Source organism: Tauraco erythrolophus, chromosome 8, assembly GCF_009769465.1.
Source record: "Tauraco erythrolophus isolate bTauEry1 chromosome 8, bTauEry1.pri, whole genome shotgun sequence".
Classification (NCBI taxonomy): Eukaryota; Metazoa; Chordata; class Aves; order Musophagiformes; family Musophagidae; genus Tauraco; species Tauraco erythrolophus.
In genome coordinates, this window is record NC_141472.1 from 3323636 (window position 1) to 3467241 (window position 143606).

Consider the following 143606-nt stretch of genomic DNA (forward strand, 5'->3'; position numbering starts at 1 on the left):
CATGGACATAATAAAATAATACTCTGATTGGTATTACAAGGCTGCATTTAAATCATTGGCATTCATGCTCTGAGTCCTTTGCAGGGAGCGCAAGCCCTCTATTAGAGAAAAGCTTAATTTTATACTGTGATCTGTATAAGATATGCAGTGAAAATGAGAAAAAAAGAGCTTTTGCAGAACTGGAGACATAATAATAGAAGCTGCAATGAATGTCTGGGCAGCTTTTTCAGTTACTTATAAACTGCAGGTGTCAAATGCATTCTGGAAAGAAGCTGAATTCCCGTTTTAATTACAGTCAGCAGGTCGAGGCATAATTCAAGGCTTGATAATACCATCAATCCATAACAGAACTCCTCCTGCTATCAGTAAGAAGTTTGCACCAAGATCAAGGAGAAAATGTGACCTCCTTGCTGTAGCTAAACTCTGAACTTCAGTATCCCACTGCCAAATCCCGAACTCCCTTGATATTTAAAGTACCTATTCCTCGCGTGATTATCTCAGCAAGCCTTAGCATCAAATGGGAACTGAACCAGTGAAACACCTCTGATGATCAGGGTGAGAAAGATGTGTCATTGCAGCTTTCATCTAGAGTTCCTTTGGCTCAAATTCCCTTTGGAGGGGGGGAAAAGAAAAGAAGAAAAAACCCACCAAACCCTTTGGCTGGAATAATTTGTGTGAACCCAATCCCGGGTGCCGTAGGGGCCTTCCCAGGTGTCACGAGGTAAGTAGGACTGGGCTTCACCAGCAATCTCTTCTCCCAAAACCAGTAAGTTTATTGAGCTCAAAGACTTGAAGTTCATTATGTGCTTGAATAGCACCACGTACACCACTGCCCTGACCCAAACCCAACTCTTTCAGGCCTTATGCTGATACGGATAACAGAGAGTAATATGAAACTCTTTTCCCTATTAATGATTGGGGGGGAAAAAAGCAGGATGTGCGTGCTGGTGTGCTGAACTCAGCTACTGGGGCGCTGCTGCTCAAAGGCAGGCAGAGGTCTCATTCAAAGCCAGTGGGCAGAGTCTTTGAAGGAGAAGCTAATTATCCCTTATTATGTGGGAAAACCCAGCTCTGGAGTTACAGGGGCAGCCGCCGCTCGGGTGTCGAGGAGGAAGGTCGCCGAAAAGGAAGCAGAGAGGCAGAGCTCCCTGGGAGTTGGAGGTTTTCTGAGCAAGGAGGATGCTCGTTGCTTTTTCTCTGCTCAGGGAAACAGGATCTTCTGAAGCAAACTTCTTCATATCAGAGGATTCAACAACTACACCTACCTCGTACCATTCTTCTGCTGTAACGGAGAAGCCCTGAACACCAGCCAGAAGGAGAAAGGGGCTGGCTGGTGGAACCATCTTCCGTAGGGCACCAAGAGCCAGGATCTGCCTGGGACTGGAGGACTTACTCAAGGAGTCACACAGAGCTGGAATAAACTACAGGAACAACAAAAAAAAACCACACTGGAAGTGCTGACTTTTAAAATAATTGTATTTGTACTGACATAACCCACACACACAGATAAGCTTTATGTCATCACCAAAGACGGCCCCCACCAACAGCATACGTGACACCTACGTCCTCACAACACCCCTGCGAGGTAGGGCAAGGCCAGGAACCCCACTCCACCGGCGGGGAACCTGTCAAAACGGAGCCACTTTCTCATGGTGCCCCAGAAAATCTGCTGTGGAGCAAGGAGCAGAGCGTGGGCTTTCAGAGAGGGCAGCCGTGGGGCTGCTTTTTTTGTCAAACACCCTGCACTGCCGACAGCTCCTCTGCTCCGTCACGGCCACTTCTGCTGTAAGCAAATGGCCACGAGCAAGCAGGTGATGCCAACCAAGTCCTCACAGGCATTTAAAGTGATCATAAAACAAGAACTCGGGGAAAAAAAAAAAGAACCTGTGGAAAGACCAACCTGATTTGTAACCAAATGCCAGTCTTAAATGCCTACCATGTTCCTAGTGACAAAATAAGTGCATGTCAAAAAAAAAAAAAAAAAAAAAAGACTTTAAGAAAACGGGACTTTTTATCTTCACCATCCCAGAATCATAGAAAACAGGGCTGGAAGAACCCCGAGGGGTCATCGGGTCTTTTCCCCAGCTTCTGTGATGCCCTGTGGTTGAGTCCCTTCAGTAGATGGAGCTTATGGTGCTGTCTTGGCTACTTGTGTCAGAGCTGTCCAGTGTCACATCAGGACCTGCATCCACGCCGTCAGGATCTGCTTGATCTTTAGCAAAGTTGATGAAAACCTAGAAGGTTAAAGGAAAACATTCCGTCTGTGACAGCATAGGTAACTTGTAATATGAATGAATATAAAAAAGGAATGGCTGTTCGTTTGGCTGTGAGCCTGGAGAGAGTGCTCAGGAATGGATTCACGCTGGATTTGGGAATTGCAAATGTTGGGCTTCTATGGGCTCATGTAAATAAAGGGATGCACGCCTCTGTACCTCAACACCAGGATGCAAAGGTACATTCCTGGACAAACCCTAATTGTCCTGCAGCTCGTGTTTCACAAGTCCTAGCGAGGCGATGCCCGCGTGACGGTTCGTGTTGATCGCAGGGTAATACAGCCATATTATTCCTTTATAAACCCATCTGCCTGTGACTGACATCTGTGCACACACAACGTGACAGATGATATAGACAGGGGTGATATCTATATGATAGAGGCAGGGATGCAGAATCACACGTAGCAGTCTTTGTCTGAACGGGATCTAACGAATACAGAAAATATTCGTGCTAGAACACGACCTGCAATCGCATTTGCATACACACAAACCCAAGCTGTCCTCCCACAAAACATGACTTGGGGCTTCCTGCTGGTTTTCTGCCCGTTTCCCTCACAACCACTGCCCCTTATTAAAAGATTATTGAGGACCTCCTCCCCCAGACCTCTGTTTAATGATTTGTAGGATTACAGGGCGGCAGGTTTTGCTCCTCTCTCTGGGACAGACCTAATATATCAGATGCTGATGCTCAACAGGGTGATTTCTTCTGGACAGTCCTTGCAGCATGCCTTCAGCTGATGCATTTCCTAAATGCCAGTGGGAATGCTCTTCCGAGGGAAAATGGAAGGAACTTAACCATGAAGCTAAGTTTGGAGTAATGCTAAATGAACTTACAACCCAAATACCGTACAAGAAAGAGTGAAATTAAGCAAATTTCCAGGACTGGTGGAAAGCTCAGCACTGGAGACGGGGGTGATTCATAATCCTGCCCTTCACCCACACCCACGAGGCTGCCGAAATCAGCAGTCGCAGAGGGGAGAACAGATCCTTTATGCTACAGGCTGCTTTCTGTGCACGTTTTCCTAGCGCCGGCACAGGTATCTGGAAGCAGTAGTACTGATAAAGTATTCCCAGGAGGAATACAGATGGAAATCCCTTTCAAAACATAGTCTATTGTGTGCAGCAGTCCATTATGTGTAACCATCAGCCTGCTCCCCTGTTAATGGTTTTAAATGGATGGCCACGCATCTTTCATTCCTTACCTCCTCCAACGTCGTTTGACTCACTGAGAAGTGCCTGATGTTGAAGGCTGCTTTGCTGGCTTCCAGGAGGTCAAATATATTTGCTACCCCTCCTGCAGAGACTGGAACGTGATACTCCACCATGTTGAAATGCCGATCCTGTCGGAACAGGAACGACGCGGTAAAGTTAAGAGAGCCAACAGATCTGATGGCTCTCTGGCTGAGAACGAAAGCCAAGAGGAGCCAAACTGGGGGAGAAAGAAGGGGCAGAGGGTGTATTCTCTCCTTCTGGCTCCCCAAGGTGAGGAATCTTATTGTCCAGTATTGACTGGTGTTTCCCCACTGGGAGTTTTTTTGTGGTTTGTGACAAGGAGATGATAACTAAGCCCCAGAGCTGGAAGTTCGAGGGTAGCCATAGCATTTTCCAGCTCTGAGCCTGCCATTTTGATTAGTGCAGAGCTTGGGTTATGGACAACAGATGGGACGTGTGACTCAGTTACTCAGTTACTGGAAGCACCCGACCATCTCATTACCCACCGAATATGAAGGGCATCTCCAGGCAGTCCTGGATTTGGTGGGACCATTCACAGAGGCAGAGGATAACCGTCACCTAACAGCTGCCTTATAGGATCACTGCAGCTGTTCGGCTGAGGTTATTCAAACCACCAAAAACCTGGGTGCTCCAAGCCTTGGACAATGTTGCTGATAGTAATGGCAAGTGTGTATGTACGAATCTCTTACACTCTGAGAGCATGGATCTGCTGACAAATTTGGTGGCTTTCTACAACGGGGTTACAGCGTTGGTGGATAAGGGAAGAGCAACTGACGTCATCTACCCAGACTTGTGCAAAGCATTTGACACTGTCCCACATGACATCCTTGTCTCCAAGGAACTAGATGATCTTTAAGGTCTCTTCCAACCCAACCATTCTATGATTCTATGATCTATGTGCCCAGTGTGTTACAACATGTCTGTCTTGCAAGATCCTCTGGTTAATTTGAAGGGGTTGAGAGGGCCTCTCCTGGAAGCGTTTGTCCCGCTTACCTTCAGGCATGTATTCGGAAAGTGTAAATTCATGAACTCTGTCAGCATCTCAGTGCTAACTGTGTTGCTATTTAAGTGCATCTTCACAGTGAATCCCCTTCCAAACCTAGGGGAAAAAAAGAGAATCACAATTAACGCAGTAGGAAAGAGAAACATATACAGAAAATCCTTTGAGAGTGCTGCACAGCCTCTTTGGGGAAATCGAATCCAGGCAGAGTGCAGCTTGAATGGGGTCAGGGTTGTTAACCTGGAGTGAATCTTAATAAGAAGCTGAGCTACTGTGATAACTAATAAAATCGAAGCTCAACCCTAACATGCATTTCACATTTTCAGCAGCGAACAGATTACTTTGGGGAACACGTTTCTGGGAAAAAAGGCTGTGAGAGACTAGAAAACGCAGGATTTCAATGGTGTGGTGAGAAACATAAATCAGAAAATGACGTTATTTTGATGCCCCGTTAACAAAGGTCTCATGTTCTGAGCCCTCGGAGCTGTAGGTTCCGAACTCCACATGCCGTTCCGTAAAAGTGAAATAGGTACATTTTGCTGACCTGCTCTTGATATGCTGCAAAGAGCCAATGCACTGAAAGCTCCCGTTCACCATAATGGCCAGCCTGGTACAGAGGGCTTCACATTCCTCCATGCTGTAAAACCAACCAAGAAACTCCAATTAGTCATTGAGAAGGTATAAAAAAAAGAGTTATTTTAGTAATCGGAGAACATTCCTGATCTTCCCTAAAGTGTTGTGGGGCTATGTGGGCACCCACATTCAGCCACGATGAACCTCCAAGCCTGCCAGCTCTCTGCCCTGAAACTCTGCAAGGATCAACAGGGAGTTTGAAGGATGAGGCTCTCCATACCTCCTGCAGACCCTGAAACGGGTGGCAGAGCCAAACCAGCCCTACCTGTGGGATGTGAGTATCACCGAGCATTTGTTCTGCACTTCCTCGCTGATGATTTTCCAAAGGTGACGCTTAGCATTTGGATCCATTCCAGAGCTTGGTTCATCCTATTGGGAAAGACAGGACTGAATGTAACTTTGCACCCCAAAATCTGATCTTCCTAACGCTTGCGCTCTTTTTAGGTTCATCATTGGTGTCATGTTTGCTAGAAAGGACCCACGGGAGAGCTTCCAGTGGTACAGATTAAGGAGAAGCATTATCTTCAATTGCATTATGGATTTGACTGAGACATTTGGACTGATTTATGTCCACTAGGTATCAAATTTAATATTGGCAAACCTGCTCACGGAGCACTGCACACATTCAAAACACAGTAAGTGGAAAAACTGCACAAAAATGTGTATTTTAGTAATGACATATCTCATGGAAGTACAGGAAAGTTCAAAGTGAACGACACAAAGCGAAGCCAAACCTAGAAAGTTCTAATCCTGAGAGATTCTCATCCTGAGAGTTCTAATCCTAAATATCAAGTTCTAATCCTGAGAGATCTTGCTCCTTTGCTCTCCTACAGATTTGGAGCTTTGGATGCTGCTTTCCTTGCAACACTGTGCAGGGTAGTTCATACAAAAAAAACCCAAAAAACAAGACAAGAAAGAGCTGGAAACAAGGAAAGTTTAATTGGCAAATCTATTATTGACCTCTGAAAGATGCTAACAGAGAAACTGGCAGACTCACCACTCTCTGATGCCCTCAAAAGAAAATCTGGGTGCTTGCTAAACTTTCCTCTGATGCGTATGTTGTGAGGCTAAGCATGGGCATTCAGAGAGTGTCCTGTAAACTGTGCCTGAGGAACTTCTGCCAGACTGTCAAAAGAACCTCTGCCAGCCCAGAGATGGGCTCCTCTCCCCCTCAAGCAAGGCCCCCGTTTCTCACCAGCAGCAGAATTGATGGATTGCCAATGAGAGCCAGAGCAGTTGACAATTTTCTGTTGGTGCCATAACTGCACATAGAGGTGACTCTGTCTTTGTAGGCCGTCAGATTCAGCCGGTGGAGAAGCTGGAGTACGACCTATGGGAGAAAGAGCACCGCTTTCACAACAGTGTCCAGGCATAAATTACCACGCGCGCATCCATTTATCAAAAGACTGATTAAATCAATGTAAAAGCTCTCAATAACTGGAAAATGCTTTAAGTCCAGCATTACTCACTCCTTTGATCTCTCTCTCTGGGATGCCATGGAGCCTGGCATAGTAATACATGTGCTCTTCCACAGTCAGCAAGTCATCCAAGGCATCTTCTTGAGGACAGTAGCCAAAGAGCGACCAGTGTGCCTCACTAATGTCATTCAAGGACCTGTGGAAGGAAGTCGACTTCATCAAAATTCATTTGGAACACACTGAATTGCCAATGCACTCTAGAATCAGATAAGAGAGAGAAAAACCCCTTCTCCTGCTTCCTACCCCCTTCCCCAACCCTTGAGGGAAAATGCCATGAATTTGCAGACCTTTGGGTTTTAGGCGTTCAGTTCTGCAAAGGAAGAACTGTTTTTGTGAGGTCTGTCAGCCATGATGTCTGTGGTTCTCCAGTTACTGCCAGCACTTCAGGTGTCACAGCTGCCACCAAGCCTAATCCCGTTAAAGAGCGCTTTGAGACGAGTCCTACTGGTCTCCAGACACCAGCTCAGAAGTGGGATCACACTCAGCAGAGGATCTGAGTCTGATCCCATGTGCAAGGGAATGAAGTGAAAGAAACATCACTGAGAACACTGAAACATCACTTTTGCCCAGAGAGGTGGTGGATGCTCCATCCCTGAAGACGTTCAAGGCCAGGTTAGATGAGGCCCTGAGCAACCTGATCTAGTTGGAGATATCCCTGTTCCTTGCAGGGGGGTTGGACTAGATGACCTTTGAAGGTCCCTTCCAGCCCTAACCATTCTATGATTCTATGATTCTATGAGAACAGCAGAGGTACGACAGCAAAATGCAAACCCTAGGGAAGCAACCACACCTTCTCCAAAGGATGAAATTTCCTGCCTTACTTATTTTTGCTCTGGTTTGAATGTTTTGTTTCGTTTCAGACTTTTACATTTCTTTTCCTTTGCCATTAAAAACTGCTCCCAGGCTGATCTGCTCACGCGCCTTCCCCAGAAATCACATCCTCCATACCCAGAATGATCCTGGACCCGCAACCTTCCGCTGGATGCTCCGATATCGCCTGTCAGCATCTTAAAGATGGTCGTCTTTCCAGCTCCGTTCACACCAAGCAAGCCAAAGCACTGGGGTGTGGGAAAGAAAAGTGGAAAGGTAAGCGTGCTGTATTTATAACGCAGAAATATTGCTCTGAGATGAGTGCTCCGTGCATCTTGTCCCTGCTTTTCTCCAAACCCTTGAGGAAGATGAATGGCAAGAGTAGCAGAGGTACTCAGAGCATACCAGCGTTATAATGGAGGTTGTTTATGGTGCAGCTTATACTGGGACCGTTTGTTTAATATGGTGAAGAATCAAGGATGTGTGTCTAATAGGTGCATAGCCTGAGGTAGGATCTGGTGTCCAGAGGCCCCATGAGCTTTCTTCTGGGTCTCAGAGGTGCTCTGTGTGCTCCTGTGTTTTCTCTTCTCACGAGTCAGTGTTTTTGCAGGTAATTGCATCGACATGAACAAAGAATCTTTTTTTCTTTAGTTTTAAGATTTGATTCATGAAAACGTGCATTCAGCTGAAGTGATTTGTCTTTCCCTGGTGGGAAATACAAGCGGATCAGCCTGACTCACTGTCTCCCATGCAGTTTAGGTGAATAATTGCAACTGGACAAATTCTGCTGCCTTCATTTACCATATGGTAATCCACAGTGACCCCCCCAAAACTGCACTGTGCTAGGTGCTGTACAAACACAACATGCAGACATTTTGCTCTGAATACAGCTCCATCACTGTCCCATCTACTTCTCCTCTTTCTAGGGCCTTCAAACTGTCACTTGGTGTCCCATATCCATCAGGAGCCTTTAGGCGTTACCGTAAGCCCAAGAATCAATAAATAACGCAAAGGAAAGAAGGAAGAGGTCAGAGCAGAACAAACCATTACAGTTGTGCTCAGAGACTGGCAAGGACTGGGAGAGAAGCTGACAGACTGTGGATCTGTTCCAGTTTCCGTTCCCAAGGCAGAAGGTGCCCACAGCCTTTTCCCCTCACTTACCTCTCCAGCAGGAATCCCGAGGCTGATGTTTTTCACAGCCACGATGCGTTTGTGAGGAAGGTGGTAGATCTTTGTGAGATTCTGGAGCTGCACCACATCGAAGTCAGCTTTGCCAGACTCCACCCGGTTCCTCTCCGCCTGGACGTCCCCGTCCTCTTCAGCCGTGGGTGGCAGAAGCGATGCTTTGCCGTGCACTCTGTCAAACAGGAACCTATGGGGAGGGTAGAGAGCAGAGAGGGGACTTTACCCTCTGGCAAGCAGACAGCAATGGGCATGTGTGCTTGGGATACTAAGGAGCCTTCCTGTGAGATCCCAGGGCATGCAAAAAATACACATATACAGACAGTTTCTATTCTCTCCTGATATTCGCACCATTTAGGGAATTAAAAACCCCAATGTTCTCTTTCTGCCTGTTTTTTTTAATCTTTTTCAGTAAATATTTGGAGCTGGAGGAGGTCCTGCCTTGTGGACGCGCTTGTAATGCAGGTGGCAGGACAGTTGTTGCTCCTGCCTGTGTGCACCTGATCCAGAAGAGATGGAGAAGTTCAAACAGCTGTCTATGGACTGACTGCTCTTACCAACCAGCTGAACATCAGCCCACCAAACCCAGAGCCCCGAAACGGGGGCCATAGTCTCAGCCAGCAAGGACTACCAGGGGACTCCACTAAAGTATATCTCTATTAATTCACAGTCTAATTACTGGTAGGTACTGGGACTGCTGCCAGAGAAAACTTACTCCATGTTTGCAAAGTGTCTTTGGAAATTTATGGGCTTCGTAACTGACAATGATGGTGCAAGAGCCCAGAATGAAACCACTGAGGGCTGGCTTGGTCTGTTTGCATTGCAAGGCTCCAGATGTTACTTACTCTAGGATGTCGTTCCAGACTCTCTGAATCATCCTGTCGTGAACTGTAAGACGAATGGCAAAAAACACGGTGCCCTGGATAAACATGGCAAACAGCTTGGATGTGGTCTTGTCCAGCTCAAAGGTTTTGTCAGGGTAGTCCACTCCATAGGCTTTTAAGAAGCCCAGCAGTGCCTGATCCTGCGACAGTTCAATCAAGCCATAGCCAAAGCAAAATTGTGGGAACAGAAGGAACACGTGCCTTAAGTTTTCAGCAAGATCACGCAAGCCCTGGAAAAGAACAAAACAAAAAAAACCAAAAAAGCAGCACAGTCAGTCACTGTTTTTATTCATGGAATAAATTCATAGGTTTTACTGTGGGACTGAAGTGTAACAATTACATTGGGATTTGCTGGTGTCTCAGAGCAGAGATAAATTGAGAGCAGAGAGCTCTGGAGACAGCTCGTTTCACAGGCACAAGGTCAGAAAAGTCAACAGGCAGTTCTGAGGTTGTGATCACCCATAGTAAACAGCAGCCACTTCTCCGTGCACTCCCTTGTTCTTGCTCCAGCTGCCTCACTCTGTGCATGCAGCAGCCAGAAACCCACCCAGGAGCCAGAGCTGAATCCCAAAACCACAGAGCCGCTGCATCGGCCCGCGGCGGGGCACAGCCCACTCCACCATCTTGCTCCTCTGGACAACTGTCCTGTTTTCCTTGGACAAACATCTCCATAAACCACAAGATTTAGCTTTAATAGACATAGAAGGGCAGTCCTAGACTTATGAGCTCCAGTAGGTAGAGATTTGGGGTGTTTCTAGCAGAAGAAAGGATTAGTGCACACAGCCAGTGCAGAGGCAGTAAATCAGCATGGAAAGAGACTGACTCCCTGCCACCGGGGCACAGAAGGATGAAAGATAATCATAATTGCACATCCCTAAAATCCAGGGGGTTGCCAAACAAGCACTGTCCAGCTGGAGAGAAAAATCTAACCCAGCTATTGTTTTACAAAGCAATTGCCCTTTATAAAAAAGGAAAACTAAATGTAAAGCGTACGTTCTATCCCAGTGATTCCCTGGGATATCTCAGTTTAAGAGAAGGCTTTGCTTCAGGGAATCATCACTGTCTCTGAGTCCTTTCTCATCCTTGCAGGGAGAAGATGATTGCATTACAGGTCTAGATGACAGACAGCCGGTGCTGGGCTTAGAGCAGCACGTGTCAGACTCAGGGCAATGACATCGAGTTGTCGCTCTCCACAGCTCGTGCTGCAAGAACTTGGCAATGGTTCCAAGTCCCCACCAACTTTTTATCAAACATCTACACCCATCTCCTTCCCTCCTCTGCATGAGCGGAGTTCTACCTCTCTTTTTGGATTCTCTCCTCTGTCACCATCATTTCCTTCTTTGCTGGGGGTGCAGATCTGGGGGTTGCCCAGAGAGGTGGTGGATGCTCCATCCCTGGAGACGTTCAAGGCCAGGTTGGACGAGGCCCTGAGCAACCTGATCTAGTTGGAGATATCCCTGTTCCTTGCAGGGGGGTTGGACTAGATGACCTTTGAAGGTCCCTTCCAGCCCTAACCATTCTATGATTCTACGATTCTATGATCTACAGACGAGCAAGATTCGTATTTGATTTGTGTCCTGTCTATAGGGAACCCCGTTAAGTCCTGCGACTAGTGTCCTCTGCTTGGTCTACCTCAAATATCTTGAAGCCAGGCAGTTGCTAAGGACCTGACTGAAGCCACCACACTCATCAGGAAGCCTTCTGTCGTTTCACCAAGGGCTTAGTAAGTAGAGTTCCTACCTGGTCCGTGGCCTTTTCCTGGGAGAGCAGAAATACAACCGAGTGAGTAATGATGGTATTGATGCCGAAGAACAAGTTGACGCAGACATAAACGATGAAGGCCATTCCAGTTTCTTTGAAAAACCCAGCCAGCAGGTACATCCATGAAAACGTTGCATATCTACACATTGCCAACAGTGCAGAGAATACTACAGTAACTCAAAGTGCAACTGAAAACAAAGTAGACCTCAGACAATATAACACTTCTGTTTTGGCATGTGACTAGGTTTCCGTGTTGCAGGAGCTTAAAGAAGGAAAAATGCCTTTGTATCCGTTTTAGAATTTGGAGAAAAAGTTTATGGCACGTACTTTGAACATGGAGCCCCAACTGGAAGCAGACAGACTGGGCCTGGAGGATTCAAAGCCAGGGAGATAGTTTTGCTAAGTCTTCCTGAATTGTGCTGCTGTTTTCCTTTTTCCTCTCTGATTTTGAAATGCTTCTATATCCTGAACTTTGCAAAAGTTCAGTAAGCACCTGCTTACAGCTCGGGCTGCCTCTGTGACCTTGAATATTTCACACCCTCACGTAGAGTTTGCTTTGAATAAAGCAGGCACGACAACAGTAGTTTAGCTCACTGCTCCTGGAAGGAGCAACTAGTCACCATTTGTAAAATGCACATTGAAGAAAAAAGACTCCCTCGGATCTCAAACCGCAGCAGCCTGCACTATCCAGTTCCTCACTCTGCGCCGTGATATTTAAATAACTAAGCTCCACACTCACCCAAACAGTAACAGCAGAAGAAATACGGCCAGTAAGTTATTATTGTTGCAGAAAGCTGGTATCTGGAAGGACGAAATAACTCCTATTGAGAGTCCAATAGGGACCATAAAAAGTACCTGCAAAATGATATTAAAAAGATGTTATTAGGACGATAATTCTTAAAAATTTTTCTAGAACTATGCAGAGTCTACAACGCCAGCTCTGAATCCGGTCCCACCAGTGCAACTTGGGTTTTCTAAGGGAACCCAAATACAGGTGGGGTCTCAGTCCTCCTGAGACTTTTGGGAGTCTTGCAAATGAATTCTCACAAAGCCACTTTGAGTAGGCTAAGCCTCAGCATTCAGGACTGTGAGCAGAAAGTGCCTTATTTTAAGGTTGTGAATGAAAAATACCCCTTTGGGTTTTCTGTTAGCCTTGCAGTCAGACTACTTCACTGTGCCCTGTAAATCTAGTCTTTATAATGTCGAGTCAAACCAGGGACCTACCAAACGTCTGCCTTAAGAGGTTCCTCTCCTCCCCAGCTTTGGGATTTTACAGAATTTACTGGCAGGGATTCACTGAGAAATATCAAGTTGCCGAGAGCGCTGGATTAGTTTCAGCCCACTGAATACTGATTGTGGCAAGGACTCTGGGGATTTTCCACAGGCTGATTTACAAATACGCTGGAGCAAGGGCCTGGATCGGGGAAGCAGACACAGGCCTGCCCCATCCTCACCCCTGTGCTACGACTGCCAAGCCAGACTGCAGCCACGCTGCCTTCAGACCCCTTCAGACCCCTTTCAAGTTTCAGGAACTGATGACATCACTGGGATTTTAGGCACTAGCAGAAGTGCATCAACAGAAATTTGTTGGATACGTAGAGCTGATCACCATTATAGCATAGCTGGCAATGCCAAAGCTCACGAGCAGAGATAGTCTGCACTTGCAGGTCTCTATGTGAGGGTTTGACACCGTGCACCAAAGGTAATTCATAAGGCACAAAGCACTTTAGTCTACAGACACTGTGCATATTTATCCTCTTAGCCCAGCGACGCTTTCCAGCAGTGCTATTAACTCTCTTTACCATAGGGAAACTTAACTTCAGGGAGAACAAGGGCATGCCTGTGCCACGTAATGCAGCACAGAGCTGGGGAGCTCAACTATCTATAGGAACAAAGTGGTAAATCTATACAGCGCAGTGCAGCAGTGTAGAAAGGAACTTGCTCAGGTCCTGGAAGGCATATAGCTGCATTAGTAGCTTTCCTTGGCTTAAAAACCTTTCTAATAGAGAATCTTAAAGAGAGTATTCAACACAGCAATGGATTTTTGCCCAACAGGGGAATGTTAGTTGTGAGATGTCTGCTAATGTCACTCCCTGTACTCCCAGGGTTTCCAAAATGGCTTTAGCCTCAAGCCCCAGAGCCCTACCCCAGATGCGTAGAGTCTGCATGACAACTAATCTAGCCCTGCAAGCTAACAGAAGAACAGCTTGCTGCTTGCATGTTAAAACTGAAATCAAGCTCTGGCCTGTTCTGTGTTGCTCTCATATAAATGTGCTGAGTGTTTTGCATACACTCAAGAGAGAAGGAATGCCTTCGCTTAGCAAAATCCAGTGTTGCGGTTCACATTTAATAGTCTTCGATGCCTTGGAGAACAATTACTACATAACGCTCTTGGTAGTAATAATATTAAGAAGTCTAGGCAACCAACTTTAAATAAAGAACTTTTTTTCCCCCCCCCTGCTGTGTAATGCTACTCTTGGTGCATTTAAGAATGTGAATTATTTACCAGATCATAAACGAAGTTAGTCACCCAATAGCTTGTCATCCCAACGCCTGAAATATGCTGGAGTTGTTTGGCTTTGGTTTGATGTTCTTTTACCACGTAGAGCACAAAGCTTGCCGTTGTGATAGAGTAGCCAACCAAAACAGACATCGAAACGATGATGTCGAGTAAGCTGTTGAGCCTGGGGAGAAAGTGGAGAAAGACAGGCATGGTGAGTCCACGTGGCAGGTCCCCCTCGTTGCAGAGGCACAAAGAGGTCCTGATTCTGCGCCAGCATCTTTTGCTGGTGGTAAGTCACGCCTAGCTGGAAGGACTCACAGCACTGAGTCGTAACACTACACCACAGCATTGATCAGAAAGGCCCAAAGGAAAATTATGTAATTACTAATATTGTGCCAAAGCACAAAAAGGTGTGATGCTGTAGCCGCGACCTCCAGATCTATACGGGATTCTGCAAAGAAACCCTAACAGGAATGTGCAGCTCTGTGGCATGCAGGATGCTATTCATGTGTAGAGGGAATGAAGACAAGGAAGAGAGCAGCTTCATCATTTAGAGAAAGATATTCACTAATTTAGGCTGCTTTATAGTTTCCAAGAAGCTGGTTTGCTTCTCTTCAAGCTAAACAATTCAGGCATCAGCCAAACAGATCTTCTTACATTACTTGTTCTTGACTTTGTCCTCCAGGATACGGGTGAGCTGATAAGAAAATACCTACAAAAAACCAAAAAGAAAATAAATTGACAATGTTTCCAACTTAAAGCTTCCTTCCCCAGTTCCTGAGATCGACAATAATACGGAGAACTCTGAGTAGAGGAAAGAAGCAGATCAAAAGCTGGGTTTGGCTGTCATCTTGGTCGCATCTTGGGCAGAATTTTGAAGGTCCCCGTTTTTCCTATTTCACTTCAATGCACAGCAGATCTGAAATTTGAACCCTAGGCCTTGTTTCTGCATCTGTCTGGCTGATGGTGTCATTCACTTCAGTGAGAGCAGCCTCACCCCTAAAATTAGGCACATGCTCGTGGGTCCATGTATTTTACGCCAGCTCCCTCAACAATAGCACATTCAAAACTGGTGAGTATGTTTCATTTTAAAGCTGCTGCTTGATCATCTCACTGCATTTCGTCTGTTCTTTTATCATCAGTATCCACAACTATTATCTCCCTACGATATATGTCTTTCTCGATACGGGCACGTGTTGAGATCACAGAATCACAGAATGGTTTGGGTTGGAAGGGACCTCAAAGATCATCTAGTTCCAACCCCCCTGCCATGGGGGTTGCCAGATGCTAGCATAAACCCAGGTAAGCTACAGACACTTTTGTTCCCAGTTTGGCAATGAGTTAATTCTGAAATAGTCTGTCTTATGCAGCTAGGAAAAAAAAAAAAAAAAAAAAGAGCATTTTGTCCAAAGGAACTAGGAAAAATCCAGTTACTGCGTTAATAAGCCCAAAGCGATGTTTTCCAAAAAGATTCCTTAAAAATGGGTTTGCATCAGGCACAAGCTGCAAGAGAAGAATTTTCTGCTTATGTGCAGGTATCTTCAGAAGATTTTGTTTAAGCACTACTTTACCAACTAGAACACTTAGCCCAAAATATACCAGTATTGTTCATCACAGCGCCTTTGCTGTTTGGAGGCGATCTGTGCTTATAAACCCAGAGTTTTCTATCAAAAGGAGGAACCTGGGGGGCTCTGGTGGGCCAGTTGCAACCTCCAGTGAAGGTCTCTGCCTTGGTCCCACCAAGATGACAGCCCAGCCTCTAAGACTGTAGCTCCTGAGAAAGCGTTTAGGCTAAGATGCTTATGTGCCTACACCCGAGGTTCTCCATCCATCTTTAGGCACCTAAGTAATGCCTCAGTTTTCAGGGAGAGCTGGAGGACCTCTGGCTGCTGCTAAATCCAGAGAGATTTGCTAGAACATGCTACCTCTGAAATTTAAGCTCCTTACAGCCAGTTGCCTGACTTTCAGCAGTTAGACGAGGAAGAACTATTCTGGGCTATTTTCCCTAAGAACGAGCACTCCGACATGGGGACCAGAAAGGAGGAGACTGTGGGTTTAACTGACCAAATGCCATACTGAGCAAATAACTTTGAAAGGGAAGATTTCATAGGAAATTCATTTCGGAGGGGGAAAAAAAAAAAAACCCTCAGTCTTGTCAGCAGTGAGAGGAATGGAATTAAAATCTTGGGCTGCTGATAAAGCCACACAAACAGCCAGGAAACGTTTCCCTTCTCTAAAAGAGAGAGAAAGAAAGAAAGATACCGTCTGTCTAATCTGTTAATACTTCCCTATAAAGCCATTTTCCTTCACTGAAGCTTAGGCTAGAAGTCAAAATTTCCATTTCAATGCTTTCTCCTTTTTGTTGGTTGGGATTGAGAGAAGAGAAAGCACGATATCCATAAGTCAAAAGCTATTATGACTTGCTTAGTGACAGGGTAAAAAGCTTTTTATATATTTTTTAAAAATATACGCAGTCTAAGTCAAACCTCTAAAGCAGGACTGGCACCTCTTTCACACTGCCGAAACGACAACACGCTTTTATCTGGCCATTTCAATGGTTCTTAAACTGTCATTTATTTGTCACAACAACAAATAGATTTAGCTGCCAAGAACATACCACGCAGAACGTCTGTTCAATTGTATTTCAAACTGGATTTACACCACCCCGGGGGAGCTATCCTCATCCATTCATTTTCTTTCTCCCATTCTATGGATTGGATCATTAGTGGGAAGCGGAGAATTATCTGTCTGGTCATTTACTACTAAGCATTTCTTTCCAAAAACACATAAGCAGCAGGACAGATGGAATAAAAACTGCTGCTATTCTTTCCCACTGAAAATTGTTATTTTGCTGGTACCAAACTTTCCCTATGAAAACTTTCTGACTGTTCACACGAGCTTCCTGCCGTTGCTCTTGCTACAGCACGTGTTGGGAATTTAGAGACAGGGCAAGAAGCTTCACTGCTTAATAATTCAGCTGCTTTGGGATGTTCCTGCCGCTGGAAGTGCCTGGCTCAGGTCTCTTCCCTCCGCACCTGGGCAGGGGCTGCAGCTTTGTGATATGCTCTTGCAGCACACACCGAAGAGCTGGAACCTTCTAACCCGGAGAGCACGCTGCAAATCTCAAAGGCAGGAGCCAGTGGGTGTTTTAGGATGACAGCCGGGACAAGGCACTGGATTCACTTGTCGTGAGCTGAGCTTGTTTCGAAGGGAGTTTCAGTGCAACAACAGGTGGAGGTGGGAAGAGAGACATGCTCTTTTGGCTTGTAATCAGCGTTCTGCTGTTTCTTTAATTCATGGCATGACACTCAGAGCTTCAGACCAGATGCCTTTTCCATTATAGTTCAATTCAGACACATCAGTGAGGAACAGTCTTATGAGCAAAGAGGCCGTGTCACCTATTTCACTCTCACCTGGACCAGCAGGCCTCTGAGGTGAGAGGGGCTAGGCACAACCAGGACATAGCTGGAAAGGCACCATTGGTAGGGCATGTCTGCATGCAATTGCTACTCTTGTCAGATCCCACAAATCCCAAAGATTTCTCAAAATGGCATCAACATAAATCTTTCTCTTCTCCCTGCACCCCCCTCCATCTGCAGAGACAGGCATACCTACAGAGACGTGTTGGTGCCCACGCTGCACCCTTAATACAGGCTAAATTGTAAGATAGGGTGCCCCAGGTTATCAGCAGGAATTTGGGCTGCTGCATTACGGCACCGAGGAGAAGCCATGAGGACCGACAACCCCAAATGGGCTACTAACACTCCTTGGACTCTGCATATGTCGTGTGTCAGAGGAAAAATATAGCTGGAAGTTATGCTTCTCACATAATCTCACTCTCTCTCATTCACATTCAAACACAAACATACATACCCACACATTCCCTAAAATTTACTAATCTAAACCACCCTTGGAGATGGGTGAAGTAGCCTGAAGTAGCCTTTCTGTGCATAACTAATGGACACCTATGAAGAGACAGCTGGTTGAGTACCATGATGAGAGGCAATAAATCAAATAGCAACCATTGGCATTTTTTGGATGAAGGAATTGTTTTACACAGGAGCTGGGGTCTTCCCTGTCCAGGCTTTGGCTATGAAAAATGAAATATGTGATTTATTCATGTTTTTCAGTTCTGTTTTTTTTTAAAAAAATGTGTCATTGGGAATAAAGAAATGGCCTCATTAAAGTCAAGGTAAGTGTTGTCATCGATTTCAACAGAACCAGGATATTCCTCCCCAAAGGGGAGAAATTATCTGCCTACACACAGGGACACTTACCATATCTGGAAGTCTCATTTTTTGGCAAGTTAGCTCGAAGAATGAAGTTGTTCAAGCTGTTGAGATAGGCTGGAAGGCTGTGATAACCTTCGGGATTATACCACACCTGCACACAATTGAGAAATTGAAACAAATTGGGAGAGAAATTGTTACTGATAACATTTTGGTTTGTTCTGCTTGCACAAATGAATCATTCCATGGTTGTTATCGAAAGTCACAAGCTCTACAAGTTAAAGTCCAATGATGAAACCACATCTAGTACAGAATGAGTATAGAAGCATGTTTCATTTTCAGCACAAGCAGTCCCATCGGCTTCATTTGCTATCTGGGAGAGAAGAAAGAGGCACTAGCTGGATATGTGACATGAAGTGTACAGAAACTTGGTTTCTTCTCTGTAATAAGTTGCTCTGGTCTGATGAACACCAGCAGTGGGGGCTTCCCAAAGAAGGCTAAGCAGTCAAATGTCTAACACCCCTTGAAAACTAGGGGAAAAATGGTTGCTTTAGGGCAAAAAATAGCCAGTCGTCACCTTCTCATTCAGCAACAGCCCTTCCCTCCCCACGATAACTTTTCTTACCTATACCACGATAAACTCTGAGGACTGAGGGGAAAAATCAGATCACAGGACATGGACTTTGGGGGGATTTGCCTACTTTAGGCACAACCCACAGCAGCCAAGTTAGAGGTGTAAGTCACCTATCAAAGGACGGAGAGCTTAGGCTGTTCAGGTTAGAGGCTTAAACACAGCCCATAGCATCCACCTTGGCATACCCCCAAGTCCTGCATGCTCAGTGGTTTCATTCTCCTTGCCCTAGGAGAGCAAGGACTGGAGTCTGCCCAGCTTCCAACACTTTCAAGGTTTCCAGGTATTAAATCTGACATGCAATAAGAAAATAGCTACAGCTTTCAGATCGAAGATGAAGCTCTAAGACTGGATGGGTGAAAATATCTGCAAATTCAGTACATGAGCTCCGAGTGTCAGTGAAACAAACCCTCTGCTTCAGTTTTATTGGAGCCACCTCTGAAAACAGCACTGCTCTTGCAGGAATCCTCTCCTGGCAGCTACGTTTTGCACTGAGATCACAGGATCTTGTCAACTCTCTTGCCTTTCCCTGCTACCTCAGATTTCAGCCTTGGTGCTTTTAACGCTGATGTGTTACAACATTTTCCCTGAGCAGAAACAGAGAAACAGGTATATCAGAATGCACCAGCCAGCCCTAGTTAAGGTACCTAAGATAAAGGTGCTACTAATTGATCTTTTCACCTCTGTATAATAAAATTATGACAGCAGAAAAATTGTCTCCCGCTAGCAAGAGACATCAGACCAATAAAGAAGAATCGGGTGAGAAAAGGAAATGAACTGCAAATTCTCTCTCCCATGCCAAGCTGCAGATTTCAGAGGGTTTTGCTTCATTTTCTGAAATATCCCTGAACTCAATATCATTTCTCCTAGGTACATCCCGTGCTAGGATGAGCAGATGGAGGTTAGTTACCTTAGTCAATGTCCTGTTGGGGGGCACTGGCCTGATGTCGAACTGGAGATCTGTTGTCAAAGGCAGCCCGAAGCTCCAGCCACCATACCTGAGTGAAAATCAGAAGGAAATGCATTGCTACCCTCGCTCAAAAGCTATAATACCTTAGGCCGGGACCTGTTAGCATGTCACTGTCACCCCTGTTAATTCGAGCTTGATTTGAATCATAGAATCATAGAATGGTTTGGGTTGGAAGGGCCCTTAAAGATCATCTAGTTCCAACCCCCCTGCCATGGGCAGGGACACCCTCCACTAGACCAGGTTGCTCAAAGCTTCATCCAACCTGGCCTTGAACACTGCCAGGGATGGGGCATCCACAACTTCTCTGGGCAACCTGTTCCACTGCCTCACCACCCTCTGAGTGAAAAATTTCTTCCTTATATCCAACCTAAATCTCCCCTCTTTCAGTTTAAATCCATTGCCCCTTGTCCTATCACTACACACCCTTGTAAAAAGTCCCTCTCCAGCTTTCCTGTAGGCCCCCTTTAGGTACTGGAAAGCTGCTATAAGATCACCCCGGAGCCTTCTCTTCTCCAGGAAAGAACAGTACGTAGTGTGTGACCAAGCCCACACTGCTGCAGGAGCCCTTATTTGTGGGGAAAAAAGGGAAAGAGGAACTTGGCAGCACTATCACAAAACTGTGCTGAAAGCCTCCATTTGAGAAACATTTTGGAGCCGTGTGGACTCCTAAGCCGCTTGCCTACCACACTGGAGTCAGATGACTGTTTCTCACCCAGAAGACAAGCTTAGATCAGTGGCAGATGAACATATTCCTTGACAAGCCTCATGGCAGGCTATTTTGGCCCCAAGACACGCTGCGCAGCTGTGCTGCAGAGTCCAGACACACTAATAGCTCTAACAGCCCCACGGTGCAAGAAAACGTTCAGCCTCTAATTTCACTGGAACGGATGCACTTGTTTAAGTGAAGCACACACTGAGACTCTTCAGAGAATCAAACTTGGAGGAAAGTCTCTCCCCAGGGTTTACTTCATGACAGGCTGTGTCAGATTTTCCTCTTTTCAAGCATTTCTGAGTCAGACAAAGGCTCGTCTGCGGATCCAGCCATCAACGTATCAGGTGATTGACACGTTATCCCTAGGCTATCTCTGTTATGATCAAGCAGAGAACTTGCAGGAACCTTTACCTTTTAACTCCATGATTTCAGGACGTTTTACCTCCTTTCACCAGATTCACAGATACTATCAGCAGGGAGGCCCTTCTAAACCCCTCCTGCACTGTCACCTCTTCAGGCACAGTGGATATGATAGGTCTGAGAAGATGCTCCCAGAGCAATTGAGAGGAGAAGGACTGGAGATTTCTACCGTACCGCTTTTGCAGGAAGTCTTTGGTAGTTGCCAGAATGTAGGTTTCCACGTTGTGCCCTGTAAGGTTATAAAGTGTCCGCGTGGAGAAGGTCCTTCTGTGAGGGGGAGTGTAGTTTGTCTGTGGACATGTCTGAGCGGAGACAAATGAATAAAAATGTTAGTGCCTGTGTTTTAACTGAAAACTGGCAGATCAGGACAAGATTGAGAGCAGCGGCAACATTCTGGTCCTGAGACCGATTCCTACAGAAGCTGACGAGCTGCAAATCAGGGTGCAAAGGCACACGGCATACATCCTGAACATATTTAGTGAGATGCTTAAAACCAACCTCTGCTTAAATCTACACTTCAGTTCTACTGACATCGGTGAGACCTTGAAACGTGCTTCATGCTACGTAGGAAGATTTTTGCCAAATTAAGGCTGATCCTACTTAGCAGAGCATCAGAGTGACTGCACAGACAACAGCAGAGGGCAAGACAACTCCCAGAGCGGAAAACTCCGTGGTGGCCTCAAACTCTCATCTTGCATTTCACAGTAGCGACGCTCTACATTATTGCTTTACTGTCAGTCATTGGGAATATTTTCCAGAGCTTCAGAGAAGCCTTGGATTAGTCCTGAATATATAATTTAACATGCAGAGGGTCAAAGTCACATCGACTGTTTCCTAAGGTTGAAGTGTCCTACCAGACAGCGTGCTGGCTGTTTCTTTCAGCTCATCCATAACAAAACCCCTGGCCTCTCCCATTGTATACCTGTTCACAATTTTGCATCAGAAGACACAAAATAGCTTCCTTCACGCTGAGGAACACCTGCCTGAGCCTGCTAGAGGTGAGGATCAGCTTTGAACATTATCCTGACTTATTAGAGAAATGCTGCCAATACTTTTACTGACGTGAAACAAAGTGTATGTCCAGAAAACTGCAGAAAATAGCTGCATTTTAAGGAATGACTAGGAACATTCAACAAAGTACATGCTTTATCTTACAAATGGCATCACGCTGTGCCCGGAGTCTGATTTCCTACTGGAAAAATGCTGAGGACAGGTGAACAGCACCGGAGGGAGGAGAGCTCAACTTCAAACTAGGCTGTAAAATTTTACATCCTTGGGGCAGAATCTGCCTTTTCTCCATGTGCATATAAAGACACTGAGCCCAGCAGTGCCCATATCTGGTTCTGTATGCACTCCAGTGCAAATAACTAGCGTTATTAATCATCATTATTTATAATACAGAGCAGAGTAAAAGCAGATGGATCTAGACTTTGCATAAAGTTAAACTCTGAAGAGCAAACAGCACTAATAGCTGTGCTTTCAAACAATGACAGTGCTTGTATAAAATGCAATTTTCCTCTTGAATACATGTTCACCTCTGCTAAATTGGACAATCATACAACATTCAAAACCACCATTAAATCTTTTCCCACCACCAGGGGGAAAGCAGGTATATTAGCATGTGAATCTTCAGGGGATGCTGTTTCCTTTCCTGTCTCCAAACTGGTGCAGACAGTGGTCATCCAGTGAACAAAATCAACAAGGCCAAAAAGAGACAGGAGGAATTTGAACACTGAGCTCTCCTTAGCATCATGCATGCCCACAAAACCACTTCCAACCTGTAAGTGCCCCCAAATATCCCCCCAAACTCTCTCTCCTTTGGGTGTGTTCAAATTACCTGGATGCCATCTGTGCAGTTGCAGGCGGAATACTCAGTTTTCTGGTTTCCACTGATAATCCACTGGCCAAGCATGTCCTCCTTTAAGCACTGCCTGAAAATGAACACATTTTCCTCTGAGGTTCTCTGCGCTCAGGTGTGCAAACGATGCTAATTGCTGTCATGTTTAATGACAGCAAGGATGGCAGAGAGTAGCTTCAGCAGAAAAGCAGACCTTCTTGTCAGCTCTGGGTGCTCCGGGAAATACCCATCTTCCTGCTGCCTTCAGCGCCTCTCAGCAGAGAGCCCTCACTCCTGCTCTCTGTGCCTGGATTCGTTCAGCTGATTAGAAGGAATCCAGACACCACTTTGTTCCCACAGTAGACAGCACAAGGAGTTAGCATGCAAAGGCCAAAATCATCTCACAGTGCAGAAATAAGGGCTGTTGTCATTGCAACCAGCTTTTGGATACAGATAAAAAACAGCTATGCTAAGAACTTCCTGGGTGGGCTCAGTGTTATAATTGGGATCACTGGGGAGACAAGACTACTTCCCAGACACAAGAACAGTTTGCTCTTGTCCTGGCATCCAGTCACCACCAAAGCTCCTCTCTTACTACTCATAGTAATAAAGGAGCCCACCTGCGGTGGTGAAAACTTCTTGAGGCAAAGAACACCAGTGTCAAGGTCCTGGGACTGTATGGAAATCCCAGTCTCAGCCTTAAAAGCCTTAAAGCACAGTGTAGCTTCCTGTCTCCCAGAGTATCTACAACAGTTCTGTGCTGGCAGGCACAAGCCTTCGCTCCAAGCCGCATGGGATCCACGTAGGCTCTTGGCAGGGCTGAGGTCTGCTTCACACCATCATGACCACACAGCTCCCCGCTCAGAACCAACTCTCATCCTCCCAGCTCAACTTTGTGAGCAGTGCAAGCTTGCACCTGCCTGCAAAAGGCCACTTAGACATCTCCTAGTGAGCTGAAAGGGTCTGCAAGTCAATCTGAAGAGAGGCAGGAGATAGTTTTTTCTCTGCTTGTGGCACCGATGTATGAAAAGTCTGCAGATGATCAAAGATGGCTATGAAGGTCTAATGGCTGACAGCGTTACGTCAATTCTCTCGCAGATTTGGAATTTAAATGGAAGAAAAGCAAGAACTACTTACGAATTGCTTTCATTCATGCATGTGTTATCCGTTCCAGGGAAAGCAAGCATCGAAGCGACCAGAGCATCTGTGGTTTCATTAAAATTCCTAAGATTTAACAAAGAAAAAAAAAAAAGAAGGAGAAAAAAGAAAAATGTTGATCAAGGTACTTCCACTACCACTGCGCAGAGGAAAACTGTGTCTGAATGAAATTTAAGATGCTAAATAAATGGTTATTTGTGGTGCCAGCCCTGCAAACCATTCAAGTACAGGCAGTGCATGGGGACAGTCACACAGGTCTAAAAGGACTGCTTAGAGCTGCACTGCTCCAGTGATTTGCTGCTTCGAGGTTTAAGCGAGATAATGATTAACTTTTGGACAATCAAGATTCTGTTTCCAGGGAGAAAGCATCTACTGCGATTTTCAGATGCTACTTCCAGTCTTGTTTCAATCAGCTCTCTCATCTGTGAAGTCCATTTGGTTTTGGTCATTCGAGAAGATGCTTCTCGTTTCGGACCCAGCTGTAGTACTGATCCATCAGGAGAAGCAGAGAACATTAGGAACAGAAGACTCAGACATGCAGCTCTGCCTCATTCCCCCATCTAGCAGGACTGAAGTGGAAAGACATGAGCAGTCCTGGCAAAGAACATCTAAGAGCAGATAGGCTTGCTTTAGAGCTAAATTTTCTATTTCTGACTTAAAGCTGAGAACCACTGGAGAAAGACAGCAGTTCACATCATGAAATCAGAATGATGCAAATCATAATCATTTTGGTAATGGGATTTTTAAGCACAATGAAATAATTCAGTGGTGACATCTTAATCACACTGAAAAAGCACATGCCCTTCAAACTGACTGTGTGCCTTGGACTAGTGGAGCCTGAGCAGGAAAGCACGTCCTGTACTGACAGAGAGGAAGGCGAAGCACACAGTGCACAAGGTGGACAGAATCTGATCCCAGAGTTGTAATATTGGAGGCAACTGATGTGGGGACCTTCACTTCATAGCAGGGGAAGAGAAAATACATATATTAAGAAAATCCCCTTGGGGCAGTATGGCTGTTGCAGAGCCAGAGGACCCCAATGGGAAACACAAAGAATATTCCTCACGTTTCACAGTTAATTCCAACTGAGAGTTTTTTTTCTAAAGCTTTCTGATTGCTGGTCTGAGCCAAGCCATCTTCCTCAGAGACCCCTTAGGGACAGGATTTCTACATGTTACCTGCGTAACAACTACACAGGTAACATAGCTACATATCACAGTGTAACACTTTTTCACTGGGTCTGCTTAGAAATAATCCTGATGGATTAGGAATAATATCCTTAGGAATAATCCTGATCACTGGCTCCTGACAAACAAAAGGGTTTAAGGATCACAAAGAACAGCACTCACCCAAAGAAATCTGCCTGGTCGGATGTGCCGTACAGAGAGGGGGAAAGAACCAGTTCGGGATATTCGGTCTCCTTCGTTCTCAGTGTCCCAAGTCCCATTGCAGCCATCACAAAGAGGACTGGGAGGATGACCTGAGCAATGAAGCCTCTGACGTCCCGCCGGGTATGGTGGAACCTCTTAATGAACAAAGCTGATGTCTTCTGAAGCAGCAACGGCAAACCCTGCAGGCTTTTTGATCGAATCAGGAGCTGGTCTGGGAACAAAAGAAGAAGGCATTTTGTCATGGATCAGTATTTATGAAACACAGGGAACTGATGGTTACAGAACCCTGGGAATATATTTAGTTTCCTGCACTCCTTTATGGATGGCAAATCAAACCTACTAAGTCGGAACAGATGCAAGGGTCAGGCTCGGGACAGGACTCAGATTTTGGATCTTGAGTCATAAGCTCATGTGACACCAGTTTTTGGTTTAAATGTGTAGGTGTAGTGAATTCGTTCTGAGATCTTGCAAGAGGAACACAGGCTTCCAGGTGAAACAAGTTATCTACATCCTGCCTACCCAGCTGCAACTTACAGGGGAAATGTATTACTCTTTTACATCTGCAAACTGAAAATTTTCATAATTTAGAAAGCAGGTCCTCAGGCAAATCAATAAGAGAATTCATTCTGAAATAAGAAAACAAGGCACATAAACCAATCGATCATTTGCATGGACAGGGTTCTAGTACACTAAAAGCAGAGCCAAACCCTGTGCAACCTATTGCTCCTTATGAAATATTAACCTATATAACACAACATGAAGCAAATCCTTCTCAGTGCTCTCATTTAGGGGTGACACAAGACACTTCTCTATGCATACGAGTGACTGTTTACAGTAACATTTACAGTGCAGGTCAGCTTTGAAAATCCAGTATGAAAATACCTCTGTGTTGTCCCTTATCTGTTTCCCTAACTATAAATGGTATATTCATAAGGAAAAACACATTTCTATTCCATGAGAAAGGTTGTTCAGCTATTTGCTCATTTTTGGGCCATGCCACCTTTTGCAGCTCTCAAACCCTCAGAGATACTGGTGTAACTTGTCTTCTGAACATGAATTTATCCCACCCTCTAGCCCTCTGAGCTGTTTGACCACACTGCAATGGCAGAGACACAGCAAAAAAGCAGAGAGGAGGACCCAGCTCAGAGGTGTGCTGCTTTTGCAATAGGCTAAGGGGTTTCCACAAAGTTTCTCTCCAATTCTACTAGTTATGTAGAAATAATCCTCTCCATCAATTACAGCAATTACTTTCAGAGGTATACATCTGCTCTTTCACCCACCCACTGTATTTGATCCGATTAAAATCTGGATCAATTTAAAGGAAGGCAGATGCAAACATAACCACACTATGATTTATTCCGTGATTCAGACTTTTCCAAACCAGTGGATCTAAACAACTGTTAAGTGTTGTACTTCTAGTGATTTATTTGTTTTCTGATTCCCTGTTGGGAGAAATGTGGTTTTCAACAAAGAAAAGAGGACAGGGAGCTCCAATCAGTCCATCTGTCACTGCTTGCATCTGTGACAAATCTGGAATAAAACCTGGAGGGAATTTAGTACCGTCTCTTTCTGTGAAAGTATCCGTGCTCATAGATGTTTCGTCACTGCCAATTTGACCACTGGCTCCAGGCAGCTGTTGGGGCAGTTCAGCATCTTCTTGCTGGTCCTTCCCTATCTCTTTTGTCAGATTGAGAAACACCTATGGAGCAAGAAAATACGAAGGAAAATTGGTCCAAAGAACTCCATTTACCAAAACAATAATCAGAATCCACTCTCCTACTTTGTAGCTGCAGTTGGTGCAGCCATTGTGAATTACAATCCTCTTTCTGTTCCCTTTCTGCTCTGCGAAAGAAAATATAACTTTTTTTTTCAGCATAAAATTAGTGTTGTCCAGCTCTTTGTCACCTCCCGTCTCTCTCCTGCTGCAGCAGTGGAACCTGAAACCTTTGCAGCTGCCCCCTGGACTTCTTGTCCTAATACCACCTGCTACAGGACTAAAAAGTAGGTGTAAACGAAGCTGCAATTCTGCTCAGTCCTGCGTAACCCCATTCCCTCCACACTCACACAGTGAGCAGTGCACAGGTGGCTCCCCCTGCATGGCACCAGTGAAGAAACAACGAGGGCTGTTTCCCTGGGATTTTTTCCTCCCTAGCCTCTGACCATCCCAGCTGCCTCCATGCTGGGAGCGTGCACCGTTGTGGCAACCGAGCTGCACATGGTACATGCTGTAGAATTCCTTCTTGCTGCCTTAGGAAAACATTTTAAAAGCCAAGCAGGAATTTCTGAGCAGAAAGATAATCTCCCTCCCTCCTTTCTGCAAGACAAGGGTGGTCACTGCTCATCTTTTAAAGTCACTTCTTGGTTCTGATGCAAATAAATGTTTGTGTTTATTTAACCAGAGATTTCCCATGGGCAGAAAGGTGCCTGTGTTACTCCAAGATGCACCAGGTGACTCGCTCGTACAATACAGCATCCGTGCTGAAATTCATAATTTAGATGGTTTGCTAACTCCCTCCCTGCTGACAGCATCTGTAGACAAACCCAGATTCGTGGAGACCAGGAGAACAGTTCAAAGAGAAACACATCATTGCCCTCTCTCCTTAGTCTACTCCAGTATCTCATTTTCTGGGTAAAATGCCAAAAAGCTGTTAGCAAGATGAGACAGTGGTACGCTTTGTGCACAAGTTTAGATTTATGAATACATCTACACCCTCACATGTTCCTAAGTGTAACACAGTGAACAACCAAGCCACTTCTTCCCTGCCTGCAACTCTCACATCCAAAACATGCCACTGTCTAGCCCAGAAAGCAGAGCTACACAGTGCTGTGAAGTTAATCTCCATAACATTTCATTAAATTCAGTGGATCCTGAGCTCATACCTCTTCCACGGTTGTGTTTGAAATCCCGTAGCAACCAAGGTGGAGATCACTCAAACTGGTATCGAGGGCTCTGAGAAGCGCCTGGTAGGCCCCCGAGACTGTAGACTTGAAGGGAGGAAGCACATAGACGAGTTCTCCACCAATATCCTCCTTGAGATAAGCCTCTGGGAGGTGGGATTGGATCAAGGAGGTCACTGCTGTGGTGTCGCACTCCTCTATCATGTTCTGAAAAAGGAGGAAAACACTCTGTGGTCACTGATAGGGTTGTGAGGTCCAACTTCTTTCCGCAGGATTTAGCCCAAATCCTGTCCCAGAGCAAAACTGGCAGGTGATCTCAGATCAGGTATGCAAAATTTCAAGTTAAATATCAAAAGGAGATGAAAGTGGGTTTCTGGCCCTTGAAGAAAGAGGTGTTGCACTGTGCCCATCTTGGTCCATCCAAGACCTCGCTGGGCTCCCTCTGTCTACAGGGATACTGGGATTGGGCTGAATTTGCATTAGCTAGAGGGTTTGAAGTACAGCAGAGAAAAAGTCTAACCACAAGAGAGCCGACACCTGAACTTGGCTGCCAGCACAAATGCACACTTTTGCCCATGAAAAACGGGACTTGCACATGGGTCTTTTTTCATTTTCTCTATCTATACTGCCAGCAGTTTGGAAGATGGCTGATCTGTTACGGTATCTGCACGTTATTCTGTGTGCTGGGGCTACCAACAGGACTGTAATAAATGCTACCAAGAGCAGAGCTTCCCCCCTCCTTGCAAACAGAACATTTTGCCTCAGGCCAGATATTATCGATGGACTCTTCCCATCTGCTTTATTTCTCTGAACTCCAGAATTCACACTCTGCACCCGGCCTTGCCTTTAAGCCTCAAGGAGACCTTGTTCTTTTTCAACAAAGCAGAGCACCGACATTCCTCTTTTCTGAGGGCCACAGAGGCTGGTCCGGTGGCCCTGCTGGAGACTCTTCCTCTGCTTCGAGGGAAATAGAGGCCACACACTCTGTTAGCATCTCTTACTGAGAAGCAGCGTGCTCACATCCGGATCCTCAATAGTTCTTTGGTACCACTACCATCCTTGGATCCGTCACTCAGCTCCTGCCACTATAGCTGTAAGCACCTGCTTCCCTGAACAAGCCTTGATGGCCCTCCTCAGAGAGGAAGCTGCTGAGAGCTCCAGCTCAGCTCCATGCAGGCTCACAATCTCTCACATATGAGAAAATGTTCTTACTGGCAGCCTAAGGAAACAGTCCAGCATATTCTTGAACCTGTGTGGCCAAACCCAAGGTTTCAACTCAAAACACATCCCACTTTCGCCTGGGCATAAAGTGGATGCATAAAGAAGTTACTCCATGAAAGTGAAATGATACTGGAACAACCATTCCACTGCAGACATCTAAGACTGAGATGAACCTTCTGCAGCATGCTTAATTTCTTTGGGAAACCACGACATGTCTCCTTCCTCCCTGTCACGCAACTGACTCAGTTTCCCACCCAAGATGCTGAAAATTTAGGACCAAATCAGATATAAACCTTCTTTTTTGTGAGTGTCAGGTGGTATCCATCACCAAATGTTTCCTTGAGGTAGAATGGTGAACCACAACATTTGAGCCCTCCATGCTCCAGGAAGGCGATTCGGTCACTCAGAACTTCTGCTTCATCCAAGTGATGTGTTGAGAGAATGATGGTTCTGCCTGGAAAACACAAAGCTGATGTCAGCGACCACAGAATAAAACCAAGTGATTACATGAGACAGGTGAAAGCGATGCTGAATGAGGGGACAGAGTATCAGGTGAAAATCGACTGTGCTTTTTTGGCATTATTAGTGCAATTGGATGAAAGGCAACATTAGAGAGAACCTGAAAGTTGCTGTATTGGAAATTGTATATTATGGCAAAGCTACGTTTCCAATGACACTGTAAATTTTACAACAAAAAAACGAGGATGCATGCAGAGAGCCTGCAAAATTCCAGTCTCCCACTATTCGTTCTCTGTGGTCTCCAAAACCCACAGTTGGAAGCCACTGATACCATATTTTCCAAAGTGACATGAATCACCTTTGTCACTGGGCAGCATCTTGTCTCATCACGGTACCTTTTTTATTCTTGGAGATAATTTCCCAAATACTTCTCCGAGAGCATGGATCCACCCCTGTGGTTGGTTCATCTAGTATCACCACCCTTGATCCACCCAGTAGGGCAATAGCTATGGATAACTTTCTCTTCATCCCCCCGGACAGGGAGCCAGCTAGCTTGTGACGATGGCTGTACAGTCCAGTCTCCTTCAAAGTCCTTGAAAACAAAGGAAAAACAACCCCCAGAGGTTGTCCTTCAGGCACTTTTTAAAAGCAGGGAATCTGAAAATACCCAAAAAACCCATAACTGCAAATGAAAAACTGCTCAAGTATGGACGGCTCTGCTGAATGGTCACAGTGCAGGGAAATGATTCACCCTGTAGCTCGGTCACTGGGATTTTAATTCAAAACATTTTTTTAGGATGTTTTCAAAGTTTCCATCTGACAAGTCAAGGTTAAAGGCTCAACCTCATCAACTGAGAACACCAAGATCCAAACTCCCTGGGATGTTCTGGCTGCTTCATTTCTCTGCAGAACCAATAAAGCCAACATCATCTTTCTGACTGGTTGATTACATCTCTTTCTGGGGAAAATTGTAAAGTATCAAGGACTTGACCCTTAGGCCTATAAATTCATCTCCAAAGAATTGCCACGGAACCTTGTAGGCCCTCTGGAGAAGAGACATTGTTTTCTTACAGCCACAGATATCAACACTCAGTATATTCCTCTAGCCAGACCAAGGAATTATTTGAACTCTACACAGGGTCTACAATAGTCCTCAAAACCATTGATCTCAGCTTTGCAGTGCCAATGGCACTACCACACAATAATTCTGACCGCCCTCTCTCCCTTCTCCAACCCTGCTGGTTTTATACCTCTTCACTTCTTGATAGAGCTCCTGTTTACTCCAGTGAGGGACTTTGATGTACCCATAGAGCAGCAGGTGTTCCTTTGTGGTGAGATAGTTGAAGAGCACGTTGTGCTGCATACACACTCCCATGTTCTTCCTGATAACTTCCTGGTCAGTCCTGATGTCTTTGCCATACACAAAGATAGTACCTGATGATGTAGGGAACAACCCGGTCAAAATAGATCTGAAAGGGGAAAAATAAACAGAAGAGGAAGTCAGAAAAAGGAGAAAGCCACCAGCAGTTTTTTCACATGGTCCTGTACATATCAACACTTTCAAAGTTTTCTTACATCACTACCACATCTCTTCCAGCCAGAGACCTCTGACCACTGCTGCTTCTGCTGTCTGTCCATGCTTTGGCAGAGCAGTGGCCAGGTAACATCAAAGGACATCCTCCTACCCCTCTGCAGGAACGTGAAGGCAAGTACCAAGCTCACACACTGAACTCTGGCTACTTTTCACATGCTCTTTTATCTTCTTCAGCCTTCACCTCCCTAAGTTAGACAACTGCATATCCCATACATCAATACTCACGAACGCCCTCGGCTTCCAATTTCATCACCGGGAATTCCTATAATGCAGTTACTCGTCGTTCTGTGAGGTTTGGCTGCAGTATCCAGCCAGCCTTGTATTGCTAACCACAAGAGAGATTGAAAACCACACCTTCATCTTACTGACCACATCAGAGCATGGAAACCTGATTTCACTGCCATTATTAACACGAAATGGGGGAGGACTTCCAGACCAGACACCTCACAGTAGGCAGCACTTTGATCAAGTTCGAGCAAATAATTACCCACCTGGCAATACCTAACAGACCTGAGTAAAACACTCTCTGCTCAGAATGACTACTTGCACAATACAGGTCATTTTTTGTGCTGTCCTAGAGGGACTAAAGGGAGAAGACGCATCTCAGACTGCCCTTCACCTTCTCAGAGTTTCTCTCTCTCCGGGGACTTTTAACTATCATTAAAAAGGAAAGAAGTAACTCGTGACCTTACTTAGAATTTGAAACCTGCACTAAGTTTCAAGAAGCCATTATACTTTTCTGTACATCACCTTTGTCTACACTTTGCAAAGAGGATATGAGATGAATTGATAATAAGCTGACATGAAGCACACATCTGTCTTATTGGTTTTGGCTCTTCTGAGGCTTCTATTTATCAGCTTAATGTTGCTTTCAGGGTGATGCACGTATATATCAGTGGAGAAATCAAGTTCTACAGGTCCGTTTTAGTGCTGTTATCTAACAACTCAAATAATAATTTGTAAGTGGCAAGGCTGGAAGGGCTGAGAGGCTAATGTATTAACTCACTGCCGTTGCAGCCCAGCTAACACATGAGTTTGTACAGCTGAAATATACCTTTATTAAGCTTTCTTGCTTAATATCACTTCAGCTTTGGTGTGTGCATAAGCTACCCACAGCTTTCAGAACAACCTAACCCCAGGCACCAAAGTGTCATGGAACAAAACGCTAGAACAGCTGCTGTACTGTGTATCGCAGGTATCCCACCAGATTAAAAAGCATGTTCCTAAGCAGAAAAGAACCTTTAATTCTAATAGATGAAGGGTCTGCTGGGGTCATCCATTATTAAGATAAAACTACAAGAGAGATTTGGCCTAATAAAGCATCTTATTCAGTCTCCCGATACCGAGCAGCCCCACTTGCTCTCTTGTTCACCCCATCATGCCCCACAGTACTAAAAAAAAGCAGCTCTGAAGGATACGCACATGGTCGTCGTTTTCCCGGCTCCATTGTGTCCCAGCAGGGAAGTGATATTCCCTTCATAGAAGTTGAGGCTGAGGTTGTCCACTGCAGCTTTGGATCCATAAACCTTTGTTATGCCATGAAGGGAGACTCCCAAGTTGAGATCAGTGGGCTCTGGCTCCAGGTGAGGAGGGGGGGCACCTTTGAAGGGTCAGAGGACAGTTACTGCACTGCAGCAGGTCTGTGCTACTTTTTTCACCTCAGAGATAAGCTTTTAGAAACAAAATACAGCAAAAGTAGGGGCCTTTCAGCTAGGAATGGAGAGAACATTTCACAAGATCTGTAGCATTTTGAGCTCTCCAGGATGTCTCCTTTTTACTCCTCCAGCTTCTAATAACTCCTGACAATAAGCATTAATCACTTTTGAAAAGGTCTCATATTTAGATGTTTCGGAGCACCTAACTTACTTTATACTAAGCAAGCACGAAAAATTAGAGGACATACAGCAAAACTACTGAGATATTTTCAGTTAGACAGAACAAGCAAGCTCTTATGTGCGATCTCACAATATTCTACAGGCTAAATATTTAAAGAGATTAACAAGGAAGCTCACATCCCTTTCACCAAGTGGAAATCTGTGTTTGCTTGCACAAAAAAAAAAGTGTATTTCTACAGAGAGCATTGTAGACTGAGATATATGCATCTAAGGTAACTGCCCAACTACAGCATACACAAACATGCACATGAAAATCAGGACTGGATTCCCACACCTAATAAAAAGAACAAGTATAATGTAAAAGCCAAATCTCTATTCACATAAGCAACAGCTTCCAATTTTTCCTGTGCTACAAAATAAGGATCAAGAGAGAAACATGCTTTCTGAGTATGGTGCCCCTTTACAAATTTGGCTTCCTTTACCTAAAATGTAAGTTAGTATCGCTACCTCACTAGCAGTCACATACATATCTTATTGTTGAGGGTGGCTTCTTTCCTTAACATCAGCTTGGTGAGGAGAAGGCCTCTTCGTTTCTCATTCCAGAAGGGGAGGTAACTGTTGTATTCAACCCAGTAAGATGGAAGCAACGGGAAATACCAGGGAGCAGCCATGCCGTATCTACCTGCGAGGAGAAGAGGAATCTCATTCAGGTACCCGCTTCTGAGGAAGTGTCACTACTAAGGTGCACTCCAAATAGCAAAAATAAACTCCACAGAGATCTCTCCCCTCTCCATGTGCTCACGTACTACTGATACTTGGTAGAGAATTTGCCTGATTGACACAATAGGAAGCATTCACTGATTTGTTATTCTGAGCAACTTCATAGCTGCAGGGCAGGAGTACTTTACATTTTCCACTGGGCAGATTTCCGTATGCCAGTGGACTGCTTCATTAGGTGGGGAAGAAAAGCAAAAGACAAATGTACTGGCTCTTGCCCAAGGCAGGAATTACTTTTTGAAATCAAATGATAAAAGTAACGCAACACAAAACCACTCAACTGACAAATGCAGGCTAACATGCTCTGTTCTCATTTTCACTCACCAGACCACAAACACATCCTCCCATGTCCTTGGCTTCAGCTTCTTCAGGAGACCCACCTACCCATGTGATAAACGGAGGAACCCTAACTCTCCCTTGCTCTGCTCTGTCTCAGTTTGATTAATACTCTCAGACTTCCACAAAGTCATGCTCCCTTTGATCCAGAAACATAGGTATCCTGTGCGTGCAGACTGTCTTACTGCCTGCACCATGGAATTGGCCAGTGTTGAATTAATCGTTTTCCAGAAGAGATTGCACAGCACCAGCCTCGATGCTTCGTATCCTTACCTGGGAAAACATTCCTTATATACCATCCTAGGATGAAGTAAATGAAAGAGTCTATCAGAATGAGCCAGCACATCCAGCCAAAAGAAGTGTTGTCTCCAATCATTGGGGACTTATACATGTTGTCCCACTGCAGACCTGCAGAAAGGAATTCAGAAATACAGAGACCACATCAGTTATGAAATGTCACAACCACGGGAGCTCAAAGCCTGGTTTTGTCCACAATAAACATACCTATGCCCTGTGCCTCGTATCGAGCGATGTACTGACTTGCATAACTGAACGCAGTTGGAGACAACAGGCTCTGTGGAATAAAAAAAAAATTGAAACCAAGGAACTTAGGAATTAGTCTCAGAGAGAAATCAAGTCAGTCAACCAATCAGGTACCTCATTGGCTTGGTCCAGTAGCCAGAAAAATGAGTGTTTTTTTTTTCCAACAGTGACAGCCCTGGACCAGGCTTATGGTGAGCAGTGCATCTGGTGATGGGCTGTAATGTCTCCTTAGAGCCTGCCTTCCTTTTGCTTCCACACCCAGCACCCAGCTTCCTCCTTCATACAGGGCTTTATTTTAGGCTTTTCATAGAATCATAGAATGGTTTGGGTTGGAAGGGACCTCAAAGATCATCTAGTTCCAACCCCCCTGCCATGGGCAGGGAAATCCTCCACTACACATTTTGCTTTGAAATACAGCAATGCTTGAGAATGACCTGCCATGCGGTTAATAATTTTGCCACTTGTATTAACAGATGTCCTTTACTGAATTTGGTGACTCAAAGAAAACAAGTCTGGCTTCTGGAACCTAACACCTACCCATTTCTACCCTTGGTAAGAAACAAGGCTTTACATCTATTTCTATGGCTACAAGTTTGAGATACATAGAATCATAGAATCATAGAATGGTTTGGGTTGGAAGGGACCTCAAAGATCATCTAGTTCCAACCCCCCTGCCATGGGCAGGGAAACCCTCCACTACACCGGGTTGCCCAAAGCCTCATCCAACCTGGCCTTGAACACTTCCAGGGATGGAGCAGCCACAACTTCTCTGGGCAACCTGGTCCAGTGCCTCACCACCCTCAATGTAAAAACTTTCTTCCTTATATCTAATCAAAATCTCCCCTCTTTCAGTTTAAAGCCATTGCCCCTTGTCCTATCACTACACACCCTTGTAAAAAGTCCCTCTCCAGCTTTCCTGTAGGCCCCCTTTAGGTACTGGAAGGCTGCTGGAAGGTCTCCCCGGAGCCTTCTCTTCTCCAGGCTGAACAACCCCAACTCTCTCAGCCTGTCTTCATAGCAGAGGTGCTCCAGCCCTCTGGCTGTCTTCATGGCCTCCTCTGGACCTGCTCCAGCAGCTCTATGTCCTTCTTGTGTTGGGGACTCCAGAGCTGAACGCAGTATTCCAGGTGGGGTCTCACGAGAGCAGAGCAGAGGGGCAGAATCACTTCCCTTGACCTGCTGGCCACACTTCTTTTCATACAGCCTGGGATACGGTTGGCTTTCTGGGCTGCCAGCACACATTGCCGACTCATGTTGAGCTTCTCACCCACCAGCACTCCCAAGTCCTTTTCCTGAGGGCTGCTGTCAATCCATTCTCCGCCCTACATGTAACTAAAGGATGAGCAGAACCAGCCCTCCTTCACAGCCCCACTACCTCAACTCCTTACTGAGACAGAACTAAGCAGAACTTACCAGTAGGCTCTTCACGGAGAAGCTCAAATGATTCTCGATGACGAGCAACACGATGAAGGGGAAGAAGGTGAGGATGTACACGAGACTACCCACCAAGGCTGCTATGTTGGTGTTATTGAAGAAAACACTAATGAAGTAGCTCATGGCTATGATGGACAGGCTGTAGTCCATAAGGTACACAAACAGGAGCACCACGTTTGTTTTGGGAAGGATGTCTCCCACTTTTAGAACAATGATGAGGAAGGTGACAGTAATTAGGAGGAAGATGGCACACTCTATGAACCAGGCGATGAAATGGCTGCTGGCGTTAACACCCATCATTTTCATGTACTACAGAGAGAAAGGTGAAAAAAAGAATCACAAATGAACACTGTTTATTTAGAGATCTTAATAAGTATGAAGCGTCGCAGCCCACAAGCTCCAAAGCAACTTCTGCCCTTAGATTTGTAACTTTTCTGAAGCATTTTGGCTATTTTTTTAAAATAATGCTAATTGACCCAGTGGCTCGAGTGTAAAAATGCTCAAGCATCTTTGAAACCAAACCATTTCTCATACAGCCCCAAGAAAACAACTAATAGATAAATTACCATGATTATAAGGAAGCAATATTAATTGACATTAGCTGATGATCAAGTCCACAAGACTTGTATAAAACTGTAAGTTTGTATTGCTAAATCCAAAAGAAACTACAGGTGCTACTAACTTGTTGTAGATTACTACATGCTTAAAAAGATGACTGGTGCCCTGTTCTTACAGACAGTGAGACTGGGTTTCCTAAACCAGAGCAAGGGGCCATCAGCTAGCCACTGAGGCTCCCTCATTTTCAATCTCATCACAGTTCATGGAGTGCCCTTTCTTGGAAATGTTTTTGGTGAATCAGAATTTGTTTCCATGGCACCGGATAAAAAACAAATCTGCTTGAGCTTTTGCTGCTTGCTGAAGCTTAGTTTTACAAAAGTTCTGTCCTGCTCATCTCTGTTGACTGTGTTCACAGTGAAAACCCGAGTTAATTTATTAAATTCCCTATGTCTCAATGTCATTTCTTTTCCGATAGGCAACCTGAATGAAGAACTTCATTTCAGAGGAGCTGATGTAATATGTAGCACCTTCTGAAATATTAAGTATAATAACTTCAGGGATAGGAAATAAGTCACTTTTCATGTCTTTGTCCCCAACAGGTATGACTCAAAGTCAATTTTTAGAGAGCTTTAAATCTTCAGAAAACTTGTGATTTTGTGAGGTCCTCATGTTTCCAGTGCTCAGAACCACAAAGCAATATTCTCACCACTTGAAGGGTAAATGCTTTGCATTCCTACGGTTTTGAGCTCGGTTACAAAGACAGAATTCAGACACTGCAGGTCAAACAATAGGTATTTGGAATATTATTTTCCTTAATGCTTGTTTTGCTCCATTTAATATTGCACATGAGACATACTACCCACTAATAAGGAAAATCTGTTTATAATTTTGCACGCCCCAGAAAGTTTTACCATACCTCATAAAGCCTCAGATCTTTCTCTTGAACAAGTGTTTTAACAAAATCAGCTATAAACAGCACCCAGGCAGCCATCAGAGCAAATGGAAGAGAGTAGGTCACGCTGGTTAAGAACCTGTAAAAGGCAAATGCAAGCTTTAGCTGAATACAAAATGTTCTGGGGATTAAGGCTTTATACAGAATATATTTTCCAGAATAACACTTTGGCACAGGAAAAGACATACTTATATTTCAAAACGTGGAGTATAATTAATAATTACAAAAAAGGCTATTTTGCCATTGCATTGGGTTTTCTATTTATGAAACTCCTGACTGCTCAAAATCTTTTTTCTTTTTTTTTCAAATCACAGAGGGATTTCCAGATGTATTCCAGAAGTTTTGCTCAGCAGCACCACTGGCAGGAGCAGGAACTGCCGTGGGTAGGGGCATCTCCTGGCTCTCTGATGGGGTGCATCCCATTTTGAAACATCACAGCAGTCAGCCATAATCCCCAGCTCTGTTAATAGATATAACTGGGCAAATTTTGTTATCAGGCCATATTTCCTGGTGCAGGAGTTCAGATACAGGTGCTTCCCCTCAGAGTGTCCATCCTATTACCCCATGGGACAGGTATTGTGGATCCAGGTCTACAACGTGGGCTTCACAATTTTTGGCTCCTCACTTTACTTAAAACCTTCCTCCTGTGCCAAATGTGCGCAGAGAAAAGACAACAATGGCCAAAAGCAAATTTCTCCTTTTGTGATGGAAAGTAAGTTTTTACAGCAGGAGATTCACTTTGTTGTATTTACAGGGCTATACTTTCCTCCATCATTTCTAAACCTGGCTTAAAAAAATAATATGTTATTCCTGAGTAAAACTTAATGTACAGTAACAGTAAGAAATGAATATGATTACATTTGTTTTTAAAATTTTTTACCTTGAAAGCTGAAAATTTCCCACAAATCAGCACTTCCAGGAAATGCTCCCATGCAAATGAAGCCATATTTATACAGAACAATGAAAAGGTGTTTCAGTAGCTCTACTAGTTCTTCATTGTTTGAGGTTTTTTTGGCTACAACCTTGTGCATGATCTCTAGGCTATGAAAAACTCAGCATTTCCCAACACCCTTTGTCTACTGGTGTGTATATTCCCTCGATTTCCCTACAGGATGGTAACGGTGCGATAACAATCGATAAACAGCCATTTTATGACGACTTCTATTAGATGCAAATCCAAAGCCTTTAGGTATTTTAATGATTGAGCAAACTCCTGTCCCTCTGAACCTGGGGCGGGGAGGGAAACCTGAAGGCAAGTGGTTTTCTCAGCAGCTCAACAACAAGCAAAGGAGCAGATAACACTGCAATAAATGCCTCCAGCAGCCAGTTAATCGTTGTACAAAACTGTCTCACAGCAATAATCCACGATTTTGCTGCAAAAAGTTGACGCTTGGTTTGAATGCTTACTCCTTGCGTACTTGCAGACACTTTGCATGCTGCTACCTTGAGAAGAGATCACAGGTCCCCAGCTCCCTTGTGACAGGCTGACATAGGTTAAGGGGTCTGCTATAGCTCCTATAGCTATAGCTCCCAGAAAATCTTTTAGCTCATGCAGTAGACATGCAGGCTTTCCAATAGGAAGAACTCCTAGGTCTAGTCTGTACTCTTGGTCCAAGGGAGACCCTCATGTCAGGGTGGAGTGACCATCCAACCTACCAATACTATTGCCTGAACATCCTTCAGTGCTTTCTGATGGACATTGATATCCCTTCCCTGTGTGTTTTCCACTCAGTTTGGCCACCAGCTGTGGTCAGGGTGATGACTCTGAGGAAGCACCATGTTGCCAGCTTTCCAACACGCACCAAAATTGCCTTGCCAGAGGGGCAGGTCCTCAGCTGTGACAGATTTGCTTCTCTCTACTGTGTTTGGCAGAAATGCAGTTTATACTAGCTGCAGATCTGGCTCAAGATGAGTGGAAAGGAAGATGATCCCAAACTTTTTGACCTGCTCCACCATTCAAAACTTATTCTGGTCCACACAGCTCACGCTGCACTGCTCTGTATAACAGGCTGTTAACCCTGGCAATTCAGAGCATCAAAAGCTTCTCTGTCCTCCCTCATTATTGCAGAGATGAATGGTACAATTTCGTCTTCCCTCTTATCCTTCTTAAAGCATCTGAGAGGCACCTGTATAGAGAACTATTCATTATGCACTGAACATTAGCTGGAATCACTGGAATGAATAACAAATACCACAGCTGGATAGCAATCTCTAGGAACAAAGCTCACAAACCTAAGGACTCTTTTTTTTTCTGTCCAACAAATACATTTTCTAAGTTCTGCTGCATCGCCTGCATGTAAACACCTGCAGAACAAGCCAACACTCATATTTAACCCAAGTCCTGCCAACCCCAGCCTCAGTTCCACCATATGTAGTAAAACAGGGACAGAGAATTTTCCCTGCTGTAAAACCTACAGTTATCATGACAATTCAGGTACATACAGGGCACTGAAAACAAAAGATTAGGCAAACTAAACATAGACCATTTATACCAGAGTCCAAAATTCCCTCTTTTGTTCAGAACCTTGGGGAAAAAAACCCACGCAAAATGAAATTATTTGTATGCCATGTGAATATGGTATTAAGGAGACCAGGGCAGCTGGTGAACTCCACCAGTCAGACGAGCTGAGCTTATGCAAAGCACGGGGACAAAAGCCACACAAACTTACATATCCTTATGGTAGCAGGGGTAAGGCATGGCCTGGACTTGAACAGCTATTTCCTCTGGATTCTTGCCAGTCTGTAACTCAATAATGGCTCTTTCAATGCTGTCCTGGACGTAAATAAACGCCCGGCTGTAAATCTGGCTCTGCGAGGTGGAATTGTGTGGGCCCACCGTCCAGATGCGCTCCCTTATTCTGTTGGTGGTTTGGGTGATCCTGCTGCTCATTCGGATGGTGTAGTTGAGCACGGGAGGGAGGGCCAAGTCCCCAGGAACCGAGTGGCCAGGGCTGCTATGGCTTGAAGGCAGCTTGAAAATGATACCTTGGAAAAAAAAGGGAAAGATGATGGGGAGAGGCTGTTCAGGAGGGCCTGTTGTGATAGGACAAGGGGTAATGGTTTTAAAATAGAGGGAGGTAGATTCAGATTGGATATTAGGAAAAAATTTTTCACCATGAGAGTTGTAAACCACTGGAACAGGTTGCCCAGAGAGGTGGTGGATGCTCCATCCCTGGAGATGTTCAAGGCCAGGTTGGACGAGGACCTGAGCAACCTGATCTAGTTGGAGATATCCCTGTTCCTTGCAGGGGGGTTGAACTAGATGACCTTTGAAGGTCCCTTCCAGCCCTAACTATTCTATGATTCTATGATTCTATGATTCTATGATTCTATGATTCTATGAAAAGGTTTTCCTTCAGAGTCGACAGCATGGGAGCGCTACACACAGATACGTAGGAACTCCTCATTTTTATAAGCCTTTTCTACATTACAATCCATCATTTCATTTCTTTGCTGCACAAATAATACTCAGATGGGTAGACCGCTTATCGAGGGTCTGGAAGTGGAAACTATACATCACTGCAGCTACGCGTACTTTCAAACGTGACCAATGATTCTGGGTGTGAAATACACCCTCAGAGCCTTTAAATCTTTTCCCACTGAGCATTCAAAACCCAAAGGCTCTTAAAATAACCAGCTGTATTTGGAAAAATCTTGCTGTTAGCATGGACTGCCACATATCTGTTAGGTAGGTCACTCAGCACATGCACCTCTCATGAACATACCTGTACTCTATCAACAGAGCTCACACAGTGATGTTGTAACATAAAAACCTCAGGAATGCAGTGCTGAAAATTTTTCATGACCCATACACATATTTTTGTGCCCACACGAATTCCTGCAAAGCTGAGATGTCTAAGAATATAAAAGCTTTGCAGGTTCCTGTTAGGAAATGACATGCTGTAGATACAGTTTGACAGATAGGAGTTTTTTCCTTTAAAATGTCTGTGAGTAGAGGCAATACCATAGTTTTTCTCTCCAGAATATTTTTCCTGATTATTCCGTATACAAAGCATACGATGGAATGGGGAACAAACATGGAAGAAAACTGCTTTTATGGGAATAGACAAATATTATCAGGGTCTGAAGTTCCAAGAAAAGAAAAAGTTTCTATCTACCCCTCAATTACGAGGTATAAAACCAAACAGGTCATAGGACTTTTATAAGTAAACTCTAATTGAGGAGATATTGGGCATACTTTAAAAATTAAGACAAATTTGTATCATTCAAATTAGTATAAATTCCTATTCTCCTATAGGAGAATTCTATTCCTGCCCCTCCATGCGGTCTGATCTGAAGCTGCAATCCGACCCCACAAATGTGAAAAGTGTGACCGAGACAATCCTGCAATGTTTGGCTGGAACATCTCAAGAGTTTTATGACCATCTCACAGATTGAACTGTCTCACATTTGGACTCAATGATCTTAAAAGTCTTTTCCAACCCAAATGATTCTATTCTGTATCTTTCTCAAATAAAGTATCTTCTCCCATGGGGGCCTGAAAGAAGGCAGTTGTTATGAAGATCTCCTAAGGACAGTGAAATTTTGTTCAAACTGACAATTAACCAGGAGGAAACACCAGTTGACCAAAGGCTTTCTAGAAGGTACAAAAAGTGGAGTGTAAAACACTGCCATGAGGAGGTCTCAGTGGGCAGGTCCCACACACACTGGCTCAAAATCGATCACTGTGTGGTGGAAGCTGTGACTACAACAGCTGCTGGTGGAAAGCCAAACTTCTTATGCTGGACTCCCGCCCCGTACCAGGCCAACTTTAATTTACAGGAGGATTCGACACCGTCACGTACTTGCGAAAAGCTCGTTCTTCAGAAAGAGCTCTTTAGCCACCATTTCCATTTCCTCTAAGTTTCTGACTGCCTGAATCCGATTAAATGAGACACAGGAGGACACATTTACAGCAAGGGTAGCTAGCGTGTTCAGCTGATCGACAATGCCAGCGTTGTTCTGCAATTCCAGCCGAATATCATCTGAAAAAAAACCCAAAAAAGCACAAACAAAACCAGTATAGCAAAAAATCCATCACCTCATTCTGCTCTTTACACTAACAATGACACCAGAAAGGAAGGGAAAAACCCATCATACTAAACGGCAAGTGTAAAATACATTTCTGCATTTCGCAGTGCAATGGAGGCATGTTGTTGACCCAATTTTTATGTTAATCATTTGTAATATGCTCGTGAGTTTGCCTTTGGGAGGATGCCAGCAACGGGATGTGACAGCCATCCCAAATCAGAAGTTGCTGCTAACCTGCTGAGGTTTGAGACTCGCATCTGTTGCTCGCCATTCCTTCCACATCCTATGGTTTTTGATGTAATCAATTCATCTGTCGAGCTGCTCTGTCTCAGGGGAGAACGTTCTTTATCCAAGCACGTCAAGGAAAAGTTGTCTGTTGTGTTGATGTGTGTACTAAACCTGATAATGCAGTTTAATAAAGACACTGCTGTTTCCTGGCTGTTTTAAAAGGTGACTGCATAATGCAGTGTAACTAATTCGGAACAGCTGCTGCAGGCACGATGATTTTATGGGGAGTTAAGACAGGAGATGCTACTCATGAAAGAACACAGGGGTCATCAGGAACAGTGTGTAAATATCCTTCTGACTGCACCAGACTGCAAACACTCTTAGTTTATGTTGGGTTTTGTTGACATAATCCAGATTTATGTTGACACGTATGGCCACTTATTGAAAAAGCAGGTAGGGACAGTAAGACCAGGTAGGAAGGGACTGTGATCACCGTGCTGTGCAGTAACAGGGGATGTATTCACCACTACTGTTAGCTGAGGATTTCCATAGTGCAGATCAGCAACTCTCACCTTGAAGGACCATGCAAGACCACCACAGAACAGCAAATCCCAGCACAGCATCTCCTGTAATGACGTCTCTGGCTTCATCAGTCTGGGTACCTTTATCTGATTCCTTGCTTTTCTGCTTTGTAAACTCTTAAGTTGAACCCTGGCGTGATGCAAGTGAGCTCTCCACACCACTTCCCAGCAGAGTACCAAGCAGCTCATTTGAAGTGATAATTATGGCTAAACAGTGTCCCCCAGTGGACACACTTAGCTGTAGAGATTCCCATCCTACTGTCCCTTCAACACTGATGAGGAACATCTCTTCATACAAGCCCTTTGCTTTCTAAGAGTCTTTTCCCATAGACCACACGATTTCTGAATCACAGCTGAGATTGCCTTGTGTTAAAGCACCCAACACTGGCCAGAGAAGAGCCGTACCAGAGGATGGCTACAGTCTGGTGACTCTGGAGCTCCCGGACCTGAAGTACAAATAAGAGGGCAGCACATGGGGACCAACTTACCCAGTTTGTTTATTTGACTCAGCAGTTCAGCTGCATCCAAATCCACCATCAGCTTGATAAAAACCTGCACAAAGGGATTCTGCAGGGTGTTCTATCGAAAAGTAAAAAGAAAAAGCATCAGTTTGACCAGAAGCCCCCTGAGCTTATTCAGTGCATTTCTAAACCACAACAGACCAGCTGCCTTCACTGAGCATTTGTACGACCTCATCCTACTCCTTTCCTGACCTTCCATATTTCACTCTACGTATCAGGATGCGGAAATGTTGGCAATGACAACATCATACAGAGCCCTGTGAGTACAAGCTACTGTTTCTTCGAGTCAAGAGAGGATGTCTGTTGAGCCTCCACCAGGCACTAGAGTGCCATGGAAAAATCATGGATAATCTTTGTTATTCTAAAAGTGTGCAGTAAATTTCACCTGTGGAGGTTTTAAGTCCTGTGAGCACAGCCAGAGCACAACGGGGAGGTGACCAAAATTTAGCTTGGAAACTGGTAGATGGATTTTTGTTTGGATGAGTAGTTTATTATTCCACCAATGAGTGCAGTCAGCAGAGAATATTTCATTTCACTTTTGCATATTCCACTCTGGATTTTCTCTCAGTGCCATGGAAATGACAATGAATTCCAACCACTGAAATTAACTTCTAATGCTTTAGGGTTCCAGAGATCTCATTTTCATAGTTTTGTAAGAAAAGGAGACAATTTTTACTGCAGAGAACGGGAAGCAAGTATGTGAAACATTACAGCCTACTGCTTTCTGTATCCAAGCAAGGCTAGGCTCCTGAGGAGGGGAAACAGAAATTTTATTTACATTCACCGAGGTACAAAGACATCTTCTAGCTCTTATGTGTGTACCCATAGCTACATGCTTATTATAGATACTGTTTCATTTTCTGAAAAAGTCATTTCTTGCCTGGTCTTGGCTGGCTGGATCACTCCATCAAGCAGAAAGTTAATTTACAAACTGAAGAGTGTTCCCTGCTCATCTTAGCCCTCCAGCAGGCCTCAGCATGGCCAGTGTCAGGGAGCATATTACAAACAGATCGTTTCAGAAAGAGGATTTGCACGGAAAGGTGCATCAGGAGTACTTCTGTTACAGGAAGAAGCAGGCAGGCACAGAGTAAAGTCCAGGACAAAAGCCTGAGAAGGGTTTCCTCAGGTGACCTAAAGATGTCTCTGAGGTCCCTGGAATCCCAGTTTATTTCAAAGAAGAAATCCACCCTCCCAAATCCCTCCAGTGAGAGACAAAGGGGAGGTAAATCTCACACCTTGATCATCGGAACTGTCTGGTTTAACTTAGTCAGTGAATTCATGATGACAGGAGACTTGTCCAACCACTCCTGGGACTTCAGGGCTAGATCAGCCATCTGCTTCAGGGTTGCATTAGACTACAAAAAAGCCCACAACATGTAAGGATTCATTTATTCATTACCTTAAACCTTTTTAAAAATAAATAAATCAGTAAAACAGCTGAGACCCAATTTGGTTTCCTTAGGATTTTTCTTAGCAACCTATCACTGTTTGGCAAAATATCCCTTAAAACACTGAATTTGGATGCAAGTACGTAAAAATATGGCCTCATATGTGATGTTTGGAGCGTATCTTGGATATCAGCTTTCCCTCTACCACTGGTCTGCTTGCAAACAAGTACTGGTTACAGCATTTGTCCTGGGAGACATCTCTCTATTACTGGCTGAAAATATGGGAGTGAAACTTCATAAACTGAAGGCCTTAAAAAATCATATTATAAATATTAGGCCAACAGCTATTTTTCGGAGGTAAGATTCATTCAAAGACAAAAGATGACTCATATGACCAGCAATGCAACTAGGAAAAGATAATTTGATGAATACTCCAAACAGCAAGCAAAGAGACTTCTGCTTCTCAAAGAAACAAGCCCGTGCTAGACAAATTAAAATCCTTTTGAGTGGGTGTATCCTGATGGACTGTAAATAGAGCCATACCTTTCCCATGATTGCTCGAGTTTCTATAGTATCTGGTGTATAAAGGATCTTCCCAAGCACCATTGGTTTTAAAAAAGACCAAATTAAAGCTCCAGTTGGGGTCTTGACCAGGTCCAGGTAAAAGGACAAGCAAAATGGTGCTGCAAAGGGAGAAAAGCAAACAAATTGCACAGAGCACAAATAGACCAGACAAGAGGAAGCTACCACTGTATTTTTTTCCCATTTACCCAGTTTATTGCTGTGTCTGGTGAATGACTTCAGGGCCCTCTTCACTGACTGATATAATGCGTCTTGACAAAAGCAATCCACCCCCAAGATCTCCTGTTGCTTAACTCAAGACAACCAGAGTCTCAGTGTTCAAGCCAAGATTCTCTGCTTGAAGGTTAAATGGAGTTTGGTGAACTCGGAGGAGCTAATAATGTCAGCACAGTCGGAAAAACTACACATCAAGAAAAAGCAGTGACCTGTCAAGCCCTAAGACCAGATCATCAACAAATGGGAAACTGCAGAGTCAAGCACTGCTCTGCCACACAGGCTGTTTTCCTTTTAACATTTATGGAAATAAACCACCAATAATTAGGGCAGTGCAGATCTTCAGCTAGCATCAATCATGAGCACTTACAGCCCTCCAGAGACATAGGGGGCAACGGCTCACCACTGGATCTCTCTGGAAACAGTAGGGTTTGGCTCTGAAATGTTTTTGCCTTAAGGAAAAGCCAGACTTACTGGAGTCATGAGGAATCCCATATTTCCTCATCATCTTTTGGACATAGACATCCTCCACAGAAGAACTGTTGCTTACAGGGTCTCCAAAATCCGGAAGCAAGGACTCAAAAAACAGAGGTGTGATCTCCTGGTTGCAGAGAACTTTTGACATGGACTTAAAGGTCCCATGTGTTACCTTAAAGTTGTTTGGTCTAAATAATGCCTGCAGAAAAGACAAAATGGAAATAAATTCTGCATGCCAAATGCATCATTCTGAGAGAAAAAAGAAATAACAGAATTAGAAGGTAAGAATGGAACATTTTTACTGCTTTCTTATAAGAAATTTATCTCTACAAAAAAGGGACTTTTCATGGAAATCATATGGTTTTGGTTAACCTCTGCTATGAGAGAGGTGATTGATAAATTCATTTCCAAGTATGAGATCCAATGTGGGAATTGCCTATAGTGTGTGCCTGGTGACACGTACACACCCTGAGTTACAAGACAGAATTTGTCACACGGATGTGCACATCTCCTGTCACCATCTAGTCCATGACTGCATGTGCAGGCAAAGTGACTACCAGAAACAATTCCTGTGATCTATGCTGTCACTGACTATGGATCAGAGAGGGATTGGATCTAGTGCAACCCAAAGTTACTGCAGCTGTCGGAGCAGGACTGGGTTTGTGCTGAGCGTTTTGGGCAGTTACGAGGCTCTGGGTGTGATCTGAGGCACACTAAAGCTAAAACACAGTTTTGCTGTCAACTTGGTGTTGAATACCCTTTAGTGAGCAGTTCTCCAGTGGTTTTCACAAGCTGAGCCCTTCCAGTATTTTGCTGGAAGTCTACCATCCTTTAGGACAGTTGCTTATCCCCTGCATTTTTGTTCCCAGTATCCCTCCCATCATGAGCACATGATGGCCCCACCGCTCCAAATCAAAGCTCTCCCAGGAAGGCAACATGTAAGTTTGATAGGGATTCTTTTTAGGACAATGCTGCTTTAAAAGAGAATCAGTAATCTATGATTTAATACACCTTTGGCTTCTAGGGTAAGAAATTCCTGTGGGAACTGTTCCAGTGGTGTTTTGCCTCCAAAGCACATGCAGACTACACGTACCTTAGTCAGTGGCACATTTCTAGACTGACGGAGCTTTTTCAGGGAATGAATAGCTTGTAGCAACGGATCAACGCCAGATTCAACCTGGTGTCTGAAATATTTCATTTTTGTCAGAAGGCCTAACATCTCATCCACGGGTTTCTGAAGTTCCTTAGGGAAAAACATCTACGAGAGGCAGGAAGGAAACGATTATGATTAGCAGGAATCTGTGTGCACGTGCATGTACACGCCCATATTGTGTTAATTCCAAGACAAAGATTGTGGGACTTTCAAAAACTTGTTGGAAGGCTTAGGGAGTGGACGTCCCATGGGAAGTGAATGGGATTTGTGTTCCTAAATCCCCACGTGCTTTTGCAAACCACTCCCCTGAATATATTCTGAACAGTGCATGTTTCCAAACACCTTCAGTTGGGAAATGTGTATCAGGTACTGGCTGGGATATAATTCCAGTCTCTAAGAGGTAGCATTTCGCACAACATAGATGTCAAACACTACGAGTGACTTTTGACCTGAGCCAAATTCATTGGCATTCTCATTTAATAACTTTTTTTTCCCCAGGATCACTTCTGCAGCATTTTTAAATATCTATTCGATACATGCTTCTCCATGAATGGTATTTTTACATCCTGTTTATATAGTCGTGTGCACAGGATATTTGAATCATTTAATAACTTGGCAGTGCCAACTAGATTGGGCAAATACATTTTACAGGTCTTTTTCCAGGCTTCCCTTTTCAAGGAACAACAAAAAAAAACGTAGCCCAGTGCCTTATTTTTGGGAAGCCTGAACTCAGCTGGGAATGTTCAAGAGGCTGTGACAGCATACAAACGATAGTAGCAGACAGGGAGGCATTTAGAGTGGGTCCAGTGCCTTTAAAATGAGGTTTGTTGGTTTACACCAGCTGGGATCCTCATTTTTATCCTCACTGTCCCAGCATGGATACGCAATAAAAATTACTGTGTGAGCAAAGCCTGATCTTTGGCTTGTGTAAATCAGCATAGCTTCTAGCCACTGCAATGATATTTTATGACCTTTCAGCCACTACACGCAGCAGAGACTATGGAAAGCACTCTACAAATCCAGCACTAACCTTGTATAAGAAATTGTAAATGTCTAAGTGTCGTAACAGAGTGACCCCCAGGATGTACGTCTCACGAGTCCTCTCTGACAGAGAGAGATTGCACAACTCCTCCGCTACCGTTTGCAGCTGCGGGTCGGCAGGACGGACGCGGCAAGACTCCAGCTGGAGGATCTGAGAAACGAGCTGTGGTTGCACAAAAGAAGAAAAGATTTGTTAGGGAGTAGACTGGTCGCTCCAGTATGCATGCCTTAATCTTGCCTTGCTGTTGTTCTTTCCACAGTGTCATACTTCAACCCTGAGAACCAGAAAATGCCTACCCATTACTCCTGGCTCCAAGGGACAAATCCTAAGGATTGCGTTTTACTGCCGAGCTTGCACGGTAGTAAAAGCTTCTGTGGCTTCAATTTCCCATTGAGTGATGCATGCAAAGTTTGGAAAAGAGCACGCTCTTTGGGGCTCAGTCCAGACAAGATGGTTGGGAAGGGGAAAAGCATCTGGAGCTCTGCTTGCGCAGGAGGCTGAGGAAGGCAAGCTCATCTCTCATTACAGGAGGCTATTTTTGGACCCTGGGTGCTCTCAGGAATTGTGGTTAGAACTGCACTTTTCTATCTGGACTGCCACAACTTCTCGGTGCTGAGGACCTCTCCAAGGACCCCACTCAGTCCTCATTAGTCTGTTACAGTGAACTGTGCCCTTGCCACGGATCGGAGCGATCACTCACCAGGCAGTGCATGGCTGCTTACCAGCTACTGGTGACAGCCAAAGAGACCATATGGCTCTTGGTCTCCAATGGTTCAACTGACGTCAGTGACTGCTCTTACTGCATTTCTGATGGCTATTTTGATCCATAACATGCTATGCTGTCTGTCCCTGTGGGATCATCTACCTCTCTCTGTGCTGTCACACATGCAGTGATCTCCTTAGCTACATTCACCAACAAATTCTGGTTTTAACGGTCTGAGAGCTAGAAAACAACAAGATCTCTCACCAGGATGACAGCAAACATACCTGACTGCTGTTTTCTGGGAGAGATGCTTCCAGAAGGGCATCAATGCTGGCTGTGGACATTCCTGTTGTGTTTTTGAGATCCTCTTTGAGCTGGTCCACGTTTTTAAACACATCTCTTAACTTTTCTGTAAAGAACAAGCAAAGAACAATTGATGTAACAGCTTTCTCCAGACATACAGCGATCTCGAGCACACAGAGAGGACTTCAGGTAAAGTATGGAAGTGCAGTATATCTCTGCTGATAAAAACACCCAAAACTTGCAAAGTACAGTTATATATCCTAGGTTTTACAGTCTGATTTGTGGGCTGAAGTTGACAGGTCTAGTGATAGCAAGAGTTGCTCAAATACGAAGACTTGGGACTTTCAGCACATAGGACTATTTGGGCTGTACAGAAAACGAAAGATGGTGTAGAACAGGCTCTAGAATTACCCTAGATAATGGATCCCAGGGACATGGGACATGGTGTATGGTTATTTCATTCATATCACTTCTTCCTGGAAGCTAAGTGAGTCTTGGGATTTCCAACAGAAAGTATGGTACTGGTGATTAGGTTTACCAACATTGTAAAGTAAATACAGAAAACTACCTTGCTTGTTAGAGTCTGTTAAATTCTTGGTGATGTTCAATATGGAATTCAAAGTAGTCATATACTGAGGAATCTCTTGAAAGAAAGCAATTTCTGGTAGATTTTCTTGAAACCTAAAATGGAAAAACAAAACGATCAACAAAATTGGGAATATGAAAAGGAGGCAAGAAGCCATTTCATCATTTCATAAACAGAATACTAAAGCTGTTTAACTCAGAGGGAGAGCCTCACCACTTCATTTGTGTCTGGATGTTCGTGGCATTCCCAATCAGTATATTTTGAAGCTCTTGGGCGATTCTTCTGTGATTCAGTACATGGGTCACAATTTGATTGCTCAGTTCAATAGTGCGGAGGAGCTGCTGATGGGATTGACTTTGTTCACACACCTCTCCAAAGCTAACATTAGGGAGATGGCAAATGTGTTGTATTGACTTAAAGCTCTCATAGTCACAAAGAAGTGTTGTCAGATCCCGGAGGTGAGATATCTTCAAAGGAAATTTTGAAAAGGAAGACAAATGCACAAACACCAGTTAGATGACAGAATTATAAAAGGCAAGTTTTAAAGAGTCTAGCTGTCCCTTTCCATTTTTCTACAGGATTAAAATTTTAATATACATTTTTAGTTCATTTAAAAGGTCTCCAACAGAACAGTTCGTAACAATCTCTCCTACATGAGTTTGTAGCAGACCTGCCTACACAACATTGCACAGGATCTAATATACCTTGCAAGCCTTAACACATCATTTCCTCCACCCAACATGCACACACAGCAATACTCCATTTGGGCCTATCTGTTGATCAATTAATCTTCCCAGAGACCAAATAGATCTACCTTGTGCAACAGGTTTAGCCTTTCAGATACCACCCAGTCATCTCTACTACAGCATAGGGAATGAGTTGGTTAGAAGTCAAGACTTCTGCATCTGCCAACCCGTGTAAAATTATAGTCCTTTGTGCCCTCTGCTATTATGGGTTTCCCTCTTGTCTGACATCATTATTTACATTATCAGCCTCTTATGGCAAGAACTGTTTTCTATTTTGTGCCTGTAAGTACCTGTCACACCAAGACTCATCGTATTATTGTTACAGATATAGTAAGCAGCAACAGCATTGCCTACTGTTATCTTTTTTTAAAAAGACTTTTTAATTCTATTTCTCATATGGAGAAATAGAATAAAGTGCCTGTGTGCTATTAGCACAGTCATGTTTGTGTAGTATAAGAGGAGTTTTATCCAAATGAGGCATTGCCAAATCCAAAGCTGGTGAGGGAAATCCATGAACCAGTATTGTTTAGGTGCTTAATCTCAGAAACCATTATGGTATTGTGAGACATCTGGGGCTAAGGGAGTTTTGGTAGCTCCTTAAGTGTTGGTAGCTCCTTAGGCAAAATGGTACCTAAGATAGTGTGCTTGTAACTGCCAGCTGGGTATGCATAATTCCACTGATTTTCAGCAGGGCAGAGATACCTAACTGCTGTTTGTGCCTTCGAGAACTCCTCCCTACATACTTCTCAAACGAAGCTGAAGCATCCCAGAATGATGGCAGCTCTGCAAGGTGTTTTGCTAAGCCTCAATGTACTGAACTTTAAAACTACTGGTGCACTGATGTATGAGGAATATGCTGCCACTGGCCACCTATGCGGTGCTCCTCCTTTCGGGATGGGTGGTGGAAACCAGAAGCCATTCTACTATCCAACAGACTGGGAGGACAGGAACACCTCTGCCTTCTCGGAGAAATGGGTGTACACTGGGTAGGGACTCATATAAGTTCCTCAGTCCAGTTTAATGGTGACCATTAAATAGAGGCAGCAGGCAGAAAACAGAGTTCCATGCCTAGATTTTATCAGCTGTTCTTTTAAGAAATCTTTTTTTTCCATATGCTGTTTTTCAAAACCTCTATTGCACATTCATGTATCACTGCGGGATGTCCTTCAAGTCAGCATTTTAAGCAGACTCACTTTTAGCTTCAGGAGCTCTGGTATGGATGAATGTTTCTCAGAGGTATTATTTTGCATAAAAGGGTTCTTTTTCAGATGAGTTTGCTTCAAAAGCAGTGTGATGTTTTCTGTGCAAGGAAGAAAACAAAAGTTAGTTGAGACAAAAAAGCCAGACTTGCAGAAACTTCACAGATGGGAATATTCGCGCTTTTATTCTGAGGCCTACTGAGCATTGCTATTTTCCACCAAATTCACGTGATTCAGGACCTCTGAAATCATGGACCAAGACCTGGGTGGTAATCTGGATGTATTGGGTTTGCGTGGCAAGGTTTTGGTAGCAGGGGGGCTACAGGGCTGGCTTCTGTAAGAAGCTGCTAGAAGCTTCCCCTATGTCAGACAGAGCCAATGCCAGCCAGCTCCAAGACGGACCCTCCATTGGCCAAGGCCAAGCCCACCAGCTATGGTGGCAGCACCTCTGTGAGAACATATTTAAGGAGGGGGAAAAGTTACTGCGCAACAGCAACTGCAGAGGGAGAGAGGAGTGAGAGTGTGTGAGAGAAACGACTCTGTAGACACCAAGGTCAGTGGAGAAGGAGGAAGAGGAGGTCTGCTGGAGCTGAGATTCCCCTGCAGCCCGTGGAGATTAACAGTGGAGAAGAGATCCACCCGCAGCCATGAAGGATCCATGCCAGAGCAGAAATGCCTACGCCTGAGGGAGGCTGTGACCCTGCGGGAAGCCCACTCTGGAGCAGGTTCTGGAAGGACCTGTGGTCCAGTGGAGAGAGGAACCCATGTTGGAGCAGGTTTGCTGGCAGGACTGGTGACCTCATGGGGGAACCATGCTGGACCAGTTTGTGAAAAACTGCAGCCCGTGGGAAGGACTCACATGGGAGAAGTTTATGGAGAACTGTCTCCCATGGGAGAGACCTCACGATGGAGCAGGGGAAGAGCATGAGGAGCCCTCCCCCTGAGGAGGAAAGAGCAGCAGAAACAATGTGTGACGAACCGACTGCAACCCTCATTCCCTGTCCCCCTGTGCCACTGGAGGGGAGGAGGCAGAGAAATTGGGAGTGAATTGGGAGCCTGGGGAAGAAGGGAGGGGTGGGAGAAGGTGGCTTAAGATTCAGTTTTATTTCTCATTATTTTACCCTGATTTGATTGGTAACAAACTAAACTAATTTCTGCCAGTCTGTTTTGCCCGTGATGGTAATTGGTGAGTGATCTCTCCCTGCCCTTACCTCGACCCACGAGCCTTTCCTTATACTTTCTCTCCCCTGTCCAGCTGAGGAGGGGAGCGATAGAGTGGCTTTGGTGGGCACGTGGCATCCAGCCAGGGTCAGCCCACCACACTGGATTTTAATGGATCCAGTCCAAGTAGGTGCTTTGCTCCTAAAGAAATCCACCCCACAGTGGAAACAGGACTTCTGACAGTGCCCTTCAGGGCACATGCCGTATCTCTCTTCTGTGAAGAGATAAACCTCTCCAGTTTTACAATAAGTTCATAGGATGAATATCTACGTGAAATACCATGTTGACTCTCAAAAATGACTGCTGTCATCTTACAGGTACGTAAAGGTGTGAAGGCAATATAGGTTTCTATTGTAAGATTTCTTTATCTGAGTGTCAGCAACCTGCCATCACGTAGCGAAGAGTACTTTTCCCTTGGGATAGAGTTGGATGGAAAACTTATATCCACAAAGTGACATAAACAAAAAGGAGTCTGGCTTCCCAAGGTTTCACAGCTCCAGTTAACTGCAAGCAGATGAAAACACGTAGCACCATTCCTTCCCACCATTAGAGAAAACACTTTGAAGACACAGGCACAACATATTCCAGCTGAGGTCCCACGACATTAATGAAATCATGATTACCTGTCAATTGGCTGTCTTCAACTTCAGTGGCATTTATTAAACACATCAGGTAAGGGTTATAGCTGTTATTCACTGTCACCTGTAGGATGGTGTTTTCAAATTCTAAAAACAGAAATCTGAAAATAAGATAGGATTTTCAATCAGCTTCTATTCCAGAAACAAGGTATATCAGTGAGCAACCTGTCAGCTGTGTAGATGCTGTTCCTTGGCAGCGTAAATAAGAATTCCAGATGAAGCTATGTGTCTCCCATGACATCTCCTGAGTGGGTACCCTCCCGATTTTATTTCATCAGTTCTTTCTGCTGTTATCTCCCAAAGCTGTCATTCACTTTCAAACCATATGTGTAAGAAAACACACTTGAAAGGTTCACTGTGGATGCCAAGATAGAGAGATGGAAAGGCACGTCTAGGGGAGACTGAGACTCAAAAATTAGAGTCATACCATGAAGAAAGGGTTTCCAAAGAGTTTACCACTGGTGGCAAGCCTCCTGCAGGATTCTGCTTCCACTGTGAACTGATACATGTCAACACAGACAATTTTTGAAAGTCTCACTTTTAGCTGTATGTTCAGTTCCAGGAGAAACTTCCTCTTCTTCAATTTAACCCATGTTACACCTAGTGTCCTAAATTATGGTGATTTCAGGCTTAAGTTGCTCCACTGGAAGAAAATTAAATACTTCTCATGCCAGAATGAGAATGGTGGTCTCTACCCATAAACGTAATTATAATATTCAAATAGCAAACTCACCGTGTGATCAAACTGGTTGGTGACAGAGTTTGGTCACTCTGAGTCCAAGGTAGGGTCTTGTTGTACAGAGTTTCTGCCATGACAACGAAGTGATGAGCAACAATATCAATCACACTGTTAAAAGTAGCTTTGTTGGAGAGAAAAGTCGAAATGGAACTCATGTTGAATTCACTTAGCAGATCAGAGAAGTTCAACCTCTTGAGAACGTAGTGAATGGCTTCCATGATTTCTAGAGCTGGCACATCATTGGCAGAGTTGTTTGCCACTGCTTCCAACAACTTTGCAAAGGCAGCTGCTTCAGTTAGATTCCTTTTGGTGTTTAGCAAACTGTCAACCACATCCCAGACAACTGAGTCATAACTCCATTTGGTGAGGCTGAAGGCGCCTTGGAGTCTCTGCAGCAGGTCATTCATGCGGAGCTCATCCTGTGCCACACCGAAGAGCATGGACAGGTTATTCCAGCCTGCTAAGCTGTCAGAGAAATTTAGGGAGCTCAGTACTGTTTCATTCAGCATGAAAGGAAAAAGCGTCTCCAAAAGCTGAGATGGGAGCACACCATCCACGTCTTGGACTGAGATGGGGCAGGAGGCATTACTCTGCAGCAGCCCTGCCGTGAGAGCAGTCAGAGATCTCGCTTTCTCCTCTACCCAAGAGTTTTCCAGCTCGGAGACAAGGTTCAATTTGGAAAGGAAACTCAGAGAAAACTGAAGAGATTGGATGATGCACGACAGCTCCTTGGAAAAACGTTCACTGCTGTTCTTGTAGGCAACAGCAAACTCTGGAGATAGTTTCAGGTTTGTTATGGCAAGCTGGAACATTTCTGTGAAGGTGTTGCTGAGCATTGTTCCACTCTCCACGCCCATTGAATCAAAGAGGGGTTTGCAGGGGCTGTTGGCTAAGGACTCGCTTAGAGTGGTATTCTCAAACAGCATCTCAAGTGTTACATGGAGCACGTCCTGAGCAGAGCAGTTCTGGGGTGTCTCATAACCAATGTTGCTGTTCTCAAGGAAAGGACTCAAGGCTACATGCAAAAACTTCCAAATTTTTGCCTCTAGTGTAGTATTGTGCCATAAGGAGGACTCGCTGAACTCCTTCTGCAGCAGTAAACGTGAGAAATGATAGACAACATCTATTTTTTCTTCAAATGTTTTATTTAAGTTGGTGTCATGAAGGACTTTCATTCCTGCTCTCCATATTTCCATCAGTCTCTGGGTATAGTTACTGTAAGAATCAAACAATAGGTTGATAGTTTCAAGCTCACTGATATTGTAACTTTTCTGCAAATCTTTTAAAATTAAGATACTCCTTTGCATGGCTTGCAAGTATATGGAGATGTTGGTTCCTCTGGAGTCATCTTCATCATACAGCTCAAACATGGAGGATGCAAAGTCTACCAGCTGCTTCAGTTCCTTACCGAAAGGAAGACCGGAGTCATTTTTCATGGTGCTCCACTGATTTTGCAGTATGTTTAGGAGTGACTCGGAAGTGAGACTGTCTGTACTGTTCCAGTTCATGGACTGCAGTACTTCAGCAATCTGCCAGAAAGCACGAAGTTCGTTTCCTCGCCTTCCATGAGGAGAACTCTGGAGATTCTCCATTAGCTTAGACAAAGACGAGATCAGCCGATAATGATCACTGGTATTCACCTTTGCCATGGCAGAAAGAAGCTGCTCAAGGGACAAGAGCTGTTCTGCAAAATTTTCAGAAGTTACAGGGGTCAGTAAGAAGTCAGAAAATAATGATGACACTTTTTCATTTATGCCGAGATAATTTTCAATGTCTTCCAGTGAGAATGCACGAAGTGCAATCATTTTGATAACCTCCCATGCTTTCTCTGTATGAAAATGAGTCCTATTTAAAGTGATCTGATTCCAAATCACTGCAGCCATCGTGAGAACATCTTGATTTTCTTTTCCGTGAAAATTAGGCTGGAGCAATCCTTCACCACCAACCTCATACAGTGGGAGTATTTCTCTAAATATTCTTTCCAAGTCCAGCGTGCTGTTTGTGGCAGAAGTTGAATTGAAAAAGAGTTTTAATGAACTATACAAATCATTCAGATCCAAGGATTTAATTCTTCCACTTGAATTATGAAAGATCTGATGTACTAATGTTTTTCCAGGAGCTACTCCAAACTCCACAAGAATCAGAGCTTTCTTCATAATTTCCAGGAGTTTCACATATTCATCCACTTCCGTTAGGTTCCATTTGGTGGTCAACACATTGCCTGTGGCGTGCCACAGCCGCGAGAAATGTCCCCACTCGGACTGGTGGGAAGCATTTCTGCCCACCTGTAGCAGTTCATATATACTGCTGTTTCTCATGGAAACAGTTGGTAACAGAAGGGAAAACACAGGCAGCCTCTGCCAGTCTGCTGAGCTGTCGGAGAAATTTAGGGAGCTCAGTACTGTTTCATTCAGCATGAAAGGAAAAAGCGTCTCCAAAAGCTGAGATGGGAGCACACCATCCACGTCTTGGACTGAGATGGGGCAGGAGGCATTACTCTGCAGCAGCCCCGCTGTGACAGCAGTCAAAGATCTCGCTTTCTCCTCTACCCAAGAGTTTTCCAGCTTGGAGACAAGGTTCAATTTGGAAAGGAAACTCAGAGAAAACTGAAGAGATTGGATGATGCACGACAGTTCCTCGGAAAAACGTTCACTGCTGTTCTTGTAGGCAACAGCAAACTCTGGAGATAGTTTCAAGTTTGTTATGGCAAGCTGGAACATTTCTGTGAAGGTGTTGTTGAGCATTGTTCCACTCTCCACGCCCATTGAATCAAAGAGGGGTTTGCAGGGGCTGTTGGCTAAGGACTCGCTTAGGGTGGTATTCTCAAACAGCATCTCAAGTGTTACATGGAGCACGTCCTGAGCAGAGCAGTTCTGGGGTGTCTCATAACCAATGTTGCTGTTCTCAAGGAAAGGACTCAAGGCTACATGCAAAAACTTCCAAATTTTTGCCTCTAGCGAAGTATCATGCTGTAAGGAAGAGTGGCTGAACTCCTGCAGTAGAAGATGTGTTAAGTTATAGACAGGGTTCATTAATTCTTCACTGGAAGTCTCACTGGCATTTGTATAATGAAGGATTTTCATTGCTGTCCTCAGAAGTTCGGACAAGCTCTCAAAAGTTTTACTGTCAAAATTAAAGAAAAGATCTATAGATTTTAATTTACTGACATTATAATTCAGCTGTAAGTCTTTTAATATGTACAAGGTCTTTTGTATGGCTTGAGTGACTAGTGAGATATTGGCTACTTCCGAGTCTTCCCCAAACTCTTTAAACACTGCCGTTATAAATTCTGACAGTTGATCCAATTGTTCACTGAAGACACTATCTGAATCATTGTTCAGCTTTTGTAAATGGCTGTTCAATACCTCTAAAAACTGCCCATAAGCTGTGATGCCTGTGTTATTCCACTTCATGGATCTCAGTTTCTCCCCAATGCGCCAATAGGCATTCAGCTCATCCCACCAGGCTTCACCCATGGAGCTTTCTACTTTCCGCATCAGTTCGAACACCGGCATCAGCAGGTACTGATAACCTATGTTTGTGCCTGTCATTAGAAAAAACATCTTCTGGAGAGCTAGGAGTTGGTCTGGAAAGTTTCTGTAGGACACAGGCTTAAGCAGATAATCGGAAAACAAAGATGGTATTTCTTGCATTCCATTGAAACGATCTCCGAAGTCTTCCAGAAATGCTGGCGTGTTAGAGGAAAGCAACATTTTGAGAGCATCCTTAGCTTGCACTGTACTAAAATTAGAATGATTTAACAGAACTGGATTCAAAATCATTGTAGCTAATTTTAAAGCACTCTGAATTTCTTTCCACTGGGTCATTATATCGAAAATGGAAGTCCCATTAAAGTCACTCTGTAATTGCAGTAATGTGAAGTTACAGATTTCATCAATTATTTCCTTATTATATGGTTCCTTTAATTTATAATCATGATGTGGATTCATTCCCAGTTCAAGAATTGCATGCAATTTCTGTAATGTTTCATTCTTCAAATTTCTGAATAGATTTAAGCTTTTTAATTCACTTCTATTCATTTTTTTCTCAAAGCCTTTTAAACGATGTAGAGACTTTTGTATGGCTTCTAAATCATCTGAATTAATGGACCTCTTGGAGTCTTTTCCACCAATCTCTGGTGACTTTATTTTTCTGGAGGGGAAAAAAAAAAAAAAAGCATTTTAGTGAATATGAAATCAATGCAAGTGGAAATGTAAGGTGATTTAGAGCAAGGATCATAGATTTGAATTATACTGTTAGTAATATCCCCTTAGCTAATGTCTTACCTCAGAGCTTCCTCCAATTCAGATACTAAAGTCCAATTGTCTTTCCAGTTAATAAACGGATTACAAATATATCTCGTCACCAAACTGTTTTCTTTATCTATAACAAAGATGTAAAGAGTACATTAGGAAAGATTGCATTAGTTTGGAAACTGAGAAGAGTTGTATGGCAAATCTGTCAAGGATAACATGCATGGATGAAGTTAGGCTTCTACAACAAGACACAAGATCCTGGTTAGAAGTCTGAGTGCTCTTTTGGGGTGTAACCCTTGCTGGCCTTCTGAAGGAAGCCAGGATGCCACCTGCCATCATAGAAACGATTTTCCATCTCAGGAACAGCTCAATGCCCCTGTGATCTGCGTGCTAATGGAGCTCTCCTCCTGCTTTAGGAGCACTTTGCCATCAGTAACGCAGCAGAAGGTGGCCTAATATTTATTATTGTTTCTTTCCTTCCTTTTGCGAATGCTTTTTTACTGCTCACATGTGGCTTTGTCTGCAGCATCATCAGGGGTTTAGAGGAACGGCTGATCCTGATGTATGCAGCTTGTTGTGCAGCCCAGCCCCTACCTGGATATGCCAAGGTGAGTTTGACAGAGCCCACAACTAGAGGCAGATTTTGACACATCCCCACAAAAAAAAAAAAAAAAAAAGAAGAAGAATCAAGGTAAAAAGTTACCGCTCCCCGTTTCCACTGAGACTGCTAACTCATGTTAATTCATTGTCTACTGAGAAAACCAATCTTTTCTACTTTTCCATTTGAAATGAGGTATTTTATTCACATTTGTAAGAAGTTGAAGAAAGAATTCATTATGCTGAGCCCTGAACAGTATGCGATCTGTACGGTTACTTATTAGCCTGCAGTTTGCTTCTCCTCAGCACCACAGGTTTTCAGCAGAGATATGACTATATGGAGGAGTCTTACCTTGCTCCAAGCAGTTCAGGGAATATGGAGGATCTGTAACCCCACTCTGAGCAGTTTTGAAGCTATCATCAGTCATGAACGATGCAGAGACATCCTGATCTGCCAGCACAACACTAAAGGGGGGAAAAAAAAAAAGAACAAGGAAAACAAACTGTGGTTACAGGTTTATGAGAAGAAATAAAACAAGTGTTCAAATAGGAAACAGCTGGAGTACAGCCTATCATTCTTAAAACGTCTGACAGACACGTCATTGCACCTACTTTTAATTATTTGTTTGATCATGCACGAAATACAAATACAAAGGGCTTTGATGGGAAAGCCATGGCGGTATATTAGCACAAACATCTGTGTTGCACTCATTAGATGTACTTATTCACAGGGTTATGCAAAATCCATAGACCACGTAAATCCTGACAATAGGGCTTAGAAAACACTCAGGTGATACGTCAGCCCAGTGATTCACTGCTGTGGGTGAATCTCCTCCTAAAAGAAACCAAGAAGCGAGCAGACAAGGCTCAAGGGAGAGCAGAGGCCCCTAGGGGACAACATCTGTGGATGGAAGAAGCAATCACAAATAACTATAACCATTTCCAATTCTCCTTTCCTCTTTCATCCTGCAATAACTGGGCTGACAGGGAAGCAAGGAATGCTTTTCAGTCTCAGGAAAGAACAAGCTGATAATCAGGCATATTGTATCACAGAGGAAGTCGTTTAAGAGACACTCTGTTCAATGTGTGCAGGTTATTGAAAACTTCATGGTGATTATTAGTCCCTTTTGCTTCTCCTGTATAAAAAGTAGCTCTTCACTGTAGGTATAGGGTCACCGTGAAATGCACAATCTCTCGCCTGCCTGAAGTTCTGCAGGTGATACACAAAGAACTTAGCTGAGCTGATTTCAGTGGCATGAATAAATACATCCTGATTTGTGGAAACAGACTGCTAGTGAGAACAGAGCACCAGAGATCTCTTTTCTCCTCATTTAACATAATGTCTCCACGCAGGTTTCGGGGACTTGGTGCTCACCATTTCCTTCTGCAGAGGTGCTTGTTAGCAAGAGTCTTAGAGGGAGAAGAGGGGGAGGAATCTCCAGTTATAAATGACATATTTAGCTGAGCCATGGCAGATCCGAGGAGGAGGGAGGCACAGGCTTGCCAAAAGTGGAAGCATATCATACAGATCAGAAGATAGCAAACATGGAAACAAGTGTTGCTGTTGTTGCCCTTTTGTTTCAGCCTTGCAGGGCTTTTGCAGACATTTACTTTAGAGAAAAAGTTCAGCTTATGTGCTTATCTGAAGAACTATCCTGAAGCAACAAACAGGAGTATTTGTGAATTCAGTCTGTAAACCAGGTTTGTGTGGGCAACAAAATTTGCTCCTAGACTTTCCACAGAACTCATGACTTTGAAGTTAGAGTTTCACAGTGGTGGTGTTCATCACGTGGTTAATACAGATGCCACAATGAGCAAAAGTTCTTTTCTTCTGTATCTCTGTATTTATACTACAAAAAAAATTCCCTATACAGCATTTCTTTAGGAGGTCAATACTGCCTGAGTAAAAGACATGGCCAGGCTAGCTAAGATGTGCTTTTGTAAGCACCATTAAAAATACTATTTGTGCAATCTCTTTGCAATAACTCTTTACTCATGCACTTACACTGCCAGATGCCAGGCATAAAAGCAATGCACAGTTCTGGTGATGAAATTCTCTGTGCCTCTTTGTTGTGCCTATGATAACTTTGCCCAGCTCTGCAGCTGTAGAGCAGCACAGTAAATATTAATTCTTCCTGGGCACTCGAACAGTGGGGGTTCTCAGGCTCGATTCTGCAAGCCAGGAAATGCAAACACACGCAACAGTCCTGTGACTGAAACAGCAGCGTGGACAAAACTCCTCTGAATAAAATTAAAATTCTTGCCACACTGCTGCTGACTCCTTGAAGGATGAAGACATTATGGCTTGGAAATAGTTCTCACAACGCAGTATGGCGAATTACCTAGATATTAAATGTACAGGTTTTTAAGTGCCTCAGCAACGTGCCAGTGATGAAAAGTGAGTCCCTTTAAGCCCGGGCATAGTCAAAGTGGCAAAGTTTGGTCCAAAGTCTGAAGACACTCAGTCGCTTGCTGCCCTCCACGTGCTGCAACAAGTGGACTATTAAGAACAATTTACAGCAGCGTCTGTCACATATCCAGTATATGATTTGGAACAGAGTCACTTCATCTCTTGAGTAACTCAAGTCTTCTAGAGATCAATGACAGTTTAGTCCAACTATGGACCAGGAAAGGGATTTCAAGGCTAAGCCCATTTTAGAAGAGTTTTTATTGTCCTGGCTGCATACAGCATCAAATATTTCAGCACAGTTAATTAACGCAGTTAAGCCTGCTCTGGTTTTCGTATAATCTTTGAGCAAGAACATAACTGGTACTTTCTTCTTAAAGTAATATATACTCAAAGCCCCATATGCTAAGAACCAGGCTCGTTCTCTTCTCTGTCTTCTTAGGACCAATCTTGAAAGATGAAACAGCAATAAATCAGGTAACCAATTTTTTTTTTAAAAAAAAAAAAAGAATTTATGGCTCCCCTACAATTGCTTGAGTTATTCCAAAGCAGCTTGAATCTGCCTCTGTGCTTTTCTGGAAAGAAGCAGCCAGTTGCTGTCTTTGGCAGAACAACTATCCAGCCAGGAGGGCTTTTCTTCAACCAAAGGCAGTGGCTGTTACTTGGAGGCAAGCATGATCACAAAAGCATGACCTATCTGCACATGGAATTGGCAGTGCTGGAATAAAGTGCTGGAAGCAGGCTGGAAGAAAACCAAGAGTTCAAATCAAGCTCCCATTTAAAAAGTGACACAAGAGTCACTGAAAATCAAAACACTGCTCACTGGCCATAGAGACCTTTACAGATGCATTAGTACGGAGCCATATCATCCCCCAAATAAAACATGCTCTTAAGCTAACATCCCTTCTTCAAGATGAGAGGTGACATCCTCTTAGAGAGTTCAGTACACAAATCCACCAATATTCAGTGCCTCTCCTGGCATCTTCTGCATTTTTACCTGTTTGGATTCTGAAGGAAATCCATTATGTCTTGCAGTTGCATGCTGCCCTGAAACACATCTGGGGCCAGCAAAAGGAGATGCCACAGGGAGGTGTCATTCTGCACTTGGGAGACGAGCATTAGAAACGAGACCATTTCATTGACGAATGTTGCCTGGTACTGTGGGTTGTGTTGCACCTTAACAAATAACAACGCAAGAAATTATTGGAAGAACAAGAACCCTTGCTGCTGGTGGGTCTTCTCATGTTTTTCAGCTTGCACTGCACTTGTACACAGCTCTACAAACAATACATTCAAAGGACTCTAGTGACAGGCAATAACTGAGAGAGTGAACTGTGCTTTACCTTCACACCCCAGGTTGTATAATAAATTCTCTGTTTAGACAAGCTCTATGATTCAAAATATCCCAAACAGTCCAAAGACTAGGCATATGAGAAAAACGAATATCAATCCTCACCCTGGCAAAAAAGAAGGCATTACCTTTAAAGGATTCATTTGCTTTAATTATACAGCTTTCCCAAAGACAAGTACTGCTTCAATCATAAATTGTTGGATGAGATGCAGCAGTTATTGGATGAAGTTATATGGCTGAGGTAATACAGGATTAAATTTATTGTCTCCCCTAGCTTTAAATATTCTTATTTACACCACATTCTCACACTGATCTATCTACCTGTCACTGCAGTAGGGCAAATAAAGAGAAGAAACAAGACCTAGGTGTGGTGAGAACCTTTAGTGGCCACTAGCTGATGGCTGGATGTCCTTGCCTTTCCGAGCTGTGTACTCAACTCTAAGGATTCTGGGCTAATCCCGTTCACAAGAATTAGCTCAGCCTCATCATGCGCTATGTGCAAAGTCCTGCACGTGGGTCGGGGCAATCCCATGCACAAGGACAGGCTGGGCGGAGAATGGATTGAGAGCAGCCCTCAGGAAAAGGACTTGGGAGTGCTGGTGGGTGAGAAGCTCAACGTGAGCCGGCAATGTGCGCTGGCAGCCCAGAAAGTCAACCGTGTCCTGGGCTGTATCAAAAGAAGTGTGGCCAGCAGGTCGAGGGAAGTGATTCTGCCCCTCTACTCAACTCTCGTGAGACCCCACCTGGAACACTGTGTTCAGCTCTGGAGTCCCCAACACAAGAAGGACATAGAGCTACTGGAACGAGTCCAGAGGAGGGCCACGAAGATGATCCGAGGGCTGGAGCATCTCTGCTATGAAGACAGGCTGAGAGAGTTGGGGCTGTTCAGCCTGGAGAAGAGAAGGCTCTGGGGTGACCTTATAGCAGCTTTCCAGTACCTAAAGGGGGCCTACAGGAAAGCTGGAGAGGGGCTTTTTACAAGGGTGTGTAGTGATAGGACAAGGGAGAATGGATTTAAACTGAAAAAGGGCAGATTTAGGTTAGATATAAGAAAGAAATTCTTTACATTGAGGGTGGTGAGGCAGTGGAACGGGTTGCCCAGAGAAGTTGTGGCTGCCCCATCCCTGGAGGTGTTCAAGGCCAGGTTGGATGAGGCTTTGGGCAACCTGGTGTAGTGGTGGGTTTCCCTGCCCATGGCAGGGGGGTTGGAACTAGATGATCTTTAAGGTCCCTTCCAACCCAAACCATTCTATGATTCTATGATTCTATATGTATTTTGGTACAGAGATAAGCAACTCCCAGCCAGGTGGGGTCACGTTCTGACTCCAAAACACCGCAATGAGCAGTGTGAACTAACACAGCTACTAGCTGCAGATATTAGGGAAGATCCCAGGCACTCACCTGAGAGAGCTGACTTCTGAACTCTTGGGTGAACGACTCTAAAAGCGACGAGTCGGTAAAGCAGAACGTCCGGTGGATATTGGCTGCCATCTTCTCTTCAGCGATGCCGGGACGTGCTGTGTATCGGGACAAGACCTCACACAGAATGACTTTGAGATTTGCTGCAGTTGAATATTGGGTCTGGCTCTAAAAGCAAGATGCAATGTTAAAGGTAGCTTTAAAGTAATACTCCACGTGGGATGATTTTAAACACCGTGAAGAGACTTTTTTTGAGGGGTAGTAGTGACACCTGAAAGGCACTGTCATCACAAGCGCTTACACACATACAGAATTCTAACAGGTGAATGGTGGCATTGAAATCCCTCAAACTCCTCACACAGATAAAGAGAAATTTGTGCATAAGTGTTTCCAGGCCTCCATACAAAACCACAAACATATTAGTGCCTATTACATGGTACCGAGTTTCTGTGACAGAGGAGTTGTTCCTATACGTGGTCAATACCTACACAGTACACACACAGTGCCCTGATGCCACTGCAGGAGTATTGTGGGCAAATAATGAATTCACTGGCAAAGCCTGTGACATCATATCTTTAATTTCCTGTGAAAGAAAACACGCTCTAACCACCTTAACTCACACAAGTTTTGAGCTAAACATCTCAGGGTACTGTGTGTGGCCCTACTTGGTAATTCACGTTATTAGGTCCCAAGGTGTCTGATTTATGGGGTTTTTGCTTAGAAGATAAAAAATTTACCACAGAGCTTAAAAGTTCACCCACAACAGCTGTCTTCTTCTTCCCAAAATAAAGCACATTCACATAACAGGGCAGATCCAAAAGCAATAAACGTATGTTGGTACTTGGAGGTTCTGACTTTTAAATGTGACTCTATATAGATGCTCACACTCAGCTATTATGCAAATACAGACTTACCTTCCCAAAACTGAGGATTTTGTTGAACATGTTGATGCTGGAAGTCAAGTTGGATGGTGATGAAATATTCCGAAGGGTTTTTTCTCTCTGAGATACCAAATCCCCAAATGCTGCAATAACAGTTTGAAACACTGCATTTTACTTAATGTCTTTGAACCTCTTTGCTACATCAAACCACGACACAGGATAGCTGACCAGAGTTTTGGGCACGATTAATCTGTTTCCAAAGATGCAGCCAATGGCATCCTGTAATTACTTAAGTTTTTTTCTATGTAATTAAATCCTGGTTTACACTATTTCCTTCTGTATTTTTTTTTTTTAAATAAATGCATTTAACTATCTGCTTGGAGGTCAATTTTAATTTCCACCTCTTTTCTCCAGTCCTGCAGCTCCCCCGTGCAGGAAGAGATGGGTAGCCTTACGAGGAAGCTTGCATCAGCCCAAGCCGATAGCCCTGTAAGGGAGAGCTTTCTAGGTGTCCTTGGCACCAGTGGGTGGTACTCGTTATTCAGAAACAGCTCCAACACAGATTTGGAGCCCTGCTGCCCGCTACACACGGTGGCAGATGGCCAGGTCCCCAGCTGACACACGCCAAAGCCAACACTTGCTCTGAGCTGCACTCTCAAAACAACACAGCTCACCAACACCAAAGGAGCTATGCCAGTTTACACCAGCAGAAGCTATGACCTATGGTTTTTATTTATTTTTTTTTAAATAAGATGTAGAACTGAGTTCCTCCCTGACCACCCATGGCCATCAACACGAGTTGACCGTTCTCATAACTGTTCATTGATGAAATTTTTTTTCCCCGTGCCTCTGCGTTCAGTTCCTTTCGCGTTCTGCCTTTTCCTGCCCGTACACCAAAGACGTTGGCAGGAATGCTAATTGGAACAGTGAATGGCTGGAGCAGAACAGTCACAGATGCAAACCTGTAATCATTCATTTGATCGTGAGCTCCCTGGAGAAAGGACTATCCATCACGATGGCTTGTGGATAGTACTGGCCATTATCATCGATAAATAGTAATTGTAATGATTTTATGGAAAATTTAAGTTGAAAGTTCCTTCAGGAAAGAGAATCACATCAGAGGAGAATCTCACAAACAATAAATATCCACTGTGGCACAGAAGGAGACTTATTTTCTGGATAACTGTGAATAAGAAATACATTTGAAAAAAATCATAAGCTGTTTATGGACAATTTGTGGGCAGTAAAAGGGCAATATTGCATAAACGGCCAGGTCTCTAATTAATCTCCAAACAGACTGTGATCTCACACTGCTCCTATGAAGCACAACAATTTAATCCTGGTTTCTTGGCCAAATTCCAAAAGCCTTTTCTGCAGTCAGTTACTTGTAATTATTCCCAAGAATTTACACTAATGTCATGGCCATGGTCACATGCCTGTGTAGAACACCTAAATCATTTTAGCAGCGCTCTAAGAATTGTATCTCTGTTCAGAGAAGTTCAAAAGATCAGCCTTTAAAGACCAGAACTTTGCACAGCAGTGAATAACCTACCCAGTGAAGCATTCCTGCTTTTCGGAACCTCTGCACTCCATGGTGATGGATGGTTGTCCTTGGCCACGCTGGATGAACTCCTCCGCTTACTGCGGGAAGGAAGAAAAGAGAAAAAAAAGGGAAAAAAAAAAAAAGACACCTGTAACATCTCACAGAGTTTCTTATGATTAAGCTTACACTCAACTACTGCCTGACTCAGAATGGCTCTACAGCTGGATTTCATGGCAGGTGTGTTGAAATCTGGGTTGTGCAAAAGTCTGGTTCCTTCCAGAGGCCTGGCATGTATTTTGGGAAGCACACCGCAGCGCTCTCAGACACGAAACAGATGGAGGGGACCACATTCATGCCTACTCTGCAGGGACACCAAGGACAGGCAAGGCTTGACATACGTGTTTGGTCTGACCTTAAACAAATTCTCCCTTCTGGAAAGAAGGCCTCATTGTGTCAAGTCCTACTCTGTCCTCCACCAACATATGCTCAGCAGATGAAACGGCTCAGAACTTCATGGCACTGCTAATGACACTTGGACTGAGCAGAGGGACCTTGATGTAAGCTGGAACAGCTCCAAGCTGTAATAACAGGCTGCATGCCACTACCAAGAAATCCTTCAAGATATCAGGACCTTAATTCATCCTTCTCAAACATTTCACTAGAGTGGAAAAGAAAGGGTGGAAGATATTGGTGTTGAGCTCAGTTTTTGCACTTAGTTCCTTTTTATGAAGGGAAATCTCAAGCGACCGTGCCTTGCACACCTTGGTAAATGCTTCTAAGGAACAGAATCAAAGATGAGAACCTTGCCCATTTTCTCTGCTGGCCACTGGTTAAGACACAGTTTTAGGGCAAGTTATAAAACAGTTTAATAAGAGCTTCAGTGAGTTGCACAACGGGAGGGGGAAAAAAAAACCAGTCTGGATTAGCTGAATATTACAAATCTAGAATATTACACAATAATATATCCAGACAATGAAAGGTCACAGCTCAAATACTGTGCTTTCGTGACAAACTCTGAGGCAGAGCTGCATCTATTCCTGTTGGCTTTCCCCTACCCAGGTAACCTTCTACTGAGGTTTTATACTCTGCTGTATCCTCCCGATTTTTGCTGTGGCTCCTAAGTAGTTGTTGTTTTTTCTTGTAGAATACAATATATTTCTCAGGCTGACATTGACTACTCAAGGGTAGGTACACCCACGTAGTCGTACAATACTCCACACGGCCAACTTCTAGCATCAATAGTGGTCAAGATGCTTATTAATGACTCATGTGACTTGAGCTATAGTTTGGCCAAATCCTTTGATTTTCAGTTGGCAAGAAAAAACAGTTATTTCCTAAACAGCTGTACAGAAACCAAAAACAGAAAGCAAGGAGGATTTGTAGCTATTGAAACCCATGGAAGACCTCCAGCTTTGGCACAAGAAGTTCCCGTTTCTTCATTTCAATGCCCCAAATTGACTATTGTTTAACATGCCCAGGGAAAAACAATCACACTGAGGAAATGAGTGAAAAGCTGTGAATCCAGGCATCCAGTCTCTGTGTGGCTCTGCCCTCTCCTGCCGTGTGACCTTGAATTTGATTAGGATTCACCTTGCGTAGCTTCAGTCATTCACACATTTAGTCATCCAGAATCCTCCTAACCAGTGGAGAGATCCTCACCATTGACTTGGACTGGGAAATGTCAATCCCTCTGCACTGACTAAGGAGGACTCTTGAGGAGCCACTAACCCCACGATCCCCCAATCTGCCTGATAGGCTCTCTGGTGGAAGGCATGGGGTCCACCTTAGCTCTTCAGACTCCTAGGCTCTGGCCAAGAAGGATTTTGAGGCTCTGACATAGCCATTATGGAGCAGCCTCTCACCTGAAAACAAAGATGAGCAACCAGGGACCTTGCATGTGAAATGCTCTGATTTTCAGCTCTCCACTAACCAGCCAGGCCTCAGAGCAGCATATTCCCCAGGGGTGTGCCAGAACTAGGCAGCCAAGATGTAGAAACAATCCTGGCTGGCACGTCTCAAAGCAAATGCTACTTGGCTTCAACTAGAACATCAATGAAATTGAAATGCCTTCACTGAACATTTCGATTTCAACAAACCAACATTTCAGCAAAACATGCCCAGCCAGCTCCGCGCTACAAATCTACATGCTTTTGTGGCAAAAATTGTTTTTTTCATTTTTATCCGTTTCTCGATATGTTTGATGGTTTGCAGAGAGGACCCCCATTCTAGCTGGCACTTGGAGAATCTACTGAAAGAGCAGATGCTCCAGAACAAGTGCACCTCAAACTAGAGCTGTTGGGGAACATTTGCCACTTCCACCCAAAGCGCCCTGAATTGATCACCACAGTGGCAGATAAGCATGCTGGGCTGCTCCTGGTACAGGTCTTATCCACCGACACTCTGCAGGACCTGACCCACAATCACACAAAAAATGTTTCTTTGCTCTGGTCTGGGTGAGCAGAAGCATTTTTCTCAGGGAGTAGAATTATCTTCTACCATCAAGCCTGGATCAACTGATACATTATTGATAGTCGTCCCTAATATGGACATTTTTAAAGTGTCCCATGTTGCAGCCCATATTCTCATTTCTAAGTGTTCAGGTATCTGAGACTATATGTGCCATAACAGATATCTGAGATATATCCATTGTGGACACACTTGCACATGCATGGCTGCTCCCTCCACCTCAAAGAAAGTTTTCCTTAACTCAGATATATTCAGAGTCCCTTACAGTCTGAGAGATGAGATGTCATTAAGTCTTGGCAGCAGATCTTCTGGCGAGTACGGTGTGCCTTTACATCTGGCATCTGAATCACACAGCACGGTTTGCAGGAATGGGAAGAAGCCTGCACTAGGGAGGTTTCGGGGTGCAAGATAACCTGGAAGAAGGATGAGAAAGAAAATGCCATTATTATGATGTGCGAGTGCACTTTTTTGCCACCTATTTCTATCAGCTTGTGCAATTTTCTTCTTCCTAAACCATGGGCTTGATTCTCAGCTTCACTGAGGCTCTTTTATTCCACCCTGGCAGCACTAGCTGGCAAAGCCCACTAGAAGCCCCTCCTCAACACTGACAAAGCCACGAAAGGCTATTTAATAGGAAAAAGATTTCCCTGACCTTGTAGTCCCCAGGTATCTTGTTTATAAGATACCTGTCGGTCCCGAAGCAACTGCAGATTTCCTCTCCTGCTCCAAAATGCAAGGAACAGGCAAGAAATGACAAAAGCACGCTAGGTTTACGATATCCTAATTCCACCTTTAAAAAATGAAGTAAATCAGGCACATGGTCAGAGTAAGCTGAAGCACCTGTAAGAGCATGTTCTCCAAGGTTTGGTTGGACCAGTTTCCATGTAATGCCACAAGCTTCAGTCTCAAGCCAGGTTGTTAAAACAAGGGCTCTGCCTCAGCTTTTACCACAGGGACCCAGGACCAGACAACCTCCTTTGCTTTTTGTGCCGACTTGCCCAGGGAAGTTGAGGAGCAATCTATCACCACCACCCTCTCCGTGTCTCCTGCCATCTCAGAGCAGCTCCTGTACCATCTGCTTGGCGACCTGTGATGCTGGCAGCCAGCGCTGAGGGGTGAGATGTATGTCCCCGTCTCCCATTTCCACAAACACGGAGTGGACCTGAGCAATTAGAGACTTTAGGATTTTATGTGCCACTTGCCCTGTGCCGCTTACCGCCAGCCCGCAGGGTCCACCAGCTGCTTTTCCTCTCGGAGACAAATGCTCTAATAAATCTCAAAACTCTTTTGCTGGATCGCAGCAACATATTATTTAAAACAATCACTTGGAAAATTACCTGGCAAAGGACATTCCTATTATTTCTACTATGGAAAGGAGCCAGATTTACAAAAGGCTCACAGGCAGGCTGGTGGTAATTGATTTCTTTGCTCTTTAGTCTCCAAAGACAACCTATGACTCTTGCCCAGGCACAGCTTTATCTCCAACCCCTCCAACAAGGACACTGTACTACATTTGTACTACATTTATTAATTATAGTAGTGGTCAAAACCCAAAAATTCCCAAAGAGGACAGCAGTGCGAGGTGGAGTACACGGTTGTCAGTCTCCTTGAAGAAGACTTGACTTTCCTGAGCTTTCCTCAGCACGGATGGTCACATGCACTGTGTTTTGGGGTCAAAATGCAAAAGCTGATGGTTTAGCACAGGATTTCCCACCACTTTGGGCCACACAGCAACTGGCACAGAAGACTGCTGAGACCTGCAGAGTCAAAGGCAACCATTTTGAGTGGCGTTGTGTTTCTCTTGGATACCTCAGCGGAGAACTGCCCTAGAAAATTAAAGGAGATACCCTGCCAGAGGAGAAGGAGGCTAGAGCTCTACCTGCTGTGGGAAGCTCCCCCAGCACTCACTGTGCCCCCCAGGCCACCAGGACTTGCACAGCAGGCTGGGCCAGCTCCCAGTAATCACAGAGCACCAAGGAGAGTAAAAGATCTCTCTTATTCCTACAGGCAGTCCTTCTGGTGTTGGGGCTGAAGGACCAAACACATACCACTCTAGAGGTTTTGAAGTGTAATTAAGCCTGCTGCCCGTGAGGGAAACTTAAGAGTAGGGCACTTTAATCTGGAAGAATCCTTGTGTGAATATCCCCGCCATGACTGCAACGTTTGCCCTTTGACATCACCAATTACAACCCTGCAAGACGGTGTTTCGCACACACTGGCATTTTTCTCTCATCTTCCTCCTGATCTCCCGCCCCCTCATTCCCATGCAGGAAACTGACTCACACTCCAATCCAAAAACGCACACCGCAGACCTCACTTGACCAACGTCTCTACCAAAATGCAGCTTCAAAGACCTGGGATGCCATGAGGTTTAGGATAGAGAGTGTAGCCACAACGAAGCGAGACAGGTTGGAGCTAGGAGGGAAGCAGCTATGCCCTCCGCAGCCATCAACATCTATCAGCGACAACAAGGGCCAGGAACTAAGCTCAAGTCTCTCAGGAGACCAGGAGCAGCTAAAGCTGTGCAACTCCTGGCTAGACAGCAGAGTAGGGAACACAAGGGCTGGAGCTTGGGGAGCACTGTTCTTCTCTGGAGAGATGGGAGAAGTTTACAGAGACAATTACTCAAGAGATCCAGAGCAGGGGCAGATACTTCCTTGAGATATAAGTAGCAATAAGGAATTTTAGAATTGGACTCAAAGGTGGTACACTTTGCACTAAGTGGACAATTAAACAACCAGTTGCTGCAGCACAAGCGAGGTGTAGAGCGTAAGAACACGGTGATGATGTCAGCTCTTTCTTTTCTTTTCTTTTGAAACAGCAGGCTGAAAAATAGAGAGACAGGAATTCATGTCCTGAAGTTTGGAAGTGCTGCTACTCATGGTGGTGCCACAATGCGAAGACATTATGGGCTCAATGTGTTTGAGGTATACAGTGAGGCTCTGCCAACTCGTGTCAGATGTTGAGCAGTTTGCTGCAACCTGGTTACAACCATGGGGCCTGATCCATCATTGAGTCACTGCAGATGTGGACTGGTGCAACCACATGATGTTCTTGGCACAAAAGCAGCAGAGATGCCAGGGAGGACTTTTCTGGGAAAGCCCTGACCTCTGACAGCAGTTAGAGAATTAGGTCAGTTTTTCAAGAAAGACCATGATACAGAAAAATCTGAAATGTCTGGGCCAAATTCTCATTTGGTGTAAGTTAGACGTATGCTGGTTCATAACCCTGAGTGTCTAGCACACGAACACCACACAGGCTTACCCATGAGGGTGAAATGAACTGTTTTGCTGGCTGTGCTGCCTGCATTGATGAGACCTCCACCTACTCCAAAGAAAGTTTAAAGATCCAGTTCAGATGTAGGCACCTCTTCCGCAGACACCTACCGCTAGGAGATGAATCCCACCTTTGCTTTCTTGTGTGGCCAGCTGATGGTGCTGAAGAAACTACACTGTACACACTGCCTTCTTTATGCACCAGCCCCACCAAGCCAAGAACAGGGTGGTCAGGCTGGTGTGACAGGTCTGTCACTCCCAGATAACAAGCAGTCAACCTCACCACCATCAGAACCACCAAGCACTTGTTCCCCTGTTCATACTGCCTTGAAAATCATGTCCTTCAAGAGGTCAACAACTTAATTTAATAGAAGCTGAGCAGTGCAGCCAGGGAAGGCTCAGCTTCTGAGTATGCTGTCTCTGGCTGGTGTGCCTGAGATCAGAGCAAAGCCAGAGCATAAGGCACCATGCAGGAAGCATGGCTGATTTGGGAGTCCAAGCCCCCACACAAACATAGTGTAGCCTCAGAGCTTTTTCCTTTAACTCTCTCTCATCCTGCAAAAGAAGGAATTTTCTGATGAGAAGGTGAGTCAAGAGATTAACGTGCTCTCTGCTCCATCGTCCCGCCCTCCATCCACTTGCTCGTGGAAGGAGACATGACTTCATGGAGCCACACGGGCGGCTCTGCCCACACAAACTCATCACCTGTGTCAGCCACGCGCACCATTGAAAGGATGGCTGGGAAGGAAGCTGGCTCCTGACTCCCTTCAGATGTTCCTAACTACCCGTCCCTCCCTTGGCTTAAGATTTATTTGGCACGTCAACTACATTAGAACACAACATAAGCACTAGCTATGAAACGTTACTGAAGGAAATCTGTAAACGCTCCGCAAATTTTAAAGGACAGTCTTTTGATGGGGATAGTTTTGCAATCTGGAACATAACACTTATCACCATAAGTGACTTTAACAGTATTTCTATTGCTGGGAATCCCTTCAGTCTTCCACACGCTGCAGGAGGCAGCTCCTTCTCCCACCGAATTCTACAGCAATGCCATATAGAAGGAATACGGATTTCCCTGACCTTGTAGTCCCCAGCTTTACGACGCCACTTCCCACAATACAGCAGATCCACAACACATGACATCATTTTTCATCCTCCTCACTGCCTTTAGCTTTAAATCTCTTAATCTTCTAAAACTACAATTACCTTTGGAGGATCTCCACTGCCTATGAGCCAAGAGGGAGAGACCACTGCACCCACTGCTGCCCCATGTCACCAGCATGAGAGGTCACCAGCTGAGAGGTCACCAGCACACTTCTTGTCAAATTGACTCGTCTGCAACCAAAATCTGAGCCCGGATCTGTGTCATGTTAGCAAAGACTGACTTCTGGGTTTGCCAGCAGTAGAATCCCAAGCGCAGAGGCTCTTGCTGTCCTCTCTCACTGAGAGCTTTGATTTCCTGTCACCATTGAAAGAAGGGCACCAAATCTGAAGAAATCAAGACAGGCATCCCAAAAGGCAGAAGAGGCCAAGGGCTCAGTGTTGCACAAGCTGGCTGGTTCTCCCTGCTCAGTAGCATCTAGCCAGGCCAGCCACATCTCCAAGAAACAAGCCATGCACAGCAGTAATAACAAACACAGGATACCCGAAATAAATACGTGCATGCCACTGGAAATTCTGGCATTTCCACATTTGCTTTCATTTGGAACAAAACGAAGAAAATTAATTTTTCTTACTTCCCTGAGTGTTGGAAATGCCAACATACTTCCCTTCGACATGAACAAAACCTTTTGTTTTCTTCAGGAAAAGGTGCTTTTCATAATAACGATGAAAAATGTCAGGGTAATAGTAACTGTCATAGAAGAAAGATGAAAATCACTATTTCCCTACGATCTATAAGATTAATTGAAATTGACCAAAATGTTGAAATCTAAATGGAGCATGTTTTACGTTGCCACATTGATTTTGCTTCTTTCATTGCACTGAGGTTTCAGGCGTTTGCATGAGCTGAGCCCAACCACTCATTTCAAGGAACTGGGCGTTTCAGCGGGCTGTGGGCACAGCACCATGAACGCAGCAGGAATATATATTCCATTTTATTCATAGTTTCATAGATTTCTAGGTTGGAAAAGACCTTAGAGATTCATATCAAAGATACAGGATTTCTATTATGAATGGCCACTTCTTAAATAAATTTGGGTACATTAACTGTATTTTCTCCTTCCTTTACTATTAATTTAAAAAAGCATGCTGAGTTTTTCTGTCTTCTATCCACCCACAGTTTAGTGTCATATCACTTCCTCACCTTGGCCTTAAAAAAATTCTCTTGGCTTCAGATTTCGTACACTCTGATACTGCATATACCTTATAGAATCATAGAATCATAGAATCATAGAATCATAGAATGGTTAGGGCATGAATTCCTTCTATATTCCTTCCATAGTTCATAAAAATTCCATACAAAACTCCCCCACTGGTGAATTAAAGGCATTAATGAGCAAATGACTTCATTAGAAAGTATTGTGTTTAATTGAAAATGTATTCAATCACTGCTAAATCAAAGAGACTTAATAACTGGGACTCTTCAGCTAAGAAAAAGATGGCCAAAACTTGGTTTGATAGAGAAATAAATAAAATAATGAAAAGGCTGAGTAAACAATCAACCTTGCAACACAGGGGCAAAAAAAAAAAAAAAAAGAGATCATGAAGTAGCAGGCAAAAGGGACAGAAAGTACCTTTTTTAACAAACACCAAAATGTTGTGCAACTCACTGCCACAGAATGGTGTGTGCTGAAAAGTAGATATTAATTTAAAAAAAAGAATTAGACAAATTCACAAAAATAGATTATCAGTGGCTACTAAATCTGATCACTTGGACTCAACCCCTTCAGCCTCTGTCTGAAGAAACCTTAAACCTTTGAAGATTTTTCCAGTTGAGGGAACACTCAGTCACCCCTGAGCAGCAGCAAGGGCTCTAACCCAGAGTGGCAATTCTGACTGGTTATCAGCTGTGATTTATATTTACGAAGTCACAAAACACACAACGAGAATATTTACTGCTATGGTGATCTACTCCAACTTTCTAAGTAAAATGTTTAACTACATCGTGTGCACGCAGCCTTCTCGCTTCCTTTCTAGTCTTTCTCATAGTCACAGCATTGCTTTAAAATTTAGTCCTTTGCTTTGTTAAACAGGGTTAAAAAGACAAACGCGACTGTTTCATGACATGCTGATGATATTGTTTCTCTTCAACCACACGCGACTGCCCATTTCCAGCTTTGTTCACATCTACTTAAGAATCACAGAATGGTTTGGGTTGGAAGGGACCTCAAAGATCATCCAGTTCCAACCCCCCTGCCATGGGCAGGGACACCCTCCACTACATCAGGTTGCCCAAAGCCTCATCCAACCTGGCCTTGAACACTTCCAGGGATGGGGCATCTACAACTTCTCTGGGCAACCTGTTCCAGTGCCTCACCATTGAAAAACAACTTTTTTTTTTTCATAGAAAGCTTTATAATAGTGCCAGGACTTTTGATCTCTCCAAAAGCTAAACCCGATTGTCAGATTCTTTACATTGAGGGTGGTGAGGCACTGGAACAGGTTGCCCAGAGAAGTTGTGGATGCCCCATCCCTGGAGGTGTTCAAGGCCAGGCTGGATGAGGCTTTGGGCAACCTGGTGTAGCGGAGGGTGTCCCTGTCCATGGCAGGGGGGTTGGAACTAGATGATCATTGAGGTCCCTTCCAACCCAAACCACTCTATGATTCTATGATTCTATTACACAGACATCAGTTCACCTGTGTAACACAAAGCCTACTCTGATTTGCAAGTCATACACTCATTACTAGGCTCACTATTTTTCAAAATTAAAGCTCAGCAGGACCTCGGGTCACTCCATTCAACCTCCCAGACATCCGGTGCGACTGGGAGAGATTCAAGAGCTTGCATTTGTCATCTTCACAGCAATAGCATCCTTGTTCTCTCGAGTGTCCCAGTAACATGATGTCCTCAGCTGTCTGCCTACGACAGTGAGATTGACGCAGCAGACAACTCGCTAGGAGACTCCTCCCTGTGTTGGTGGCCTCAATGGAGGAAGCATTTCATTGCCTAATTCTTCCCTCGAGCATTTCAAGCTCTGCAAATGAGACCAGCCCAGAGCAGACAGCATCAACTTCCATGCTTATTAAGACTAGGCAAGCAGGTTTTGCTCGCCCACAGACCTTCACCTTCCACTCCCTTATTTAATAAATTAAAAATCAGCACTTGAATCTCAATGCATTGCGTTCACATCCCGATCAGGGAGAACATAAAGACAAGAGACTATAAAAATTGCAAAGGAGCAGGTGAAGCAGCAGGTGTAAAGGGAGGAGAAAGAACTCCCGTGCAAAGAACAAAGAAGGGGAGATGGAAATATTCTAAGAGGTTTTGCAAATTCAGGTCAAGACGAGGAAATGACAGAGATGATGTCTGCACTGTGGGGCAGAGCTGATGGAGAGGGATTGCAGTGGAGGTTGACTGCATGGTGGAAGGATGCTCCACTGGCTGAAGCACACACACACTGAGAGAGAGAAGGAACTCTACACTAGCCCTTTTCCTACAGGGCTTTTTAAGCAATATTCAATGCAGACAAGGCTAACTTGGTCTCGTTGTAATACAGCCAACTTGCTCTTGTACCTACAAGCAGCAGGGCACTGCACAAACACGACCAAAGAAGAGAGTGGGAACATTTCCCAGCGAGAAGCTGGAACCTAAAAGCCTAAACCCATATCTAGACTCTGGAAAAAAAAAAAAAAACTGCACACAAGCTGTCTTTGCTACACCAATGTCTTTCAGTGCTGAGTGCCTCCAGGTAGCCTCCAGAGTCCAGGTTTAGATTCTTCTAACAGAAGTGACCTTCCTTCCAAAACGCAGACATCGACAATCGCTAACTTCAGTGCTAGTCAAACTGTTCAGCGCCTCTGGAAAAATGCTTCTGCGCTCCTAGGTCCCAGTATCCGGATTCAGATGCTTCAGGAAGTCAACTAGAATTAAGCAACTGCCTCAAGGCCCTGTTGTAATTCAGTGGGGAGGAAAAAATTACTGGTAACTCGGGAGTTCCCGTCTCCAACTCTAAACATCCTTCAGTCACACCTCACAAGGTGGAAGAGTCCGTAGAAAGAACTGGAGATGTGAAGATTTATGAAAAGGGAGGTGTTATAAACATCACAGCGCTCCGTTTAGGCTATGGGTCTCCGAGATAAGTGGAAGCTTGGGCAAGTCCCAGGGAACTGTACGGCTGGGCACTGCTTATGTATGTAAGTAGATCAATGTATATATTTATTAGAGCAAATGTGGGGATAATTAATACAATTCATACCCCCCTCCAGCACTGTTTCAATGAAACAGAGCGTTATATGGCAGTCTGCTCCCCGGCACAACCGCAGCACAACAAAATGAAACAAAACAAAGTTCATACCAAAGCAAGGCAGGACCTGCTGAGGCTACTTTGCTGATCACACTGCAGCTGAGCGCAGATGAAAATCTGGTGTTGGGTTGTCTAGAAAAGGGGAGAAAACGGACAGAAAAGGAGGGGAGGAAAATGAAGCAATATCAAGGAAAACAAGGAGTGGGGTTGCTCCACCACAGGCAAATGGAGAGCTGGAAGTCTGATGTGTGCTTGTCTGTACACAGAGTAGGTTGAACAACCCTTGGGGTGGATTTTGCCTTGCATAAGTACCCATGACTTACCCAAACGAATGGAGTGGCCTGTGTAGCTGAGCCACCATCTCAACACCCTGTAATTAGCACAGGAACCTACTAATTTTTCCACACTACTGGGAAAAGAGATGAGTTCAGGTCCTTCCAACTATGAAGCAAATCTCTTTAAAGGGCAAGCATCTTTTCGGAGCTTTCTCATCTCTGGGATGGTATCTCAGGGGAAAGACAGCGCTGTGGCCCACCCTGCTCCATGCTATCTGCCCCCACACATGTCCTAGCAGCCATCACTCACATGGAGAATTAACCCAGTTCAAGGTCCTTCTCTGTTAACTGTGGGACAAGGTTAGTTCAAAGGTTTCTGCATCAGAGTAACATGCTGAGACTGACACAGGGAGCTAAAACTGGTTTGAGTTCCTTAGTTACACGGACCAACAGGGCAGGAGCCCCCTGAACTCATCTACCAGCACATTGCTGCAACAGCTAGAGAGGCAGAGACCCACACGGGTGATGAAGACGGAGGGCAGTAGGCATGGCCTGCCATGTGCTCGGCAGAACAGACACCTCGCACCCATCACAACCAGCTGCCTCATCCCCTTTCCCATACCACTGGATACTACCTGCATTTATCCTTTTCTTCTAAGCTACACAGAGCATCCTGTCTCTTTTTCTGACACTGTCCTGACCAGGGCAACTCGTTATCTTTAACACACTAATAGTGCTCAGCACAAAAGTCACAGGAAAGCTCCTGCAGGTGCAACAAGTCACAGCCTCTCTCCCAAGGCATCTCGGACCTGTGTGCTGTGATTCAGACTGATTTTTCCAACCAGTTCTGGACCTGTTCAAATCAAAGGTACTGATCACAGTGAGGCTGAATGGAGCGTAGCTCAGAGATCTTCCTATATCCTGATTTTTCCAGGATATAGGGTCCTCTCCCAGGAGCGCTGGAGCCAAGAATGAGAGCAGAGCATGAGTATCTGCTCCTGTGTGGTGTTGTGCCACGCAGCTCTGGCTCCAAACCAGACCTGAACAGCCATGCTGGTACTGGCAAACAGTGCAGTACTCAACTATTACGATATTCCCCCAGAACATTGGCTGCAAAGAGCAGCCTTGCGGAGAACTCTGCTGCTTGAGTCTATCATGAATATCTCTGAGCGAACGCATTACACTCTGCAGGCATCTCCATGAGGGTGATGAAATTTGGGTGGAGATTCTGGGCAGCGGTGATGGGTAAGATGTGCTTCACTGAGAAGAGTTCAGGCAATGAATTCCCTGGCAGAAAGAAGTTGGTGGACTTTAAGACCAGACCCAAGAGCGCAGCTTCTTCCCATGCAGAAGGATAAACATCTGTGAAGGAGGCACGGCTTTCACAGCCCACTGGCTGTCCCTTGGAAGGCCAGGGGGAGCAGAGCCTTGGGTCTAACAGGAGAGCAAGGTTTCTATCACATCTTCTCCACAGCACTGAAGAGCAGGGGTTCCGAATGAGTGGGCTAACCACACCCAAGAGAGCTTCCACGGAGAACAATGATGAGGCCAAAGCGACAGGAGGGGAGAGAAGGAGAACAGCAAAGGAAGAAAGCGGGTGGGGAGGGTGTGATGGGGTGTGACAGTGCTAGTTAAAGCAAGGAGCTAACTGGGATTCTCTGTTGACTGAGTGGGTTGGGCCCTAAGGGACAGATTGTATCTCATACACAATTCCCACACCTTGCAAAAACCTGTAGTGATGGAAAGGGACTTTTGTCCCTACTCACTCTAGAAAACAGGCGATACGGGCATAGAAAACCTGGAAGGTACCATCAAACTCAGTTCACTGGCTTTCACACAGCAGGCTTCCAACCCAGAGCTTCCTATTCCACACGCACGCCACAAAACACATCCCCAAACCATCTAGCAAATGTAAAGTCTGTGATAACAAGGTCAAAAGCCACAACTGCAGTGTGCATAGTAAGTTGGATGGGGACTTTGTTTGGTTAGACTCTCAGATCATCACAGGAACTCAGTATGCAGAGAGAGAGAAATCTTTTTTGTTACTCCTGACAATAATCTCTGCTGACGTGGAAACACACCATCAAACAGATCCCTGGGAGAAAGAAGAGAGGTGGTTATTTTTTTCCTCTTAGACACTAGATGCTTTAGCTGTGAAGAAAATTATGTATCAGACAGATTTCAGCTCCTTGTTTTCCTCAGTTCTCAGCTTTGCTACGAGCATCCTCTTGACTGGTGACGTTTACTTGGCATGTCTATACCCTTCGGAGCTCAGCCTGGCACAAGTTCCCATTGCAGTAGGTGCTACACAAACGTTAACTCAAAGCAAGGAACTTGCTCTTGCAGGAAGCTCTTGCCACTTGTTCACTCTTGACTGATATTTGCTAAGTAATTTCTCTATATAACCCTCAATCTATTGAATGTGTATTCGATGTCCTTCAGAAGAACTTACTGTCTCGAATTTGAGATGTTTTAATTGAGCAAAGAGATTTCAGGGCATTTCTGTGGCCCTGAATACATGAGATAAGTGTACAGACTGAGATCTTCTGTGGGGTTATCTCTAAGGCTTCAAAACTCAGCATCTGAGTAGCTTATTCCATCTCTGTACCATTGATTCTGTGCTTCCTGACTTTTGTCTACCTGTGATAATCTCTTGGCAGCAGAAATGGAAACAGCTTCTTGTCACTGCTTAACGATCGTGTCTTCTAAGGCAGGCACTGGAACTCAGCGTAAAGTAGATTTTATTCCTGTTCAAAATGAACCAAAAACCCCCTCCTGTCATAGTTTTCCTAGATGTGCCCACCTGCCTTTTTTTTTTCTGCCAGAAAAGAAAGTTCCCAAATGATTTCTCTTTTGCTTTTCAAGCAAAAAGTTGATACATTTTTTCCAGTTGTCAAAAAATGAAGGTAACTGTCACGTGGCTATTCTTAACTAGAAAAGCAGCAGAAACTGGCTGTTTGATGCTCTGGTTAACGTTCTTCTCCATCCCCTTGGGATCCTTAGATGGTTTCTGAACATCTGGTTCACAAGAATACACCACAACCATTATTTTCCAATATAAAACCTCTCTTGCAATAGAGAGTCCCTATTGTCCAGTTCTAAGACATACACCTACTCACATACTTACTGAGATTTGTCCCAAAATAGAATTCACCTCTGGAAGAAAGGGGAAGTAGTCCAAAGATACTGCCCAATCTTCCCCTTTCCTGCAAAGCACAACTGATGGAGCTACTTGCTGTTCCTAAGAACATTCCTTTCAATCCATGAACTCAGAAATGCAACCATCCAGAGCAAACACGTTCCAAATAAATATTCATTCAAATTAATGGCCACGTAGGGTAAAAGAATAAATATTGTACCATCCAGCTGGCTCGCTTGACATTCATCTTATCTGATTTATCAGGGACAGGAAGTATAACCAATGGAGCAGCATGGGAGTACTGCCATTTCCACACTTGGCAAAACCTGGGTTTTTCACAGAGTACAACATGTCCTCTCTTGCCTGCTCCAACTGGTTCAAGGGAATTTGGGAGAACTTCAAATATATAACGCTCCTAAAGAGGCCTTTTGCTGACCGCAGACGGGCTCGGGGTTAAAGGACCACCTTCACGCACCAAGAGTGTCCTCCATTAAAGACTTTCTTTCAGAAAGTCACTTACTCTGGTTTCCATCCCTGTCTGCAAGATGAGGTACAAAAACCTTCAGTGAGATTAGGCTGCAAGCTCTTTGGGACTAGGGCTTTTCTAATTGTATATCTAGTATTTGTCACAATGTGGCCCTTTCTCACACATTACACAGAAACAAAGACTTTTTAACCAGAGAATCACAAACATCACTAACTGGTTTGAATATTTCCAGGGCACGTACACGCCACCAAGTACAGGTCCCTCACGGCCACATTTCACACATCTGGTAGCTGCAAACACTGGACTATGAGTCAGGTGTTGCAAATCTTTTCATAAGGGTCATTTTTGAGGGTCTATTCCTACTCTGTGCTGGGAAACCGTGGCTCTCAACAACAGCTCTGCACAGCTTTGTGCTGCAGCACGTGGATGTGATTCAGCAGACCAGATGTGCAACATGAAGCAAAAATCTTGCATAAACTTTCAGTGTCTCCGCAATGGTAAGGCCGAGGAACCCCACTAATGAGCAGATAGCAAAGAGAGTACAGCTCCACGACTGATTTCTCAAAACCCAAAGGTTGGCTGCCACTGAAAAGAGGAATCCAGTCCTTTAACCCACTCCTCTGCCCTCCTTTGGGACTGCACTTGTGAGGCCACAGAGTGCAGAATCAGGGATTTAATCCAACTCAAAATTAACACTGTGGAAGAGAAAAAGGCTTCCAACTGGACAAACTCCTCACTCTCTTTTACCATATTGCTTTATGAACAAACATACCTAGGGCTGGGGACATGATTCTTCTGATGGTGATAGGGACTCCCTAAATCAGTGTAAGCTTCTAAGAGCAGATCCAAGCACACTCGTGCCCTGAGACGCAGACACGTTCTCCTGACCGTTGCTTCAAGGCTTGCAAGCAAAAACCAGCTTGTGCAAACTCTTCACCTGTTTCACCCACCCAAAGACCTGCTTTTTGACTTGCCAGAAAGGGTTCACATACATCATGAGGCCACAGGAGCCAAAAAGCATGCTCTTCAGCTGAGCCTTAGTAGTAGCTGCCTGGATAGGTACCTTCTGCCTGTCACACACGAGGTAAAATCTTACATGTTGACCAACCTTATGTTTGTTACCTCACCTTCATACTCCCACTTGAAGCCTATGCCCTTACTTGTTTTACTGAATAAGATCTCCCCTCGCTGCCCTCTTGTCCCTCAATTTATCACATGGATTTATATTGTCATCTACAACAGCAGTATCTGAGTGCATCTTGATAAGACAGTTCTTTAAAGCTGTTTTCTAGTTATAAAACTAATTTGGAAAAACATAAACAGAAACAACCTCAGAAGAACACGGAGTTTTTATTTACAGCACGCTGCATCCTAGGAAATCTCCACTGGAAACTACAAAGAACTGAATTTGTAAAAGTAACAAAACACATCAAATTAACACATCAGTCACTGAAATGAGAACTAAACCCCAAAGACGTAAAAACAAACCAGTTACTTACAGTTTGGCTGTGGTTCTGGAGGGAATTTGAGACGGATAATGGCCAAGATTATGAAAACAACCACAGGCCAGGAAATTAAAATGAACGACCATACCTATAAAACAGCAATGAAAATATATCGGTTACGTTTGTCGTATTGATGTGTCCCAGAGCTTGTCTGGAATGCACAAGCACTACCCTAAATGAGTTATAAGACTCATTATAAATCACCCCTGTCTTGGTATGCATACTATTAAACCCACGTATTGTCTATGCAGGAAGAAAAACTACAGCAGATTTTAATAGCAAATAACAAGTTAGAAAATAACACAAGCCTTCCTGTGTTTCAGTTTGGCAGGTAATTACGGGGACAGTGTTTACACAACTTTGAGAGGCTGCTATGTAAGAGTAAAAGCACGCCGAGAAGTACAAGACTCCGATGGCAAGATAAGAGCTCAAGTGCAAAAGGTTGGTTTCACTTTCAGTGAACAGCACTGCTCAAACGATGGGTAAAGCTGTCTTTGATTTGATTAATTATGCCCCAAAATGAAAGTGTTTGACAAGTGAATTGACAAGTCTACGGTGTTTTTTTCCCCCAAAGTTTCACTGTTCTTCACAAACTGTAGTTCAGCCTCACCGCAGAGCTGAAAGAAAAGATTTTCATAATAGTTATTTAGGAGATGTGGGGTTCGAGCACGGTGTAGGAAGGGGGTTATGGAGCTGGAGAAATCACATTGGAACACCTACCACCAGGATCCTTCATATGAGCCTCTGACCCCAGCAACCTAACTCCCTGACATCTCTCCATGTCTAACATGCAGCAGTCCATATAGATGAGCCGAGATGGATGAGAGATGATGTAAAATTGGCCTAGCATGTTGGAAAAAACATGAATATTTATAGAGGTCTTGTCTCTGACATGAGGGTTAACGATTTCAGTGGATGAGAGCGAAGCAAGTACAGTCTGCTAATCATCTAGTATAGTCAACCAAGCTAGGTAGGAGGCCCAAAGTCAAGGCTTAAAACTACAAACCTTGGAGTTCTGTAATCTAGGAAAATGCAATTATTTAAATAGCCAATTGCTTTTGCACTAGCTGGCTAGCTTGCTACCGTGCTTACTGGATTAGAGTTTTCCATCTGTCAGTAGTTAAGCTCAAACTACTCTGTGCTGCAAAATTGCTGTGCCATCTTCACGCCAATTTTTGAAACCGCAAAGATGTCTTTCTTCAAAATCATCCCATTTTTCATCGTTGTGTTGCTATTTTTTTCAGATCAGCACATATTACCCCAAACTGTTTTTCTAAAGTAATTCCAAGCCCATAGCAGTGTTTTCATTTCCTGTAACACTTACTGGAACGTAAAAATAAACAAACAGACAGACAAACAAATCCTGGAGAGCAATTCAGCTCAAAGATGGTTGTTTTACAGCAACCCCATCCGTATCATCCCTGATGAGATGATACTCAGCCATGAAAGCGGGAGCAAGATTCATGCCCCAAAAGAGGCAACTGACAGACATCAAACCACGAGGCACTTCCCCACACATCCCTTCAGAGAGGGTCCTCCTATAATTTCAGCATTCAGCAACAGTTTAGCTTTTACAGACAATACTCTTCCTGCCTTTTAGATATACACTGCCATTCATAACAAGATTAATCACTGAAACAACATATTTTTATATTTTTTTTATATCACCTACTTTCCCTATAATCAGTACCCAAACGTGCTGTTTAACTCTGATTAATTCACATGCAAACGGTATTATTAACGTATCCTCCTTGTTTAGTACCACGTAGGCTCAAGTAAAATTACGGGGTAACAGCACAGAAACTGATATGAGTCAGAAGATGCCTAAAGGAAGGGCAAGAGATCTGTCATGTTCTTGGGACAAGAAATGAATACTGATTGTTTCTACTCAGCGAAATCTTTGCACCTCCCCAGTTTGAGCTAAAATGGTGTTTATACTCCTCACTTTCCAGACAGCTCCTCTTCTACAGTATCTCTGTACTTTGACTTAATCGGATTTCATAGTAGCTGGGTACATCAGTTGCAACATAACAGCATTCCCGCTGTCCCAGGCATTTCTGAGTTAACAAAAACAAGACAACCAGCCTGGCCAAACTGATTGTGGGTGGAACGTACTGACTCGAACGGAGCCATAACCAACCTCAGTTTGGCTCTTGGGACATGAAGCACCATGCTGTGACGTAGGTTGCATAATCCTTCAATTGCTGGATTATTTTACTGCTACAAGTAGATTTAATTGCTCAGACCTTACTCAGTACCTCTGGACGCAGGCACATTTTCTCTCCCTCCTGCCTCTGTTTAAACAACCAAGCTGCCTAGAAGTGACAGATGGAAAGCAACAGAAGTGCAAGAAGCACTGAGTTCTCCAGTTCCCCTTGGCACACGGGCCAAATCTTGCTTGTGAGAAGGCTGCTACCTAAACTCATGACCATTCCTTTCTCAGCAGGAGTAACCTGTGTTGAGGCACTCTCTGGCCACGGATGCAGAGCTTCAGCTGATTTCAACAAATGGACAGTCAAGCAAGCTGTAGCTCTCCCTGTGCTGCACAGGTAGAGGCAGCCTCTCCGGGGGCTCTGCAGAGAGCTCAGAGAGGAAATAAATTGTAAAGCAAAAAGCAGAAGAAAATGTGTTTGCAAGCCCTGGAGAGGCTGATAAACAGAGCAGGAAAGCACTCAAGTCTGCAGGGAGGAGGACGGGAGCTGCCTGGTGTCAGACCATTCCGTGACATACCAATCAGCACCACTGCAGTGGCAGGAATCACCTTCACAGGTTATCAGAAACTGAGAAGCACAACAGAACACTTTCCTCACAAAGCAAGCATGCTAAAAAAAAAAGAAAAAAAGAAAAGCTTTCTAAAAGCCTGGTCCATAGTGAAGTGAGATTATACAGGTAAATAATGGCAAGCAGGAGGACAGAGAAATCAGGATGTGTTTGGGAGCAGAGATCTGGGTTTACCTCCTTACACCTTCTCCAGGCTGAGCAAGCACCCTAATTTGAAGCAAGAGAGGGAAATAAAAGCGGGTTGCAGGGAATGCCTGCCATAAAATAATCAGTGGTGGCCAGGTTTTTACTTTAATTGACATTTCGATTCTTCAGAATTGACATTTCAACTCCACAGGAAATCAGAATCAAAGCAAGTGAGATTGAATGGTCAGAAGTACAGGTAGGGCTTAGGGTGCACAAAGCTGAAAGAGATGAACAAGGCTTCTGCTCTGAACAAGGTTGTTACAATTCCTCTTGAGAAATTAGATGTACTGGGATTCCTCTGCATCTCAGAAAAATTCTCCTGTATCCTTCACAGCAACAAAGGATGCACTGCTCTAAGGTGCCCAGCACATCCACAGCTCCTACGGAGGATCAGATCCTATGGAGTCAGATGAACTCAGCACCCCTCTGAATCAGGCTCCACAGGGCAGGGCAGGCAAGAGCGGACCTTGCAGAAGTGTGCAGCAATACGAGGCCTTTTGCTCCATCCTCATATCACACCCTCCACAACCGCTTCGTTTCTGTCAGTATTCTCTGCACCTGCCAAGGCTTCCATTCAACCAAGAAGTTTAAAACCCATTACATTTGGATTACTAGCAAGAGGGCAGGTTGCAATACAAGTCCATGAACTGTAGCATGGTTCTGCTGAAATTACAGTGCAGCTGTATTGAAACCGGCCTGGGACAAAACTACTGGGCAGGTTTTGCCTGGACCCAAAGGAATGTTTTGCAATTCCACCCAAAGGAACATTCATCTCCCTGATGCTGCTGCAGATCAGATTGTTCTCTGGGCATTGCTAGCAACGGTTTACCTTTTGGAAAGAAAGACCGTTTGAGGTGTTTGATTTGCAACACACTGTACTACACTGGCAATCTGTCCTAGGTGCATCTCTCAGAGCCACTTTTTTCTTTGTCCATCCTTTACAAATGGCTCTATTGAAGAGCACCCCCCCATCGCCCCCAAATCCCAGGGACTCCTTGGAGGCTGTACACAGACTGCGGGGTCTGCTCAACATAGGAGCAGGTACAGAACTGCAGCCTTAATTCAGGTCTGCCCAAGACTTTTATGCATGACTTTGTTTGCATAGACCACTGCCCCGAGGAAACAACTGTGGCATCCGTGGTACTCAGTCTGGACTCCTGAGCCCTCATGCATGAGCTCCAACGCAAGACTCACCTTCACTTCCATGCCATTCCCTTCCTTCCCCCTGCCTCTATCACCAGCCTTCAAAATATTTCAATACTGTGACCTTCCCCTCCTGCAGTAACCCCCTTGCTCCTCAGCTCCTGGGATTTCCAGGTTCCCCTTCCTCTACTACGTTGTTTTCGCACTCACCGGCTGCCTCTTGACACTCAGCCAGTTCTTCCACAGCAGGATCCTCAAGTGCTGGGAGAGCGCAGCCATCCTTGGCTGACCCAACCAAAAGCGAACAGGCTGCGTATTCTTCCTCCCCAGGCTTAGGAGGTGAAAGTGGAGGCTCTAACCCAAACGGGTATCCAGTGTCCAATATCCACAGCTCTGCCTCTTCCCCACAGCATAGCTCTGAAGCAGCTACTTCATCCACTTGTGGCTGCTGTACTCGCAGTAGCCGTAGCTCCTGTCCACACAGCAATAGCTCCTAGCAAATTCAACAGGTTATTCCTCTCCGGGCAGGCAGGCAGACGCAGCAGCCTGCCTCCACTTGTGCTAATTACAATATCCAGCCTCTCCTGGCTGCTCCTTGTTCAAGCCCTAACCGATAAAATGGATAGCATTCCAAAAAGATGCTTCTGCTTAAACAAAAGGTGATGCATGCCTCCTCCTCCTCCTCCTCATGATGAAACTACCTGTCTGCCCACACACCGCTTCTGCTGGAGAGGTTTCATCAACAGCAAAGAGTTAGGCCACTTGCCAGGCCAGTCTGACTTCCCTGAGTTCACAGCAAATGGCTGGGAAGAAAGTGTCCACAGCCACGGCACGCATCTTCCTGGCATTGCTGATTTGGAATCAGGTTTTTTTTAATACTTTCGAACATCTCAAACCTACCCAGCCACGGAAAATTAAATGGAAGAGTTAAAAAATAAATATAAATGAAAATCCCAGGGACTGATCTCATCACCCAGCTTCCTGCATCTTCCCTTTCCTTGGGGAGATCAGTCCTGGTGCTCTCACTGACTGAATTCAATATAACACATCAAATCCACTGAGAATGAGATTGCAGGATCAGACCCCACACAGATTTCAAAGCACCAGCGTGGCTTGAACACTGTTATTATTTAACTGATGATTGAATTTTTCAAGCTAGTGGTAAGATATCTAAAAAAAAAAAAAAAACAGCTAGAGATGAAAGGAAAGAGTAAACGGCAGGCAGAGAGGGAAGCAATGACAGCACAGGGGACTGCTCATTGCACCAAGGACTCTAACAAATCTGAGTTTTGAAACCAGATATGGACTTGTTTGATGAACTCTAGTCATCCAGCAGAGCTCTGGACCCCTCGGGAGAGTAGCACGTACACTCAAGTACCCCATCTACTAACACTAAGATCATCCTCAAAGTACCTAGGCAAGCCATGGAAGATGTCACTGCTCTCAGCATATGAGATCAAAAAAGATTCTCCTACATGGCATTTCTTCCAGCCACAAACTTTGTGCCTCACAAATGAAAAACATCTGGAATGAATCCTTGCCAAACTTCACCCAGGGACAACAGCAGCCCTGCCGTGCCATCCAGAATGATCTTGGAGCAGAGGAGCTTCAACCCAAGGGTTGTGAAAAGCGCTGAATGAGAGTAAAAGACAGGGGAAGATAGAGATGTGGTACTCAGTGAAGAGAAACAGCTTCTCTGGATTGGTTAGGAAATACTTCAAACGCAGGAACAGCAACAGAGACGGAGCAGTCCCTGCCCCACATACCTTCAGTCGAAATAGACTGGACATTCCAATGGTGGGAGTGGAGCTGGAGCTAAAATGAGCCTAAAAGGCTTTCCTGGTATAGTTTTTATAGTGATGGGAAGAAACTCAAACGTCTAACCTCCTAGCTCTACACTCACATTTTTTCTACCAACTGTCCTTAGGAGAAAGAGGGATCTCATTTGGGTCTGTGAGTCGAGAACAAGCACTGCTCCTCAGGACACTGTTCTAGTTCAGCTACATGTAAGAGGCACAGCTGGATTCATTGCATTCGGTCCAAACACCAATTGCAAACTTGGTTCACTTCCTCTCTGGGGCTGAAAAAAGAAATCCAAAAATAGACAATTCTGCTCTGAGGGTGTAAGGGAGAAGAAATTAATAATTTCACCATTCACTGCTTTGCCACGGTCTTTTAAGACAAGCGTCTGATTGCTTCTTTTTGGTATTCCGTCAAACAACTGTTTCAAAAGAACACTGTGATTTGGATAATCATTTTCCCAAGCAAATGCACATCCTTACTTCCTTTGTGAACTGAGTCAACAAATATTCCGTTTGGGAAGTACCCAAAGGGTAATTTGTTCAAGTTCACCACTGTAAAACCAGAATAACTCAATGTCAGTTGGCTCTCAGAGCACCTGCACTCAACTCCCCAAACACCATACTGTTCCAGTTCAAGAACACAAGATGAGAACTTTATTATAAAGTCATTATACCTTTTTGCTTTTTAATTCCTTTACTTAACAATTCCTGCAGATGGCACAGGAGGCTGTGCAACTACACAGCCACTCCTGGACAAAGTGACCAGAGCTGACAGACGTCCCAGGGACAATGCAAATGTGCATATAGGCAGAGGGGGAGAGGGGGAAAAGGCCAAATTCTTCCCTCTCCCAACAAATCCTCAGTTGATTTATTCCTCTGGTTGAAGGACTAGGGCTTTCTGGGCTGAAGGGCAAACTGCTGGTTCAGATCACAGGAAAGAAAAGCAGAATCTGCTTCTGTGACCGTGAAGCTGAGGAAACCCTCCGGGGAGCTCTGAACTGTGATTTCATTCAATGCAAGTCTTTAGAGACATGACTCATCACGTGTACCACAGTGCTGGTCCCAGCTCATGAAAACGCTGAGCAGGGGCTGTAGCCTCCAGGGCAAAAAAGACTCTCTTCATGCACCAAGACCTCACAAACTGAGATCTTTCCTTGAGATGTTCTTTCAAGTAGAGGCGTAAAAACGAATGCACTCATGCTTTCCACATGTGCCAAGTTACCGCTACGAGAAAGGGAAGGCTTAGGGAAGTGATGCAAGACAGAATTGGGAAAAGAAGAGGATAAAGTCCATGAGTGAACATTCTGCAAGAGTGCTGGAAACGTGCTTCCAGGAGGACATGCCCTTACGGGTCCTGCTGTATCAGGGCCAGCAGCTGCGTGTGCCATGCAAGGGAGGGATCCATGAATAGAGAAAACTCTCCTGTGGAAAAACTGCTGCACCGGGCCACATTGGGGGTGCGGAGGGCTCCCTTCAGATCTAATGCACTGGGAAGATAAGAAATAGCCAGCCTTATAGTTAACGTTTCACTAGTTGCTTGGCCAAAACAACAGTCCCTCACACCAGAAAGCTAACAGCACCACAAAACACAAGCAGCTGTCTGCTCATCAACACTCTTGGCTTGGCTTTTGTTTAAAAGGTAGCTGGAGCAAATCTGACCGGGCAGAATATCCACCTCCTTGAAGTCAGTGCCAGTCAAAAAAAGAAAAAAAAAAAAAAGATTCTGCTGGCTAGCAGGAAAAAAACCCAAAACAAAACACTGATCTTGCAGCGACTGTGCGTGCTACGACTAACCCGCAGGAGAGACTTCCAGAGGCACGTAGGCGAACAGTGGTTGGGTGTCCTCAGGGGCCTGGAGGAGGAGAGATGGCAGCAGCAGTGAGTGAAGAAGCGTAACCAGATTAATTACCGTGCCAGAGAAATCGGCGCCAAGTGGAATGAACCGGAGGAGATCTGCGAGAGGAGCGACGGGGTAACGCCATGACTCATAAGGAGGCAGGACTCTGAATTTGGTACTTTTCCTCTTGCAGAACTCTTACAGAGCTCACAGTGTCTTTAGTTACCAAACTTAGCTCAGGAGCAAGCCCAGACGGTGCAAGAGATGGGCTTTCCTCATGGCTTGTGTAAGCTAGTATTGACCAAATGCTCCTCAGAGATCTCTCATCCACCAACCAAGCCAGGCCAAGGACTGCTGAGTGCGCAGCTTTCAGCCCCACGCTCCTGTCTGCAAGCTGTAGGGCACCTGCAGACCAGTGCTGAGCAGATCTGGCTCCTCAAAGGTAAATGCATGCTTACATGCCCCATTAGGTGGCACTTTGCTAAGGTGGCATGCACTAGCAGGGCGCTATGAAATACAAGTGTCACCATTTTACCAGAACAGAGAGATCGGTGCAGAAAACAGCAAGAAAAACCTTCATGCAATGGGTACAACTAATTTTCAGCTCAAAGCCCTTGGGTACCTGCTCATTTTCATGGAGTAGCCCTCTATCAAAGGGCAGGCCTTCAAACCAAGTCCAAATTTTAGGATGTTCTGAAACCAGATTGAGTAGGAACCAAAGAACATCACGTGCCCTTGCAGCACTGAGGAAGGTAAAGGCTAAAAGTCTACGGCCAACTTAAAACACTGCCTTCCTCCTGGGTAGAGAAGCAGCTGCTGGAGGACTTGACAGCATTAGGCAACACGTGCTGCTTAGACACCATGATGATACGCCCCGTGCCTCGGCAGCCACAAGCTGAAATGGTGCAAGACACTCGTGGAACTGGAACGCCATTTGCTAAATGAATAAAAAAGCCTTTTGTTGAGCAGCCCACTGCATTCCCCAGAGCGAGACTTCACACACTCTCCGAGTTGCTCCAAATTCCTTCCAAAGGCACGGCAGGAGCCTAGAAATGTGAATTCCTCCACATTTCCTGAGTGCCTAATTTCAGGCACCTGAACAAGGCATGGTTTTTAGAGAGATGCTCACTCAGCATTTTAGAAAAAAATCAGAGCCCTCAGAAAACCTAAACCAGGCAGCAATATTTTTAGCCTCTATGGAAACCACAGGTGATGTGGCATCACCAGAGTACCACTCTGCCACCAGCAAAGACGTTTCCACAATTTATTGGTGATTTTTTTATTGGCGATTTTTTCTCCCTCCGTTAAAGTGCTTTTGCAAAATAGCCTCTCCTGGAAGCAGTTTTCCCTCCAGTGATCCATAGTCATCAGTTAGCTTGGAAATAGAAGGATGTTATCACACAGGACCCACTCCAAAGAGTTCAAGGAGAACTGTGCTGCTGATTTTCAGCTCAAAGCCCTTAGATATTAACTGCTTATTTCTACAGAGCAGTCTTGTTTCCAGAAACAAGCCCCCAAACAAAGTATAAGTTTTGAGATACTCTGATATCAGAGCAGTTAAGCACCAAAATCTAAATGTCTGAGCTTCCTGCAAATGAATTTGAGGCACCACAGGCTGAAAACACCTGGGACAGGATTTTCAGAAGAGCTCATCATTGTTTTTTTTTTCTCTTATGTCACAAACTTTCTGGAGGAGCAGATTTAGGGAAGAGTGAGGAAATGCAAGTTTTGGCTTTAAAGCCATGATGCCCCTGCTCAGCAGTGCAGTGTTACCAGCCAGCTTTTTACCCTACTCATCTGCTCCTAAGGTCACCTTCATCTACATCTGGTCCTAGCAAACCTACAGGTCCATGAATCATTTCCACCACACCCAGAAGCCGAGGGCTTTATTTGTGAGGCTCACACATGCACACCTACCTCGACACAGGCTGCTCGCAGCCCTCATACCACCCCTTTTCCACCAAACTCCTGTGATACCACTTAGACAAAACACTGAATAAAGGTTAAAAGTTAGTCAGAAAAGAGTGGTGGGCACAAGTAATGGACAGTGAAAGGCAGCTGCTACTGATAGATCCTGGCAGTCACCAATAACCCCCATTTATTCTCTCCGTGTTACAGTGAAAGTTCACCAGCAGAGCCACACAGCCCTGCTATTCTACCCTCCTGCTCATCAAATAAGCCCTGCAACGTATAGCTCTTCAGAGTATGTATTCAAACCCACTAACATGGGGTCTGTTGTGCTCAGATGTTTATGTGTAGTGCCTCCTTAACAAAAACCCTTTCTCAAAATCCTTATTCTTGAGGCCAGGGTCTAACTTTCAGTCTACACAAACCCACTGAAGCCCAGGACTGGCAAGCAGGCACTACCTGATGCAACAACAGAACCGCCTGTTTCAATGCAAACTTTTACATTAGACACCTACCAGCATCCAAATCCTCTGACGTTTCTCATTCTTTCGTGCATTCAGCTAGTTTCCAACCCGCGTGGCCACGCTCCTCTTCTGTCACATGAACCTGGACAGCTGACAGATGGACTAATTAGAGAGCACGCTATTTATCGTCAGACTGATAGCAAGGTCAAAGCAAGGACGCTGTGAAAAATGGATTTGACTTTGCAAAGAACAATGGGTATTTCCAAGGCTGGGGAAAACCATACTTTCCAAACAAAAGCGTCAGCAAAGCTGTCAAAAAACTCCAACAAACCACCTTCCAAATTAAAAGGCCTAAAGACAGACAAGGATAAGGGAACAGCAGAGGCAAGATGCTCTTGTGACAATGGCTGTATCATGACTGTGCTGTTCTGTATGCAATGGAAACACACATTTCCTGAAAGATGAAAACGGTGTTAAGTTAAAAATTAACTACAGTCATCTGCACACAATGGGAAGATAAACAGTGGATTTAGAAAAGAAGTTGTTTTTTCTCTGTTCCACAATAAATGCAAGATTGGCTTCACAGCTGGTTGGCTTGAAAAAGTAGAAAGAAAGAACACCAAGAGCGTATATCCTGATAGATACTGCAACACAGGACATGGAGCCAGTATCAAAAGAGCAGTGATCACCAGTACTGAAAAAGAAAGCTGATCTTGCCTCTCCCATAAAAAGATGGGACCAGCTAGCAAGTACGCTTATGTACAGACAGACATCCTTCCACAGGGCCTGAAACAGTGAGTAGAAAGACCCAGATACATGTCTAGGTGGAGTATAGATGAGTGCGGATGAACAATTGCAGAACATGGGGCAAGACATTCTTAGGAAGCTATTTGATGGTCTTGACAGCAGAAGGTTAGAAAAGAGCTTGTTATTTCAGCTCTAAGGACACCACTGAAAAATAAGTCCAATGAAACCCCAGCAAAGCAGAGGAAAAGCAAAATTTCGACCTCTTTCCACAGAGGGTACCACTTGATTGTATTAAGCTATTCGAAAGGCAACCAACTAGATGAAAAACCTGCTCACTGTTACAAAGACAACCAAAGCAGGGCTTTGTTTAGCTCCAAACAATATGGAGTCTTTGGATATAGAAGGCTGACTGTATCCAATATCAAACACTAAAAAGTCCTTGGCCAAGCACATACCTTGATGGCAGACCACTTCAAAGCCCCAAGCAGCTTCAGCAAAAGCCCGTAAGACTTGGTTGACACATGCTGAAGACCACAGAAGCCTAGCAAAATGGAACACATCACTAAGCTGCTGAGATAAGGGCACTTAAAAGTAGCAACAGAAAAAAAACCCATAAACTAAGGTTATTACGGGATAATAAAACACCTACTTATAGTCCAGTTTGCTTAGATTTAGTGACTGAGTTGCAAACAATGTTTTTTTCCCCATAGTTGGGGCATTCATACATGTTCCTTCCCACATGGATTTTCTGTTACCTGAACAAGCACAGGAATCTCAGTCCAGGCACTTAACCTGTTCTTCCTTTTCTACTTGGTTGCTCATTTCTATGAAATATCTACAGGTCTGATCACTTCTGTGGGATTTATCCACCAGCACAACCTGGTTGAATTCAACCAACAGGTTTGGAAGCTATGGGGAAAGATGGACAAACAACCCCACAGACTCAATTTCTAGAAACAAACAACAATCTGAGAGAGTACTCTAAGGACATGGAATCACTACACTCCTATTTAATAGGTTTCTAGGGTGTCTATCCATCACCAAGTCACCTAGGTGTTGTTACAAAATCAGCTAATTAAAACCACGCCCTGAGATCTAAACGAGCATAGGGAGTGCTGATGAGTAATGACAAGTTACACAAGGCCTGTCAGCCTCCTATAGCTGGGAACTCGCTTGCTGTAGAAGAAAAATACGTGTTGTAATAATCTCCTACATCACTGCAGAGATGGAGGAGCACAGATAGAAGCAGAGAAGGGCTTGTTCATCTACAGAATATTTTTGAAAGCTCCTTAATTTATAGCAAAGGAAAGGTTAAAGAACCCTTTTCCCTCTTCGGGTCACTGATAAAAGACAAGAGTTCTCCAACAAGGATTTGATTCTCTGACTGATACAATGGAGATAGGCAATCTTCATGGAATGGGCGAGGGAGGGTGGCTCATCCTGAGGCTCTCTAATCAGCCTGGGAGAGAGTGCTCACCCCTCCTTTCCCTAATGAGTAGCACCCCAGCACCCTTCCGGAGAGAAACCAGCCTGATCTTTCATAAAGGCTTCTGATCTGATTCACTGAGCTGAAGGCTGCGCAGTGCACGTAAGAAGGGCTTATTATAAGGCATGCTCTGAGTTTATGGCCCATATTTCAAAATCTGCATGTGCCCGAGCACCAGGCACACAGCATCTGCCTTGGAGAGCCAGGGAGCAGGTGCGGTACACGTGATGGCACCCTGGGAGCTGCTGTAAGATGTGCTGCTGTGTACCTGGGCCTCAGTTGCAGAGCGAGAGCTTGCAGTTTGCCAGCTGCCTGCCACCAGTACACCCTCACTAGTGCTTGCCTGATGTGCCCTTATCGTGGGAGTTGCCCTTGAGACACACAGAGCTCTTTAGCTATGATATGCCCATCCCTGGCTGACCAAATGGGCAAGACCCCACTCTAGACTTACACCTCAGAGAGTTGTCACCACTGGACTTATATGAAACACTCTGCAGTTTTATTTTTCAAAAGAAATGACAGCAAGACAAAGCCTAGAGTTGATATTGTGACTTTGCTTCCATCACACGAAGCTTTTTTGGGTATGGAACAAAGAGAAGTTAAACTCAAGTACTGTGGGACAGATTTGCACTAAGGGCACAGCAAGTCCAGCATCTTCTGGATAGCCACAGGGAGTCGATGACATCTGAAACAGGCCATACTTGGTGGGCATACAGCGATCCACCATGCAGGACCTGCTCAGCAGGTCAGATAGGTCCTGGTCATATCGGTCCTACCATATGTACACTGCAAAGCTGAAAAGCAAGTTGTCTAGAGCCATTAGTCCAGGACCTCAAGCCTGGCAGATCTTCCTGACTGTTAGCAAAGTTGTTTGTTGACTATAGTCTGGGCTCCTTGATCCAAAGATCAAGACGTCTCAAATGACTTGCTGGGTTTTGCAGCTACCAAGTTGCAGAACTGGGCCAGAATTGTAGTCACCTCCAGTCTGGATGTTTGGAAATCTCAAACAAATGGCTTTGTTTATTGCTTCTTGTTTTTTTTTCTTGTCGACACAAAACTTCTGTCTAGAAAAAACTTTTGAATGATGGAAAGAAACCCCAGATGTGTGTCCTTTTGGATGCCATTACAACTACCACAAGAAGAAATATGTTCTGTAAGAAACGTATAGCCATGAAATGCAGCTGGACCAGTGGTAAGAGAGGACCACAGGACAGACACTGTGCCTGTGCATGAAGATGAATACCTTTTGGCAGGAAGTTACAGTCTACAAAGGGCCCTGAAGAGCTTTATTATTTATGGAGAGTATCATTATTTAGAGTCCAAAGGTCTGCCCTTTTTCTTCAGCTTGTTTCAACTGACATCAAAGGTGGATTCATCAGTGTCTTCCTCTCTATTGCCAGAAGGTAGTACTAATGCTAATAATTTGGGCTCTTTACAGTCAAAATGCTTATAAAAACCATTTTCTAATTACTTAATAATGAGACATTTGATGATGCATTGGAAGCAACATTCATTGCCTCCAAGAAAAAAGAAGTAGCACCAGATGTCAGCTTGAGGAAAAAATACCATAAAAGAGTGCACTCTCTGTAGACACTAATCTACATAACCCCTTGAAAGGAGCTCGCTGATGCCTTCTTTTCCAAAACTAGTTTGAAGACAGACTGTAATATACATACATATATCCATGTACCTCCCTAGAAATGGGTGAACAAGGCTCAGTTTGTGGCATTCTGATACTTCAAAGACAGCAGTAAGGACTTTTGAGGGGAAATGGGATTATGATCTTTATCGGGGATTTAACTTCTTCCTACAAGTTAAACCAGAGGATAAATGTGGAGATAATATCCAGTGCCAGTCAGATGATATAGCAAGGCATTAACCTTCTTACCAGTGCAGGCTATTTAACTCGTATGAAGAAACCTAGAGTGTGCAAATAACATAACATGTAACAGCAGTAATCATCAACCAACAGATCGACCGTTTGACACAGGAAAAATTTCTCCTCTCAGCACAAGAACAGCAATGCTGAGGAGGCTGTGATACCTAGACACTGCCTTGCGTGACTACTTCATCTGTTGTAGAACCAATCTTTTGTCTCCTGCATTTACACGAAGCTCGTTAGGCACAGATTAATTTGGAAAAAGGCTCGGCTAGCAATGGAATAAAATATTGCAAGCAATTTTGAGCTGCATGACTATTTTCACATTGCTCTGGGCGCAACGGTTGAGCAAGAACGCATCGTTTTGAGACAGGCAAGAGCCTCGAGGCTCCAGTAATGTAAAACACTGCGTCCCTACACCACTGGTATTTACAGAGACTCGCTCTGTCCCGTGTATTAATGCCACTTCGATGCAATTTCTTGTAAGTGGTCCAAGTGGATGGTTTTTGACAGTGAAGTTATCCTAAATTCCATGGAAAAGTTGATTGGAATCTTAATTTAAAAAATCCTTACCAAACATTGGTTAAACGGTGTTTCTGGGAGGGGAGATAGATTTTGACAGAAAACTCTCATGCACGTAAGAAGGTGGAATAATTCACACACACACACACACACACACACACTCTAGGGTGAGAGCGTAGGTAGTTTCAGCAGCACTTTTCCTCAAATATTGAAGAGTCCCTGTAAGTCCCTTGATTTTTAGAGGCACACATACCTGGGGCCACAATGCATAAAGTATGTTCATCTCCCTGAAAATTAGGTACTTTGGGGGCCTCTGCCTTCACCTGGTAGTAAGGTAGCTTGGTAGCACTACCTTCAGGTCCTTTCTCGTGGCAGAGGGCTTCACAGACTGTTTCCATGCATGCAGCCAACTTAGGTGCACGGAGTCACCCTCCTATCACCCTCCTCGCTGCTGCTGAAGAGACATCCAAGCTGGCACTCCCACCACGGTGTGGGTAGCTCAGTCATGACCAACAACACAGATGTGACCTCTCCTTCGGCTCTGAGATGAGCAGGAACCATAGAATCACAGAATGGTTTGGGTTGGAAGGGACCTCAAAGATCATCTAGTTCCAACCCCTCTGCAACGCAAATGCAGCCATGGTGAGAGGCATGGTGTACCAGCTAACTATGGACACATTTCCACAGCTGGAGTACGGGCAGGGCAGGCACATCTGCCTGCCAAATTCCCAGAAGAAACCATCTTAAAATTCATAGCCCTTAAATATCTCAAAGCTCCACTTCTACAATCATATATACACATGCTTAACTCCACACACAACTTTGAAGTGGAACAGCTACTCACACGCAGGAAGCAAAGCCTACGACGGCATCTTTGCAGGACTGGGGCTCCAGACTGTGGGAGCCAGAGGCCTCCCCTTGATGGCAGGAAGGCACTTTGCATGCTGTGGATGCAACACAGAGCACCACAGAAGTCAAACCTTAATATAAAGAGTAGTTAGAACTATTGCATGATTCAAACCTCGGGAAAGCTGAGGAGTCAGGCACCTTCTCCTTTTCACATGAGAAAATGCAGAAAGCTCTGCCCTCTTCTTTTGCCTTGGACTGGAAATTGGGGACTTCCAGACAAGACTCTGTCGAATGCATTGGCTTTGAGCCTTTTTTTCCCTCGTTTTCTGGGACGCACAAGAAGCGTCGCTTGCAGTTCTTTTTTTTTTTTCCACAGACAACAATCAACAGCTCTAAAATCAATTCCAAACACAGCCCGGATTCAAGTTTCAAAAAGCCCTCATGTTCTCTGTGTGTAATCTAACTTACTGCGGCTACAGGACTGTGTTGGTAGGACTACATTTGATTTTTTTCCTTTTTAATCTCCAAGGCAGTTATCTATGACAGTGAGTGTGTCACAGGACGACATCACTCGCAGCAATTGCACAAACAAGCCTCCAGCCTCTCGCCCTAACAAGCTACGCGACCCAGTGATCTTCGGCATGACACTCCTTGTGTTTTATTGCTCGCTGGGAAGATTTGGTTTGAGTCTCTTTCAGTGCCAGAGGTCTTTCTTGCTAAATATCCCTGGCTTTTGAGTAATACGTGAATTTAATGTACTCATGCTGGAATGTCTGCTCGGAAGGCAGTGGAAATTCAACTTAATCATAGAATCATAGAATCATAGAATCATAGAATCATAGAATCATAGAATCATAGAATCATAGAGTGGTTTGGGTTGGAAGGGACCTTAAAGATCATCCAGTTCCAACCCCCCTGCCATGGGCAGGGACACCCTCCACTACACCAGGTTGCCCAAAGCCTCATCCAGCCTGGCTTTGAACACTTGCAGGGATGGGGCAGCCACAACTTCTCTGGGCAATCTGTTCCACTGCCTCACCACTCTCAGAGTGAAAAATTTCTTCCTTATATCTAACCTAAATCTCCCCTCTTTCAGTTTAAAGCCATTGCCCCTTGTCCTATCACTACACACCCTTGTAAAAAGTCCCTCTCCGGCTTTCCTGTAAAAACAGCAATCAGCTCTTAAAACAGCAATCAGCTCTTTTGGTTTTTGCTCTTTTTGATTTTGTCTCGGAGTTTTCTTTTTGCTGTTCATAAACTCCTTCCTGAGCTGTTTTCCATGCTGTTACAGCCCTCGTGAAGCAGACTATTACCTCAGTCCTGCTCAGGCACATGAAAGAGATGATCTAGAGGAGGGAGGAGCAGTGGCAAGTCTCATAAAAGCAGCATCCTACTTTGACAAGACATGAAATAGTCCCATTCTTCCTGACCATCTTATTAATAATCAAAATCCATCCCCAGAACAAAGCGTTGCTGGTAACATTTCAGCTGTCTGTTTGGCAAGATGCATGTAGGGAGGACACGGAAGAATCTTATGAAGAAGAGCACCAAAGCCCACGTGGGACTGTTTCATACCTAGAAGAGGTCAAGGAAGGTTTCTGGGGGCCAGGCTTTGGAGAGGGAATAGAAATCACGCTTTTGAACATTCTGCATCAAAGCTCTCTTGAACATACCACTGTTGCCTCTGGTACTTTTTGCTAGAAAACAAAAAGCTTCTGTGACAGCTACCAGCAGTTACAAGAGTGGAGCTATGCTACTACTGGGGAAAAAGTTCTAAGTCTGTGAATGTGTATGTGAATTTTTAAACAAGTCTGTTTGGCACTTTTCTCAGAGCTTTTCAGCAAGCACTCTTCACTTCCAGCAGGAGCACTGACAGTTTACTGGGAGCAAATCCTGTGTTTTATTCTGAAAGACCATTTGTGGTTTGGTGCTCTTAGGTATTTCATTTTTTCCCTAATGTTCCTAGTGCTGGGATCTGGGGCATTAAGCAAGAGAACCATCTTTCCTTAAAGCAAAAGATCCATTTTCAGCCCTCACAACTGAAAAGAAATGCTTAAAAACATAAACTGTAAAAAGACATGGACATCAGAAAGACCACATAATGCAAAGATGTCACAATTTTTGAATGGTTTGGCTACCAAACCTGAACTTGTGCTTGTCCCTCTGCCCGTTGGCCATGAGAAATTTGATCCTAAGAGTTATGATCCCATGCTCAGTGAAGACAGGCACACTACGTAGCTATCTATTCAATTAACACTCCAAATTTGACCACCGAATATCGCAATAAGCTGCCCTCAAACAAGTTACAGATTCAGTATTACTTGCAGAAATAATAACAACCAGCAATTTGGCATTCTCTGAGAAAACTGTTATTTTCTAATGGACTGTTCACAGCGGCCCCAAATAGACAAAATTAACCCAATAAGGTATTCATTATGCATCATTTGCCAGCTTCTGCAAGTGTCAGTCCGGAATGCAAGACCACACCTGACCTTTTAATAGACATATTTTTCTAACAGCCACTTTCAGTCAGGCTATGCTGTAAAGCAGCTTAGCTTTTATCCTGGTGGCTGATCAAAATATCCCTCCTTCCCTCTAGCATAGAGCATCCTGCTCTGTTAATGCTCCACTACTCTTATCCCACCTCTTAAATCCTGTTCTTGGGATGAAGAGCAGAAGGAGCTTGTGTCTTCTGGGGCTTCTCGGAACATCTCTATTGCAGGTGAGGGCTACCAGAAAAGAAAGGAGAAAATAAAAAAGGGATCAAGCACAGCAGCAGTGGCCTACTGTTGCAAGGTGATGATAGGAGACGATTTCTGGCAGGCCAGACGATGTTGGGATGTCCCATCCGTTATCGAGGCGAGCCTGCTCTACGTCAAAGCCCACGGATCAATGTGAAAACAAGACATTTCCCAGGTCAGTGCCCCGACTCCCATACACTGACGCAAAGACCAGCAGCTGTTAAAATGTCACTGCCTGTCCTGTCCCTGCATTCCACGTTACCATCCCTAGAAGGGAACAGCAGAAGTCTCTGTGCCAGCGCTGCGGCACACCCGTGGCACCCACCTCCGCTGGCAGCCCATAGACACTAGCCAGTCTGAAAATCAGGAGCCGGAGACACCGGGATGTGTTCCCTGCAGCAAGGCTAGTCATCCTTGGTGGCCGGTCTTGTCAGCAGCTGGGACCCCTGCAATCTGACCTGCCGGGGCTTCTGCAGTGCACTTAGGAGCAGTTGGTTCAACTTTTAGCCATACACCTCAAGACCATTAAAGCTAATCTCAGGCAAAAGGGGTTTACGAATGGACAGTGGCAAACCAGTTGCCTATGAAAGAAGTGTCATCCTACTGCATCAGACACTGACCCCTGACTCGGTGCACCAAAGCATGACGCTATAATCTAAGTTTGCAACTACCCAACAGCCCTGAAAATACCAGGGCCCGTTCTCAGCTACTGTGAGTGCTTTGAGAAGTTCCTTTTTTTATGGCTTTGATGTGGCGCTCAAAGCTTCTTCCCCACTGTGGGGGAAGAGACATCTGTCTCGAACCCAGGGGAAAACTAGTGCCATTCATCTGAAGTGATGCTATGAGGTGCTCCCACTACTTGTTTCGAACCCCGTGGGCTCCTGCATCTCCTTTCTGGGGTCTTCCCTGTCCCTGTGTGTCTCTGCCTCTACCTTGGCTGCTCTGCAAGGTGAGGAGGACCCAGCCAACTAACTCCTAAGTCTTGCTAAGCAACACAGATGCATACTGCACAGAGCACATGAGTCACCTTCAGATTTGCCCTGGGACAAACGTATCCAGGTGCCTGCTTCCATTAGCTGTAGTGCAGATGCAGATACAGCACTTGTTTTTATGTCCGTAAGAAACCAGGAACTGTGTAAGAAGGAAAGACAGAGAAGATGCAGAGATTTTTCTTCTCCCATTTTCTGGAGTGGCCAAAACAACCTACAGACCGGTGCCGCTGTGCTGTGGCTGACGAAAACCCTTTTCCAGTTGCTGGAGAATTAAAAGTATGAACATGAAGACTGGTTTTGTTTCACAATAAACGTCGGGCACAGACAGCTCAGCTGTGCCATGCATAGACAAGCATGGCTCTAAGCTGCCTTTCACTCTGTGGGTACTTAGGAGTCTCAGTCCAAAAGAGTGGACTTGCAAACTCTCCATAGGAATGCTGGCCGACACCAGACTTCCACGGATGCAGAACCCAAGGCTGCTCTACGACAGTGTTACAGGTGAGGTAGGGACGAAGGCAAAGGGCTCCCAAGGAATGGTAACTAGCTGTGTCTGTGGCACTTTAAAGACCATCTCACATAGGCTGGGGGATTTTTTAATATGGAAGGTCCATTCCTTTGGGGTACAGTTTCCTCTCGCTTGAATCAATGATCATTTGTTACATTAATTCAGAGACAGACATCAGCTACACTGCATTCATGCTCTTTAATTGTCCAGCTGGAGAAATCAATGCTTTCATTGAATTAGCCAGTTGCCACAGCAAGTTTTCTTTGATTTCTAAGGTTCCCATGAATCAATAGGAGTCTGTCATTGCCTCTAAATGGAGCAAAGTCAGTCCCCAAGTCACGCTGGCTGGATAAAAACACAAACTTTCCTACAGAACTCTCTGCGTTAGGTGGGCATGGGACTACTTGGAAATTTGCTGAAAAAACTACCTCCAAACACTTCCTCCCCTGCCTCACCAACCACCCTCACCTCATAACTCCACCCTGCCTTATCAATTCTCATCTCTCCCACTTAGTATCTTCTGTTTCCCTGTTTCCTTATCAGCTTTTTTGTGCTGTAGGCAAGATCTGCTGCTGCTCTATCCATACCATCTTAGGGGCAGCTGTCTATGCCAGAAACATCTTCCCCTACCCAGGCTGGCATCTGATAAATCTAAATGCCTCTCCAGGACTCCTTTCCCTGTGCCGTCAGCAATAAGTCATCTTTAATCAAAGTGCTAGCCCAAATATTTTGTTGTTTGGGTTTTTTTTTTTCCACAAAGGTAATTTTGTTGTTGTTGTTGTTTTCCAGCCTTCCCATAAAACTGGCCATTTTTTATCAGCACAGCTGGCTGGGAAGCATGACTCATACATAAATTACCACTTTTACTGCGTTCCTTCCCTTTGTCAGCCCTTCTGCTGTCAGCTACATGGGACAGGACCATTATTCTTCAGTGTTTAGCAAACACTCTACACCTAATGGGCGATACTGTAAATAAATGAAAATAAGCCCTGAAATCAAATGAAAGCTGACTGACAGGACTTTTGTGAAACCATCTGAGCTTTGCAGGTTTCTAACCAGCCATGTCTCACTGTTACATGGCAGTTACAATGGCTCTGCCTTACTTCCATAGTGTTAGACAGGATTGCAAGGGGATGGTGATGGAAATCAGGTCTTTAGCTCTTCTATCCACGGCTCACTTCAGGTGATTAAGAATGATCTGTGCCTTACAGGTTGAGAAGCACCACGTAACTCGTGACTGGCATAAGATGATGGATGGATGGCCCAGCACTTATTGCTTAATCAGAATTTGTTCCTGAAAAATCAGGGGAAGCGATGGAAATTAAATGGCAGGTTGCAGGAGATGCCAACGTGGAAAACTGATGGGGGAAATGTCAAAAGACAAGTTGGCTCATCGTTAGTGAGTGCAGAAGTTCATAAAAATCCTGTGCTAACAAATTTTGATCGTAGAGAAGAGAACAAGGGGGAAAGGCAAAGATTGCAAAGACAAGTAAGTGCTAACCTGAGAACAACTGAAAATTAGGGGAAAACAGTAAAGCAAGCTCGGATGGCTGCAGTATTTCAGCTACCAGGTGGATGTAAAAGAAATCAGTAGCAAGAGGAAAACAAAACTGGTGCATTGCATGACACAGCTCCAACTGGGACATCAAAGTAGTATGAATAATATTACATGGTACTATTTGTAGGAGAAATAGCAATGAAAGGCTTGTGGATGCACATGTGTTTGAAATGGATATTTTTTGTGTCATACTGCCTATTGCAGTCAAAACTTTCGAGATAGGCTTGGAAACTGTGAAACTGGCTTGAAAATTAAGGGGTTTATAAAAACATTCCATATATCCCAAATGTTTGCCTTCTAGTTTTCAAACTGCATGCAACTTTCAGTTGCAACTTTCAGTCTTCTGCAGTAACTGAACTAGAGCTTTATTTTCTGGAAAAAAAAACCAAAACCCAAGAGTCTCATCGTATCCCCAGAAAAAAAAAAAATCCAAACCACTAATTATGGCAAGATCTGCAGTGAAATCATGCGATCAGCAAAAGCCAGCTGCAAACCCAGTTAACAATGAGCCTTCAGACAGACACCATGAATACTGATGGCAGTTAAAAGGTGAAATCAAAAGATGGGAAAGGACTGGAAGGAATTAATCTAGTGGTAGCCGGTTCAGATGAGCACAGATCAGCAGCTTCGTGGCACCTTGTTAAGCAGGGTCCTTTCTGCCCAGTCAAAACAACTTAGAATGGTAGATTGGCCTGCGGGGTAGAAACTAGTGAGGTGTATTTTGTTGAGCATTTTTCAAGACAATCAGGGCAATCCCAAGCACAAGTACAGGCTGGGCAGAGAATGGATTGAGAGCAGCCCTGAGGAAAAGGACTTGGGGGTCTTGGTTGATGAGAAGCTCAACATAAGCCGGTAATGTGCGCTGGCAGCCCAGAAAGCCAACCGTGTCCTGGGCTGCATCCAAAGCAGCGTGGGCAGCAGGGCGAGGGAGGGGATTCTGCCCCTCTGCTCTGCTCTCGTGAGACCCCACGTGGAATACTGTGTTCAGCTCTGGAGTCCCCAGCACAAGAAGGACATGGAGCTGCTGGAGCGAGGCCAGAGGAGGCCACGAAGATGATATGAGGGCTAGAGCACCTCTTCCATGAAGACAGGCTGAAAGAGCTAGGGTTGTTCAGCCTGGAGAAGAGAAGGCTCTGGGAAGACCTTCTAGCAGTCTTCCAGTACCTAAAGGGGGCCTACAGGAAAGCTGGAGAGGGACTTTTTACAAGGGCGTGTAGTGATAGGACAAGGGGCAATGGATTTAAACTGAAAGAGGGCAGATTTAGATTGGATATAAGGAAGAAATTTTTCACTCAGAGGGTGGTGAGGCACTGGGACAGGTTGCCCAGAGAAGCTGTGGCTGCCCCATCCCTGGAAGTGTTCAAGGCCAGGTTGGATGAGGCTTTGAGCAACCTGGTGTAGTGGAGGGTGTCCCTGCCCATGGCAGGGGGGCTGGAACTAGATGATCTTTGAGGTCCCTTCCAACCTGAACCATTCCATGATTCTATGACTCTAAGACAGGCTGATTTCAGAGGGAAATGCATATGTAGCTACTGCTGATGGGGTGAATTCAGCAAGAGCCAGGCCTGTGCACATGCAGCAGCGTGACAGCAGGCAGAGCAGTGGCCGATGCTCTGGTGCCAGTAGGGCACCAAAGGCAGAGGGTGCCCAACCTAATCTGGTCTAAAAACCTAAACGTCTCTGAAGAAAAGAGCTGCCCTCTTTCCAGATGAGATGATGCTGATGATCCAGTAAAATTAGGAACAGTGGATCAGTAAAGGAGGCCTTTGGCAGAGAAACATCAAAACTGAACAAAAAGACAGGATGTGAAGAATTAACCATCCTTTCCCCAAACTGTTAACATTAGACCTGAGTCGCTAACATTAAGCCAGGAGTAAAAAACATTTCACATGGTTCAATCACATGTATGCTTAACTCCCAGTCTCAGTGTGCTCCTTGCTATGGTTTATGGCACCAGTGGGATTTGATGCTAACACTGGGATTTCAGCCCCTTGCAGGAGTTAATCCCTAAAAGAAGAACTCCCCATGTTCTACTTAAAGGATTTTTATCTGACCCATCGAGATTAAAATGCCTCTTGCCTGGAGAAGTCGTTCTTCCCCTACGTGTTTGCTATAAAGCTGATGTGTGCTTGTGAGATGAGTTAAATGGATATGATCATACCCAAGCAAATCTTTTTTCAGGTTCTGACAAGGTGTGTATTTATGTGAAAAACAGTGTAAATAAATAATAAAAAAATCCTACTCTCCAGCTCTCCAGAAACAGCTAAATGTTGCGTATTGGTCAGCAAAATTTTATGTTTTGGGAATTCTGTCCCCAGCATGTTTGCTTCTTTTCAACTACATTAAATTAGTCAATAAAACACAGCAAAATAAACTGAAGTGTTACCCTGTCCTTATGAGTCACCCAAGTCTTATAAGACAACGGGATGAGGCCATAATTATGTGATCAATGATATTATCACTAATTAAAAACCAGGGCTGAAGAAAACATTAGTTAAGTAAATTGGAGAACACGGTTGAAAGTCTGTAGTAGTGTTTTGCAGGAAGTCCCATTAAGTTCCCTCTGGCCCTGCTGCCTTGGCCTGAGTCCCAGGTTCAGTTCTTACGACTGAAGCCATATGGGAACAAAATTATCACCCCCATGCATCTCTTAATTTAGCCCAGAAAAACAGCTCTGCCTGTTGGGTGCCATTTGACAGCCTGCTCCTACGACGCAGTGGTGGGTGCTCAGGGCAATCTCTCTCCCAACCAGCTGGCATTTAAAGCCAGGGGTACCTCCTGCCCACCGAGAGACAGAGTGCATCAGAAACCATATGTTGACTAACCTGAACTCTGTCAAAGGACTGCTGCTGCTCTCCAAGCGTGACTGAGGACTGACATCTACGCTTCCCGTGACCTGATTCACGTCAAAACAAAACTTGACGATAATGGCTGTTTTCCGAGAGCCCTGCTTTCCGCTCTGTCCCCTTCTTGTTCCTCCTTTCCACTGGAATTTCGAGTGCCTACGCCCACAAAATTCAATCTACAACAGCCTGTGGATACACAGAGGGTTAAAATCCCAACAGAAATCAGGTGCTAGAAAAGCAAAGACTAATTCACTTTGAAAAACACGATAACAAATATTCTTTAAAAGAAAATTATAACGCTTCCTCCCCGCCAACTCTCCACACAATTAAAGCATGATTGATAGCTCCAGTGATTCCAGAACAAGAGCCACTGAGCAGAGACGGCCACAGGGTCTCAGTTTCAATACCTGAACTGTACGGAGACAACTGAAATCTAGTGTGGAGGAAAGGTGCACTACTGCAAAGCCAATGCTAATCCTGCTCTCGTGCCAGCGGGGTCAGACCCAGCCACCTTCTTTGCTGCTGATCTGCAGGAATCAACAGGCAAGTCAGGACGCAGCTTGCACGCTGGCAGGAACCACGAGCATCGCGACTCTGCAGCTCCGGGGTAATTAGTACCTGCCTCAGCTCTGCCTAATGAGGGGTGGTATTTGTCATCCCCATCCTGAAGGTTTCCAGCCTCTTACAGGTGGATTTGCCACATCCACCCAGGCAGAGTCTGTGCCTACAATTAACGAAACTCAGTCCTGTGCGAGGCTTTTCATCAGTAGATTTCAACTGTACAGCAAACCCGGGCATGTTGTTGCCTCCCGTTTGCAAGCAGGGAAACACAAACACACCCTCTACTCTGCTCTCATGAGACCCCACCTGGAATACTGTGTTCAGCTCTGGAGTCCCCAGCACAAGAAGGACATGGAGCTGCTGGATCGACTCCAGAGGAGGCCACGAAGATGATCCGAGGGCTGGAGCACCTCTGCTATGGAGACAGGCTGAGAGAGTTGGGGCTGTTCAGCCTGGAGAAGAGAAGGCTCCGGGGTGATCTTCTAGCAGCCTTCCAGTACTTAAAGGGGGCTACAGGAAAGCTGGAGAGGGACTTTTTACAAGGGCATGGAGTGATAGGACAAGGGGCAATGGCTTTAAACTGAAAGAGGGGACATTTCGATGAGATCTAAGGAAGAAATTTTTCACTCTGAGGGTGGTGAGGCACTGGGACAGGTTGCCCAGAGAAGTTGTGGCTGCCCCATCCCTGGAAGTGTTCAAGGCCAGGTTGGATGAGGCTTTGGGCAACCTGGTGTAGTGGAGGGTGTCCCTGCCCATAGCAGGGGGGCTGGAACTACATGATCTCTGATGTCCCTTCCAACCCAAACCATTCTGGGATTCTATGATTCATTGGCACAGGGCTATCATGCAGGAAGCAGAAGTTATGTTTCCCAAGTCCAGAGTGGGCAAAGCCTGTTCAAAAGTTTTCCTGGGGACCCTGGTTAACGGAATAGTAGCTACATGACTAAACCCTATTTATCTGAAAAATATTATCCGGAAAATGACATTTATTCTAGAACCTGGACATCTTCATTTTAAAGCCTCTTAATCTCAAATACTCGTTTTTTTAATGAAAATCTGAAAAACTTGGCTTTGATTGAGGTGAAAAATAAAAGGGTTTGGTTTAATGCTGTTTTCTGGGGAATAAAACTTTTCCTTTTCTAGTCATTCCTAGCCACAAAACTTCAGTGAGACGATTTTGAAAAGCCAGAATTTGTCCTGTTGCAACTGGAGACTCTGAGCAAGGAAGGTCAGAACAGAAAGAAGGAGCCACAACTGATTATGAATGCAGGGCATACAGGATAACAGCTTTTCAGAAAGCACGAGAAACTCCTGGGGAATCCAAAGCCATCGAGTCTTGAACACAGAAAAGACACAACATTTCTTTTCATTTTTATCCTCCACCATTCTTCATTAAAATGTTATTCATGTTTCTAGGGCAAAAATACAGGGACCTGGTCCAGTTTCTTGGTAGGGGGAAAAAAAAAAAGAAGTGATTTATGAAAAAACATTTCGCTCTCTCTTTCCTTCTGTTGTTTTTTTGTTGTTGTTGCTAAAATTAGACGCTGTGCAAAATCAGCAAAATCTGAAAACGGATGATTTGCTGCAACTAAAACCATCTTCTATTAAAATTAAAACATTTGCCAGTTAGAGACTGCTCCAAGCCTTTGCCGGCTGCAGCACTGACTGCTGTATGATGCTGGACATGTCTCCTCACACAACTCGGCGTCTTTTTCCATCCTCCTCTTTAGCCACGATTTCTATTCACATCACAAGGTCTTGCGGCAAGACCTGTTTTTATCCTATATCCTAGCTCCCTGGGGTCCGGATCACAGTTAGCTCTAACATAAATAACCACCTATGGCTGCCTTTCCAGGAGAGCCTCCTTGTGCTGTCTCTGGTAAGCTGCTGTTTTTTCAGGCATGCTGTAAAATGGCAGCTCTGTCTGAGGTTGCTGTCAGGTCTCCTGTGAGCCTGTTCGCCATCTGACAGGGTTTCCTGAGTCCCCCCAGTGAGCTGGAAATGAATTCGGGCTCACAGCATTTGCCCTTCTCTGGAAGCCAGCTCCTGGATAGCAGACAGAAAGGTGAGCAGTTTGAAGGATTGAGTGATGGGGTTGGTGCCTAAACCCTTCAAAGCCAACATGGGCTCTTCTTCCACTCAGGAAAATTACTTTTTCCTCCCTGTCTCGAGTCTCTCTCTTCCCTAGACAAGTGTTTCAGTGAGCTAAAGATGACTGAGGCTGGAGTGCTCTATAAAATGCCCACATTCCTTCTTAATCTGTTGCAGGGTCTCTTGCCAGGCTTCACTAATTTCCAGATGCTTCTCGAGTCTTCACCATCAGCCTTGACTCTCTGCAGTATATACCAAGAAGTCCTCGATGACGGTGTTTGCTTTGTTTTTTGCTGTAGATCCCCCACGGTCTACAACAGGCGATGCCTGGTGGACAGTAAAACTATGTCACCTGTTCCTCCAGGCTCTCACCAGGAGACACGAGAACACCCCACCCAGGGAGCATTTCGTCATCTCCCAGATCCTGTCGGAGCAAATTCCAAATATCTGGGGAACCACATGGAATTAACACGCAAATTGAACCCTAACCCAAGACTCGCGTCACTGTCATCTTTATGCATTAGACTGTAGATCATGAAAAGAATTATGCTCCAGCTGGCTAATTAAGTAAACGAGAAGCAAATGAGGGTAGCAGACAAGGGCTAGGGTCTAGGAGGCTGGGTTCCAGCACTGGCTGAGGCAGAAAATTCTCGTGTGATGATGGGCAAGTTTGTTAGGAGCAGTTTTGGAATGCGCAAATGACAATACGAGGCCATTGATGGGACCTTGAGATGGACTCCTGTCCTCAATGAACTACAACACACGTTTTCACCTCCTCTGTCATACAGAGCAGTAAGCTCAGACAAGGGACTGTGACATGAGACAAGTTTAAATTAAAGGCTTGAGAACAAAGCTTCTCCCTGTCCTCTGTGTACAGGCTGGAGTCTTCCACAAGGTCCTTCCCAGCACTTGGCTCAGCCCAAACCTCTGTGCACAAGATGGGGAAACTAGCCAGATTCCCTGTTTTAAAAACCAAGGTGCCATGCCTTATGTAGGCATTTTGATGGTTCCACAGAAGAAAACCATCCCCATTTTAACTGTCCTAGCGCACTCTAGTGGGAGCCCGTTCCCTGCAGAGCTCGGCAGCATCCCTGCAAGGCTGCTCTCCCAGCAGCAGCCTTCCAACCAAGGTCACAAAGATACCTCATGGAGCTGTCAAAGAGCTGGGGGCCAAGGGAGACAACTACGAATCCAGCTCCACCGGCAAAGGGTCAGTGATTTCACAGATCAAATTAGAGAAAAGGTAAACCAGCCTGGTATTATTGGAGGGTAATGTCATTTTGTTGAACTACAGCAAAAAAACTCCAAAATATTTTCCTCTCTTTTCAATGGGAATTCTTCCTTTCACGTGAATAGCTCAAGGAGGCACGTAAAGAAACTTCAATTGGATAAGATTTTTTTTTTTACTGCAAAACCCATCTTTTCAATTACAGCCAGACCTGTTCAGTCACAGCCTTCAAGCATCATCTCCCTCCCACGCCTGCAACCTGTATATCAGTAACGTACCGCCACCACTGCCTTCATCTCGCTCAGCTGAGGCTGCTCCGAGGGCACACAACATTTCTGTAGGACACCACTCTGCCCGTTGGCGTACATGTCACAGGCTGCTTCCTCACCCACCCATACAGGGTTTCACACTGTGGGATTCATCGGTTGGGGTTTCAGACAATAGAGTAGGCACCTATTTGCCAACAGGAGAAACTATTTCTTACCTCTTTATTATTACTGTTTTTTCTCTGCTTGAACAGGAACAAGCCTCTGTGAGGAAAGGAATGGGAACATTGAGAAAATAAATTGTTGTTCGGTTTATGCACCTTTGGGTCTCATTCATAATCCAACGCACTACGAGAATAACTCAGGTTGAAATCTGCAATATTTATTCTATTACAAGGAAATTGTTTCTTTGGCAGGAAAAGCACTAGACAGTGACATCAATGCTTTGGGAAAACCGACCACTTGTGTTGGTGCTTGAAGAGGGGACATAACCTTCAAACCCCAGGTCAAATTGTACAAGCAAAGCTCTTTGGTGTCTCTGAACCTTGGCAAACAGGCCAGTCATCATCCCTGCAGCTACGTGGGACCCCGATCCTGGATTTACAAGGACAGCCGACAGACAGTACGCCAGCCCCACGTACGTGATTTAAATGAGACCTCCAAGGAACACAGTAAAACAAAAGCTGCTCCGAGATGATAAGGGTTGAAAAAGAAACTCACGATGCATCAGAGCTCGAGTCTCTCAGTTACTGTGAAGTGCTCCCGGCTAGCCTGTTCACCAGCTTAGCTGCTGGAGCTACCCCAGAGATGCGGCAACTGGCGGCAAGCGGCATGGGCAGTGTGACGCAGCTTTCGAGCAAGGTTCAACAGAGCAATACTTAGCAGCTCTTTTTCTCCTGGAATACACCAAAGAGACTTCACCTTGCAGTTCTCATGAAAGCTTAAAGCAAAAGGCAGATAAACCGAAAGACTGGATGTAGCACTGACCATTGAGAAATAGCCTGTACTAAATTCCACTCCCTCCTCTACTGTTGTGTACCATTTGAGACAGGGCATTTGAAGCCTGCTTGAGCAAGCACCCTCACAAGTACTCAACTTTGCAGTAAGTAGTCCCAGAATACTGAGCATAGCGGGGTATACAAGTGCTTGCAAGATTGTGGTCTCCAGGAGCCTGAAGAAATTGAGGCCCAATGTCTGGCAAACAGCATCCTGAAGGAAGATACCAGAACAACACAGATGATAGCAGTGCCCATTGTGAATGTAACATCTTCCTCATTCAGGCTTCCTTGCTTCCCATTTAAATAACTGTCAGTAAAGAAAACAGGAGTTTGGGTAGGACAGAGATGTATGTCTTTCTCTCCCATCATGCTAAATACCACCATGCTGAGACAGCGCAACGTCTGCTTGAAGGCAGCTCAGAAAGAGCATAAAAGATCCAAGGGGTGGTTTATATGTGAATAGGGCCTGGGAAGGTATGTGAATGAAAGCAGGACCTGGTTAAGGAAAATAAACTTGATACAATGAGGAATTTCAAAGTTGAAGATTGTTTTATAGAGGTAGAGATGCCGACAATATCGTGCTTTTCCAAAGCAGCTTCATGGCAATGAGACACATTTACTGGGGTAGGGCAGATGCAGATCATAGAATCATAGAATCGTCTGGTTGGAAGAGACCTTCAAGATCATCGAGTCCAACCATTCACCCTGCACTGTCAGGGTCCCTAAACCATGTTGCTCAACACCAAATCTACACAGTTTTTAAACACCTCCAGGGATGGGGACTCCACCACCTCCCTGGGGATCAGACCACTGCTGTAACACTCACCACCGATGACACTTCATTTCTGAAGCTGCCTCCAACCAGACCAACCAGGCACTTCCACTTTTGTCTCCTACATTTTGGCTGGGTCTTCTTTGGTCCACTGCCAGGCCCAGCCCACCCCTCTGCTAGCCCCCAGGCAGCTGCAATATTAGCTGGAGAAACCTAGCTTGTTGGCTTCCTACCCTAACAAATTAATACGTGGCTAAATTAACCTGTTTTCTCTACACTCCTCCTGGTGTGCTACGTGGAAAAAAAAAAAACAATAGAGAACAGACTTACAACAGGGACTCAGAGGCAAGCTGAAAAGCATTGCTATTACTCCCTACAGCCTCAAGAGAAGGGAATCTAGGGTATTGTCCTGACAACAGCAAAACTAGGAACACCATCCCTTTTGTACGTCTCTATGCAGCTGCATCCTCTTTTTACTTCTCTTTATTATTGCAGGCGAGTACATTGCTAATTAAGCCTGACTTTTCTTTCTTGGATGTAGGCCCTGGTATGATTCAGAAATATCCTTAATCTGATATTTGTAATACTAGTATTTACCTCTCCCCATGACTTCCAATATGATGTTACTGCATTCTTGGCTCAAGACGAGCTTCTGCGACAGTTTAAAACACCAGGAAAAAACTCCAGTGATACCTCGATCCTATTGAATAAACGACGGGACACGAGCAGAGCCCAGGATATTTGAATATCCTCTAAACATCACCAAAACCACTTAATTAGTGAAGATCTATAAAGCAAAACGAAACCTTTGGGGAGGCAGACCGTTTTCCCTGTGTGGCCATTCTAAAACCAGGGTGTACCTGTCACATTCAAATCCGTACACCCCTCCAGCACACAGCCAGAACGCCCCTTCTCGGACGTCAATCCACGAGAGGCCACGGGATAAACCCAAACCGCCCTCCTGCCACGCAAGCCCCTGTGCAAACAGAAGCCTCGTCTCACCAGCCAAGGGACAACAAACTGCTGGGCAAGCCAAAACAGCAAATGCCACTATTTACACTGATAATGTCCCTCTGACTGTTTGTCTGCAGGCAGTGGCAGCTCTGTCCCCTTGGCTCGCGTGTGCCTTCTGCAACACCCCAAACCGCCCCGCTTCACAACCAGCACGCGCGCTGTGCTGCTCCTCAGCTTCCCAGGCGCTGCAGCAGAATACGCAATCGCTCCCCGGCATCGGATAAATATGCAGAGCCCTGTCGAATTTTTCATTTTCACACACATTCATCATCCCCAAAGCCCACCTCGGCTGTACGGATCTGTGCTCTTTGTACAACTTTTATTCTCTCAAAGGTGTGTATTTTCATAATGATAGTGCTCATGTACCACTTAACAGTATATTTTCATTTGGCCCCAGCCACACTTCGGAACAGTAATTTATTACTGCTTGTCACTAGCTGCTACTAAGAGTAATACATATACTGGGTTTATTTAGTGTGTTTAGTATTTCTTGCTTGACTCTTTCTTACACAGACAATACTGCCCAAGCCCAGAGATTCACAAATCAAAACAGGCAAGTTTCTGAGCCTTCCAGTTGCACTTGGTTCGCGCTTCCCAGCTTTTTGTCTGCAAGACCTAGAGACTTTCATTTATTTGTCCTTTTTTAATGAAAGCAGAGAGCCTAATGCAGCCTGCCTGCTCCAGGAGCTGCAAGGGTACAGTGAACACCTACGTGGACGATAAAAACACGAGAGAAGTACACGGGGATGTCTCAGGGGCCTGCTCACGCTGGCTTGATTGCTTAAGGACCTGACTGATTGATGATTTAGGTTAGATATAAGAAAGAAATTCTTTACATTGAGGGTGGTGAGGCACTGGAACGGGTTGCCCAGAGAAGTTGTGGATGCCCCATCCCTGGAGGTGTTCAAGGCCAGGTTGGATGAGGCTTTGGGCAACCTGGTGTAGTGGAGGATTTCCCTGCCCATGGCAGGGGGGTTGGAACTAGATGATCTTTGAGGTCTCTTCCAACCCTAACCATTCTATGATTCTATGATTGAAAGCCCAGATATCAGGCCCCCACCACTCCAGAGGCAACATGCATCAGGGATGTCACCTAAAAGCAACCGGATCCCAGCTTGCTGGACCTGATGCCTGCAAAATGGGAATGGCAGCACTGACTGCGTGCTGCCAAAGTGACGGGGCAGCCGTGGGGAGGCCTTGTGCCAACGCTGGCAGGCTGATGCAAATTAACTGCAGAGCTCTCTAATTGCAAAACAGCATGGGTTGCTGCTGTCCCACTGCTGCACTTTACCCCTGCTGGGGTGTACTGGGGCACAGCAGGAGTTTTAACCAGCGACGTTAAAACCATCGCGTTCTGTTAGTGCTACCTGTCACCCACAAGCTAGAACGAGAACAAGAAAAATCTCTTTTGCAAGGAGTTCCAGGAAATTTGGAGGCCTGCATGGGACAAAGGTTCCCCCCGTTACTGCCCCTTAGAGGAATGTAAAAAATAAAGGGAAGAAAAGCATCATTTTACTATTTGCAAGCTTAATTTTTTACCTCAGACTTGGTAAACAAGTGTTTTGTCTTTGCCACTGCTCCTCAGTAGGTTGCAAGCTCTGCGAGAGGATTTTCCACAGACGAAATTCCAGCATTTCTGCAAAAAAATTAATTGTCCTTATTGCACCACCTTTCACTGCAACGAGGTATTGCCTCACCGACACCTCATTTTTCACCTGCGTAGCAAGTTGGCTTTCCTGTCACTGAAGAGGCCCCAGAAAACCTTGGAACCTGGCCTGAAGGTGCTCAACGCGCATGAAGCACACCTGTGGCCACCTGCCCTGTCCCCATCGGGACCTGGCGAGCGGGGGCACCACCAGCTGCAGCCCAGACAGGGCAAAGGGAGGGCTGCCCTCCTGTATCCCTGCCATGGGAGGCACCCCCCTCCACACCCGGCACTGCTGCCTGTTTGCACGCCTTTCCCCCACGTCAGCACGCTGTGCACACCCATGTACACACATGGCTGGGCGGAGAATGGATGGAGAGCAGCCCTGAGGAAAAGGACTTGGGAGTGCTGGTGGGTGAGAAGCTCAACGTGAGCTGGCAATGTGCGCTGGCAGCCCAGAAAGCCAACCGTGTCCTGGGCTGCATCCACAGCAGCGTGGGCAGCAGGTCGAGGGAGGGGATTCTGCCCCTCTGCTCTGCTCTCGGGAGACCCCACCTGGAATACTGTGTTCAGCTCTGGAGTCCCCAGCACAAGAAGGACATGGAGCTGTTGGAGTGGGTCCAGAGGCCACGAAGATGATCTGAGGGCTGGAGCACCTCTGCTATGGAGACAGAGTTGGGGCTGTTCAGCCTGGAGAAGGCTCCAGGGTGATCTTATAGCAGCCTTCCAGTACCTAAAGGGGGCCTACAGGAAAGCTGGAGAGGGACTTTTTACAAGGGCGTGTAGTGACAGGACAAGGGGTGATGGATTTAAACTGAAAGAGGGCAGATTTCGACTGGATATAAGGAAGAAATTCTTCACTCTGATGGTAGTGAGGCACTGGAACAGGTTGCCCAGAGAAGTTGTAGATGCCCCATCCCTGGAAGTGTTCAAGGCCAGGTTGGATGAGGCTTTGGGCAACCTGGTGTAGCGGCGGGTGTCCCTGCCCATGGCAGGGGGGTTGGAACTAGATGATCTCTGAGGTCCCTTCCACCCCGAACCATTCCGTGATTCTACGTTACTTGCGCTGCATCCGTGCGCGCCCACGCGCACCGCGCACACTGCGCACCCGCGCGCCCCCCCCCCCGCACCCACCCGCTGCGCGCAGCGCCCTGCCCTGCAACGGGGCGTCCGCACCGCGCACCCAACGCGCACAAACGCCTTCGCGCCCCGCACACCGCGCAGCCGCCCGCGCACGCCGCTTGCACACGCACTCACACACCACGCGTTGCACACCCGCCTTAGCACACCCCCCCCCCCCCCGCCATCTCCCCGCCCCGTCCGGGCCGGCCCCCTCCCTCAGGCTCCCGCCCTCAGCGCGGCGGGCACCCAAATCCCGCCGGGCCGCCGCCGCTCGCTCCTCTTTCTCCCCGCCCTCCCCGCCAGCGCGCACCCACCGACGGCGCCATGGCCGCCCGGCAGCAGCTCGGTAACGCGGGGGCGGAGAAGCCCCGGCAGCCCGGGGTGGGCTGTGAGGGCCCGCCCGCTGTGGTGGCGGCACTGACGGGTCGCGGCCGTTGGAGCCGGCGGGAGGGGAGAGGGCGCTGCCCGCCCGCCGCGTCCCGAAATGGCCGTCGGGCGGGTGGGCCGCAGCGGCCGGGCCGAGGCGTATTTCGGGTTCAGCTAAACGGGGCGGCCCCGGAAGGCGGCGGCTCGCCTGGAGAGCGGGGCCGCTTCTAACCCGGTAGTTCCCGTGCCCCGAGGGGAGGTTGGGAGGGACGGAGGGCGCTTCCTCCCCTGCGGGCTGCTTGTACCTTGGCTTCCATCCGAGCCGGCCGGCAGCCGCCGCTGTGCCAAAGAGGGGTCTGTGTTCCCGGGGGGGTGCGGGGAAGAGAAGCGGGAACGGCGCTCGAGGGACTTCCCGAGCTTCGAGCCCTGGGGCAGGAGCGGCAGCGCAGCCGCCTCCCCTCCCGCCGGTGGGACGCGCCTCCGGGGGCGCAGCCGCCGACCCCGCGGTCCCGAGAGGGACGGAGACAAACTGCGTCCGGTCTGCGAGCGGGGAGGGGATTCTGCGGCTTGGAGGTGGGGGAGCGTGAGGCACTGGTGGCCAGCTCCCCCCGCCCTGCCCAGTGCCTCCTTGGTAGAAAATTCCCAAGTTATAGAACTTAGAAAGGCCGCAGTCTCTTAATCCTGTTGTTTTCTTTCTCCATTCCGCTTTTAAACCCAAAGTATTTGTGCTCTTCCCGCCTGTTAGCTTTGCTCAGCGTCTCCGACAAGACCAGCCTGGTGGAATTTGCAAAGAGTCTGAATGCTCTTGGCCTGGGTCTCATTGCCTCTGGAGGAACAGCCAAATCCTTGAGAGATGCTGGCTTGCCTGTCAGGTACAGAAGCTTTCCTGTACATCTCCACCAAAAACGCTCGTGTGGGTCCTGGGGTTGCTTAAATTGTTTTCTGTGTGAGCAAAAATAGTTGGAAACTGGTCTGAAAGCAAGTTCAGATAAAAAAAAACCCCAAAAAAACACAAAAAACACTCACCCCAAAAGCTCCAGAGCAAACTTCAGAACCTTCTTGGCCTGAAGTTGGTTGACTGAGGCCGAAGAGTGTTACTGTGCAGGCCAACACGCAGAGAGATGTCAGGAGTGTTGTGCTGAAGATGATGCCATGTCTGCCTTAAGCTAGGTTTTTTCCTGTGAGACAATCACAGCCAGATGAAAGCTGATCTTTGTCTGGTCCTGGGACAGGACTGACATGTCAGGAATATGTTGAAGCTCACTGGAGATCATTTGTCACGAATAATTTTCCCAGCGTGGTGGTCAGCTTCTTCAGACAGAGCCCTTAAGTGTTGTGCATCCACTGTTTGAGAAGGGGCAGGTACAATCACTGGCTGTTTTGGCCCATGATTCTGGGGAAATGTGTTTTAGGTTCTTCCATGCTGTGATTAAAAAACAACTCTGGCCAAATAGAAATTGTTTCCAGTGCAGTGATGAAAAATCTATAAATTTTTTTGGCAAGACAGGTGACTGAGACTCCTTTTTTGCTTCCAGTGAATGCGATGGTAGGCCCCTGGGACACCTCAGCATGGATATACACCACCCCCACAGCTCCCTGTCCTCACTGTGACTAGCACTTGGTCATGTCTCTCCAACTTCTTTGCTGGGCTGTGCTATCAGTGAAGTCTGAAGCAAAAAATGGTCACGTTTCCCCTTCCTTCTCCAGCTTACTGTTCCTTTACCATCATGAACAGTCACAGGGAGTGACTGTTCATTAAAGTAAAACTTTAATGTTTTGGCTAAGTTGGGAAGAGTAGTACTGAGGTATTGTGTCTTCTGAGCATTGTCTTCCATGCTCGCCGTAAACCACGTCCACTTGGGATTTGCTTGTCTTGGTTATTTCAGTGTATTCAAGAAATAACTGTACTGCTTAGTCGGGGGCGACCCATGAACTTTATTTCCATGTTCAGTTCATTTATTCCCCTTTGGCACAGGGGAGCGTTGTAATGAAATTTATACTTTTTTTTGTTAGTTTGTTTTGGGTCAGTTATTAGAAAGCAGTGTCCTTTCTGTCTTCTGTCAGATGTAGCTTTTGTGTAAGATACAGATCAACATCTTGTGAAGAATGAGAGCGTATTAAACCAACATTTTGTCTGTTTCTACTAATCCTTCTGTACCTAGCAGCATAGTTGACAGATGCCAACCGTAATAAAAACAATCAGATCTCTTGATGTAGAATGCCTCATCTCAGAACTACTTCCCAGCCTTCCGTAAGAAGGATGCATCATAGTCTGTCACTCAGCATGGGTTTTCCTTGGCACTTTAGTAATACGCCTTCCATATGTTGTGTTCTTACTGAGATACAAGATACTGAGGTTTAGAGGAATCATGCATATGTTTTTTCTCTAAACTCCTCCTGTTGTTGATGGACCAAAAGAAGGCAAAATTTAATTCTGCTCCTTGCTGCCTTCAAAGCTCCTAGGGTTTAAATTTCCTTCCAGTAAAACCAGCATTGCCAGTAGATCTAAATTACTGCCCTGATGGGAATAATAAACATTCAAGCTATAGATGAAGTCAGTATGGCATATCTGTTATCATGCTGTGTTTTCTTATTGAGCAGAGATGTTTCGGACCTGACAGGGTTCCCCGAGATGTTAGGTGGACGTGTGAAAACTCTTCATCCTGCAGTCCATGCTGGTATGTTTCTGTTAATATATTTTCAATTAAAGAGAGAAATCCATGGGTAGCGAGGATGGGAAGAAGAGGTTGACAGATGTCTTTTTTTAAAAGTTGTGTGGAAGAACTGACTAATGAGGACAGAGTTGCTCTAGCAGCAGAAGGATAGGTGAAAAGCAGAGGGTGGAGAAGTGCATGGTGGCTAAATTACTTCCTCTGTTGTTATGCTGGCATCTGTGCAGTTAGCGGAGCTTTTCCTCCCCAGGGCTACAAGTAACAGGGCTTCTCCATAAATCCCTTTGCACAGTCTTTGTAGAGTCAATTTCAGACCTGTTCAGGCAGAGAGCTCCACTGAATTTAACCTGTGGGTGAATGTGGTGTGCAGCATGAGGAACACAACAGCATAGTCTTTCTGCGTGCTCTAATATTCCCTGACTCCCCTTCAGCAAGGAAGTTGTCTGACAATTGGTCCACCTGCACATTAACCCATCTGCTTTTTCATTTCCTGTTATGGTGCTTGAGATGCCTCACATTGAACCTGTTGCCTGTCGTAGTTGAGGGCTGGAGACAATCTCCTCTGACAACCTGGAACCCAGGATTGTGCTGTTGTTTACTCTGTGCCAGCCTGTCACCTCCATTTTTCTCCAAGTTCCTAGACCCAAGGCAGCCACCTGTGCTGCTCAGCTAGAGACACAGCTGCTGTTGCTTCAGATGCTTCATAGGCTTTGATCGTTGCTGGCTGATGAGTGGCAAGCACCCTGTTCCTCTCCGTGAACTCCTTAATGACAGTTTTAGTGTTTTAAGAGTAGCAACTGAATGCTTATAGAGTACATTTTTTAAGGTTGCTGTTCAGCAGCACTTGGAATGCTCTAGGATTTAGCCTTGAGGGGAAAAAAAAAAAAAAACTTTTAGTGTGAAATTTAAACAGCCAAAGAGTCAGTAAAATGGAATAGGGTAGAGGAGTAGGGACTGAGGACTGTTGTCTGAACTAGAATCAGAAAGTTTGTGGCAGAAAGTCTCTGAGGAAAAAGCACAGTCTGAAGGAAGATCTTAAATTAAAAAAAAGTTTGTTGCTTATTTAGTTCTTTTTTTAAATAAAGATGTACTGTTGTTTTTAACCAGGCATCTTGGCTCGCAATATTCCAGAAGATAATGCTGATATGGACAAACAGGATTTCAGCCTTGTAAGGTAAGTGTTGGGGGACACGATGCAATTCATCAGTATCAAAAACTGAACATTGAAGACCAGACAACACCAGTGAATAGGAGTAGTAGGGATTGTAGCATCTGTGCACCATAGGAGCTGCAATCTCCTTCCTTTTCCCTGTCAGGAGATACTGTGTTTTTAAAAATACGGTTTTCTGCAGATGTGTCTTCATCACTGACTAAGAAAACTGAACCAAGGAAGTTACATTGTGATTTCTTCAGGGAACAGATTTTAATTTCTTCTGGTTATCTGGGAGTTTTGGCACTTTGCATTTAGTCAATGTTGGGCCATACTACACCTCTTGCAAAGTTGAATTCAGCACTTTTCAAGCTGGTGAGTCTCCCCTCAGCTTGGCTCCAGGTGTCCGATCAGATGACAATTCCTGATTTTGAAATACTTTCTTAGTAAATATACCCTTTGATATTTGCATAATGTTTACTGAGTTTCAACACATGAAGAGTAGATGTGAAAAGCAGGTCAGGAACATGCATCATTTGCACAGAGAGAGAAGAGACGACAGACAAAGCTTAGTTTCTGAGAGCCATCGTGGGAGCCAGTGAGCTGCAGCCAGAAGCTGAAGTAACGCAGTTTGTGCGCTAACGTGTACGAAAGATGTAGTTTGGTTTTGTTAGAATGTATTTACTCAGTGTGCTCACACAGGGCAATTTGGGGCTGTGTTTAACTAATTGGTTTTAACATCTGACTAGTAATTGTGAGTAACCAATTCTATGTCAGTGGGTAGAAATGAATGGCTGAATTGAACATCGTAAATTGTAGGTATAGCCAAGATGGGAGGTGTAGTTTGACTCTGGTGATTGTGCCAGAATACGTCTTAGCTTTTAAAAAAACTTTTAAAAACTGATGTGCCTAAGATGGATGGATTCCCCGGCTGAATTTGAAAACCTGAAATTTAAAACCACAGGAATCCTCATAGATGGCTCAGCAGTGGTGGCTCTTCAGAGTACGTTACGTATTAAAGCAGGCTCTGCTGAATTGCAGGGGGAGTAACACGCCTCTACATCAGTGACTTACAGCGTGCTTGCATCTGTAATTTGGATTTGGGTTGCCCTACATAAAGCAGAACAAGCTGATCCTCAGCAGGAGAGGCTTTGCATAGTTGCCTAAAATTTACATACCCAGGTCAAGATATCGATTATCTTGATTTCCACAGATAAAACCACTAGCAGTGCTAGAGTCGACAGATTCCTGATGGTTTGCAACGGATCAGGAGCATGAATGGATTGGGAGGGAGGGGGTATCAGAAATAGAAAAGACAATAAAATACGTGGTAGAACATGTAGAGACATAGCAGGTTCTGAAAGCCATGCTGGAGGCTGATCATCCCTTCTGCTTGAGTTCGTCACACAGTGTGGAAAGAAAGGAATATTAAAAGTTGGACACAAGTGTGTGCGTCACAGCAATCCACTACCACTACTGGGCATGCTTTGGAGTTCGATACCTTCATGTGTTCAGATCAAGAGAGTAAATTAATGCTCTTGGATTAAAAATGTCGTTTGTGAAGGTCAGAACAGATACTTTCTTTCACTACAGTTCATGTGGCACTGGTAGGATGTGACAGGGCATGTTATTACTTCATGCTTTCTGGAATACAGACTGCAGCTTCTTCCAGATCAGATCTAGAAAATAATTCCAGTAAGGTTCAGTCTTACCTTGAGAGGGGAAAGTCAATCCTCTCATCCCCTTTCATGTGTCACAGAGGTTTTATGGGATCCAGGCTGTGCACTCAGGTTTAATATGCTGTTGGTATTTGAAAAGTCAAGATAGTGATACGTGGGTCATTTTCTGCTCTTGGAAGAGTTGTGGAAAATTAGACTGTTTATGCTTTTTTTGCGATGGATCTGGCTCAGGGTGCTTAATCTCTTAGGAAAGTTGGTGGATGCCTATTTCCAGTGGTGCCAAGAGTGCACTTTGCAGTGGCTCAAGTTGTGCACCAAAGTCACTTAAACATTTAAATACGTGCCCGTATATTTAAAGAAACTTCCTTTTAACTAATTTCTGTAAATTGCGGTTCTACCCACTGTAAAATTGCTTCATGCACAGGGTTCAGTTAAATTCTATAATGCATCTACTGTTTCACCCTTGTACTAGACTTGGTCTTTGGCTGGATGTCCTGACTCTTAAGTCTTTTGGAGGAAGAAGCCTTGGCTACAGGATTTTATGTTGGTCCCTGATCTGAGAGAGAAGACCATAAAAACACTGGTAGCACCTTGTGCATGCCAAGCCTAATTTGGCCTTTTTATTTCTCCTTGAGTAACCCTGCTTTTCCCCTCAATTCTCAGAGTCGTAGTGTGTAACCTCTACCCCTTTGTGAAGACCGTATCTTCTCCGGATGTAACTGTGCAAGAGGCAGTGGAGAAGATCGATATTGGTAAGTGAAAGGGACAGCAAATCTCTTCTCCAGGCAGACTCGATGGTTCTGGTCTCAGGCCTTTCCTTTTTGTTTGGTGGCCCTGCACACCCTTAAAGGAAGTCTGCTGAAGAGCACAAGGTTTGCATGGAGCAGGCTGAAAGCATAATTGGGTAAACCTTCCTGCTTTTAAGCAGACCTGCAATTAAAATTACAAGTGGCTGTTGTAACAGGCTGGCAAGCCGTGCTGCATAGGTGGGCAAGTCATGCACTGCCCAAAAGAAGGAGTCTGATGTACTCTAGAAGGCTACGCTAGGAAAGGGCAGGTGGAGCATGCTTCCTGCTGAAACACAGAGAGCAGATTAAGCCTCCTTTGCAGCCTCTGGCAGCGTAATAAAAATAAAAAACATGAGCTTTGGAGAGAAGCCGCTGAACCACTGGAAGTGCTCTGGGGGTTGCTGAAAACTTCACTGCAGGAAGCTGTTAGAAGGAAAGGGGTTGGTCTGCATATGTAGGAGAGTAGTTAAGACCTGAGCTTGGAAGCACGGGCGCCTTTATCATCAACAGTTTTGCTCTCCTGCTAGTTGTTAACCCCAAAAGGCTTGTCATTCCTTCACTGCAGCATCTCTGCTTGGCAGCTTGTGAACAGTACAGGCACAGCTTTTCGCCATGAGGTTGGATTGGGATTGAGTTTTCTTGCAGTAGTTTAGTCCAAACGATGCCCAGCAGAGCTCTCTATTAAATGTTTTATGGAGTAATACTCACTCTGCAAGTAGCAGTGCCAGCCTCTACTTTTACTTTGCAACAGCCTCCTATCTTATATGATTTAAAGTCGTGTAATAGCTGTGCAGAGTCAGATTTAAGGGGAAAGCATGGCATTTTATCTTACACAGAGGACCTGGGCAGGATTCATTAATATTTGCAGGGAGATTTGGGAGCCTCTGTTGCTTGGCAGTATAGATTCTATGATGCTATGATTTCTGTAGACCCCTTCCCAGTCCCATGTAGCGGAGGATGGTGCTTAAGTGATATGTGAAGACAGCTGTCCTCTTCAGGATGTGGCTGGGCTGCCTGAAGACATTCTTGCCCAGCTGCTCGTCGCAGCCCATGACCTGTTTCCTTACCCCTGCAGCTCTGCCTGTGTCTGCAAAGGTCAATCAATGTGCACCTTCGCTGGTGGATTGAGTCAAACCCGCCAGCCTTTTGAAGAGCACTTTTACGGTCCCTTTTTGCTGGAGAGAGGGGCCACATTGGTCTGGCACAAATGATCACTTCGGTGCCTGTCCCTTCTCGGCCTCGGATGTAGCTCTTGGTGATAGGACAAGGGGCAATGGCTTTAAACTGAAAGAGGGCAGATTTAGATTGGATACAAGGAAGAAATTTTTCCCTCAGAGGGTGGTGAGGCACTGGAACAGGTTGCCCAAAGAAGTTGTAGATGCCCCATCCCTGGAAGTGTTCAAGGCCAGGTTGGATGGGGCTTTGAGCAACCTGGTGTAGTGAAGGATGTCCCTGCCCATGGCAGGGGAGTTGGAACTAGATGATCTTTGAGGTCCGTTCCAACTCAAACCGTTCTGTGATTCTACGATTCTATGCCGTGTCCAGGAGGGAGGTGTCTCAAGCCTCCATCCTTCTCTTGCAGGAGGAGTTGCCTTGCTGCGGGCAGCTGCCAAGAACCACGCTCGCGTGACAGTTGTGTGCGACCCTGCAGACTACTCTGCAGTGGCCAAAGAGATGGCGACATCGAGGGACAAAGACACCTCCATGGAAACCAGGCGTCACCTTGCACTGAAGGTTGGTTGTGTTCTCTTGCTGCAAAGGGCTAGGCCAGACTCGTTTGCCTTTCATTCATTCCCTTCTTTAAACACCAAATCCTTCGTAAGTTGGTGTTTGTAAGGTGACAGGCGTCCCCTGTTCTGTCCCCAGGCTTTCACCCACACTGCTCAGTACGATGCAGCCATTTCTGACTACTTTAGGAAAGAGTACAGCAAGGGGGTGTCCCAGCTGCCCCTGAGGTACGGCATGAATCCTCACCAAAGTCCTGCGCAGCTCTACACGACGAGATCCAAACTTCCCCTGACAGGTGAGGCCTAGGCCATGCTGGCCAAAAGGGGGCTCTGGAATAGCTGGGAAAGGAGGTGGTTGGACATGTCTGCCAGTTGTCTTCACAACTGAAATACCGTCCTGTACCTGAGTCCAAGGGATGGCCAGCAGCACCTTCACAACTACCTTAGTAGTGGCACAAGCTTTGCAATTGAAAGGTTGGACTGTGTGAGACAGAAAAGCTTGTCTGCCTACCCCCAGAAGGCTTTCTGTAGCTCCTTGTTCTCTGTTGGTGTAAGATTGTGTCTCCACACTGAAGATGCTTTGGGCAGATTTATGTGATGCACCTTCTGCTCGACTTAAGATCCAGATTTTGCAAAGGAAAACCTTGTTACCTACCCTTTTAAAATGCTTTGCTCCTTTCTGTTTTCCTTATTTAGTATCTTCCCAATCTTTGCCTCACCATTTACTCTGTATAGAAACCAAGCTGTTCTTCTCTAGGTTTGAATGAGTTTTCGTGTTTTTTTTTTTCTTTAACAGTTCTGAGCAGAGGTTTATTGCCTTAGTTTTCTAGAATGCTGCTTCTGCTAACGGTGGGGAGGGGAGGGGACACTAGTCTCACCCACAAGAGTTTGGGACAAGTGTGGTGTGTCTCTGCTGTTTTACAGAGTGTGCCACATCACAGCATTGCTGCACTGAGGGGAAACCTCTGCTTTGGAGGGAAAGTCTGGCTACTCTTGTTCTTGAGATTGCTTTTAATGTTGGTGAAACCAGCTCTGCCTTCTGTGCGCAGGCATTTTTCTGTTGAACAGGCAACGAAGCTTTGTGTTGCAGAATTTCCTTATTTCAATTCTGGGATCTCTTAGGAAGCTTTTCCGTGTCTGCACTGGAAGTTGATTTGCTTGCAAATCTACTTCCCAGTATGGCAGCAGAACAACAGCGTGTTCATCTGTTCTGGCCATGGGCTATTGCTAGACTAATCTTTTCATCCTATCTCCTGAAATACTCACAGACTTTCTGCGTCAATATGAGCACTTCTTCCTGCAAGGCCAGGGCAGAAGGTTTCGAGAGCAGACTTGTGAATGACCTTTTACTCTTGGCATAGATTTCTGATGAAAGGACCGTGATGATGAAGCATTTTGCTAAAAGCTTGCCCTAAATTTCATGGCTGTGAGTGGTTCTGTTGACATCAGTTAGAGACAACATATACTTAAAGTTTGGCTAGTGCCAGAGTACTTTGTTGAATCAGAGCCATAGACACCATATGAAATCTATTTACTAGATTTGTAATGAAATCTACCTGCTAGGGAGCAGGGGATGTGCTTTTTGTGTTCTTCCCTGACAGCTCTGCCTCTGCACTGAAATCAAGCTCTGGTAGGCTCCCTCAGAAAGAGAGAGCTCTTCTTCCAAATGGCTGCCAGATGAAGAACTTGAAGAACGTAAGGGGGAATGTTCTTTTTTTGTTCCCCTTTCACAAGAGAGGAGGTGCATGGGGACAGTGTGTGTCTTGCTCTGAGGTCATATCAGCAGCTTCTGGTTGGGAAGAGGGTTGTATTGGCATCTCATGAAGAATGCACAGGCTTGAGACTTAGAAGTCACTGTAGCTTTTCAGGGCACTAACCACTTGCTGAGGAGCCAGGGTCATTTAACAAGAACAGTCTGTAGTGATTTCAGTTCTCGGTGGGAGAATTCTCCTCTGCTTGCTCTCCAGACTCTCGAGAGAGGAGTCTGCCTGCTTTAATGTGTCTATTTGTGTGCTGTTTGCAGTGGTGAATGGCTCTCCAGGATTCATCAACCTATGTGATGCTCTCAATGCCTGGCAGCTGGTGAAGGAACTCAAGCAGGCATTAGGCATTCCTGCTGCAGCCTCCTTCAAACACGTCAGTCCTGCAGGTAGGGTTGCTCCTTGTTGCCACGTGTTCCTCTTTGAACAGAATCCAACTTTTGGCCAGCCTTGTTGGTGGTCTATCCGTGTCACTTACCCTGGCAGTCTGGGGAGGTCCCAGGGACAGGGACCAGCAAGCAGCTCTGGTTTGAGTGCCCTGGCTTGTGTTTCCCACTAGGTGCTGCTGTTGGAATACCTCTCAGCGAAGAGGAGGCGCAAGTCTGCATGGTGCATGACTTCCTCAAGACCTTAACGCCCTTGGCATCTGCCTACGCACGAAGCAGAGGTGAGAGGTCCAGGAATAAACTGGCGTATCCAAAGAGCTGAGCTGAATTCTCGGCACCTGAGCACTGTGCAGGCCCCTCTCTTTGCAGTGTGCTCCTCCTATGTAGGGCTTTTCTCCACAAAGATCTGACTGACTGACTAAATGAACTGCCTGCCTGTCAAAAATTGCTCTCCAAGTGAGCAGACCTTGTATATTGTTCCAAAGAGGCTTAAAAACATGTTGGATTTTGTTTCTTGATGCGTATAGAAGACCTGTAGAGATTTTTTTTTAGTTTAAACATGTATATGTATACACACACACACAAATCTGTGGGGTTTTGGATAAAGGATGGGTAACCATCAGCTGTGCTGGTAGCACACTCAGCTTTCCTCTGCATGTGGGATGCTCAGGAATACTTGAGTTGAAATGTTTCTGCCTGGTATTAGGGGATGTATTTTTAAGGCTTTTGTTCTTCAGAGCTCACAAAAAAGCTAAAAAGGAGTAAATAAAAACAGCTTCCTCAGCTCAGTTGAGATGCTTTGCTAATTCTCTCATTTTCCATGGCATTCCTAGAAAACCTGCACCGATTACAGAAAACAAAGCAAACTTACTTGATAAGGGGTACATTGGCTTGGGTTCATTTTTCACCACTTCAGAGACCACCTTTGAACGTTGCCCTCAGAAAACCGTTGCATAATTCGTAGAAAAATAAACCTTTAGAATGGCAGGGACAGAAGAATCGACCTTGCTGAGTACCAGAGCATCTGTAACAGGACCTGAGTGCCGTTAATTGTTTACCTTATAGAGTAAGAGAGATATTTTTATTAAATATATTTTTATAGAGAATATTTTTATTAAATTTTTTAAAATAAAAAAAAAAAAACCACTAAAAATTGCACAGCTACATTTCTGGGCCTGGTTTCTTGCAGGAAAAGCCAGATGAGAGCATAGGCATCTAAAAACTTTCCTCTTTTTCCAGCTGTCTCCCATCTGAAATCTTTCTGTGTGATCCTTGCTTCTTCTTGTCCTCTTGCCGCCGTGGCTACAGCGGAGCTGCTGGCGGTAAGGGATGTAGTTGTTACAGTCAGGGCTTTGACAAATGCAGTGGAGAAGGAGGAACAGCTGAAATCTGGGAGTGTTTAAAGGTGCATGTGTTTGAGGTAGAATTTTTCATCCTTGTTGCTCTTACATGGCCTAATTTTTTTTTTTTTTTTTTGCTGTGGGATTAAATTATTAGCTCTTAGGGAAATTGACTGCGTTGTAGGAGCAAAGACTTTTCTTTGTGTTATGCTACAGTTTGATAAGTTACTAAAAATATGATTTTGCAGGTGCTGATCGGATGTCTTCTTTTGGTGACTTCATTGCCCTCTCTGATGTCTGCGACGTGGCTACTGCCAAGATCATTTCCAGAGAGGTTGGTTAAACAGCAGCAAATCACTCGACTGTAAAAAGAAGGATCACACTAGGTGGAGTTGTTGGTTTGTAACGGCTGTTCTGTTTGAATTTGACCCGTTTTACTGAGGGCTGTTGGTCCATTTGTGTAATTCGGTATCTGGAGTGCAGAATTTACACCTATCTTTTGATGTGTTTTTCCTCCTACCAGTTAAAACCCGGCTGTGTGGGAGAGCCTGTGAAATAGCAGTGCTCAAAATGCTGCTTTCCACGAGATGATTGCAAACCTCTGCCTCCCAGTAGGTCTCTGGAAATGAACCCTGATTACACTGTCACAAGTGTCTGGTGGAAGGGCTGTAATTGGAGCAATAGAGGACCGGGAGAGCTGACTGAGGGCCAGCCTTTTGCCCGAGGCAGGAATGTGGATGTAGATTGCTACCTGCCAGCGGATCCAAGCTGTGTGTAGGCTCAGCTGCTTTCCAGGCTGCACGTTTTAACTTTGCTGGATTCAACGTTAACTCCATAGCTGACCACGTCCCACAAGTTGCTGATTTAAATACAGTTAAAAAACCAGGAGTTAATGCTTTACCAAACACATTCATCCTGTTACATGTTGCTTACCATTATTTTGAGAGAGGGAAGGCATGATGGAAAGGGCTGTGTTACACATAGAATCACAGAATGGTTTGGGTTGGAAGGGACCTCAAAGATCACCCAGTTCCAGCCCCCTTGCCATGGGCAGGGACACCCTCCACTACACCAGGTTGCCCAAAGCCTCATCCAACCTGGCCTTGAACACTTCCAGGGATGGGGCATCTCCAGCTTCTCTGGGCAACCTGTTCCAGTGCCTCACCACCCTCTGAGTGAAAAATTTCTTTCTTATATCCAATCTAAATCTCCCCTCTTTCAGTTTAAAGCCATTGCCCCTTGTCCTGTCACTAGACACCCTTGTAAAAAATCCCTCTCCAGCTTTCCTGTAGGCCCCCTTTAGGTACTGGAAGGCTGCAATAAGATCACCCCGGAGCCTTCTCTTCTCCAGGCTGAACAGACATATATACATTGGCGGCTTCTTTTCAAACAAATGAAAGAGCATGTTGGGCTGGTTTGTGAGGATAACATTTGGTGTACTATTACTTAAAAAAAAACAAACAACACACCACCCACATTGTAGAGTAAGGATGTGAAAGGTGTATATCACTTCGTGGCACGGATGAATGTAGACTCTTCTTCTCAGTTTCAATGCTGTTAACAGCTTGTTTCTAATATTTTTGTTATATCAGGAGTGTCACTGAGAAATAAGGATTTATTTTTTTTAAGCCATGTTTACTGTTAGGGCTGAGGAAAAAGTGGGGATGTTGTGCATGAACTGTTTCCACCTGGAGGGGGATATTAATTATTAGTTCCTTTCTGCTTAAAGTGATGACAGGGTATTTTTTACTAACTCCTGCTAAGAGCTTGTAGTGCTCTGCTGTTTCCGGGAATGAAACCAGTATCATAATATTGCCTTTGGTGTTGTATGGTACAGACAGACCCAAGAGGTGTGCCTTCCATGCCTTTCTGGAAATGGCAGGTGGAGTTTTCAGTATTAAGTCCTTTTTATTTTTCTGTTTGTTTGTGGTTTTTTTTTTTTGTTATGTTAAGCTGAAATCTGTGTTTCTTGCAGGTATCTGATGGTGTGGTAGCTCCTGGCTATGAGGAAGAAGCTCTCAAAATCCTTGCCAAAAAGAAGAATGGTAGTTACTGTATCCTCCAGGTTTGTACTCCTGCTCCACCATAACCATTCTGCTGCTTTTCCTTTACTTGCTTTTTACAGACGTTGATGTCTAAATAGCTGGAAGGCTGATCCAGGCGCCCCTGCAGTGCATGGAAGTGTTTCCTCTGGGTCTTTAGGGATTCCTGTACAAGCTGGAATTCCACCAGCAGTATTGTGGTCGCATTTAGCCTGTAGGCCTAGAGCAGAGTATTTTCGTAATGCCTTCCCCGGCTTTCAAATTGATGTGGATTTAAAGTAATTAAATCTATGAACCAGCAAGAGCACTTCAAAGAAACAGAATTTCCATGCTCTCTTTCCACTCTTTGCCAGCTTTTCTCTCATTTTTGCTGAATTTGTTTCCTCCCTGAGTTCTTTCTATCTAAGATACAGCACCTCAGTGATGTTGTGAGTCTTGGCAGCGACAACCATGCATAGGATGTCCTTAGGGGAAGCCTTGTCTGGGCGAGTGGTATTTGTAGGGCAGTCGTTAGTACAGTCAGTGATGAAGATAGCAACAGAGGCAGAGTTTGGACCTGGGATGATGCACCTTTACACACTGCAACCAGGATGCTTGTCAAGGAATAGGAATATAGTGTGGTGAAGCAAGCGTCCGGGTGCCTTCCTGGTTTCTGCATTGTTTGTTGGGACTTCAAAATCATGCAGTTTTGGTGAACGTGACTAACAGATTTACATAATGCTGTCAGAGTAGCCAGACAGGTCCTGTTTCTGCCTGACTCTGAGACACAAACGAGCAGAGAACTTTACTATAGCATTACAAAAAAAAAACCCCAAGGCTTAGCTGAAGTTGCAGCTGTAGCATTACTACCAGGGGAGCTGTAGAAGATGACTCAGGAGCTTCAGGCAAGAAGGAATGAAATTGCAGACAATCTTGGCAGCTGATTACCTCCTGAATTCAATTAGCTCTGCAAGGATGAGGTCGTATTGGTTAAGCCTTTATCTTCAGGGCTTGTCTGCAGAGAGATGCTAAGGAAAGTTGATCTGAACAAATTTAAATGGATGAGGGAAACCACATAAAGTGTGTGCACAGGCCTATTTAGAGCTGGTAGCCTTGATCTGGTTTACTTCACATCTCTAACTTGAGCTGGGGCTACCAAAACTCTAAAAAAGGCCGTGCATGGGTAATGCCTGAATGCAGTTTAACAGTTCCATTTAACTTTACCCCTTATGCTGCTGTGAATTAACTGTGCTGTGTGCTTGTTGGGAAATGTGCCCCGAGAGAGTACATCCCTGGAAATAATTGCATTCACTGTTTTCTTTAATGTCCAAGAGGGTTGGGAGTTGTACCTCGAGGCATGCATGAAGCAACTCAAAATATTTCTGCCTTCCTGTGGAAGACTGGAAGACTTTTTGTGAGGGTGTTTTTCCCCTTCTATGAAAGACTAGAAGACTTCCTAGATTTTCGTGTCTCATGGATATTTGTCTATAAGCATAAACACGAATATTTGTATATAATCATCTATACTGCATTACCTCTCTTTGCTCTGTAGATGTTGAGACCTTGCTGCTCCAGTTATTTCTGATTCCTTCTGATGATTTGACATTGCTTTCTATAAGCAGTTCACTTTTGTATCCTTTAGATAATGTGTCTTAGCCTGAGCTATTACTGGGCATTGGCTTTGAAAAGCTCTAGGAGTGTTTTATTGGCCTGTCTTTTGGCTTTTAGATGGATCCCCACTATGAGCCAGACGACACCGAGATTCGAACCCTCTATGGATTGCATCTCATGCAGAAGAGGAACAATGCAGTCATCGACCGGTCGTTGTTCAAGAACATTGTTACAAAGAATAAAAGCGTAAGTGTTAGAAGAGCAATGAGCTCGCAGACTGGTGGAATGAACTGGTGTGCTTTCATGAAGGAAGTCATTACTGTTCTGTTTTAAAAGCTCTTAAAATGTTGTAATGAGATTTAACTGGCTTTCAACAAAACAGTGCAGCAAACTCTGGACGAAATATGCTGGGGTAAATCAGGGTAGTTTGCCTTTGTTTTGATTCCTTGCATAAATTAGAGGAGCTGGACCTTGCCCTTTATCTCCAACTAACAAAATATTTGTCTTTCTTATAAATAAGAAGCTACCTTGTGTATTTTCTTACAGTGAGACAGCCATGTGTTAAGGATCCATTGTGATCTCACTCTGACTCACTGTTTACTTCTCCCTTTTGTGTACAGTGAGTTGTATAAACTCTGGCTCTGCTGATCCTGCTCATCGTTTAGAGTTCACATCATCAGAAAGTCAGTCATTCCGTTGTCTCAGATCTTGTCCTTATTAAAGAAACAGATGTTAATGAGCATGTGATTAGTCATGGGCTCAGAAGCAAGTTCAGACGTTGAGGCAATAAAAATAATTTTAAGAAATTAGCAGTGGAACGCACTTAAAATAATACTATTATTTTAAGTTAATATTTATGTTATTATTTAATCACAGCAGATGCTAGGAGCTGTGATTATTATTGTGGTCCTTTTTGCCTGTGAGCACATCTGACGACAGTAAGCACGTGCAGAAGACTTTGCAGGCTTAGGGCCAGCGATGGAGCCCTCTTGACCTGGTAAAATTTAGTCTTAGCCCTACAAGCTATGAGATTAGCTGCTGAACCCATCACTTAGTTTCTACCCTAAACAACATTTGCTGTTAGCTGAACAAAACAGGATATTTTTAGTTATCTTGTTTTCCCTCTCTCTGGTACAGTACTTGTGATGGCTTTGGGGGTTTGCAGATCTAGCCAGCTGGCTAGTTGTGGTTAGGATGGGCAGCTGACAATGGTGTTTTGTTTCAGCTACCTGAGTCTGCTGTCCGAGACCTGATTGTTGCCAGCATCGCTGTCAAATACACCCAGTCCAACTCGGTTTGCTACGCCAAGGATGGGCAGGTAACCAAACCAGACAGCTCTGCGGTTTGTCTGGTCAGTGAGTGCCTTTGTCAGGCTTGAGTTTTAAAATCATTTAGCGTGCAGGAAACTACAGACCAACTGCCCTAGACAGTACCATACAGAACAGGAGCTAAACCTGTGCTTCTCAAAAAGCTCAGTGTAATTTTGTCGTGGTAATGACAGGGCTGGCTCTTTCAATGATGGGGTTGGAAAGCTCTTATGTGCCTCTGCAAGTGTGGCCTTGAGTCATTTCTTTCTAACTACTCTGTCCTTTTATATAATTTTTGGGGGGCATGTACATATGTTACAGTCTGTATAGAGCCTTAGGAAATGACAGCAGTTTTCACAGCTGGATTCTGACTGTCCAAACGGTTCTTAGTTTTATTTTCGTTTTTTATATAAGGAAGATGGGATGTGCTTTCTTTTTTTTCCCCTTTGGGGCATTCTCCCTGTTTTTTTTTTAAAGCTTATTGTGAATGTTGGGATTTACAGGGGCATTGTCAAATGTGTAGTTGAGATATGAATCTTGAATCTTAAAAAAAAAAAATGCTTTCTTTGCATGTTATCACTAGGTATTCAGTTTAAATCAGTTATCCAAAAGTTGTAAATGTATTAAAAAATTGTATTTTTGCCCAGCGGCTCATTCTCATAATGCTGTTGTTTAGCTGGTTCTCTGCTCTCCATGGTTACTTTTCCATAGGCCTGGAGTATTTAAAAAAAATACATAAGAAAAAGACAAAAAAATGTTTTTGATCTCAAGCTTTGGTCCATCATAAATCAGCAAAATGGATCAAAGAGTGTACCCTACAGGTACAGACGGTGAACGAGCTGCAGTGCTCTCCGTTTTGCAGCACTGTCTCACAGTGCTGTCTGGGGTGGTGTGCTGTATGGTTCTTGAAAACATATCTCTGGAGATCTGTCATTCTTCTTTTATTCAGCTTTGGATTTTTTTTTTTTTCCCTTGCTTTTAAATGATTCTCTGTACTCAAGATTGTTAGTTCTCGTAGCCCCAGAACAAAGGTGTCACTATCTTTGCTCCCTGTCCCTTATTACAGCAGCAATTTCCCCAGTGCTTTTGCAAGTCTGGACTTAACGTAGTGCTGCAGATGTTTCCGAAATGTGTGTGGTAATGCGTGTGCCATATGGAAGGGAGAGGGCATGAGGGAGGAGGGAAAAGCCACGTGGGCAGGCAGGGATTTAGCTAGCCTGGCTGCAGTGATGTTTTAGGTATTTGTGGACATATATTTTCATCAAATATAAACGTGCATTGTCTTGGTTTGTTGTGTGTGTGACAGGGAAGGCCAAGATCAGAGGTCTGTGTGCTGCACTGAGAAACAAGTGACTTTTTTAACAGCAGCCTTTACAATCAGTCACTCAAGGAGGTGGTGAACCTGTGGTGGGTTCTTCAAATCAAAGCTTAATGTCTTAACTTGAGAGACTCGTTACAGTCCGAATGCAGGATCGTGGTATGCTGTAGGCAGTGATGGAGGAGCTCAGACAGCAGCTCCTTCTGGTTTTAAAACCTCTAGAAGCTTCTTGAGACTTTTAAGTATTGAGACTGTGGATCTTCAGGTACAGATGGAGAAGGAAAGAAGGACCACTGAAAACCAGTCTTACTAGAACAGTGGTTAGCTCAGATTCTTCTTGGTGACGCTGCGCAGAACTGACTCTGGTCACATCACTCACCAAGATGTAACATCAGATGTGTGCAGGAATATCTAGGTGCAACCCAAAAAGTAGCACACATCAAGAACCAGGGACGGAAAGTAACTTCCAGGTGGTTACACTTAAAATGCTTCTCCAGGATCTGACTTGGTTTGGGTTACATGAGCCAAGCCTGGGAAGTCCAGTTTGCTTTTGGTTCCATTGCTTTCGGTTTTCTGGGAGTTATTTCAGCCTCACAGCATCCCTGTTACTGAGGAAAACCGTCGTGTATCAGACATCCAGAACATTTTTAACAGCTTGGCTTTGTTGGGTTTGTGAGCGGATTGGCCACTCCTGCAAGGGCTGGTGCTTGTGTTAATAAGTTCTAGGAAAGCAGAGGGTGGGAGGAAGCGTTTATGGACTTGAGTGTCACTTAATTTGCAGGAAGCCAGCTGCCACTAATTGCAATAAACACTTTCACTTGTTTTATCTGACTTTCAACACTGGCAAAGCCAGTGTGTAACATGTTGATTTACACTTTCTTTAATGTTACCATCATGTTTTAAATTAGCAATTTAAATTTACTCTCTTTCTTTATTCTCTGCACAGTAGGATAAAACAAACCTGTTAATTTACCTTACTATTTTCCACCAATGGTGCAGGCATTTGTCAGTAACTTCATTATTTGTTTGTCTTCCCAATTGTGAAGTCCTTTATTTGATTTTTATAGTTCCAAATGTGTTTAGGGGTTCTGTTCTCACTCATTGTTCAGGGTAAATCTGAGTAAATCCAGGCCAATCTGGATCATTTTGCAAGGATCCTTTGGGCATTATCCATCTCATCCACTCTGTACTGGAATACTGCACAGTATTCCAGCTATGGGGCGTGTTTGGCTCTCCTGTGAGCCAAAGCACTTTGGTCAAGTAGTTCTCAATTTTCACGCAAGGGTTTTTTTTTTTATTAAGTGTTTTTTCTACTTACCCTGTGTTACTGTCTCTTTTCACTCCTCACACTTAATAGGCTCTGGTTAAGCATTTTTCAATTCTCAGGAGATGAAACTGAAGGAAACAATTAATTTTTGTGTAGAAAATAGAGGGGGCAGGATTCCTTTGTGTTCATACGTGTTTTCATATGGGAGAGAGCCAACATCTCTCCAAGGGAGAGATGAGGTGTAGGAAGGAGGAAGAGAGGGAGAAACAAAGTGAAAAAGAGGGAGAATAGGTACGTTCAGGCAGGCCAGTGTGAAGAGAGATTCAGGCACAAGTCTGTAGTTTGCATGAAGCAGAAGCTCAGCTTTCTGATTTCTCCTCTTTAGACAAGAAATTCCAGGCTAGACTGAAGAAATCTTCCCCAGCAGTGTTGCATCAAAACACCTTTTTCTACAAAAAAGGGATTTCGCTTTCCTTGGATCACCATTTTCCAGTGAAGTGCATCTTACTGGCATGCTCTTCCTAGGCTGTAACTGAACTTCCAACTAGAACAAGGTGAGCTCATCAGGAGGAGGTGCAGAGAAGCAGCTTTTGTTTCTCTTGCCCGCTAAGCATTCCACGTGGTGCAGATATAATCTCTGTAGGTTGGAGGGTGCCTGCGAAGAGTTTACAGGACACATCACTTTGTTGAACTCAAGTACAAAGTTCTTGCTGTTTCAGAGTCGTTGAGTGTGAGCCAAAGTTCAGTTATGTAGCTTTGGACAAAATTTAGGTCACAAAAAATGTGAAGTATTCCGAGTAGCTCATAGAGAAAAGGAAAACGCTCTTTTTGAGAAGGGTGCTTGGGTGCTGACAGGTAGGAGAGCTTGATTTCTAATGTGTGCCCATGAAGGAGCTATGTGTGGTGGGGGCTGCGCTGGTCTGGAAACACCTTCTCCAGTACGGATGCTCTTGCCAGCCGGAGGCCTGGGCTTGCGGCAGACTAGCCAGTTCCATCACAGGAGTGCGAGGCCACAGCTCACAAGGACGTGATGAAGATGAGGCACTGTTCTGGCTGGGAAAGGGCCCAGGACGTTGCACTTCTGGTACATGACATCACGTTTTTTTAGAAACTTGGGAATGTTTCATGGTATTTGGGCCCCTGCTACCAGCAGTCTGTCCAGTACTCCCCTCCATCTGCATCCCCAGCTAAAAATGTCTGCCTTAGCCCAGCCTGGCTTGCTGGGCCCATTCTTAAGGGCTGAGTGATGGTTAATGTTGTGCAGTGTATGACAATTTTGAGCCCTCCACTTTGTCCAGGGAGAGAGGAAAAACCTCCGTGGAAGAGACAACATACCTATGCGCAGCTGGCGTTGAGCTCCCTTGAGAAGCAGGGTCCCTTGCCAGTTTGAAGGTCGAACAGGGAGGACGTGAGAGCAGAGGTTGGACATCAGGAGTGTTTGCAGAGGGGAAGGTGTCATTAAGCCATGAAAAACTTTGGATCTATTTAGTATTTGTGATAATACTAATATCCTTGTGGGTTTACGATGATGACTTCAGTTATAGCTGAGCAGATGATATCAGATAGCAGCCCAAGTCTTTCATTTGCTCCTTGGGGGAATAGTACCCAGCAACATGTTTTATGGTTCTGGTAAGAGGTGAAGTCACTGTGTCTTGATGAATGAGGAGACAAATGATTCATTCTTTTGAGGGCAGCCTTTGACTTATAGCTTTACCATCTGTTTCAGTCTGAGCTGGAAACTCTGAGATGTTGGCCAGAACCACTAGCCTCAACACAGTGTCCCTGGAGCAGTCCCCCATGCGAACAGTCTGGTGAACAGTTCAGCTGTGGCTTCATAGGAGGAGGAAATTATGGGAGAGAGACTTGTTTTTCATCAGATCTCTGCTTTGAAATGGCAGGAGCTGTCTTCGGAAAGCAGGACCCACAGCTCTGAAAGCCGTGGAGAAAAGTTACCAGCCTGACTTTGACAGCCATGGTGGCCAGGGCTAGCGTTTGTGTGCCTGGATTACTGTCATGGCAGACGCCAAGCTGAGGGACAGCAGTCAGGCTGGAGCCCAAGAGACTTCAGCTCGCTCCCTCGCCCTTGCCAGTTGTGACTCCAGGTAGACCTTATCTGCAGGGGATGGTGAAGCAGGGGCTTTTCTGCCAGTGTCCAGGAACCACGATGTCTCCAGCAACGTTCAGTTTTCAGTGGTGTCAGCACCTAAGAGTTGCCTTTGTCTCCAGTGCAAGTTTGCACCGGCCCAGACGGAACTGTGACAAGGGGCTTGCAGAGTTCCCTACCACCAGGCTCCAGAGAGTCTCTGCATTTTTTAATCTGTAGTATGCCTGAAAAAATGAGCAGAGGTTGAATGTGTCTGAGGAGAACTCCAAAGCAAGCAAAGGGAAACTGAGAAAATACCATATTTTCATAGCAGCTTCCTTAAGGGGAAAAAAAAAAAAAAAAATCTTTTGGATTTTGCTTCCGGAAGTACTAGGTCTATCTGATACAAAGCACAAGTGCTATTAAATAAGGTCAGCAGCAGCTAATTTAAAATCCTGGAGTCTGGCAGATGGCAGAGTAGGAAACGTGTTGGTAGTTCCAGGGCCTTGATGGTTCATGTGACGTCATGGTCCTACTGGCCAGCCTTCCTGGTCAAGCTGTGGATTTACTTTCTCATCAGCCTTGACAGACAAACTACCCTGTAATCCACCACCTGATCGGTTTGAGCTGTGCATGCCTGGTGCACAAGGAAATACTGTGGTGTTTGGATGACCCAGGCTCAGACTTTAGTCCTCTAACCCAAGCGCCCTTTCCGAGAACAGGTGGGCAGCCTGTTCCTACCTGCAGGAACCATCTCTTAGCAGCCACGTTTGTTTCTGCCACCACCAGGAGTTTGTTTTCCCTTAAACAAAAGCTGGAATTGTATCATTCTCCTGAGGTTAATAGTTTGACTCTGGTGGCTGGGGCTGTGTTATTTAGAAGGATGAAAGAGTGTGGCGTCCTCGGAGTGACTGTCGGCTCAGCAGAGCTGTGGAAGTCACCAGTGCAGAGAGCTGTCCCTGTGAGCAATTTACAGGATTAGAGATACAGTGTTTTCAAAGTTTTCCTTGCTAATTACCTACATTTTTTTTCTCTGCTTCAGTGAGGAGCAGCTAATTTGTGGGAGGTCTTTCCTAATTGCTTGGCTGGAATGCAGCTCTGCTTGCAATCTCTGTGCAGCCCGGCGTGATTGTGCTTTTTATTTCTGTGCTTCAGGTCATAGGTATTGGAGCTGGCCAGCAATCCCGGATCCACTGCACGCGTCTGGCTGGGGACAAGGCAAACAACTGGTGGCTCCGGCACCACCCACGTGTGCTCTCCATGAAGTTCAAAGCGGGTGTGAAGAGAGCAGAGATCTCCAACGCCATTGATCAGTACGTCACTGGGACCATTGGTGAGGTAAGGGCTGGCTGAGGGGTTTCCCTGGAGAGTCCAGCTTCTGCGAAACAAAGTGTTCGTGTAGCACTTAAGCTTGGCTTGGGTTTTGTGCGTGGATGGCAGTAACAGATGATCCCAGAAAGCTGCGGGATGAAGTGGCCAGGGCCCAAGATGGTGATTTCCCCAAGGTCATTTCATGGCCCAGTGGCAAAATGTCCTGACTTGCCCCTCTGATACTGCACCCAGGTGCTGGAACCTGTCCTGCACTTTGACATGGTGCTTGGTTTCATCTGAGAGTTCCCTCCAGCAGTGAGGAAGGGTTAAAGCTACAGTTCAGTGTTTCAGCTCTCACTGCCCTGTCAGGGCAGCTGTCCTTCCCTTCTCGCATGGTGCTGTTTGCTCGTGTGGCATTTTGGATTCCCAGAATCCCTTTGACCTCCCTGTTACAAGCAATAAAATAGTATGTCCTTTTTAAGCCAAGAGCTGGACTTGGGACCTCGTGAATCATCTCTGTGAGCGGTTGCTTGTTTAAGGGGGTAAGAACTGGAGTCGTTACTGTTTCAGAAGATGAATCATAAACCAAGCTGCTGTTTGTCATGTGTTAAGTCATGTACCAGATGCTGTTTGCGTGTGCTGGCATTTGCACAGAGCGGCATGCTGCAGGCAGGCCAAGCAGAGCATCCTGAAATTAAAGCGGGGAGAAGGAATCCCTCAAGCCCTGGGGTGAGGAGGGGGAAGGAAAGGAGTTAAAAGGATGCAAAAAGAGCCTGATGGTGGTAATTTGTTCTCACCATCACTTGGGATTTTAAAGTCCTTGGTATGAAGTTCCCGGCAGCAGAGCTGTGGGAGCAGAAAGCAGAACAGAGCTGGATGTCAAAGGAATGCCATCATCACTCATCCTGATGTGCTCCTGGCAGGGAATGCCAGGGAATTGCTTTGGGGCTGAGCTGGCTCTCTTTGTCCTCGCAGGATGACGACCTGGTGAAATGGCAGGCGATGTTTGAAGAGGTGCCCACACCATTAACGGAAGCGGAGAAGAAGCAGTGGATTGCCAAGCTGACTGCCGTCTCCCTCAGCTCCGACGCGTTCTTCCCTTTTAGGGATAACGTTGACAGAGCTAAACGGGTAAGGTCATGGGGGGCCAGGATGTCAGGGTGACTCCAAGGAAATGTCTTGCTCAGCCTGGGCTTTTTGTTTGGATTTTGTTTGAATTCTGTGCAGACTGCTGAGGAACTTCGCTGCTCTGCACCGCTAGCTAGAATAGCACATCCTGGGAAAGATGTTTCCAGTGGTTACTGGCCTCATGTGGATAGTAATTACCCAGCCACGGCTCAGTTTGTTGATTTGAGATGAATAGAGGATTAAAGTTTATTAAACTGTGTAAGAGTATCAAGACAAGGCCTATTGCTTCCAGAGGAACCATTTTGCTCTTAGTTCTGAGCTGTGGAGAGAACTGACTGCTCACAGGAGGAACTCCCCTGCGAGTGGCTTGGGCAGTGGAAGAGCCTTTGTTTGCTCAACGCTTAGTAGAGTGGGATGTGGATGAAGAACTGGGGCTGCCAGCTCCTTTTCAGGGGGATTTTTGTTTTCCATCCTCTAATCCTTCCGTTTGTCTTTGTTCAGAGCGGAGTGCAGTTCATCGCTGCCCCATCCGGCTCAGCTGCCGATGAGGTTGTGATTGAAGCTTGCAATGAGCTGGGGATCACTCTCATTCACACCAATCTTCGGCTGTTTCATCACTGAGTTTGCCCTGGGCTGTTGTGGTCCCTCTTTGGTCACAGTCTCACCAGCAGCAGTGACTGGAATATCACCGGCTTCATTGGGAGGCACCCGCAAGGGTTTGTAAGAGCTGTCATTGAGATCTTGCCCTGTGTTAGCGGAGAACAAAGGTGCAAAAAGTTGTCCTCCAATGTAGAAAATAAGTCTCTTTTGCAAATAAACATACGGTTCTTAGCTATGTGGGGTCTGTAATCTGTGTGTCTTCCAAATACTGGGTTTATTTTTGAGGTAAATTTTACGGCCCAGACTTGAGAAGGTCTGTGGAATGGTATGAAAGCCTGGCTTATACCCAACTTCTTAATGAACTGATAAAAATCTGTGTTGTAAACTGAATTGTGCTGCTTTTTTTTTTTTTTTTTTTTTGAGTCAGCAGGTAGTTTTCTCCAGGTGCTTCTAATCCATCATCCTCTTCCCCGGTGAGGAGGGGGGAGTGGACCCTTTGTGCAAGGCAGTCTCAGGCTGGGTGCTCTGAATCCTGCCCTGGACACGTACCTTTGGGCTGAGAGGCAGTGTCAGGTGGTTTTCTCCGAGGTAAAAGACTCCTTCCTGCGAGTTTGACATGCTTGTTCTCAATTCCAAGTTCATAGGCAAGCATCTGGGAAGCATCTTGCCTGAAGCCACTTCCCCTTTCCATAGTGCACAATTTGCATTGAGCAGATTTGAACTCTGATTAAAAAAACAAAGTGAAAATCTGGAGCACAGCGAGATGAATAAAGTAACAGCCCAGACACGTTTTTTGCTGGCAATCCCTGTGACCGTTTCAAAGGGATTTTTTTTTTTTTTTGGTTCCATTTTACAAAATCTGTTCAGCTTTGGCAAGGAACGGTCCACAGTTTTGCAATAAACACTTCTGTCGCCGCTCTGATCTCAGCTGGTGCAGAGCAGGAGGTCTGCGTGTGTTCCCTTCGCAGTAGCAGCAGCACAGAGGTAGGAGACAGACCTGGAAGAGGGGAAATTCCAGTTGTGTTCCTGGCTCTGCTGCTGACTCACCGTGACTGTGGCCATGTATTTTGTTTCACC

At 45.0% G+C, this 143606-nt stretch overlaps 2 protein-coding genes across 3 annotated transcripts; one reads left to right on the forward strand and one right to left on the reverse strand.

Moving 5' to 3' along the window:
• Positions 1-2114: 2114 nt before the first annotated feature.
• Positions 2115-88461, reverse strand: ABCA12 (ATP binding cassette subfamily A member 12). Of its 2 annotated transcripts, XM_086616151.1 has the most exons (55): positions 88393-88461; positions 84067-84160; positions 70249-70396; positions 67527-67615; positions 66008-66117; positions 65076-65261; positions 63321-63499; positions 60269-60381; positions 59350-59446; positions 58015-59215; positions 55058-56106; positions 54310-54425; positions 52460-52566; positions 50734-50987; positions 50503-50615; positions 49916-50040; positions 48917-49090; positions 47827-47991; positions 46731-46932; positions 46005-46144; positions 45309-45428; positions 44041-44131; positions 42518-42697; positions 40382-40697; positions 37677-37791; positions 36182-36511; positions 34730-34799; positions 34499-34633; positions 33639-33794; positions 32700-32877; positions 30934-31152; positions 30079-30275; positions 29518-29678; positions 27986-28210; positions 26666-26804; positions 25064-25316; positions 23694-23780; positions 22557-22650; positions 20894-21021; positions 19528-19615; positions 18035-18140; positions 14415-14469; positions 13761-13938; positions 11994-12109; positions 11234-11393; positions 9455-9723; positions 8589-8799; positions 7566-7675; positions 6609-6753; positions 6335-6469; positions 5405-5508; positions 5051-5143; positions 4500-4605; positions 3476-3613; positions 2115-2234 (listed from the first exon to the last, which is right to left on the reverse strand). In XM_086616151.1, the coding sequence occupies exons 1-55, from the start codon at positions 88459-88461 to the stop codon at positions 2115-2117; spliced, it is 10059 nt and encodes a 3352-aa protein (XP_086472277.1). The 2 variants fall into 2 exon arrangements, with proteins under 2 accessions (XP_086472277.1, XP_086472276.1); XM_086616150.1 differs by having other exon boundaries at positions 55058-59215.
• Positions 88462-118331: 29870 nt separating this feature from the next.
• Positions 118332-142591, forward strand: ATIC (5-aminoimidazole-4-carboxamide ribonucleotide formyltransferase/IMP cyclohydrolase). The gene is made up of 16 exons (XM_086615389.1): positions 118332-118361; positions 119127-119253; positions 120983-121059; positions 122161-122227; positions 124546-124634; positions 126253-126404; positions 126537-126693; positions 128421-128546; positions 128717-128824; positions 130132-130217; positions 131859-131948; positions 133633-133761; positions 134741-134833; positions 140646-140828; positions 141777-141932; positions 142431-142591. The coding sequence occupies exons 1-16, from the start codon at positions 118340-118342 to the stop codon at positions 142548-142550; spliced, it is 1782 nt and encodes a 593-aa protein (XP_086471515.1). The 5' UTR covers positions 118332-118339; the 3' UTR covers positions 142551-142591.
• The last annotated feature ends 1015 nt before the right edge of the window (positions 142592-143606 follow it).

Bases quoted from the DNA above. Each gene is read 5' to 3' on its own strand.
- ABCA12 (XM_086616150.1), bottom strand. From the start codon at position 88,461: ATGGCTGCGCTCTCCCAGCACTTGAGGATCCTGCTGTGGAAGAACTGG. The intron at 44,132-45,308 runs GTGTGAGATTTA...ACTTTTCGATAG, and splicing joins AGACAGTTCCGATGATCAAG to AACACCCTGCAGAATCCCTT. The intron at 31,153-32,699 runs GTGCGTATCCTT...TTCCCCTTTCAG, and splicing joins GCCGGGAAAACGACGACCAT to ATCTATTTTGACCGGGTTGT.
- ATIC (XM_086615389.1), top strand. From the start codon at position 118,340: ATGGCCGCCCGGCAGCAGCTCG. The intron at 122,228-124,545 runs GTAAGTGTTGGG...CTCAATTCTCAG, and splicing joins CAGGATTTCAGCCTTGTAAG to AGTCGTAGTGTGTAACCTCT. The intron at 140,829-141,776 runs GTAAGGGCTGGC...TTGTCCTCGCAG, and splicing joins TCACTGGGACCATTGGTGAG to GATGACGACCTGGTGAAATG.